Source organism: Oncorhynchus gorbuscha, linkage group LG05 (genome assembly GCF_021184085.1).
Source record: "Oncorhynchus gorbuscha isolate QuinsamMale2020 ecotype Even-year linkage group LG05, OgorEven_v1.0, whole genome shotgun sequence".
Taxonomy (NCBI): domain Eukaryota; kingdom Metazoa; phylum Chordata; class Actinopteri; order Salmoniformes; family Salmonidae; genus Oncorhynchus; species Oncorhynchus gorbuscha.
In genome coordinates, this window is record NC_060177.1 from 86,798,825 (window position 1) to 86,943,003 (window position 144,179).

The following is a 144,179-nucleotide window of genomic DNA, read 5'->3' on the forward strand; positions in this document are numbered from 1 at the left end:
GTATTTCTCCAGTAGTTGTATTTATTGTCAAATAGTTTTCTATGCATTTATTAGGTACAGATACAATTTAAAACATTAATATGTAGTTAATTAGTATTTTATTTGTCAGGGACCATGCCAACCAAGTACAAATATACTCCCTTAAATATTTATGAATGTAGCTAAAACTTTTTTAATTTGGCATTTTGGAATTGATCAAATGTTTCATATGAGGCCACAGTACAGAATGTCACCTTTTATTTCAGGGTATATTCATACATATGTTTTACCTTTTTATAAATGAAATATCTGTATGTATCTAGTCTCCCCATTTGAAGGTGTCATAAGTATTTGGACAAATTCACGTAAGTGTATTAAAGTGGTCTGGATGCTACCATGATTACGGATAATCATGAATTAATCGTAAATAATTGAGAAAGTTACAGAGGCACAAAGATCATACCCTAACCTCTCACCATTACCAATAGGGCAGTATTCATGCAGAAATTGTGCGATTGGTTCTAAAAAATCAAATCACTCGGGGGTTGAGACCTCTGTTTGTTTGGGGCAGCAGGTAGCCTAGTGGTTAGAGCATAGAATACCCCAGTAGTGATGGGTCGTTCGCGAACGAGTCGGCTCTTGTAGGTGAACGTTGGGAGCCGGCTCACATCAGAACAGCCAAATCTATTTATAAAAATATTTTAAAAATTAAGAAATTAATCATTAAAATATTTAAATTAATATAATCAACTAATTCAAATATCTAACAAATGATTAAATAATATAGGACTAAATGCTCAAGCGCACATACATTCGTTCTGACTAACAGCCTCACTTGTTGTTCCTGTCAATCAGACACGCAGTGTCGACCAATGAACCAATGATGCGTGAGGGAGGGAGGGCCGAGCCAACTCACGCACAGTCACACACTTAGCAGCCGAGGGGAGAGGGGATCCTTGAAAACAACAGATGGAAAATGATTCGGAAGCACAGTAGCATTTGGATGCATTTGAATAATGTAGACAATGTTAAGAGCACAGTGTAGAATTAGCCAAAACAAGGTCTCATATAAAGTCGGTTCTATGCACAACCTACACCGGCATATGCGAACTGTCCACCCAACTGTGAAGCTATCTGTAGCGGAGCTTCGAGAAACTAGCGGGCCTGCTAGTGATAGTGGTGGAGCCAGCACCTCCACACGTGGACATGTACACACTCAGTTAAGTAGGCCTGCTAGTGATAGTGGTGGAGATGTATCCACTCAGTCAAGTAGGCCTGCTAGTGATAGTGGTGGAGATGTATCCACTCAGTCAAGTAGGCCTGCTAGTGGTAGTGGTGGAGATCTATCCACTCAGTCAAGTAGGCCTGCTAGTGATAGTGGTGGAGATGTATCCACTCAGTCAAGTAGGCCTGCTAGTGATAGTGGTGGAGATGTATCCACTCAGTCAAGTAGGCCTGCTAGTGGTAGTGGTGGAGATCTATCCACTCAGTCAAGTAGGCCTGCTAGTGATAGTGGTGGAGATATATCCACTCAGTCAAGTAGGCCTGCTAGTGATAGTGCTGGAGATGTATCCACTCAGTCAAGTAGGCCTGCTAGTGATAGTAGTGGAGATGTATCCACTCAGTCAAGTAGGCCTGCTAGTGATAGTGCTGGAGATGTATCCACTCAGTCAAGTAGGCCTGCTAGTGATAGTAGTGGAGATGTATCCACTCAGTCAAGTAGGCTTACTCCGCGAACAACAGCAACACAGTTCTCTATGGACCAGTTTATGCCAAAGTCTATATCTGTAGCAAAACAAGGCCAAATTGATATTGCATTGGCTAAAATGATTGCCACAATTTTCCAGCCATTTTCGATCGTGGAGGACAGAGGTTTTAACAATTATAGCAATAGTCTAAATCCAATGTACACAATTCCCAGCAGAAAAACCCTTTCAAAATCACTTATTCCTCAACTGTACCAGAGCACACAGGCTTCAGTGTGGAAAAGAGGCCAAAAAGCTACTGCAGTTTGCCTCACCACTGACTGCAGGACATCTGACCGCTGGACATCAGGGGTAACCACTTCTTACATGTCAGTTACATAACACTTCATTGAAGATTCTTCGATGTCTAGCGGTCTTCTGGACTGCTTTGAGTTCGGCGTCAGACACACCGCAGAGAACTTGGCAGAGGAACTGTTGAGAGTGGCCAGAGAATGGCAAGTAGATGGAAAAGTGGTCTGTTGCGTTAGCGACAATGCAGCGAACATAACCAAAGCCATGAACATGTTTAAATGGGCCCATCATCCATGTCCTGCCCACACAATCAACCTGATTGTAAGAGATGCTCTGAAGGTGATGAAGCCCACTGTGGACAAAGTGAAAGCAGCTGTGGAATACTTCCACAGGAGCACAGTAGGTGCTGAAACTCAAGTCTACACAAAGCCAGATGGGGATGCCTGAGCTGAGGCCTAAACAAGACTGCACTATTTTATATGTTGAAGCTGTTTCTTGAGTCAAAGGATGCCATCATCTCTACCCTGGACGTTGTCAATGCACCTGTTGATGCTCTGACCCAAGAGGAATGGGAGGTGGTGGAGGAGGTGTGCAGAGTCCTGTTGATGCTCTGACCCAAGAGGAATGGGAGGTGGTGGAGGTGTGCAGAGTCCTGTTGATGCTCTGACCCAAGAGGAATGGGAGGTGGTGGAGGAGGTGTGCAGAGTCCTGTTGATGCTCTGACCCAAGAGGAATGGGAGGTGGTGGAGGAGGTGTGCAGAGTCCTGTTGATGCTCTGACCCAAGAGGAATGGGAGGTGGTGATGGAGGTGTGCAGAGTCCTGTTGATGCTCTGACCCAAGAGGAATGAGAGGTGGTGTGCAGAGTCCTGTTGATGCTCTGACCCAAGAGGAATGGGAGGTGGTGGAGGTGTGCAGAGTCCTGTTGATGCTCTGACCCAAGAGGAATGGGAGGTGGTGGAGGAGGTGTGCAGAGTCCTGTTGATGCTCTGACCCAAGAGGAATGGGAGGTGGTGGAGGAGGTGTGCAGAGTCCTGTTGATGCTCTGACCCAAGAGGAATGAGAGGTGGTGGTGGAGGTGTGCAGAGTCCTGTTGATGCTCTGACCCAAGAGGAATGGGAGGTGGTGGAGGTGTGCAGAGTCCTGTTGATGTTCTGACCCAAGAGGAATGGGAGGTGGTGGAGGTGTGCAGAGTCCTGTTGATGCTCTGACCCAAGAGGAATGGGAGGTGGTGGAGGTGTGCAGAGTCCTGTTGATGCTCTGACCCAAGAGGAATGGGAGGTGGTGGAGGTGTGCAGAGTCCTGTTGATGCTCTGACCCAAGAGGAATGGGAGGTGGTGGTGGAGGTGTGCAGAGTCCTGTTGATGCTCTGACCCAAGAGGAATGGGAGGTGGTGGTGGAGGTGTGCAGAGTCCTGTTGATGCTCTGACCCAAGAGGAATGGGAGGTGGTGGAGGAGGTGTGCAGAGTCCTGGAACCCTTTGAGCAGGTCACAGTGGAGAGAGGTACAGTAAGCAGTTATTACTACATCATTTAATCCAGTATTATATATGTATATGAGCAGTAGATAAGTATGTAGTATCAGTAGACAAAACATGAACTTGAACTAATAACTTACTGTTCTCTCTTTTCAGCTATGTGACTACCTCAATAATGATACTCCTGTATAAGGGTCTGCAGCGAATCACAGCCAGCCGCAAATGTAACCTCAGGGCATGTGACGGAGTTGATGGACACCCTATGTTCATCAACGGACAGAAAGTTCCACAGAATGGAATATAATCACGTGCTATCAGAAACCGCTGCACTTGACCCCAGGTTTAAGAAGTTAGCCTTCAGTGATGCCAGAGCGAATGATGAGGCTCTTCAAAGAATAACCTCAGCAGCAGGGACGGACAGCCCCAGCAGTCAGCTGGCTCAGGCACCAGGGCAACATGAAGAAGAGGGATCAGATGGAGCAGAAGCACCAGCAGTAGTGCCACAAACGTCTGCTGTTTGACGAGAGAGCAACTGGGGATGCAGCACGAAGGAATCCCTCAGCAGATGCCATAATGGAGGTCCGATCCTATTTGGAGGAGGTCCGATCCTATTTGGAGGAGGTCCGATCCTATTTGGAGGAGGTCCGATCCTATTTGGAAGAGGTCCGATCCTATTTGGAAGAGGTCCGATCCTATTTGGAGGAGGTCCGATCCTATTTGGAGGAGCCCCTCTGAGCTGTTGGAAGAACAAGGTCTCTGTCTACACACGGCTTACTAAAGTCATCCCGAGATAGCATAGCAGTTCAGACGTCTTTTGTCCTTGTCTTGTCGTGTCCTGTATATATATATATATTTACAACTTTTTTTCACATACATTTTTTTATTTTCCATCAACTCATCTTCAAAACACTCTCCTGCAACCCGCCTCACCAATTTATATTTATAAATAAGTATTATTTACCTCAAATCTGCAATCCTCCAAGAAGCTAGCCAGAAGCTAGCCAGAAACTCCAAGAAGCTAGCCAGAAGCTAGCCAGGAGCTAGCTAGAAGCTAATCAGAAGCTAGTTCAGAAGCTAGTTAGCTTCTTTACTGGCAAATCGTTAGTATTCAGCTAACCACGGTTTGTGGTCATCAGCTATCCTTTAGCTTGAAAATCTATCGCCAGTTTTGTACGGCGCAGCGCGGCTCGGAACGGAACATACCGGACCAATTTCTCTCCATGTCCTTGGATTTCAACTGCTCTCTAGACATTCATTCCCGGATCTCACAGCTAGCCAGCTGCTATCCGTGTGTCTATCTGCTCTCGTCGATTCCGGAGCAAACATCAATTACTCCGGAGCTAGCCAGCTCCGTAAATCACTCCTGGGCTCCGTCAATCACTCCTGGGCTGCAGTCACCTATCCGGACCCGTTTTACTGCCTACGCGGAGCCCCACCGGGCCTTCACAACTGGACTGCCGACGTTGTCTACCCGAAGACGATCCGGCTGACTCCTCCGTCTCGACGTTACCTGAACACCCATCTGCGGCCTGCTAACCGTTAGCTGTCTTACCGGCAGCTCTCAGAATAGACAATCGGACAATTTATTTATTTTTATTATTATTATTATGTTTATTCTTGGGCCTCTATAACTATATCTATTGTTTTTATTTTATTTTTGTTGTTGTGTGATTTGGACTAATTCCCTCTACCACACGGAACCCCACTAATCTACTGACGGAACGCAAGAGGTGGCTAACAACAGACCCCCTTCCTATGCTAGCTTGCTACCGATGTCCTGGCTAGCTGTCTAAATCGCCTTGACCCCGAAACCAACCACTCCACTCTCTGGACTCTTTTGATCACTCGACTAAGGATGCCTCTCCTTAATGTCAATATGTCTTGTCCATTGCTGTTCTGGTTAGTGTTTATTGGCTTATTTCACTGTAGAGCCTCTAGTCCTGCTCACTATACATTATCCAATTTATTAGTTCCACCACCCACACATGCAATGACATCTCCTGGTTTCAATGATGTTTCTAGAGACAATATCTCTCTCTTCATCACTCAATACCTAGGTCTACCTCCACTGTATTCACATCCTACCATACCTTTGTCTGTACATTATACCTTGATGCTATTTTATCGCCCCCAGAAACCTCCTTTTACTCTCTGTTCCAGACGTTATAGACGACCAATTCTTATTGCTTTTAGCCGTACCCTTATTCTTCTCCTCCTATGTTCCTCTGGCGATGTAGAGGTGAATCCAGGCCCTGCAATGCCTAGCTCCACTCCTATTCCCCAGGCGCTCTCTTTTGATGACTTCTGTAACCGTAATAGCCTTGGTTTCATGCATGTTAACATTAGAAGCCTCCTCCCTAAGTTTGTTCTATTCACTGCTTTAGCACACTCTGCCAACCCGGATGTTCTAGCTGTGTCTGAATCCTGGCTTAGGAAGACCACCAAAAATTCTGAAATTTTAATTCCAAATTACAACATTTTCAGACAAGATAGAACTGCCAAAAGGGGCGGTGTTGCAATCTACTGCAAAGATAGCCTGCAGAGTTCTGTCCTACTATCCAGGTCTGTACCCAAACAATTTGAACTTCTACTTCTAAAAATCCACCTCTCTAAAAACAAGTCTCTCACCGTTGCCGCCTGCTATAGACCACCCTCTGCCCCCAGCTGTGCTCTGGACACCATATGTGAACTGATTGCCCCCATCTATCTTCAGAGCTCGTGCTGCTAGGCGACCTAAACTGGAACATGCTTAACACCCCAGCCATCCTACAATCTAAACTTGATGCCCTCAATCTCACTCAAATTATCAATGAACCTACCAGGTACCCCCCCAAAGCCTTAAACACGGGCACCCTCATAGATATCATCCTAACCAACTTCCCCTCTAAATACACCTCTGCTGTCTTCAACCAAGATCTCAGCGATCACTGCCTCATTGCCTGCATCCGTAATGGGTCAGCGGTCAAACGACCTCCACTCATCACTGTAAAACGCTCCCTGAAACACTTCAGCGAGCAGGCCTTTCTAATCGACCTGGCCGGGGTATCCTGGAAGGATATTGATCTCATCCCGTCAGTAGAGGATGCCTGGATATTTTTTTTAAATGCCTTCCTAACCATCTTAAATAAACATGCCCCATTGAAGAAATTTAGAACCAGGAATAGATATAGCCCTTGGTTCTCCCCAGACCTGACTGCCCTTAACCAACACAAAAACATCCTATGGCGTTCTGCATTAGCATCGAACAGCCCCCGTGATATGCAGCTGTTCAGGGAAGCTAGAAACCGTTATACACAGGCAGTTAGAAAAGCCAAGGCTAGCTTTTTCAAGCAGAAATTTGCTTCCTGCAACACTAACTCAAAAAAGTTCTGGGACACTGTAAAGTCCATGGAGAATAAGAACACCTCCTCCCAGCTGCCCACTGCACTGAAGATAGGAAACACTGTCACCATTGATAAATCCACCATAATTGAGAATTTCAATAAGCATTTTTCTACGGCTGGCCATGCTTTCCACCTGGCTACACCTACCCCGGTCAACAGCACTGCACCCCCAACAGCAACTCGCCCAAGCCTTCCCCATTTCTCCTTCTCCCAAATCCATTCTGCTGATGTTCTGAAAGAGCTGAAAAATCTGGACCCCTACAAATCAGCCGGGCTAGACAATCTGGACCCTTTCTTTCTAAAATTATCTGCCGAAATTGTTGCCACCCCTATTACTAGCCTGTTCAACCTCTCTTTCGTGTCGTCTGAGATTCCCAAAGATTGGAAAGCAGCTGCGGTCATCCCCCTCTTCAAAGGGGGGGACACTCTTGACCCAAACTGCTACAGACCTATATCTATCCTACCATGCCTTTCTAAGGTCTTGAAAGCCAAGTCAACAAACAGATTACCGACCATTTCGAATCTAACCATACCTTCTCTGCTATGCAATCTGGTTTCAGAGCTGGTCATGGGTGCACCTCAGCCACGCTCAAGGTCCTAAACGATATCTTAACCGCCATCGATAAGAAACATTACTGTGCAGCCGTATTCATTGATCTGGCCAAGGCTTTCGATTCTGTCAACCACCACATCCTCATCAGCAGACTCGACAGCCTTGGTTTCTCAAATGATTGCCTCGCCTGGTTCACCAACTACTTCTCTGATAGAGTTCAGTGTGTCAAATCGGAGGGTCTGCTGTCCGGACCTCTGGCAGTCTCTATGGGGGTGCCACACGGTTCAATTCTTGGACCGACTCTCTTCTCTGTATACATCAATGAGGTCGCTCTTGCTGCTGGTGAGTCCCTGATCCACCTCTACGCAGACGACACCATTCTGTATACTTCCGGCCCTTCTTTGGACACTGTGTTAACAACCCTCCAGGCAAGCTTCAATGCCATACAACTCTCCTTCCGTGGCCTCCAATTGCTCTTAAATACAAGTAAAACTAAATCCATGCTCTTCAACCGATCGCTACCTGCACCTACCCGCCTGTCCAACATCACTACTCTGGACGGCTCTGACTTAGAATACGTGGACAACTACAAATACTTAGGTGTCTGGTTAGACTGTAAACTCTCCTTCCAGACCCATATCAAACATCTCCAATCCAAAGTTAAATCTAGAATTGGCTTCCTATTTCGCAACAAAGCATCCTTCACTCATGCTGCCAAACATACCCTTGTAAAACTGACCATCCTACCAATCCTCAACTTTGGCGATGTCATTTACAAAATAGCCTCCAATACCCTACTCAACAAATTGGATGCAGTCTATCACAGTGCAATCCGTTTTGTCACCAAAGCCCCATATACTACCCACCATTGCGACCTGTACGCTCTCGTTGGCTGGCCCTCGCTTCATACTCGTCGCCAAACCCACTGGCTCCATGTCATCTACAAGACCCTGCTAGGTAAAGTCCCCCTTATCTCAGCTCGCTGGTCACCATAGCATCTCCCACCTGTAGCACACGCTCCAGCAGGTATATCTCTCTGGTCACCCCAAAACCAATTCTTTCTTTGGCCGCCTCTCCTTCCAGTTCTCTGCTGCCAGTGACTGGAACGAACTGCAAAAATCTCTGAAACTGGAAACACTTATCTCCCTCACTAGCTTTAAGCACCAACTGTCAGAGCATCTTACAGATTACTGCACCTGTACATAGCCCACCTATAATTTAGCCCAAACAACTACCTCTTTCCCAACTGTATTTAATTTATTTATTTATTTTGCTCCTTTGCACCCCATTATTTTTATGTCTACTTTGCACATTCTTCCATTGCAAAACTACCATTCCAGTGTTTTACTTGCTATATTGTATTTACTTTGCCACCATGGCCTTTTTTGCCTTTACCTCCCTTCTCACCTCATTTGCTCACATTGTATATAGACTTGTTTATACTGTATTATTGACTGTATGTTTGTTTTACTCCATGTGTAACTCTGTGTTGTTGTATCTGTCGAACTGCTTTGCTTTATCTTGGCCAGGTCGCAATTGTAAATGAGAACTTGTTCTCAACTTGCCTACCTGGTTAAATAAAGGTGAAATAAAAAAATAAAAATAAAAATAAAAAAAGTCATGACAGGGAGACTCTGCATAGTGGCCACATCCGTTCCCTCTAAGAGGGTCTTCTCGAAAACGGGACAAATAATTACTGAGAGAAGAAACCGCATCAGCCTTTTGAAAGTGAGGCCGCTTGTATTTCTGACAAAAAATGCTAAATATGGTCAGCGTTGCTGTGTGCTGCTGGTTATAACATGGCAATAAAGAAGAGAGAGAAAAGAGGGACCGGTTTAATGTTTTAAGTCGGATGCTGCAGTTTTGCACATTGTTATTTATTTTCTTTGATATGGTGCAATATTCTATTATTATGTTGTTCAGATTGTATTCGTTTTGAATTGTTAGATTTATAGGCACCTTGTTTATAAAAAGTTATACATTAAATAAAAATGTTTAATATCATTATTTTTCATATCAAACCAATGCATTTTTAAATACATTGTGGTTAAGGTAGAGTATGATTTAAGTTAATAATTTAATTAGAATTGTTTTAACACCAATCATAGTCAAACTATCTCAAACTATTTGACTTGGAAAAAATACAAAACATATATTTTTTTAAGAGCCGTTTGAGGGCCAGAAGAGTCGGCTCTTTTTGGTGAGCTGAGCCGAACGAGAGGGCTCACTGAAAAGAACTGGAATGCCCATCACTATCGACAGTTTTGGTTACAATACCCATAAAACTTAGCGGTTAAGAAGGGAAGTGGTTCCAATCGTTTTTCCACCATTCCATTTTATAAACACTTCCAATCAAATCAAACTGTATTCGTCACATGCGCAGAATACAAGTGTAAACTTTACCGTGAAATGCTTTACTTACAAACGCTTAACCAACAGTGCAGTTCAAGAAGAAAATATTTACCAAGTAGGCTAAAATAAAAAGTTATAATAAAAAGTAACACAATAACGAGGCTATATACAGGGGGCACCGGTACTGAGTCAGTGTGCGGGGTACAGGTTCATTCAAATAAGGGCTGTGTTTCGTGTAGGCTCACCCTGGTGTGACATTTTGATAACCGTGTACATCTCTTTAGGTCAAGTGACTCTTATCAATATATTCAGCTCTATTTACTCCCAGATTCTAAAATGCTAATTAGCATCAAAGTAGACATCATGCAAAACTACAAGTCCCTGCACATCGCTATCCTCCTGCACGTCATCTCTAGCGGACACCTGGTTGCATTAACCTGTCAGTCTTTACAGACATCGTTGGGAGCGGGAGATGCCACTCTATCACTTGTGAGACTGTAAATCATCATATATAATAAAAACAAAGCCTATATTACAATTATTTAAATGTATGGCAGACCAAGCTAGTTACCCTATCCAGTTCAACACCCATTCACTGTGACGTTCAGGACAGAACAGCTCCATCTATAGGAACTGCTTATGAATACTATCTCCACAATCCAAGACTTCCCATATTTTAATGTTTATACCTTAGCCCAGGGGTATTAAATTCTTACCCTACGAGGTCTCGTCACTGACCGGTCTTTGTCTTGGAGCGACCGCATGTCTCGTCGCCGCCGCAGGAAGCAGCACAGTTGTTGTCACAGCGGTTGAGTTTACGTGAAACCGGCTCTGTTTACTGTACCTCCACCCTCCTGCAGGTGGTGCTATCAGAGACTTACTGCCTCGTCAGTGGTGTGAAGTACATAAGTAAAAATACTTTAAAGTACTACTTAAATATTTTTGGGGGGGTATATGTACTTTACTTTACTGTTTATATTTGTTCAGACTTTTACTTTTACTTCACTACATTCCTAAAGAAAATAATGTACTTTTAATACATTTTCCCTGTACTCGTTACATTTTGAATGCTTAGCAGGATGGAAAATTGTCCAATTCACACACATTTATCAAGAGAATATCCCTGGTCATCCCTCCTGTCTCTGATCTGGCAGACTCACTAAACACACATGCTTTGTTTATAAATGATGTGTGTTGAGTGTGACCCTGGCTACCCATACATTTTTTTTTAATACAAGAAAATTGTGTTGTCTGGTTTGCTTAATATAAGATATTTTGATATACTTAAGTAGATTTTAGCAATTACATGTACTTTTAATACTTAAATATATTTAAAACCAAATACTTTCAGACTTTTACTCAAGTAGTATTTTACTGGGGGACTTTAGCTTTTACTTCTATTATGGTATCATTTGGATACTTTTCCCACCACTGTGCCTCGTCTTGCCCGAAAGGCTGAGCATCTGCATGCCATGGTAGAGGATGAGGGAGTGAGACGGGGAGCCGTCCCTCCATGCTCTGCCACAGGCCTCCATGTAGGTCTCCATCTCCCACGGCGAGCTATAGTTCACCACGTGACGCACCCTCGCGAAGTCCACCCCCTGCCCCAGCACTGCTGTTGCTATGACGACCCGGAGAAGGGACGAGGGGTCGTTCAGGGAGCTGATGATGCTCTGTTGGATGTTCCCGGGTTACGCGAATGGAACATGTCGAACAGTCGGTTCCCAGAGACATTTTCAGCTCCTGTAGCCTGACTTCTTCCTGCCAAGAACACATACCAGGTCAGTTGACCACAGTCCTTGATGTCTGAGCAGCACATGACCGTCTTGTCAGCGTCGGGCCCCTTGAAGGCCAGCTCCCCCCACAGCCAGGAGAAGGTCTTCTAAAGCAAATCAAAGTTTATTTGTCACGTGCGCTGAAAACAGACCTTACAGTGAAATGCTTACTTACAGGCTCTAACCAATAGTGCAGAAAAGGTGTTAGGTGAACAATAGGTAGGTAAAGAAATAAAACAAACGTAAAAAGACAGGATATATACAATAGCGAGGCTACATACAGACACACCTGTTTGTCAGGCTGATTGAGGTAGTATGTACATGTAGATATGATTAAAGTGACTATGCATATATGATGAACAGAGAGTAGCAGTAGTGTAAAAGAGGGGGTGGCAGGTGGTGGGACACAATGCAGATAGCCTGGTTAGCCAATTTACGGGAGCACTGGTTGGTCGGCCCAATGGGTTTGAGGACACTTTTCACAGCCAGGCGGGTGTTGTCCCTCTCCAGGCTTTTGACCCCCTCCAGGCATTCCTATTGAAGTACACTACATGACCAAATATTGAAGTACACTACATGACCAAAAGTATGTGGACAACTGTTCATCAAACATCTCATTCCAAAATCATTGGCTTTAATATGGAGTTGGTCCCCCTTTTGCTGCTATTACAGCCTCCACTCCTCTGGGAAGTTTTTCCACTAGACGTTGGAACATTGGTGAGGGGACTTGCTTCCATTCAGCCATGAGCATTTAGTGAGGTCGGGAACTGATTATGCCTGGCTCGCAGTCTGTGTTCCAATTCATCCCAAAGGGGTTCGAAGGGGGTTGAGGTCGGGAACTGATTATGCCTGGCTCGCAGTCTGTGTTCCAATTCATCCCAAAGGGGTTCGAGGGGGTTGAGGTCGGGAACTGATTATGCCTGGCTCGCAGTCTGTGTTCCAATTCATCCCAAAGGGGTTCGAGGGGGTTGAGGTCAGGGCTCTGATCAGGCCAGTCGATCTTGACAAACCATTACTGCTTGGACCTCGCTTTGTGCACGGGGGCATTGTCATGCTGAAACAGCAAAGGACCTTCCACAAAATGTTGCCACAAAGATGGAAGCTCAGAATTGTCTAGAATGTCATTGTATGCTGTAGTGTTAACATTTCCCTTCACTGGAACTAATGGGCCTGAACCATGAAAAATAGTCCCAGACTATTATTCTTCCTCCACCAATCTTTACAGTTGTCACTATGCATTGGGGCAGGTAGCGATCTCCTGGCATCCGCCAAACCCATATTCGTCCGTCGGACTGCCAGATTGTGAAGCGTGATTCATCACTCCAGAGAACACGTTTTCACAGCTCCAGAGTCCAATGGCGGAGAGCTTTACATCACTCCAGACGACGCTTGGCATTGCGCATGGTGATCTTAGGCTTGTGTATATCTGCTTGGCCATGGAAACCCATTTCATTAAGCTCCTGTCGAACAGTTATTGCGCTGACGTTGCTTCCAGAGGCAGTTTGGAACTCTGTAGTGAGTGTTGCAACCGAGGACAGATGATTTTTACTCGCTACACACTTCAGTACCATGCAGTCCCGTTCTGTGAACTTGTGTTGCCTACCACTTTGCAGCTGAGCCGTTGTTGCTCCTTGACATTTCCACTTCACAATAACAGCACTTACAGTTGACTGGGGCATCTCTAGCAGGGCAGAAATTTTGATGAACTGACTTGTTGGAAAGGTGGTATCCTATGACCGTGCCACGACGATCGTTACTGAGCTCTTCAGTAAGGCCATTCAACTGCCAATGTTTGTCTATGGAGATAGCATGGCTGTGTGCTCGATTTTATACACTGGTCAGCAACGGATGTGGATGAAATAGCCGTATCCACAAATTTGAAGGGGTGACCATATACTTTTGTATGTACAGTGTACTTCCTCACCCACTTCCTGGTGGTCTGTGATGCTGTGGAGGTGAGGGTGAGGAGTAGCCTCTGCCAGGGTAGTATACATCTCAGCTCATCCGCTAGTTTTCACCACTTCTGGAACGGAGCGCCATTTTGGTGTTCCTTTGCACCTGTTACAAAAAAAAGATAAATCACAATGGTCATGTCAGATTAAAGTAATTGAGGTCACCAATGAAAGACGTACAGCATAATTTATCATGATTAATAAGTCATTAATTTCACCCATTCTAGACTGACTTAACAGCCATAACTCAATATAGCCACAACTTGCTATTCCCAAATGTGGGCATTATGAGTCTCTACCTTTCAATATAGCCAGGTATTTGAAACATCCTCATCTAAAAATGTTGATTGTTTTCTTAGCTATCTAACTGATTTACTGTCGGACTACTGTGTAGACCCTTCCACGACCATTCCAACCAGTCGCTGTCCATACAAAGGACTCTCCAGTATTGTCCACATGGCATAATCGTTGAACAAACTCTGGTGACCCAAACACAAAGGTGAATTCCCCTTTGGCAATTCTTCCATTCCTCTCTGGGTGGCTGTGGCCAACTCATGCAGCAGTGATTTAAAAATTCTACTTGATCTTCCATTGTCAATTTCAACAAGATTGGTTTCTTCTGACATTTTTGTGGATAACTTCCGCCAGCAAACCACTTTTTTTATTTTTTTATTTAAACTTTATTTAACACATACTGACATTCACATTTGGTAGATCAAACTTGTGTTATGTGCCAAAGGCTCCATAGAAAAAAATAATGAATATGTATTCTTATTTCTATAAATGGCTCCATCCATGTTTGTTTTGGTTGTGCGAAGAAGACGCGTGCGATTCGAACAATCGGTGTGCACTCGCCCAAAAGCTCGTGTCTGTTTGTGTCACCGCCACGCTATCTATTGTGCCGAGGAGTGACAGTCATTGGAGCGGTGGGGTCAGATTTATGCAATATAACCAATTCACCACCAGAGGGCGTTATTCACACACAAATAGTCAAGGAGTACAGAGTGGGTATATGGAGAACGTTTCTCAAATTGGTCCTGGAGAGCTACTTGCAACATTTTCACAAAAACGTATATTTACGCTGTCCTTTCCAGCATGGTTCCAGTAACTAGGGTGCAGCTCAATACAGCTCAGCTTTGCGCAGTAGTGTGAACTGTGAAGAGGATATGAGTGTGCATGGTTTCATTCCAAACCTGCAGTAACACACCTGAATCAGTTAATTATGGTCCAGAATGAAGACAAAAAATATTGTCAGGTGTGTTAATGAAGGCTGCTGGAAGGATCAATAACTGCACAAGCTGCTCTCCTGGGCAGGATCTGAATAATCCTGGTGTTTTCAGCTCAAAACTACTCATATCTTTGGATCTTTGAAATAATAATATTTTGGGGATTCTCCTTTATTGGATTGTGTGCATTGAAAGGGGTTGTTATACCGTCTGTCTCCTTGTTATACCGTCTGTCTCCTTGTTATACCGTCTGTCTCCTTGTTATACTGTCTGTCTCCTTGTTATACCGTCTGTCTCCTTGTTATACCGTCTGTCTCCTTGTTATACTGTCTGTCTCCTTGTTATACCGTCTGTCTCCTTGTTATACTGTCTGTCTCCTTGTTATACCGTCTGTCTCCTTGTTATACCGTCTGTCTCCTTGTTATACTGTCTGTCTCCTTGTTATACTGTCTGTCTCCTTGTTATACTGTCTGTCTCCTTGTTATACCGTCTGTCTCCTTGTTATACCGTCTGTCTCCTTGTTATACCGTCTGTCTCCTTGTTATACTGTCTGTCTCCTTGTTATACTGTCTGTCTCCTTGTTATACTGTCTGTCTCCTTGTTATACCGTCTGTCTCCTTGTTATACCGTCTGTCTCCTTGTTATACCGTCTGTCTCCTTGTTATACTGTCTGTCTCCTTGTTATACCGTCTGTCTCCTTGTTATACTGTCTGTCTCCTTGTTATACCGTCCGTCTCCTTGTTATACTGTCTGTCTCCTTGTTATACTGTCTGTAAAGTGACACCAGGAAGGGTTGTCTCCTTGTTATACTGTCTGTAAAGTGACACCAGGAAGGGTGGTCTCCTTGTTATACTGTCTGTAAAGTGACACCAGGAAGGGTTGTCTCCTTGTTATACTGTCTGTAAAGTGACACCAGGAAGGGTGGTCTCCTTGTTATACTGTCTGTAAAGTGACACCAGGAAGGGTGGTCTCCTTGTTATACTGTCTCAGTGGTGGACAAAGTACATAATTGTCATATTTGAGTAAAAGTAAAGATACCTTAGTATAAAATGACTAAAGTAAAAGTGAAAGTCAGCCTGTAAAATACTACTTGAGTAAAAGTCTAAAAGTATTTGTTTTAAATATACTTATGTATCAAAAGTAAAAATATAAATAATTTCACATTCTTTATATTAAGCTAATCAGACGGCACCATTTTCTTGTTTTTTTTTTCAATTTACGGATAGTCAGGGGCACACACCAACACTCAAACATCATTTACAGATAGTTAGGGGCACACTCCAACACTCAACCATCATTTACAGATAGCCAGGGGCACACACCAACACTCAAACATCATTTACAGATAGTCAGGGGCACACACCAACACTCAAACATCATTTACAGATAGTCAGGGGCACACACCAACACTCAAACATCATTTACAGATAGCCAGGGGCATACACCAACACTCAAACATAATTTACAGATAGCCAGGGGCACACACCAACACTCAAACATCATTTACAGATAGTCAGGGGCACACTCCAACACTCAAACATCATTTACAGATAGTCAGGGGCACACACCAACACTCAAACATCATTTACAGATAGTCAGGGGCACACACCAACACTCAAACATCATTTACAGATAGTCAGGGGCACACTCCAACACTCAAACATCATTTACAGATAGTCAGGGGCACACACCAACACTCAAACATCATTTACAGATAGTCAGGGGCACACTCCAACACTCAAACATCATTTACAGATAGTCAGGGGCACACACCAACACTCAAACATCATTTACGAACAAAGCATTTGTGTTTAGTGAGTCTGCCAGATCAGAGGCAGAAGGGATGACCAGGAACGTTCTGTTGATAAGTGTGTGAATTAGACCATTTTCCTGACCTGCTAAGCATTCAAAATGTACTTTTAGGTGTCAGGGAAAATGTAGGGAGTAAAAAGTATAGTATTTTCTTTAAGAATGTTGCGGAGTAAAAGTAAAAGTTGACAAAAATATAAATAGTTAAGTACAGATACCCAAAAAAAACAACTTAAGTTGTACTTCAAAGTATTTTTACTTAAGTACTTTACACCACAGCTGTAAAGTGACAGCAGGAAGGGTTGTCTCCCGGTTATACTGGATCATTCTTGATACACACAGGAAACTGTTGTGCGTGAAAAACCCAGCAGCGTTGCAGTTCATGACACAAACCGGTGCGCCTGGCACCTACCACCATATCCTGTTCAAAGGCACCCTCTGAATGGCACACATGCACAATCCATGTCTCAATTGTCTCAAGGCTTAAAAATAATTGTTTAACCCGTCTCCTCCCCTTCACCTACACTGAGTGAAGTGGATTTAACAAGGTACAGCAATAAAGGATCATATCTTTCACCTGGATTCATCTGGTCAGTCTATGTCATTGGAAAGAGTAGATGTTCTTAATGTTTTTCGAACACTCAGTGTATATTGTTCTCTACTGAAATGTTATTAAAATTTTACAGAGAGCTTCACAGAGTTTTTTGTCAAAGAGCTTCACAGAGAGCCACAGCAGATTTTCATGTGATGCATATTTGTTTTTCAAAGTTTATTTGTCCATTTGTAGGTAACGGACTACGTACACAGGGATATGTTTTGTGAGAGTAAAAAAACATACACAAGACAGTCAATGTAAAAATGTAGTAGACATAAAATACTAGACGAGGTGGCCTGTCAAGTAAAAAGCTGTAGTTGTGACCATAGAGACTGCAGTCGGTGCTTATTCCAGACCTACGGGGACACTCCCTGTTCTGTCCTGTTGCTTAGTGCCAGACTCCACGGACTTGTCCCAAATGACACCCATATTCCCTATATAGTGCACTACTTTTGATCAGAGCTCTATAGGTAATAGGGTGTCATTTGGGACACACACCCCATAAGCAGGTAATGAGTACTGCATTATTCATAAACCTTCCGTGGCCATCCTACTGAAGAATCAGCCAATAAGCAGGCCCTGTGCTGGTGAGATGTGATGAGCCTGGAGCTGATTGGTTGGCTGCTCGCTCTGGTGAGGGCTTCCCATTGTGACATCACTCAGGATGAATTCTGAAACCTTAACCCTGTGGAAATCCAACGGCCCTCAAAGCCATATATACAGACTGCCCCTATTCAAGGTTTAAAAAATAACGGCTTTCTAATCCTGTTTCAATAGTCACTTTTACTACAGCAGGTCTGCTCTGCCTGTGTGTCTGACAGTGGCTTACAGTAGCTTCACTGTGTGTGTGTGTGTGTGTGTGTGTGTGTGTGTGTGTGTGTGTGTGTGTGTGTGTGTGTGTGTGTGTGTGTGTGTGTGTGTGTGTGTGTGTGTGTGTGTGTGTGTGTGTGTGTGTGTGTGTGGTCACCAAGCCTGGTCATTAAGTTCCCATACAGTATTCACATGTTAAAATATTGATTGAGCTATCAGCTATGACCCCCAACGTTGAACTGAGTCTGCAATAAACTGTTCAAGTGGAATTCAACTAGGACACTGAGGGGTTTTTCATAGACTTAGATAATAAAAGGGGATCCCCATGAGATTGGAAATGTTTGAAGTGCTGACAGTTCACTAAAACACCCTTTGTCCCATTGGTGGACTTAGTGATGTCTGTGAAGAGAAACCTTGATACCTTCGAGTCTCAAAGACAATAATCATGGTATAGTTAAACCTAAAATACAGTAGTTATTTAGTTTGTTAAACCTAAAATACAGTAGTTATTTAGTTTGTTAAACCTAAAATACAGTAATTATTTAGTTTGTTAAACCTAAAATACAGTAATTATTTAGTTTGTTAAACCTAAAATACAGTAATTATTTAGTTTGTTAAACCTAAAATACAGTAATTATTTAGTTTGTTAAACCTAAAATACAGTAGTTATTTAGTTAGTCGAACCTAAAATACAGTAGTCATTTAGTTAGTCGAACCTAAAATACAATAGTTATTTAAATCAAATGTTATTTGTCACAAGGTTAGCAGATGTTAATGCGAGAGTAGTGAAATGCTTGTGCTTCTAGTTCCAACAATGCAGTAATAACCAACGAGTAATCAAACCTAACAATTTCACAACTACTACCTTATAGACACAAGTGTAAAGGAATGAAGAATATGTACATACAAATATATGAATGAGTGATGGTACAGAACGGCATAGGCAAGATGCAGTAGATGAAAATGAGTACAGTATATACATATGAGATGAGTAATGTAGGGTATGTAAACATTTTATGAAGTGGCATAGTTTAAAGTGGCTTGTGAAACATTTTTCTGTACTGACCTCGCCTTCTGGATGATAGCGGGGTGAACAGGCAGTGGCTCGGGTGGTTGTTGTCCTTGATGGTCTTTATGGCCTTCCTGTGACATCGGGTGGTGTAGGTGTCCTGGAGGGCAGGTAGTTTGCCCCCAGTGATGCGTTGTGCAGACCTCACTACCCTCTGGAGAGCCTTACGTTTGTGGGAGGACCAGTTGCCGTACCAGGCGGTGATACAGCCCGACAGGATGCTCTCGATTGTGCATCTGTAAAAGTTTGTGAGTGCTTTTGGTGACTCGCCAAATTTCTTCAGCCTCCTGAGGTTGAAGAGGCGCTGCTGCGCCTTCTTCACCACGCTTTCTGTGTGGGTGGACCAATTCAGTTTGTCTGTGATGTGTACGCTGAGGAACTTAAAACTTTCCACCTTCTCCACTACTGTCCCGTCGATGTGGATAGGGGGGAGGGGGGGGGGGGGTGCTCCCTCTGCTGTTTCCTGAAGTCCACGATCATCTCCTTTGTTTTGTTGACATTGAGTGTGAGGTTATTTTCCTGACACCACACTCCGAGGGCCCTCACCTCCTCCCTGTAGGCCATCTCGTTGTTGTTGGTAATCAAGCCTACCACTGTAGTGTCGTCTGCAAACTTGGTGATTGAGTTGGAGGCGTGCATGGCCACGCAGACGTGGGTGAACAGGGAGTACAGGAGAGGGCTGAGAACACACCCTTGTAGGGCCCCAGTGTTGAGGATCAGCGGAGTGGAGATGTTGTTACCTACCCTCACCACCTGGGGGCGGCCCGTCAGGGAGTCCAGGATCCAGTTGCACAGGGCGGTGTCGAGACCCAGGGTCTTGCGCTTGATGACGAGTTTGGAGGGTACTATGGTATTAAATGCTGAGCTGTAGTCGATGAACAGCATTCTCACATAGGTATTCCTCTTGTCCAGATGGGTTAGGGCAGTGTGCAGTGTGGTTACGATTGTGTCGTCTGTGGACCTATTGGGGCGGTAAGCAAATTGGAGTGGGTCTTTGGTGTCAGGTAGGGTGGAGGTGATATGGTCCTTGACTAGTCTCTCAAAGCACTTCATGATGACGGAAGTGAGTGCTACGGGGCGGTAGTCATTTAGCTCAGTTACCGTAGCTTTCTTGGGTACAGGAACAATGTTGGCCCCCTTGAAGTAGACTGGGATAAGGATTGATTGAATATGTCCGTAAACACACCAGCCAGCTGGTCTGCGCATGCCCTGAGGACGCGGCTGGGGATGACGTCTGGGCCTGCAGCCCTGCAAGGGTTAACACGTTTAAATGTTTTACTCACGTCGGCTGCAGTGAAGGAGAGTCCACAGGTTTTGGTAGCGGGCCGTGTCAGTGGCACTGTATTATCCTCAAAGTGGGCAAAGAAGTTGTTTAGTCTGTTTGCGAGCAAGACATAGCTATACTGTTTGTATTCGGTCATGTTTCTGGTCACCTTGCCCTGATTAAAAGCAGTGGTTCGCTCTTTCAGTTTCGCGCAAATGCTGCCATCAATCCACGGTTTCTGGTTTGGCAATGTTTTAATAGTTGCTGTGGGTACGACATCGCCGATGCACTTGCTAATAAACTCGCTCACCGAATCAGCGTATTCGTCAATGTTGTTTGTTAGTTCGTTAAACCTAAAATGCAGGAGTTATTTAGTTAGTTGAACCTAAAATGCAGTAGTTATTTAGTTAGTTAAACCTAAAATACAGTAGTTACCACAACAACATTTAAAAATCATAACTTCATAAAGTCAATAAAAACTGTAACTTTTGTTTTCTATTGTACATTTTTATTGTAAATTCCCTTTTTTTATTACAAAATATATGCGAAATACATCTGTATTATTGACTACAGAAGTATAATGCTCAGATCAGATCTCCACATTCGCCATTAGAAATGTGGACAAACCAGCAGTCTGTGACTCACACAATCCACCATGAATGGTTTCCCTTTCCCCATTGTTTCTGACCATCCAAAGACAAGGGGTTTGAAACAGCCGTTTCTGACCATCCAAATACATGGGGTTTGAAACAGCCGTTTCTGACCATCCAAATACATGGGGTTTGAAACAGCCGTTTCTGACCATCCAAAGACAAGGGGTTTGAAACAGCCGTTTCTGACCATCCAGATACATGGGGGTTGAAACAGCCGTTTCTGACCATCCAAATACATGGGGGTTGAAACAGCCGTTTCTGACCATCCAGATACATGGGGTTTGAAACAGAATATAGTGTACATACTTTCGCTTGTTACACAGGAGGCGGCATCCATTTTTATGAGTGGCAGACATTTGAAACCAAACCGGTTAGTTGTCTTGCGTGTGCAGTCAGTCCCACTTGTTCACACGGTTCTTTTCCACAGTAACAACTATCTACCCACTCAAGCCATCGTCATCGCTTATTATAGCACCTTTATCTGCATACACACCAGTGTCTCTCGAACCTTTAACAAGTGGTAAATGTCTCTTTACATGTTCTCCCTAGCATTACAAACCGTTTACAACTCAAGTTCTTATAAGAGAAACAGGCTAAAGCTTTGTTTTTAGGGAATTACTTTTTCTAGGTTATGAAGGCTGTATTTGGCAATTAAAACAATTTGCAAGTACATTAATCAAGACGTTTGGGGTATACTTTTTCACATTTACAATCTCCAGCTTTCGTTGAATGTCCTTGTTTCTTTGAAGACATTTGCCAATCTATAATTAGAGTTCTGTTACAGTACAGAACTCTAGCCTGGGTGCCAGTCTGATTCTGTTCTCTTGACAACTCCGTATGGAATTGTCATGCTAAACATGTTTGGCTTGGCAATGACAATACAGTTAGAGAAGAGCACAAACAGATCTGGGACCAGGCTAACAGAACTCTACACCGTTGTGTCACAATTCTGCTGTGGCTAAACTCAACTCTTAGTTACCCAGTCAACTGCTTCGGCATCGAACCTTCAACCCAAGCATCATTTAAAAAACAACGCCCGGTACTAACATGTACATGATGAGTAAGTCTTCATAGTCAACTGCTTTAAAATAAAAAATAAAACGTTCATTCACGATACAAAAATACTCCAGAGAGAGAAAAATCTGTCTGATTTCAGACGTTGTGTTTCCACTTTCCAGCACAATAAGGCATGATGATAAGTACACTGATGTTAGAGGAGGAATACACATTGAATGACCACAGTATGTTTTTTTTTTTAAAACACAATGAAATAGTGTTGAATATGCAATATGTATCTGTGTTTCTGTCCAGACATGATGCTCCTTGTTCTTGGGTATGTCCAAAATGGCATCCTATTTCCTTTATAGTGTCCTTCTTTTGACCAGAGCCCTATAAATGTGAACAGGGTGCCATTTGGGTCTTAGCCCTGCTATTGTGCTGGGAAGAGAAGTCCTCGGTTCTGTTGGGTTGGTCCCAGGGAAGGGCTCCCTCTCACCTCTCCTCTCTATAACCCAACACCCAGAGAACCATGATGATCCATAACATCTCAAGATGCTTTCTTGGTACAGGCGCCTGGGGTTGTTTCCTGCAGGTTTACCTTTGACCTGTAGAAAATAACGAACAAACACGACATAATAAACGTGACGGAAAGTATTGATCAATTTAAGCTATAGTGCATTCAGAAAGTATTGATCAATTTAAGCTATAGTGCATTCAGAAAGTATTGGTCAATTTAAGCTATAGTGCATTCAGAAAGTATTGATCAATTTAAGCTATAGTGCATTCAGAAAGTATTGATCAATTTAAGCTATAGTGCATTCAGAAAGTATTGATCAATTTAAGCTATAGTGCATTCAGAAAGTATTGATCAATTTAAGCTATAGTGCATTCAGAAAGTATTGATCAATTTAAGCTATAGTGCATTCAGAAAGTATTGATCAATTTAAGCTATAGTGCATTCCGAAAGTATTGTTCAATTTAAGCTATAGTGCATTCAGAAAGTATTGATCAATTTAAGCTATAGTGCATTCAGAAAGTATTGATCAATTTAAGCTATAGTGCATTCAGAAAGTATTGATCAATTTAAGCTATAGTGCATTCAGAAAGTATTGATCAATTTAAGCTATAGTGCATTCAGAAAGTATTGATCAATTTAAGCTATAGTGCATTCAGAAAGTATTGATCAATTTAAGCTATAGTGCATTCAGAAAGTATTGATCAATTTAAGCTATAGTGCATTCAGAAAGTATTGATCAATTTAAGCTATAGTGCATTCAGAAAGTATTGATCAATTTAAGCTATAGTGCATTCAGAAAGTATTGATCAATTTAAGCTATAGTGCATTCAGAAAGTATTGATCAATTTAAGCTATAGTGCATTCAGAAAGTATTGATCAATTTAAGCTATAGTGCATTCAGAAAGTATTGATCAATTTAAGCTATAGTGCATTCAGAAAGTATTGATCAATTTAAGCTATAGTGCATTCAGAAAGTATTGATCAATTTAAGCTATAGTGCATTTGATCAAAAGTATTGATCAATTTAAGCTATAGTGCATTCGGAAAGTATTGATCAATTTAAGCTATAGTGCATTCGGAAAGTATTGATCAATTTAAGCTATATTGCATTCGGAAAGTATTGATCAATTTAAGCTATAGTGCATTCAGAAAGTATTGATCAATTTAAGCTATAGTGCATTCAGAAAGTATTGATCAATTTAAGCTATAGTGCATTCAGAAAGTATTGATCAATTTAAGCTATAGTGCATTCAGAAAGTATTGATCAATTTAAGCTATAGTGCATTCAGAAAGTATTGATCAATTTAAGCTATAGTGCATTCAGAAAGTATTGATCAATTTAAGCTATAGTGCATTCAGAAAGTATTGATCAATTTAAGCTATAGTGCATTCAGAAAGTATTGATCAATTTAAGCTATAGTGCATTCAGAAAGTATTGATCAATTTAAGCTATAGTGCATTCAGAAAGTATTGATCAATTTAAGCTATAGTGCATTCAGAAAGTATTGATCAATTTAAGCTATAGTGCATTCAGAAAGTATTGATCAATTTAAGCTATAGTGCATTCAGAAAGTATTGATCAATTTAAGCTATAGTGCATTCAGAAAGTATTGATCAATTTAAGCTATAGTGCATTCAGAAAGTATTGATCAATTTAAGCTATAGTGCATTCAGAAAGTATTGATCAATTTAAACTATAGTGCATTCAGAAAGTATTGATCAATTTAAGCTATAGTGCATTCAGAAAGTATTGATCAATTTAAGCTATAGTGCATTCAGAAAGTATTGATCAATTTAAGCTATAGTGCATTCAGAAAGTATTGATCAATTTAAGCTATAGTGCATTCAGAAAGTATTGATCAATTTAAGCTATAGTGCATTCAGAAAGTATTGATCAATTTAAACTATAGTGCATTCAGAAAGTATTGATCAATTTAAGCTATAGTGCATTCAGAAAGTATTGATCAATTTAAGCTATAGTGCATTCAGAAAGTATTGATCAATTTAAGCTATAGTGCATTCAGAAAGTATTGATCAATTTAAGCTATAGTGCATTCAGAAAGTATTGATCAATTTAAGCTATAGTGCATTCAGAAAGTATTGATCAATTTAAGCTATAGTGCATTCAGAAAGTATTGATCAATTTAAGCTATAGTGCATTCAGAAAGTATTGATCAATTTAAGCTATAGTGCATTCAGAAAGTATTCAGACCCCTTCACCTTCTCCATATTCTGTTACGTTATTTTGTTTTGTCTTCTTCTAAACTGTATTAAATGAATCTACACACAATACCCCATAATGAGCTTGAGAGGATCTGCAGAGAAGAATGGGAGAAACTCCCCAAATACAGGTGTGCCAAGCTTGTAGCGTCAAACCCAAGAAGACTGGAGGCTGTAATCGCTGCTAAAGGTGCTTCAACAAAGTACTGAGTAAAGGGTCTAAATACTTATGTAAATGTGATATTTCAGTTGTTTTTTAAAAATACATTTGCAAAAGTTTCTATTCATTATAGGGTATTGTGTGCAGATTGATGAGGGGAGAAAAAACGATGTAATATGTTTTAGAATAAGACTGTAACGTAACAAAATGGGGGAAAAGGTCAAGGGGTCAGAATGCTCTCCGAATGACCTGTAGAGGAGATCTGACACGCTTTTATCTACTTCAATTAAAACCATTTGTATCGCTACATCTCCACAGACTTTTCCCAAATATTCCACCGCTCATCACACCATCCCAAACCCTCACCTGTTGTGGGTCATGTGACTCTTGACGAGGTGCCCGGCGGCGAGGGCAGCCATGAGAGACAGCTCACCGGCCAACACCGTGCCACACACCACCCTGGCCAGCTGCCTGGCGTTTTCCCCAGGGCACTCCTGACTAGCACCTTGCACGCCCAGCATCTACAGCAACACAGTGGGAGTGGAATCACATGAAGACATAATATATAATATAATAATATATGCCATTTAGCAGACGCTTTTATCCAAAGCGACTTACAGTCATGTGTGCATACATTCTATGTATGGGTGGTCCCGGGAATCGAACCCACTACCCTGGCGTTACAAGCGCCATGCTCTACCAACTGACCTACAGAAGGACCACGGGGGCAGGCCATTGGGGGCAGGCCAACTATCTCACACTCACTGTGTGGAAAGTGATCTTCTGCAGCAGACACAACTATTTACTGATTGGACAGTGATCTTCTACAGCAGACACAACTATTTACTGATTGGACAGTGATCTTCTGCAGCAGACACAACTATTTACTGATTGGACAGTGATCTTCTGCAGCAGACACAACTATTTACTGATTGGACAGTGATGTTCTGCAGCAGACACAACTATTTACTGATTGGACAGTGATGTTCTGCAGCAGACACAACTATTTACTGATTGGACAGTGATCTTCTGCAGCAGACACAACTATTTACTGATTGGACAGTGATCTTCTGCAGCAGACACAACTATTTACTGATTGGACAGTGATCTTCTGCAACAGACACAACTATTTACTGATTGGACAGTGATCTTCTGCAGCAGACACAACTATTTACTGATTGGACAGTGATCTTCTGCAGCAGACACAACTATTTACTGATTGGACAGTGATCTTCTACAGCAGACACAACTATTTACTGATTGGACAGTGATCTTCTGCAGCAGACACAACTATTTACTGATTGGACAGTGATCTTCTGTAGCAGACACAACTATTTACTGATTGGACAGTGATCTTCTGCAGCAGACACAACTATTTACTGATTGGACAGTGATCTTCTGCAGCAGACACAACTATTTACTGATTGGACAGTGAACTTCTGCAGCAGACACAACTATTTACTGTGTGTGTGTGTCTGTGTGTGTGTGTTTGTGTGTGTGTGCGTGTGTGTGTTTGTGTATTTATGTAGAGCTTTTAATGTTTTGCTTATACGTTTCACACATTATTCATAGATAACTGTATGTCTGCTATGAGGTTATTTTATGGAATGAAACACTCATGTACACAATACATTAATATTCCAATCTATATAATATTGTCGTCTAGTCTAGATACTGTTGTGTGTGTGTGTGTTCCTACCTGCAGACAGGCTTGCTGTGGTGCCAGGATGGTTCCTCCTCCGACAGTACCCAGCTCTATGGAGGGCATGGTACAGCTGATGTAGAGGTCTTCTCCTGTAGGCCCTGACGTCTCCATCAAAGTGATGCAGTTACTGCTGCCCACCGTCTGGGCTGGGTCCTAAACGAGACAGGTGGCTTGGTTAGTCCCCCGACTAAAAGTTTGTTACATTATGGACTTGTTTCCTGGACCCAGATTACACATATTCCTGGATTTAAAAGCATTTATAGGGTAGGTTTCCCGGACCCAGATTTAGCCTCGTCCTAACACATTAAACATAGCTTCTTAGTTCAGGACTAAAAAACCATGTTAATATCTCCATGTACACCATGTGACAGACAAAATACATGTACAATTCTTCCTACTTTAAACATTTATCCGATGAAGCTACACTATCCCCGTTTGAAAAGACAGGTCCTGCTCTTCTCTTACCTGTCCACAGGCGATGTAGATGGCCGCCACTAGGTTGGCTGCGTGGGCGTTGTAGCCTCCGATGCTTCCAGCCATGGCGGATCCTACTAGGTTCTTGTTAATGTTGACATCTACCAGGGCTTCAGTGCTGGTCTTCAACACCTGGTAGATAGACAGGGAAAATACACTCAAGACATAGAAACACAAAGCATAGATCGGCTCAGACATGGACACAATGTGCATAGTTCGCCTTGGACATAGAAATATGGTGCATAGATCGGCTCGGACATAGAAATATGGTGCATAGATCGGCTCGGCCATAGAAATATGGTGCATAGATTGGCTCGGACATAGACACATGGTGCATAGATCGGTTCGGTCATAGAAACGCGGTGCATAGATCGGCTCGGACATAGACACATAGTGCATAGATCGGCTCGGACATAGACACATAGTGCATAGATCGGCTCGGACATAGACACATAGTGCATAGATCGGCTCGGACATAGAAATATGGTGCATAGATCGGCTCGGACATAGAAATATGGTGTATAGATCGGCTCGGACATAGAAATATGGTGTATAGATCGGCTCGGACATAGAAATATGGTGTATAGATCGGCTCAGAGATAGAAACACGGTGCATAGATCGGCTCAGACATAGACACATAGTGCATAGATCGGCTCAGACATAGAAACACGGTGCATAGATCGGCTCAGACATAGAAACACGGTGCATAGATTGGCTCTGACATAGACACATAGTGCATAGATCGGCTCAGACATAGAAACACGGTGCATAGATCGGATCTCGGACATAGAAACATGGTGCTTGGACATAGGTCAAATACATAATGTTAAATATTTGAGCTTTGTTTGATGCAGTTTGACTGGTTCAACAGAACCAATGGAATTTCCCACAGAGTGCAAACCCTTAGCTAAATTAAGCACACCTCAAATACTTTCAATATGACATATGTACTTGACCTAGGTCTGGAATGACGATCAATATGACATTTTGAATGAAAAACAAAAATCAAACAGAAGAAACTAAGCTTCAACTGTATGAAGTGGTGTACCTCTCTGACCACTTTAGCTGGGATGGTGGCCTCGCACACAGCAGACTTTCCCCGGCCCTCGATCCAGTTGATGGCTGCAGGCTTCTTGTCGGTGCAGTAGTTCCCACTGACTGCCAGAACCACCAGCTCAGGGTACTGCTCCTGTAACCTGGCCAGAGCCTGCTCTGTTCCCTGACGAGATAGACACACAATGCTGGTTACACACAGAGCAACACACGCACAGGACATATACAGAGCAACACAGGACACACACACACACACACACACACACACACACACACACACACACACACACACACACACACACACACACACACACACACACACACACACACACACACACACACACACACACACACACACACACACACACACACACACACACACACACACACACACACACACACAGGACATATACAGAAGAACACACACCGGGAGACAATAACCAGCTAATTAACATGACACATGATAGTCACACACATTACATGATAGTCACACACATTACATGTCAGTTACACACTTTACATGTCTAACACACACATTCGCTCGCAGCACGCACGCACACACACCTTAGAGATCATGTTCATTCCCATGGCGTCTCCTGTTCTGGACTGGAAACGGATGTAAAGGTTTCTACCAGCGAGACCAATCATGAGCTTCTGCAGACGAGCAAACCTGGAAACAACCAAAAGACGAGGCCATCAGTCTTCTCTCTTCACAACTGTTTTCAAATGCTGACCATAGAAATAGAACATATAGAGTGGACTGATCTATAAAATAATTATATTTCTGTCATATATATATTTCTATATAACAGACTTCACCCACATTCTATATAACAGACACCACCGACATTCTATATAACAGACTCCATCTACATTCTATAGAACAGACTCCATCTACATTCTATAGAACAGACTCCACCCACATTCTATATAACAGACTCCACCGATATTCTATATAACAGACTCCATCTACATTCTATAGAACAGACTCCACCCACATTCTATATAACAGACTCCACCCACATTCTATATCATAGACTCCACCTACATTCTATATAACAGACTCCATCTGCATTCTATATAATAGACTCCATCTGCATTCTATATAATAGAATCCACCTACATTCTATATAACAGACTCCATCTGCATTCTATATAATAGACTCCACCTACATTCTATATAACAGACCCCACCCACATTCTATATAACAGACTCCATCTACATTCTATAGAACAGACTCCACCTACATTCTATTTCTATAACTGAGGCACTCCTCCTCAATATCCCCTAAATCTAAAGTATATTTTATTCCAGACAGTTTGACCTCTGACCTGCTGGTGTGGTCGAAGGCGTCCTTGATGGCCTGGAATCCGTCGGTGCTCTCCAGCCAGCCCTTGACCTCTGCAGCCAGGCAGGCAGACGGGCACCTAATCACAGGACCCCGGGTCATCCCGTCAGCCAGGATACGACTGCTGGCACCGCCACTCAACTGGGGGAGAGGAGAGGGGGCAAAGGTTAAGGAAAGGTCAGGGTGGTCATAGACTGGATACAGCTACTTCACTGAATTATTCCTAGTAGTGCTGTTTAATATATACTTCCATATGTAGTTACTGGTATACAGTACAGTGATTCTACCATTGTCTAGTGCAGTATGCTGTATTACAGTATATAACACTGTAACTTACGGAGATAGCACGACAGCCCCGGTTGGTGCTAGCCACCAGGCAGCCTTCTGTGGTCGCCATGGGGACCTGGAACTGCTTCCCATCGAGGTGAAGAGGCCCGGCCACGCCTACCGGAATGGGCATGTATCCAATCACATTCTCACAGCAGGTCCCCATCACCTGGCAACAAAAAAATCAACAAAGATTGTTTTTCAGTTTCCATCAACCACAGAGGTGGTTATGCAAATAAAAACATAGAACTGAATTACTGTTTTGTGCATCAATCATTGATGTTTTAATGCCCTTTGGGTGGTCATTCTGTATCAATCACATAACAACTTCAACCAAAAGCCTAGAAATCCTCACCTTAGAGTAGTCGTAGTCTAGGTAGGGCAGAGAGGAGAGGGCGGAGGAGTTGGGGAGCTTGGAGGAGATCATGTGTCTACGGATGGATACCCCTCTCTCTGGTCTCTCCATCATGGCCTCCAGCTTGTAGGAAGGGATGTGTTTAGAGTTGACCAGAACCACCACCTCATCATCGCTCAGGAATCGGGCTCCCATCTGTGGAGGCCGCACAGAGACTTTGTCAACTCAAAACACACACACACACATTCTGTGTACAGCAGTATGCAATAAAACCCAATGAAATGCATGTATAAAGCACTTTTCAAAGTGTATTACACAATGCAATGGATCTTGGTGATAAGAATGTATGTAATAACATGTAACCTCTCGTGGACAGATTCACATGAAAAGTGACAACTTTTTTACTTCTGGGTAACAAACATTACAGCACATGTAGCTAAAGTCACCTGATCTACCTGTGACCTATCATCTGACAGTCACCTGATCTACCTGTGACCTATCGTCTGACGGTCACCTGATCTACCTGTGACCCATCGTCTGATGGTCACCTGATCTACCTGTGACCCATCGTCTGACGGTCACCTGATCTACCTGTGACCTATCGTCTGACAGTCACCTGATCTACCTGTGACCCATCGTCTGACGGTCACGTGATCTACCTGTGACCCATCGTCTGACAGTCACCTGATCTACCTGTGACCTATCGTCTGACGGTTACCTGATCTACCTGTGACCTATCGTCTGACAGTCACCTGATCTACCTGTGACCCATCGTCTGACGGTCACCTGATCTACCTGTGACCCATCGTCTGACAGTCACCTGATCTACCTGTGACCCATCGTCTGACGGTCACCTGATCTACCTCTGATAGATGTGGTAAAGAGGTCCAAAACAATGGAAATGCCATGGAAACAAGTGGGGTGAAGATACTGTGTGGGAAACATCCCAAATCTCCTCATTGCCCCCCACAACTTTAAAATAGGAGGACGGGCTCATTGTAATGGCTGGAAAGGAGCTTGGCCTCTACGTTCTCTCCCCACCAGCCTCCACTGGGTCACAGGTAGATCAGGTGACGATCAGACGATGGGTTCACTGAATGTCCGTCCTCTATTACTGTCCTGCTCTAATAGGTTCAGCCTAAGTGAATGAGTAAAGTGAGTTAAGCTCATTAGGGATATAGTTAAACCCATAGACCGTAGCAAGGGGTTATTACTGCACAGACATAAAATACTCCTACAGGTCCACACCATAGAAACAGTCGTTGGGTTGACATTGTGAAACAGGGGATCAGTTCTGCATTTCATTACATGTATGTAATACAGTCCATTCTGCACTGAAATTGACTGTAATTGACCATAGCCCTGGTTGTAAACGATGTGTGCGTGTGCATGTGTGCGTGTGCGTGTGTGCGTGTGCATGTGTGCGTGTGCATGTGTGCGTGTGCGTGTGTGCGTGCATGTGGAACCATAGCTATGTAAGTGTACCTCCCTCCATACCTCAGGGTTTTTCAGGATGGTCAGGCACTCCTCCAATGGTCTGGGGTCTGAGGGTAGGCTGGGCTGAGAGGGTTCTGCTCTGGGGCACACCGCCTGGCTCTCCCTCTCCTCCTCCATGGAGCCCAGACGGAATGTGGGCTCGGGTTCGGTGGTCGGGGCAGGCAGCGGCCGGATCACCTCGGCTAGGGTGAGGAGGAGGAGGGGGAGGGGAGGAGAGAGAGGGGAGGGGGAGAGGGGAGGAGAGAGAGGGGAGGAGGAGGGGGAGAGGGGAGGAGAGAGAGGGGAGGAGGAGGGAGAGAGGAGGAGGGGGAGAGGGGAGGAGAGAGAGGGGAGGAGAGAGAGGGGAGGAGGGGGAGGGGGAGAGAGAGAGGGGAGGAGGGAGGGGAGGGGGAGAGAGGAGGAGGAGGGGGAGAGGGGAGGAGAGAGAGGGGAGGAGGAGGGAGAGAGGAGGAGGGGGAGAGGGGAGGAGAGAGAGGGGAGGAGAGAGAGGGGAGGAGGGGGAGAGGGGAGGAGGAGGGAGAGAGGAGGAGGGGGGGGGGGGGGAGGGGGGAGGGGGGAGAGGGGAGGATGGGGGAGAGGGGAGGAGAGAGAGGGGAGGAGGGAGAGGGGAGGAGGGGGAGAGGGGAGGAGAGAGAGGAGAGGAGGGGGGAGAGGGGAGGAGAGAGAGGGGAGGAGGGGGAAAGAGGGACGGAAAGGAACGATAATTAAGTTAACCAACGAGTTCAGAGCAAAGCCCCAGAGGCTGAGAGAGTTTCACCTTGGTGAGATCTATTCTAGAGCTAGACAGCACTGTAAGGAATGTATTGACGCAGTCAAGAGGTCAGTGAAACTCGACCAGAACAATGGAAATGTCATTGAAACGGCTGGGGGAAAGATCCTGAATCTCCTCATTGCACCCCAGCAGAATAAGTCTACTTTTAGGCTACTGTTTCTATGTATATTTCACACAATGTTGAGGTTGAAACCGGAGTATAATGTTTGTATAGATGTCAACCCCAATACATGTTCATGTTATCGTCCCCAATCAACTGCATAAGTTAAAATCGACTGACTACCTCCATCTATTTCTGTATGTTAGCAACGCTACCAGCTAATACGACTGCATTTCTCACAGTCCTTTCCAGACCACCATAACATCACTGTACAACACGTCTTGTTCCTCCCTGCCGTACCTCTCTCCTCCTTGGTGGCCTCAGCCAGGGCGGGGGGTGTGGGGGTGGCGGTCCTGAGAGGGGACCTGGGGGGGTGGGGGGGGGCAACCTCCTTCCTGCAGCACTGGTCTGCGCTCCAGCGGGGGGTACGGTCGGGCCCCTGGGACAGGGGGCTCTTCAGAGACAGGGTGGACTCCAGCTCGACTTGTTCAAAGAAGATGTACTTGACGGCCAGCAGCAGGGCCAGACCCAGACAGATCACCTGCTCTATGTCCATGCTGACCAACCTGGGGACACGACGGACGGAGAACAACAGGAAAACAACAGATGAAATAACAGAAGAGAATATGGAGACTGGATTGGTCGAGTCACAGTCCAGGGGTGGAATCAATTCCATTTCAACTTCGTCAGTTCCAGAAGTGAATTAGAATTCCAGGTAGAACTCACCTTGACATGTAGAACTGCCAGAGGGGTCTCTCGGGGTCGATCCTCTTGGGTAAATGGTTGTCCAGGGACATGGAGCTCACCTGGGAGACGTCCAGGTTGGAGTTGAGGGAGAGAGGGTCGGCGATCCAACGGCTGTGGGCGTGCACCATTACCAGGCCCAGAGACTGGAGGGCAAACAGCAACGTTAAAACACACACACACACACCACAACACAACACAACACACACACACACACACTCAGTACACACACACACACACACACACACCACAACACACACACACACACACACCACAACACAACACAACACACACACACACACACACACACACACACACACACACACACACACACACACACACACACACACACACACACACACACACACACACACACACACACACACACACACACACACACACACACACACACCACACACACACCATACACACACATACACACACCATACACACCCACCCACACACACACATCCACACCACAACACACACACCGGTGTCGTCTTACCATGATCATCTTGACTCTCTGGGTGACAGGGTTGGGCTTGTGATCCTCCTCTTCCTCCATCACGCGGGAGAAGTGGCTCAGCTGCCAGATGGGGTGACCCTCCTGACTCTCCCTGGACAGCTGAAGAGAGAACACACACAGGTCAGAATACACACACACACACACACACACACACACACACACACACACACACACACACACACACACACACACACACACACACACACACACACACACACACACACACACACACACACACACACACACACACACACACACACACACACACACACACACACACACACAACCAACCTGTCATAGGCACATGCTTAAAGGCATTTCGTATCAGTCTCATCATGTTGCTTAAAGGCATTTAGTCTAGATTTCTCCTCATGCTATGGCTCTCCTCTCCTTACACATCTACATCTGTCGTTTTACACCTATTTCATTTGACGTGTGTGGGTGTGTGTTTGTGGATGTGTGTGGGTGTGTGTGTTTGTGGATGTGTGTGTGTGTGTGTGTGTGTGTGTGTGTGTGTGTGTGTGTGTGTGTGTGTGTGTGTGTGTGTGTGTGTGTGTGTGTGTGTGTGTGTGTGTGTATATGTGTGTATGTGTGTGTGTGTATATGTGTGTGTGTCTGGGTTTAGATATGTGTGTGTGTGTGTGTGATGCGTGTGTGTGTGTCTGGGTTTAGATGTGTGTGTGTGTGTGTGTGTGTGTGTGTGTGTGTGTGTGTGTGTGTGTGTGTGTGTGTGTGTGTGTGTGTGTGTGTGTGTGTGTGTGTGTGTGTGTGTGTGTGTGTGATATGTGTGTGTGTGTGTGTGTGTGATGTGTGTGTGTGTGTGTGTGTGTGTGTGTGTGTGTGTGTGTGTGTGTGTGCGTGCGTGCGTGTGTGTGGATGCGTGTGTGTCTGGGTTTAGATATGTGTGTGTGTGTGTGTGTGTGTGTGTGTGTGTGTGTGTGTGTGTGTGTGTGTGTGTGTGTGTGTGTGTGTGTGTGTGTGTGTGTGTGTGTGTGTGTGTGTGTGTGTGTGTGTGTGTGTGTGTGTGTCTACCCTTACCTCTAGGACCAGGGAGACGCAGGCAGGGAAGAACGTCATGAAGACAAAGTAGTTGGCCAGGACAGACATGCAGCCAAAACAACACATGATCTCCAACTGTCGTACACCTGGAAGATCAATCAGTCCATCAATCAATCAAACCTGGAATACTGCATCCAAAATAACATCATATTCCCTGTACAGCCAACTCTGGTCAAAATTACTATATGTGGACCCTGGTGCTCCGTGCTCCCTTCCATACCTGACATGGTGCCCACCCCGATCACCAGGCATTCCACCAGAGCATCCAGAGTGAACGTGGGCCCCAGGACGGCCATGCCGCGGGCGATGTTGTCGCGCACCTCGTCCTGTTACACAGGTGATCAATCAATTAGTACATTTATCAAAACGTATTTCAGGAAACCTTTTTAAAGCCTTTTCAACACGGGCCACTACTACAGAGTGTCCGCTATCACAGAAACACAATGTGTTACAAAAGGATTTAACAGCTGTATAATAACAGAATAACGTGCTGTATATTACTACTGACGTGTTCCCACTTTAGATTTTTTATTTCACGTTTATTTAACCAGGTAGGCTAGTTGAGAACACCTTTATTTAACCAGGTAGGCTAGTTGAGAACACCTTTATTTAACCAGGTAGGCTAGTTGAGAACACCTTTATTTAACCTAGGTAGGAACACCTTTATTTAACCCTAGTTGAGAACACCTTTATTTAACCAGGTAGGCCAGTGAGAACACCTTTATTTAACACCTTTATTTAACCAGGTAGGCCAGTTGAGAACACCTTTATTTAACCAGGTAGGCCAGTTGAGAACACCTTTATTTAACCAGGTAGGCTAGTTGAGAACACCTTTATTTAACCAGGTAGGCTAGTTGAGAACACTTTATTTAACCAGGTAGGCTTTATTTAACCAGGTAGGCTAGTTGAGAACACCTTTATTTAACCAGGTAGGCTAGTTGAGAACACCTTTATTTAACCAGGTAGGCTAGTTGAGAACAAGTTCTCATTTACAACTGCGACCTGGCCAAGATAAAGCATAGCAGTGTGAACAGACAACACAGAGTTACACATGGAGTAAACAATTAACAAGTCAATAACACAGTAGAAAAAAAAGAGAGTCTATATACATTGTGTGCAAAAGGCATGAGGAGGTAGGCGAATAATTACAATTTTGCAGATTAACACTGGAGTGATAAATGATCAGATGGTCATGTACCGGTAGAGATATTGGTGTGCAAAAGAGCAGAAATGTAAATAAATAAAAACAGTATGGGGATGAGGTAGGTAAAAATGGGTGGGAGTATGACGTGTACCTGTGAGTTAGAGCTGAGAGCGTACTTGGCGAGAGCGCAGGCCTTGGAGAGGTCGATCAGAAGCAGAAAGAATGGTAAGGCCTCGCTGGAACACAACATGGACGACAGTGTGTGTGTGAGACTCAAACGTTTCCTGAAGAGCTACAGTAGTACTGAACTGGAGAACACAACATGGACGACAGTGTGTGTGAGACTCAAACGTTTCCTGAAGAGCTACAGTAGTACTGAACTGGAGAACACAACATGGACGACAGTGTGTGTGAGACTCAAACGTTTCCTGAAGAGCTACAGTAGTACTGAACTGGAACACAACATGGAAGACAGTGTGTGTGAGACTCAAACGTTTCCTGAAGAGCTACAGTAGTACTGAACTGGAGAACAACAGTTGACGTCAACAGGAAACCCTCTCTCTGTCTCTCCTCTATTAGTAATTAGACAAATGGTTAAATAACCTATATGACGAATCTTGGTGATATTACAGTAGGCCAACTAATCCAAATACTTAAGAGGAAAATTGAGGCTCAGAGTGTATTAACATATCTTATAACATAAACCATTTATCAGATGTTTTTTAAAATCCAAAGCGAATCACACTGCTGTGTTCATACATTCACTGAAAACCAGTATATAGCAACCAGCCTACTGCAACCATGACTAAACCTGAAAACCAGTATATAGCAACCAGCCTACTGCAACCATGTCTAAACCTGGAAACCAGTATATAGCAACCAGCCTACTGCAACCATGTCTAAACCTGAAAACCAGTATATAGCAACCAGCCTACAGCGACCATGTCTAAACCTGAAAACCAGTATATAGCAACAAGCCTACTGCAACCATGTCTAAACCTGGAAACCAGTACATAGCCTACTGCAACCATGTCTAAACCTGGAAACCAGTATATAGCAACCAGCCTACTGCAACCATGTCTAAACCTGGAAACCAGTATATAGCAACCAGCCTACTGCAACCATCTCTAAACCTGAAAACCAGTATATAGCAACCAGCCTACTGCAACCATGTCTAAACCTGGAAACCAGTACATAGCCTACTGCAACCATGTCTAAACCTGAAAACCAGTATATAGCCTACTGCAACCGCGTCTAAACCTGGAAACCAGTATATAGCAACCAGCCTACTGCAACCATGTCTAAACCTGAAAACCAGTACATAGCCTACTGCAACCATGTCTAAACCTGGAAACCAGTATATAGCAACCAGCCTACTGCAACCATGTCTAAACCTGGAAACCAGTATATAGCAACCAGCCTACTGCAACCATGTCTAAACCTGGAAACCAGTACATAGCCTACTGCAACCATGTCTAAACCTGAAAACCAGTATATAGCCTACTGCAACCGCGTCTAAACCTGGAAACCAGTATATAGCAACCAGCCTACTGCAACCATGTCTAAACCTGGAAACCAGTACATAGCCTACTGCAACCATGTCTAAACCTGAAAACCAGTATATAGCAACTAGCCTACTGCAACCATGTCTAAACCTGAAAACCAGTATATAGCAACCAGCCTACTGCAACCATGTCTAAACCTGGAAACCAGTACATAGCCTACTGCAACCATGTCTAAACCTGGAAACCAGTATATAGCAACCAGCCTACTGCAACCATGTCTAAACCTGGAAACCAGTACATAGCAACCAGCCTACTGCAACCATGTCTAAACCTGAAAACCAGTATATAGCAACCAGCCTACTGCGACCGTATCTAAACCTGAAAACCAGTATATAGCAACCAGCCTACTGCGACCGTATCTAAACCTGGAGCAATGCGTGGATGCCTGGGAACAGTCACCATAGGACATCAATATTGACAGAAACATTGTGTTTTGTACTGTTCTCTTGGGTTTACATACTTGAGGCCAGTGAGTTCTTTATCCAGGAAGTGAATCACGACAGTACTGAATACGAAGCTGGAGAATATGGTGAATAGTCCAGCGATGCCTAAAAACAAAGATGATATATGGTAAGAAGTGCAACTGGTTAGATTTAAATTGACAGTATATAGGGGGTATATATTTAAGTAATAAGGCCTGAGGGGGTGTGTCACACTCTGCAACGCGGAGTGCCTGGACACAGGCCTTAGCCGTGATATATTGGCCACATACCACAAACCCCCGAGGTGCCTAATTGCTATTATAAACAGGTTACCATTGTAATTAGAACAGTAAACAAGTCGTTTTGTGTCATACCTGTGGTATATTGTCTCATATAACACAGCTTTCAGCCAGTCAGCATCTAGGGCTTGAACGACCATTTATAATGCAGTATATTTAACTGAATATTGCTTGCCTAGAATATATTTTGATATTTTAATATATTTCACTTTAGATTAACACGCTACATTTACATTACTTTAAAGTTTAAGTGTAAAGTTCACAGTACATAGAATTTACAGTATCTTTACAGAATATCTAGAGTATAAACAAATGCTGACCTAGAATATATTTTATGTCACTTGCAAGATTCATTTGACTGTGTATTTTACAGTATATTTACAGGATTTTTACAGTGAAATGCTCACCAAGAATATATTTGGAACCTAGTTGCCGTAGATTCTGGAACTGGAAGTAGATGTACACGATGGCTATGCACCGTGTGATGGTCAGAATGATGATGTCACTGCTTAGAACCAGCTGGAAGCGAGGCAGAGACAACATAATCAATGCAGTAAGTTCATCATAAAAGTCAATTAAAAAAAATCCCTAAAGGAAACGATGATGATTAACTGAAGGAACTAAAAGTACAATGAACAGAAAGTTGGCCTAACTACTGTGTGTTGTAAAATAGACAAGTTGATGGACGTGTAAAACATGTGACCCATGAAAAATGCACTTTAAATAAAAGGTATTTGACTCAAGTTAAAATGGTTATCTCATGTACCGTGAACAAGCTACCCTTTGTTAGGTGTCCTACTTGTACTCAATGACGAGAAGTGTGTACATACCCTCCAAACCATATATGGTAACCAGGTGAAAGTGTACACTACTAGGTCCCTAGGCTAGGTTGCTAGGAGCCCTTGTAGCCTCGATAGTTCTTACAAGCTCTAGTCTAAGACTGCCCTGATATGGTGCAGACAACAAAGGCCTTCACTCCTCCTCCCACCCCTTTACCCCTCTATGCCTCAACCCTTTTAAATCCATCCTTCCTAACCCTGTACCGCACTTCTTACATAAGTCTATGGCTCTCTGGGGCGGCAGGTAGCCTATCGTTTAAGAGCGATTCAGACAGTAACTGAAAGGTTGCTGGTTAGAATGCTCGAGCTGGCAAGGTGTAAAAATCTGCCGCTCTGCCCTTGAGCAAGGCAGTTGACCCCAAACAACAACTGCTCCCCGGGTGCCGATGATGTTGATTTAATGCAGCCCCCCCCCCCTCTCTGATTCAGAGGAGTTAAATGCGGAAGACACATTTTGGTTGAATACATTTGGTTTTTGAAATTGACTAGATATCCCCTCCAGCACAGTACTATCCATCCGGGTTCCGTACCTCCTCCATTTTGGGGCAGTCGTAGTTCCAGCCGCAGATCTGGGCGTTGCCAGTGAACATGTTCATGGACATCATGCAGATGGTGAGGGTGACAGTGCCTACGATCACCTCCCAGGGGTGGGAGGCCACCAGCATGCCGTGCATACGGAACAGACCAGTCAGCATGGTGGGGCTGGGGTTGGGGAACGGTGAATGTGCTTTAGAAAAAGACAAAAAGAAAGACTGAAACTCCAACTCTGACAGAGGCAACAGAGAGTGGCATCCTAGAAAAGAAGAGCAGTATTTTGTTTTGTGGCAACCTATGTATGAGATCAAATACTATCAGAACTAAAGCTTAGTGTCGAAATGTGTAAAGTCACTGAGAGGATAGAAACACCAACAGCAATGTTGACAAATGACCAGAAAAATAGCGAGTATTTGTATAATTTTGGAGCGCAGTGTCCCTTCAACTTTATAGGGTAGTCATCTATTAGTTGGCCTGATGTGCTCTTTCATCTTTGTACTGTGGTGACGATGACAAAGCCAACAGAGAAGGAAGACTTCCTGGAAGGCAGAGAGTAGAGTAACCCATACAGAAACACTGACTCAAACCAGGGTGGAGACCAGACCGAGCCCAAAGCCAACAGAGAAGGAAGACTTCCTGGAAGGCAGAGAGTAGAGTAACCCATACAGAAACACTGACTCAAACCAGGGTGGAGACCAGACCGAGCCCAAAGCCAACAGAGAAGGAAGACTTCCTGGAAGGCAGAGAGTAGAGTAACCCATACAGAAACACTGACTCAAACCAGGGTGGAGACCAGACCGAGCCCAAAGCCAACAGAGAAGGAAGACTTCCTGGAAGCAGAGGAAGTAACCCATACAGAAACACTGACTCAAACCAGGGTGGAGACCAGACCGAGCCCAAAGCCAACAGAGAAGGAAACCTCAAACCAGGGTGGAGACCAGACCGAGCCCAAAGCCAACAGAGAAGGAAGACTTCCTGGAAGGCAGAGAGTAGAGTAACCCATACAGAAACACTGACTCAAACCAGGGTGGAGACCAGACCGAGCCCAAAGCCAACAGAGAAGGAAGACTTCCTGGAAGGCAGAGAGTAGAGTAACCCATACAGAAACACTGACTCAAACCAGGGTGGAGACCAGACCGAGCCCAAAGCCAACAGAGAAGGAAGACTTCCTGGAAGGCAGAGAGTAGAGTAACCCATACAGAAACACTGACTCAAACCAGGGTGGAGACCAGACCGAGCCCAAAGCCAACAGAGAAGGAAGACTTCCTGGAAGGCAGAGAGTAGAGTAACCCATACAGAAACACTGACTCAAACCAGGGTGGAGACCAGACCGAGCCCAAAGCCAACAGAGAAGGAAGACTTCCTGGAAGGCAGAGAGTAGAGTAACCCATACAGAAACACTGACTCAAACCAGGGTGGAGACCAGACCGAGCCCAAAGCCAACAGAGAAGGAAGACTTCCTGGAAGGCAGAGAGTAGAGTAACCCATACAGAAACACTGACTCAAACCAGGGTGGAGACCAGACCGAGCCCAAAGCCAACAGAAGGAAGACTTCCTGGAAGGCAGAGAGTAGAGTAACCCATACAGAAACACTGACTCAAACCAGGGTGGAGACCAGACCGAGCCCAAAGCCAACAGAGAAGGAAGACTTCCTGGAAGGCAGAGAGTAGAGTAACCCATACAGAAACACTGACTCAAACCAGGGTGGAGACCAGACCGAGCCCAAAGCCAACAGAGAAGGAAGACTTCCTGGAAGGCAGAGAGTAGAGTAACCCATACAGAAACACTGACTCAAACCAGGGTGGAGACCAGACCGAGCCCATTTGTCAAAATCACAGAACTGTGGTACTTTCCAAGTTCCCAATTCGCCTACTCATGAACAAGACATTTATCGAGTCAAATACAGTAGCCTATATTAGCTAATTATTATTAGCCTTTATTGGTCCTACAACAATAGACTGTATCTGATGTAGTATCTCAATCACACACACGGACTGGATAGATTGGACATTTGTTCACGGAAAAAAAACATCAGCTGAGTTTCAGTCACTCTATTTACTATAACAAATATTCTCATATATACCGAAACCTTTCTTCACAATTTGTGTAGTGTACTATACACTGCCTATATACCTATAGGGTACTGACTGTATGGTGTCATGATGCATAGGAGAGGACAGGGATTAAGCTATCTACACTTTCTGATGATGCAAGAGGAATTTAGGAAATACTTGTCCATCTTTAAATGCAGTTTAAAAAAATAGGCAATTCTCCGGAAGCTATGACTGAACAATATGTTGATGTTCAAAGCAGAAAAATTACAAATTAAACCTTTACGCATATAAAACAGTATCACAACCTTTACGCATATAAAACAGTATCACAACCTTTACGCATATAAAACAGTATCACAACCTTGATCAACACGTTTATAAAACACAGCATTAACCAAAATAAACAGATTATTATAATGTATAATAAGGTTTACAGCAAGTTTCACCAGAGTGACTTATGACGTTGACTGAACGAGTCAGCGGCAGACACACCTTAGACACCGGCTGGCAGCATCAACCAATAAGAAAGAGACGCTAATGGCCTCATCATAGGCATCATCATGGATGCAACTCAAACATCATCCGACCATGACAGCGCGAGAACAGTCGTTGTCTATCATCACTGACTAAAAATGTAAGAAACACCAGCCACAGCAAATACAGTAGGCTATACGGAAACGGCTTTATCTACTGTAGTTATACTGTAGTATAGTCTGGGCTACAAGGAGACGGCTCTATCTACTGTGGTTATACTATAGTATAGTCTGGGCTACAAGGAGACGGCTCTATCTACTGTAGTTATACTATAGTATAGTCTGGGCTACAAGGAGACGGCTCTATCTACTGTGGTTATACTATAGTATAGTCTGGGCTACATAGCTCTATCTCTGTGGTTATACTATAGTATAGTCTGGGCTACAAGGAGACGGCTCTATCTACTGTGGTTATACTATAGTATAGTCTGGGCTACAAGGAGACGGCTCTATCTACTGTGGTTATACTATAGTATAGTCTGGGCTACAAGGAGACGGCTCTATCTACTGTGGTTATACTATAGTATAGTCTGGGCTACAAGGAGACGGCTCTATCTACTGTGGTTATACTATAGTATAGTCTGGGCTACAAGGAGACGGCTCTATCTACTGTGGTTATACTATAGTATAGTCTGGGCTACAAGGAGACGGCTCTATCTACTGTGGTTATACTATAGTATAGTCTGGGCTACAAGGAGACGGCTCTATCTACTGTGGTTATACTATAGTATAGTCTGGGCTCTCTATCTACTGTGGTTATACTATAGTATAGTCTGGGCTACAAGGAGACGGCTCTATCTACTGTGGTTATACTATAGTATAGTCTGGGCTACAAGGAGACGGCTCTATCTACTGTGGTTATACTATAGTATAGTCTGGGCTACAAGGAGACGGCTCTATCTACTGTGGTTATACTATAGTATAGTCTGGGCTACAAGGAGACGGCTCTATCTACTGTGGTTATACTATAGTATAGTCTGGGCTACAAGGAGACGGCTCTATCTACTGTGGTTATACTATAGTATAGTCTGGGCTACAAGGAGACGGCTCTATCTACTGTGGTTATACTATAGTATAGTCTGGGCTACGGCTCTATCTACTGTGGTTATACTATAGTATAGTCTGGGCTACAAGGAGACGGCTCTATCTACTGTGGTTATACTATAGTATAGTCTGGGCTACAAGGAGACGACTCTATCTACTGTGGTTATACTATAGTATAGTCTGGGCTACAAGGAGACGACTCTATCTACTGTGGTTATACTATAGTATAGTCTGGGCTACAAGGAGACGACTCTATCTATCCTACAAAAAAACTGTATCAGATTCGGTACTAGAGCGAGCGTTCTAAAGAGATGTGCGAGCGCTGCTACAAATGCAAGATAACAGAGAACAACCTCAACCATCTGAATGTTGTAGTCGGTGCATGCATTTTCTGACCAACAAACCATGTATTGCAAAACATATTGTAGGCTTAGTAATAGCGGCGTCTGTTACCGGTAATACCGGTGGTAGGTTTTTAACATATGAGTTACATAATGTCTCTACTGCTAATAGAGAGGAAGATCGGCAGCCATATCTATGTCACTGACTGCCTGTGTGTGCAATCCCAGAATTTGCTAAACAACCCTTAGAAATAGGTGCGAAAAAAATTATCCAGTGGAAATATTGGGCACAAATCCACACAGGTGTAAATATCAAGCAGGTTCAATAGGATCGGAGACTGCTTACCTGTGTCAAAAAGTCTCAAAGAGAGCTAAATGGATGCAGTTAAAAGCCGGAGTCAACCCTCGCTTAAAACCGATCGTCCTTGCTTTAAATCCCGGTTTCTGTTTGAAGATTAATTTGAGCCCGAGTACAGATTAGCCTATACAGTGTGCATATTTTTATTGATACAATAAATAATTGACATGCACACAAGCTCCCAAATGGTCGTGCTCGCTTGAGAGACAGCTTTCGGGCTGAGACAACAGAGAGCAGGCTTCCTACTGTATGAGCGTGGAGAGATGGCATGGGAATGCGTCATCCGATACATTAGCCAATCGCATCGGAGATTTGCTCCGCGAGCGCTTTGGGCACGCCTCGTTTCCAAGGCGACGGTCCTTAGGGGCGTGTTCAGAGGGGGGACGCGTGATCTCACCACTGGCGCTCGGGCCAATTTCTGCGAGGAATAGGAAACAGGCAGTGGCTACAGGCGGTGCGATTCAGCATCATTGGACGTTCCATTTCAATTGGTGTGGCATTTTGATTTCAAACGTGATACAAAGAAAGAGCACACGTTTTTCGTTTAAAGTTAATCATTAAAATTAGTCGGGTTTTTTAATTTACTTTGAAGATTTTTTTTATTTGAAAATGTCAAGATCAAAACTGTGTAAAAAGCCTTGACCTGCTGTAGCCTAGTGCTTAGTCCTTGTTTATTCCGATCTAAAAATATATATATATCTATAATATATATATGTATAAGTGAAGTGAAATGTGTTGTTTTATATGGTCAGCCATAGTAGTAAGGTGCCCCTTGAGCAAATTAAGGGTTAGTGCCTTGCTCAAGGACACATCGACAGACTTTTATCTAAATCGCTTCACAATGTCTATGGGTGGATTATTGAATGATCCTGGCATATAGGCCATAATGATTAAGGATCCCAAACCTCTCAGATTTAAACTTTTAGCCCTACAATAGATTATGTATTAGTAATGAATGGTTAAAAAGCCTATAGCCTATGTATTTCAGTGCTGTCTTCGCGGATTTGAAACCTTTCCGACCCGACATTATGGACCTACATCATTTGTTCATTTATTTCTGCAAATATAAACCTAAATTTGTTTCGTTTGTTTGCATTAGGTAAATTGTGTCCGATTAATGGAAACGTTGGCTACTATACCTGCATTGTAACATTGTATTTAAACAAAATAAATATTTGCCAGTGTTTTGCCTTATTTGATTAATTTCAGTTGAGTTTTCATGGGAGTTTATCAATACATTTGTGGTATTGTCACTCATACTCTGTTGCTAAGGAGGTATGTATTAGATTAGAACATTTCACAAGAAAGCAGCTGTCAAATAACTCGGTCCAGGAGAGCAGGTGACAGACATTATATAATATGGGCTGATGGTTTATTACACACACACACACACGCACACACACACACACACACACACACACACACACACACACACACACACACACACACACACACACACACACACACACACACACACACACACACACACACACACACACACACACACACACACACACACACACACACACACACACCTCTGGTTCAACTGATATTTATTTAGCTCTTCCCAGTCTGAGGTAGGAAGGTGTAGGCTGCTATGCTGGCCTGGAACAACGACTTTCACCTCTCTAAAACCGGAATGGTTTTGGTAAACACTGCTAAAAATATATAAATATATAATAAATAAATAAAATATTTTTGGTGACCACTAGTTTTGAGTGGAGGCTGAGTGAGGGCCACTGCCAAATCAGGCCCAATCTCAGAGTTTTTCAAATGTAGGCCTAATATTATATTTGGCGCAATCTTTTTCCTGCCATGGGAAAACAAGGGGTACTGTTGTAGCCTACTCAGTCTGCTACGCCCTCTTGTGGCAGAAAAAAAAGTATTTCCACTTTTCTCCAATTTGGCAAGGAACGCCCACCAGGAACGCCCACCAGGAACGCCCACCAGGAACAGCCTAGAGAGAGTCTGCAGTCACACATTTTCTCTTTTCGCGCGCTAATCTCATCCGTTACTAATCCAAACTAGTAACGTCGACGTGGCCCGCTAGCTAGATGTAAATATTGACTAATTGGAAATTTATCACACATGTTATGGAGACAAGTTGCTTCTCTGATGTCGACAATGACTCGGCGTCAATTGTTGGTGATTCTGAAGGAGAAGAAGAAACAAATCTTTACCTGGACAGGTTTGGACACATTTAGCTTGCTAACGTTGGTTGGATAACTTCTAGCAAACCCCAGTTCTCGCTACTTACCACAGCCACAAAGTCAAACTTGGAAACATAAAAATAAAAACATTGCGTAAGGTTAGCAGTATGGTTAATGTTAGGGTTAGGTTTGAAGTCAGACTTTTAGAAAATAAATAGGCGGGATTTAGCCATAAATACGCTTTTGTGGCTGTGTTAACTAGTGACGACCCAGTTCTCCAGCCGATTTCACACTTTTCGTGGATGAAATAGCTGGCTAAAGTATTGTTATGAAACGTTTTCTCTTGTGCCAAAATGAAACCCTGTCCGACTGCTAGGTCGGCTATGGCTGGTTAGCAGTTAGCCACTATTTAGCTAGCTAACATGAATTACTTTCTTCCTGTTGTTTTTTACAGATTGATGCTTGCAGATTTGCTAGACTCGCCCTACTCATATCATTTGTCCACACCACACACCATCAATGGCTGCACAGACGGTAAGTTGGCCCTTCCATCAAGGCCTCGGACTGCCATATCTTTGACACTGCTCACCGTTTCCGTTGTAATATAATCGTTTCTAATGTGATACCATGTCTGTCCGCTAGGGTTTTCTCCTCAGATAGCGATGTTGACTTGTAGACGTTTGGATGGCTTGGACCAAGTGCGTCTCACACCTGAAAAGGTAGCTTGTGCAACAGTAGCTCTCAAAAACCTTTTTTACGCCTCCGGTTGGGTTTTCAGAGGAGACATTTGCCCACGGTTGGCTCCATGTGAACTACAATTCCCGGTGCTGTATTTTTAATATTTAGAAATGTCAATCATCACATTCAAACATGTTTTTAAAACATATGGTGATATGCCCCTCTTTCATATCAGCGAGAAATAATCTTTCAAATAGAAAATATACACTTACTGTGGCAGTTTTTTACAGTACCACAAGCTGTGTGTGCCTCCAGTTGACAAACTACACTTTCTCCCCAGATAGCTTACACACGGAGTAAGCTAGATAGCTAATTAGCACATATATCTGTCTGCTGTAAAAAAGCGATATAACATGGAGAGAATCCTAACCCTGTATAAAAATGTGTAGTAATTTGAACCTTTTGTTTTTTTTTAAAATAATTTTCTCGCTGATATAAAAGATACATTCATTATGCCCCCCCCCCCAAAAAAAAATCGTAGCGCAAGCGATGCGTTTTAACGTTCAGAACGAGCGTCTGGGATCTTAACAAAACTCCTCTGAGTCCAGGCTGTATCATAACCGGCAGTGATTGGGAGTCCCATAGGACGGCGCACAATTGTCCCAGAGTCGTTCGGGTGTGGCCGGTGTAGGCCATCATGATAAACAAGAATTTGTTCTTAACTGAGTTGCCTTGTCTCTATGGGGGTGCCACCGGGTTCAATTCTCTGTATATATTAATGATGTCGCTCTTGCTGCTGGTGATTCTCTGATCCACCTCTACGCAGACGACACCATTCTGTATACATCTGGCCCTTCTTTGGACACTGTGTTAACCAACCTCCAGACAAGCTTCATTGCCATACAACTCTCCTTCTGTGGCCTCCAACTGCTCTTAAATGCTAGTAAAACTAAGTGCATGCTCTTCAACCGATTGCTGCGGGAACCCTCCCGCCCGACTAGCATCACTACTCTGGACTAGAGGTCGACCGATTAATCGGAATGGCCGATTTCAAGTTTTCCTAACAACTGGTATTTTTGGGCACCGATTTGTAAAAATATTTTGTAATATATAGCTTTATTTAACTAGGCAAGTCAGTTAAGAACACATTCTTATTTTCAATGACGGCCTAGGAACAGTGGGTTAACTGCCTTGTTCACTATGTCAGCTCGGGGGATCCAATCTTGCATCCTTACAGTTAACTAGTCCAACACTCTAACCACCTGCCTTTCATTGCACTCCACGAGGAGCCTTCCTGTTACGCGAATGCAGCAGAAGCCAAGGTAAGTTGCTAGCTAGCATTTAACTTATCTTATAAAAAACAATCAATCAATCATAATCACTAGTTATAACTACACATGGTTGATGATATTACTAGTTTATCTAGTGTGTCCTGCGTTGCATATAATCGATGCAACGCTGGGGGATGATTTAATAAAAGCGCATTTGTGAAAAAAGCACAATTGTTGGACGACTGTACCTAACCATAAACACCAATGCCTTTCTTAAAATCAATACATAGAAGTATATATTTTTAAACCTGCATATTTAGCTCAAATAAATCCAGATTATCAGGCAATATTAACCAGGTGAAATTGTGTCACTTCTCTTGCGTTCATTGCACGCAGAGTCAGGGTATATGCAACAGTTTGGGCAGCCTGGCTCATTGCGAACTAATTTGCCAGAATTTTACATAATTATGTCATAACATTGAAGGTTGTGCAATGTAACAAGAATATTTAGACTTCGGGATGCCACCCGTTAGATACAATACCGAATGGTTCCATATTTTATTGAAATAATAAACATTTTGTTTTCGAAATGATAGTTTCCGCATTTGACGATATTAATGACCAAAGGCTCGTATTTCTGTGTGTTATTATGTTATAATTAAGTCTATGATTTGATAGAGCAGTCTGACTGAGCGATGGTAGGCAGCAGCAGGCTCGTAAGCATTCATTCAAACAGCACTTTCGTGTGTTTTGCCAGAAGCTCTTTGCAAGCACAGTGCTGTTTATGACTTCAAGCCTATCAGCCTAATGGCTGGTGTAACCGATGTGAAATGGCTGGCTAGTTAGTGGGATGCGCGCTAATAGCGTTTCAAACGTCACTTGCTCTGAGACTTGAAGTAGTTATTCCCCTTGCTCTGCAAGGGCTGCGGCTTTTGTGGAGCGATGGGTAACGCTACTTCGAGTGTGGCTGTTGTCGATGTGTTCCTGGTTCGAGCCCAGGTAGGGGCGAGGAGAGGGACGGAAGCTATACTGTTACACTGGCAATACTATAGTGCCTATAAGAACATCCAAAAGTCAAAGGTATATGAAATACCAATGGTATAGAGAGAAATAGTCCTATAAATACTATATTAACTACAACCTAAAACCTCTTACCTTGGAATATTGAAGTCTCATGTTAAAAGGAACCACCAACTTTCATATGTTCTCATGTTCTGAGCAAGGAACTCAAACGTTAGCTTTCTTACATGGCACATATTGCACTTTTACTTCTCCAACACTTTGTTTTTGCATTATTTAAACCAAATTGAACATGTTTCATTATTTATTTGAGGCTAAATAGATTTTTATTGATGTATTATATTAAGTGAAAATAAGTGTTCATTCAGTATTGTTGTAAGTGTCATTATTACAAACAAAAAAAAGTCTGATTAATCTGTATCGGCTTTTTTGGGTCCTCCAATAATCGGTATCAGCGTTGAAAAATCATAATCGGTCGACATCTACTCTGGACGGTTCTGACCTAGAATATGTGGACAACTACAAATACCTAGGTGTCTGGTTAGACTGTAAACTCTCCTTCCAGACTTACATTAAGCATCTCCAATCCAAAATGAAATCTAGAATTGGCTTCCTATTTCGCAGCAAAGCATCCTTCACTCATGCTGCCAAACATACCCTCGTAAAACTGACTATCCTACCGATCCTTGATTTCGGCAATGTAATTTACAAAATAGCCTCCAACACTCTACTCAGCAAACTGGATGTAGTCTATCACAGTGCCATCCGTTTTGTCACCAAAGCCCCATATACTACCCACAACTGCGACCTGTATGCCCTCGTTGGCTGGCCCTCACGTCATATTCGTTGCCAAACCCACTGGCTCCAGGTCATCCCTCCTTATCTCAGCACACTGGTCACCATAGCAACACCCACCCGTAGCACGTGCTCCAGCAGGTATATTTCACTGGTCACCATAGCAACACCCACCCGTAGCACATGCTCCAGCAGGTATATTTCACTGGTCACCATAGCAACACCCACAGTTGCACGTGCTCCAGCAGGTATATTTCACTGGTCACCATAGCAACACCCACCCGTAGCACGTGCTCCAGCAGGTATATTTCACTGGTCATCCCCAAAGCCAACACTTGCTTTGGCCACCTTTCCTTCCATTTCTCTGCTGCCAATGACGGGAACAAATTGCAAAAATCACTGAAGCTGGAGTCTAAAATCTCCCTCTCAAACTTTAAGCATCAGCTGTCAGAGCAGCTTACCGATCACTGTACCTGTACATAGCCAATCTGTAAATAGCCCACCCAACTACCTCATCTCCATATTGTTATTTATCCTCTTGCTCTTTTTCACCCCAGTATCTCTACTTGCACATCTACCACTCCAGTGTTAATGCTAAATTGTAATTATTTTGCCTCTATGGCCTATTTATTGCCTTACCTCCCAACTCTTCTACATTTGCACACACTGTACATAGATTTTTCTATTGTGTTTTTCACTGTACATCTGTTTGTGTGTAACTGTGTTGTTGTTCTTGTCCCACTGCTTTGCTTTATCTTGGCCAGGTCGCAGTTGTAAATGAGAACTTGTTCTCAACTGGCCTAACTACCTGGTTAAATAAAGGTGAAATAATTCAAATAAAAAATTAAATAAAGGTGAAAAAAAAAAGTTATGAACTTCACAGGGTGGTGAAAGTGCAAGGTGATGAACTTGATACGCCTTTCCAATTAAAATCGAGGGTCTTATTCTGGTGACATGATCATCGATGCTTGGCTGCCAATTGATAAATAAAAATAATCTGGCTCTTTTCTCCATGATAATCTCATCATGTAGACTATACCCACACAGTATCTCATCATGTAGGCTATACCCACACAGTATCTCATCATGTAGGCTATACACACACAGTATCTCATCATGTAGGCTATACCCACACAGTATCTGAGCTGTAGGCCATACCCACACAGTATCTCATCATGTAGGCTATACCCACACAGTATCTCATCATGTAGGCTATACCCACACAGTATCTGAGCTGTTGGCTATACCCACACAGTATCTGAGCTGTAGGCTATACCCACACAGTATCTGAGCTGTAGGCTATACCCACACAGTATCTGAGCTGTAGGCTATACCCACACAGTATCTCATCATGTAGGCTATACACACACAGTATCTCATCATGTAGGCTATACCCACACAGTATCTGAGCTGTAGGCTATACCCACACAGTATCTCATCATGTAGGCTATACCCACACAGTATCTCATCATGTAGGCTATACCCACACAGTATCTCATCATGTAGGCTATACCCACACAGTATCTCATCATGTAGGCTATACCCACACAGTATCTCATCATGTAGGCTATACCCACACAGTATCTCATCATGTAGGCTATACCCACACAGTATCTCATCATGTAGGCTATACCCACACAGTATCTGAGCTGTAGGCTATACCCACACAGTATCTCATCATGTAGGCTATACACACACAGTATCTCATCATGTAGGCTATACCCACACAGTATCTCATCATGTAGGCTATACACACACAGTATCTCATCATGTAGGCTATACCCACACAGTATCTCATCATGTAGGCTATACACACACAGTATCTCATCATGTAGGCTATACACACACAGTATCTCATCATGTAGGCTATACCCACACAGTATCTCATCATGTAGGCTATACACACACAGTATCTCATCATGTAGGCTATACACACACAGTATCTCATCATGTAGGCTATACACACACAGTATCTCATCATGTAGGCTATACACACACAGTATCTCATCATGTAGGCTATACCCGCACAGTATCTGAGCTGTTGGCTAGAGCGCAAGTGCCAATACCAGAGTGGGCACATTCGCTATATAACTCGCATTATTTTGGTAATAAAAATCATTAGTAGAGTGGTAAATGTGATGGGAACCCATGTAACGTGTATTTTTTATTCGGTACATGGGAATTTAACAATACTTCATAATGCACACACTTTTATCCGCAACAAGTCAATTTGTTGGAAACATCTCTGGGGGGAAAATGTGCATATTTCATTTTTGCGGATTCTAGAATATTCGCATGAGAGTCTGTCACCAATTGGATGGGAACCTAGGGAGCAATTGGGTTAGTGTAGCAGTAGTGGGTTTACACAAAATGAAGTCCTAGCTTACATGTTCTTTTGTCTGATTATTTGTCGGATTCCAATGCGTTTTGAAAATGTTTTCCTTCTGCAGATCCAATCCCCATTTTTGTCAAGGTGTGTATAATCCATTTAGCTACATCATATTCAGTTTTAGTTATCAGTGCACGTTTATGGTTAACTGTGTAACGTTACAATTATCTAATGAGTAAATACCATTCTACTTACTTCCTTGTTGATTACTTACTAATTTCCTCTCTTCAACGCTAGGAGTTCTGGGAATCCAGATGACGAGAAGGGAATGGACGGTGTTATCGCTCAAGGACATGATGGAGGTGTGTGTGTGTGTGAAAGAGAGTGAGTGTTCAAGGCTGCAGCGCTAGCAGGCATTTGCACAGATTACACTCTGAATGTGTGCCTGCCCTGTCTAGTCCTACTGAAGACTTTTCATTTATGGTAGTTTATCACCAGTTGTAGAATGAAGCAACTGCTTTTGGTGGCACTTACAGTATCAATCAATCAATCAAATGTATTTATAAAGCCCTTCTTACATCAGCTGATGTCACAAAGTTCTGTACAGAAACCCAGCCTAAAACCCCAAACAGCAAGCAATTTTCAAATGTTTTTACTCATTCAAGGTTTTTTACTATTTTCTACATTGTAGAATAATAGTGAAGACATCACAACTATGAAATAACAAATATGGAATCATGTAGTAACCAGAAAAGTGTTAAACAAATCAAAATTATATGTTATATTTGAGATTCTTCAAAGTAGCCACCTTTTGCCTTGATGACAGCTTTGCACACCTTGAAAAACCCTGGAATGAGTAGGTGTGTCCAAAACGTTTGACTGGTACTGTAACCCAATGCCTGCATCCCAAATGTGACCTTATTCCCTATGTAGTACACTCACTTTAACAAAGGGCCTATAGGGCTCAGTGTGCACTATATATATAGGAAATAGGAATCCATTTGGGATGCAAGCCAATGCAACTTGTCGTGTAGAAGCTCCTGTACACATGCAAGCCAAGGAACAATATAGCTACTATAACTATTATCACTCCTAATGTCTCTAGGATATTATGTTGCTCAATATTTATTTTGGATTATCATTCTCTGATAGCATAACGGGTAACTAATATAATTTCTCTTCACCGTCATTGCTCGTCTGACACTTTCCAGAGACTCAATCAAAATGGTGTATTTGCTTCCTCCTGGTGGTGCTACTTGGTAAATCAGTATGTGCAAACTACACTGAACAAAAATATAAACGCTATGAAGTGTTGGTACTATGCTTCATAAGATGAAATAAAATATTCCTGAAATGTTCAATACGCACGAAAAGGTTATTTATAAAAATAACAAAAAATCTCCTTTGCCAAGATAATCCATCCACCTGACAGATTTGGCTTATCAAGAAACTGATTAAACAGCATGATCATTACACAGGTGCACCTTGTGCTGTGGACAATAAAAGGCCATTCGAAAATGTGCCGTTTTGTCACGGAACACAATGCCACAGATGTCTCAAGTTGTGAGGGAATGTGCAATTGGCATGCTGACTGCAGGAATGTCCACTAGAGCTGTTGCCAGATAATTGAATGTTCATTTCTCTACCGTAATCTGCATTCTACGTTGTTTTAGAGAATTTGGCAGTGCGTCCAACCGGCCTCACAACCGCAGACCACTTGTATGGCATCGTGTGGGCGAGCGGTTTGCTGATGTCAACGTGAACACAGTGCCCCATGGTGGCGGTGGGGTTATGGTATGGGCTACGTACAACGAACGCAATTGCATTTTATATATGGCAATTTGAATGCAGAGAGATACAGTGACGAGACCCTGAGGCCTATTCGCCGCCAACACCTCATGTTTCAGCATGATAATGCACGGCCCCATGTCGCAAGGATCTGTACACAATTCCTGGAAGCTGAAAATGTCCCAGTTCTCCCATGGCCTGCACACTCACTAGACATGTCACCCATTGTGCATGTTTGGAATGCTCTGGATCAACCGGTACAACAGCGTGTTACAGTTTTTGACAATATCCAGCAACATCACACAGCTATTATAGAGGAGTGGGTCAACATTTCACAGGCCACAATCAACAGCCTGATCATCTCTATGCGAAGGAGATGTGTCACACTGCATGAGGTGGTCACACTAGATACTAACTGGTTTTCTGATCCACGCCTCTTGCCTTTTTTAAGGTATTGATATACTTCATGGTAATGACTAAAATATTCCACCCTGAAACCATATAATTGTATGAAATTTATTAGAATCATCAATTTATAATCTGATGATGTGTGTAGTTTTAGTCAGAATTAGAACAAGGACATTTTAGCATGTAAGCAGGGTGCAAGTGTGAAACAAACGATAAGAGGAGACATCGACAGACGAGTTGTAATACTGTGTTCCTTACAGGACATTCTGTCTCCACCCGTGGAGGGGAGAAACTGTTAGGCAGAAAAGGATGAAACATGTTGCAGATTAAACAATGTATCTGTATAGTGGAAAAACACAGACTGTCTGAGCAAGGCGTAGCTTAAGATTTGTGTGTATGTATGTGCGTAGGATATCTACTGTTTGTGTGAAGGTATGTGCGAAAGGAGCCAGTATAAAATGGATGTTTTTGTACAATGGACTAGAACGTTCTCGTGAATAAACTGTACTAACCTTTTGCATGAGCTGAGTCTGTGCCTAATTATTATTATACCCACGGTCTTCCAAACCTCGGTGATTGGTCAAAGCTATTGATTGTCAGTTATTATCATTGGGATTGAAAAATCTCCTGACGGGTATCTGTGACCAACAGATGCATATCTGTATTCCCAGTCATGTGAAATCCATAGATTAGGACCTAATGAATTTATTTAAATTGACTGAGTGTCTAATTTGAACTGTAACTTGTTGCGTGTTGTGTTTTTTATATTTTTGTTCAGTATATAATGACAGAAATATGATCAAAGTCTACTATCATGTATTTCTGCCAGTATAGTATTTTTCCTCTGTATGATGCATCACAGATTAATACTATAAGGCTAACAACACCTATTTAGCTGCATATGTGTTTTTTTTCATTGGTGCTTTTTTTACAGAAGACAGTGAGGGGATGATAGAAGAGGATCCCTCTGAGGGGTCAGTGTCAGAGCGTCCCTCACAGCACGTTGGGAGTGGTACCTCTACCAGACGTTTGAAGAGAGCAGCGACGGTAGCTAAGACACAGGTAGATAACAGTAGTTAAGACCCCTTCACACAGGAAGGGTACACAGTGGACCCTTGGACATAATCCTAAAAAAAATTCCCCAGGGTGGCGGTGGTTGTGACCTCTCACAGAAGGAGATAGGTGCAGAGCCCAAGAGACAGACCAGGCTGACTGACAGTCAGACACAGGGGAGTACACAGACCAGACCAATGGAAGAAATCATACCAACCAGACAGAATGACAACCAGGCACAGGAGAACAAACAGGTAAAGGGAGTGAACATCCTGAACACTTTCCTTTTTGTGTAAAAACACTGTGAGAGTAGATGGAGTGCCAGTCTGTTTGTGATGTCAAAGAGTGACAAGGAGAGGGCGTGACAGCAGACTGGCACTCTGTCTAGTGAAAGGGTGCTTAAAGTCAACAGTAAACAAAGACTTCAATTGCAATTACATTAAATGATTGCTGGTCCCCTGTTTTCAGGCCAGACAGAGCAGGGGTAACAACAGACAGAATCAGGACACCAGTATACAGTTAAAGGGAACACCATAGAGATCCTATTCAATTAGGCTTGAATTCTGTGGGAAACATGCTCAACTCTCTCCACTTCCATAAAAACAGTGGAAGGGTGCTTGAAGTCAACAGTGAACAAACAAAGATTTCAATAGCCATAACATCAAGTAATTGCTGGTCCACTTTTTTCATTGTTAGGAGAACAGACAGACCAGGCAGACTGACAGCCAGAAGCAGGAGACCAGCGCACCAACCAGACAGACCAGGCAGACTGACAGCCAGAAGCAGGAGACCAGCGGACCAACCAGACAGACCAGGCAGACTGACAGCCAGAAGCTGGAGACCAGCGGACCAACCAGGCAGACTGACAGTCAGAAGCAGGAGACCAGCAGACCAACCAGGCAGAATGACAGCCAGAAGCAGGAGACCAGCGGACCAACCAGACAGACCAGGCAGACTGACAGCCAGAAGCAGAAGACCAGCGGACCAACCAGACAGACCAGGCAGACTGACAGTCAGAAGCTGGAGACCAGTGGACCAACCAGGCAGACAGACAGTCAGAAGCTGGAGACCAGCGGACCAACCAGGCAGACTGACAGTCAGAAGCTGGAGACCAGCGGACCAACCAGACAGACCAGGCAGACTGACAGTCAGAAGCAGGAGACCAGCGGACCAACCAGGCAGACAGACAGTCAGAAGCAGGAGACCAGCGGACCAACCAGACAGACCAGGCAGACTGACAGTCAGAAGCAGGAGACCAGCGGACCAACCAGGCAGACTGACAGTCAGAAGCAGGAGACCAGCGGACCAACCAGACAGACCAGGCAGACTGACAGTCAGAAGCAGGAGACCAGCGGACCAACCAGACAGACCAGGCAGACTGACAGCCAGAAGCAGGAGACCAGCGGACCAACCAGACAGACCAGGCAGACTGACAGCCAGAAGCAGGAGACCAGCGGACCAACCAGACAGACCAGGCAGACTGACAGCCAGAAGCAGGAAAATGGAGGTAATAGTTCCACCAGCAACAAGCCAGAACACTGAGAGGTAGGCATAGGATAATATTCACATGTAACCTAGAGAGGAACCAGGCACTCAGGTCCTCCTGGAGGAAGAGAGAGGGAGCGACCAAAGTTATCCCGGACAGGGCCAACCAGGAAGCAAATAACCCCACCCACTTTGCCAAAGCACAGCCCCCACACCACCAAAGGGATATAAACACACTGACTTACCACCCTGAGACAGGGCCAAGTATAGCCCATGAAGATCTCCCCCATCGCACAAGCCTGGGTCGGCGCAAAACTGGACAGGAAGATCACGTCAGTCACTCAACCTACTCATGTTGAGTTTAGCGGGAAAAAAGCTTGACACGACGTGGGGACGGCATGTGAGAGCGCGATGGGGTCAGAGGTAGAGAATCCCAGTTGGGAGAGGGAAGCCAGCCAGGCTGAGACTGTAAGGATGGTTCGTCACTCCAGTGCCTTGCCGTTCACCTTTGCACCGCTGGGCCAGACTACACTCAATCATAGGACTAACTGAAGAGATGAGTCTTCAGTAAAGACTCACATGTTGAGACTGAGTCTGCGTCTTTCACATGGATCAGCAGACCATTCCATAAAAATGTAGCTCTATAGGAGAAAGCCCTGCCTCCAGCTGTTCACTTAGAAATTCTAGGAACAATAAAGAGACCTGCTTCTTGTGACCGTAGCGTATGTGTAGGTAAGTACGGCAGGACCAAATCGGAGAGATGGGTAGGAGCAAGGCCATGTAATGCTTTGTAGGTTAGCAGTAAAACCTTAATCAGCCCTTGCCTTAACAGGAAGCCAGTGTAGGGAGGCTAGCACTGGAGTAATATGATCACATTTTTGGGTTCTAGTCAAGATTCTAGCAGCCGTGTTTAGTTAGCACTAACTGGAGTTTATTTAGTGCTTTATCCAGGGAGCTGGAGAGTAGGGCAATGCAGTAGTTTAATCTAGAAGTCACAAAGCATTGGATTAGCTTTTCGGTATCCTTTTTTGGACCAAGTATTTCAGATATGTTCGTCAAAAGAGAGCTCAGGGTCCAGGGTAGCGCAGAGGTCCTTCACAGTTATATTTTAGATGACTGTACAACCAGGGTGGGAAATGAAAGTTAGTGGATTCAGCCACACCCGTTACTGACAAGTGTATAATATCGAGCACACATACATGCAATCTCCATAGACAAACATTGGCAGTAGAATGGCCTTACTGAAGAGCTCAGTGACTTTCAACGTGGCACTGTCATAGGATGTGTGTTGTTCGCCAAGCAGTGAAATGAACTTGCCCGTTTTTCACAAAATGTAAAATGACGGACCTTATGGGTCCCTGAAGCAAATGTGTTCCTTGTGAGGAGAGGGACCTATGTACCGAATTTTATGACTTTAGGTCAAATAGCGCCACCATTTGACCAATCAGTGTCCTTTTGTAAATGCCTGATCTCTATGGCAAGACGCATCATTTACTCAAGACCTTTCAAAGTTAGCATTTGCAGTCTCTTAATATAGCGCCACCATTTGACCAATCAGTGTCCTTTTGTAAATGCCTGATCTCTATGGCAAGACGCATCATTTACTCAAGTTTTGTCATAATCTGGCTAGTGCTCTCTGAGATAGTGCATGTGACTAAAGTACAAATGGACAGAGACAGATTGTATGAAGAGGATGTAATATGCATGAATGGGATAACAGATTCATGGCTGGATGACTGGATGGCTGGATGACTGGATGGCTGGATGACTGGATGACTGGATGACTGGATGACAGGATGGCTGGATGACTGGATGACTGGATGTATGAATAAGGTGCCTGTTTGGTGATGTTCTTGAGATGAACACTAGGTGGAGTCAGTATAGCAGCAATCAATCCACTTGTTTTCTGGGCCTGACCAGATATACAGTAAGCCTGTCTTCTGGGCCAACCAGATATACAGTAAGCCTGTCTTCTGGGCCAACCAGATATACAGTAAGCCTGTCTTCTGGGCCAACCAGATATACAGTAAGCCTGTCTTCTGGGCCAACCAGATATACAGTAAGCCTGTCTTCTGGGCCAACCAGATATACAGTAAGCCTGTCTTCTGGGCCAACCAGATATACAGTAAGCCTGTCTTCTGGGCCTAACCAGATATACAGTAAGCCTGTCTTCTGGGCCTAACCAGATATACAGTAAGCCTGTCTTCTGGGCCCAACCAGATATACAGTTAGCCTGTCTTCTGGGCCAACCAGATATACAGTAAGCCTGTCTTCTGGGCCTAACCAGATATACAGTAAGCCTGTCTTCTGGGCCTAACCAGATATACAGTAAGCCTGTCTTCTGGGCCAACCAGATATACAGTAAGCCTGTCTTCTGGGCCTAACCAGATATACAGTAAGCCTGTCTTCTGGGCCTAACCAGATATACAGTAAGCCTGTCTTCTGGGCCTAACCAGATATACAGTAAGCCTGTCTTCTGGGCCTAACCAGATATACAGTAAGCCTGTCTTCTGGGCCAACCAGATATACAGTAAGCCTGTCTTCTGGGCCTAACCAGATATACAGTAAGCCTGTCTTCTGGGCCTAACCAGATATACAGTAAGCCTGTCTTCTGGGCCTAACCAGATATACAGTAAGCCTGTCTTCTGGGCCAACCAGATATACAGTAAGCCTGTCTTCTGGGCCTAACCAGATATACAGTAAGCCTGTCTTCTGGGCCTAACCAGATATACAGTAAGCCTGTCTTCTGGGCCTAACCAGATATACAGTAAGCCTGTCTTCTGGGCCAACCAGATATACAGTAAGCCTGTCTTCTGGGCCTAACCAGATATACAGTAAGCCTGTCTTCTGGGCCAACCAGATATACAGTAAGCCTGTCTTCTGGGCCTAACCAGATATACAGTAAGCCTGTCTTCTGGGCCTAACCAGATATACAGTAAGCCTGTCTTCTGGGCCTAACCAGATATACAGTAAGCCTGTCTTCTGGGCCAACCAGATATACAGTAAGCCTGTCTTCTGGGCCTAACCAGATATACAGTAAGCCTGTCTTCTGGGCCTAACCAGATATACAGTAATAACCAGATACAGTAAGCCTGTCTTCTGGGCCTAACCAGATATACAGTAAGCCTGTCTTCTGGGCCAACCAGATATACAGTAAGCCTGTCTTCTGGGCCTAACCAGATATACAGTAAGCCTGTCTTCTGGGCCTAACCAGATATACAGTAAGCCTGTCTTCTGGGCCTAACCAGATATACAGTAAGCCTGTCTTCTGGGCCAACCAGATATACAGTAAGCCTGTCTTCTGGGCCTAACCAGATATACAGTAAGCCTGTCTTCTGGGCCTAACCAGATATACAGTAAGCCTGTCTTCTGGGCCTAACCAGATATACAGTAAGCCTGTCTTCTGGGCCTAACCAGATATACAGTAAGCCTGTCTTCTGGGCCTAACCAGATATACAGTAAGCCTGTCTTCTGGGCCAACCAGATATACAGTAAGCCTGTCTTCTGGGCCTAACCAGATATACAGTAAGCCTGTCTTCTGGGCCTAACCAGATATACAGTAAGCCTGTCTTCTGGGCCTAACCAGATATACAGTAAGCCTGTCTTCTGGGCCTAACCAGATATACAGTAAGCCTGTCTTCTGGGCCTAACCAGATATACAGTAAGGCTTTTTTGGACTCTTCTGTGATTACCATGGTTCCCAATTGGCACCTTGCCAGGTCAAGGGCCCATAAGGCTCTCGTCAAAAGTCGGGTTCCCAATTGTCAAATAATTTCTGGAATGTCATGGAATTTTAAGATGTTAATTCCCAACTGGGATGTAATAAATTAATTTCTGCAATTTCATGGAAAAAAAGTGAGGGAATTATTTTCTGGGGGGGGGGGGGGGCAAAACACCACACAATGCCACATAACAACAGACACACAGAACACCATGTATTTGATTTGCATAGTCACTTATTTTACAGCCTGACGCCATCGACTATTTGACAGCACTCGGAGCCATTCTACAGTAGCAACCAGCAAACATAATGCCTGGTATTGTTACTCTACATCTGGTGGTATAATTTGTTCAGGTTTACAAAGCTGTGAAATGTAGACAGGCACGTCCCAAATGCCACCCTATTCCCTATATAGTACTCAACTTAACCTTTGACCTGGACGGCCCATAGGAGGCCGGAGGCATAATGAGGGAAAGTGAATGTTGAGGGGAATGTGTGCCACCATTGACTCCAGTGTATGATAAAACATTCCTTGTCGTGCATATGCATCCTACAGCAGTAACATACAATGACCAGTGTTTTCCAGCCCCTAGGCCTGTGTGTTACAAAGACACAGGCATGAACACAAGCCTCCCACTCCCCGTCCAGCTCCCTACTTCAGATCCCATGTTTTAGTACATTCTGTACTGGACCTTATTGAAAAGGTTCTGATTGTTCGGATGGCTGTGCATGGCCGTAAGCAGGGCTATACAACTGACATACAGATGGCAGTGTATACATACATTTACAGGTACATTTAATGTACATGTGTTTCCCCTATCGTTGGATAGGCAGGGCGGGCCCCTGCTGCCGTTGATCTTTGTCCCCAATCTAAAATAGTTGGTTTCAATTGAAATGTTTTGGTTAAAGAGGCCTTGGATGTTGGTTTGGGGGACTTGGCTGTCAGAGTAGCCTCCACAGTAGGGCCCACCTTGATTATGTCAATAGCTGAGTATCTATACTGTAAGGGTTAGAGTGTAGAGTTAGCTGAGTCTATATATACTGTAGAGTTAGGGTAAGCTGAGTCTACCTATACTGTAGAGTTAGGGTTAGCTGAGTCTACCTATACTGTAGAGTTGGGGTTAGCTGAGTCTACCTATACTGTAAGGGTTAGAGTGTAGAGTTAGCTGAGTCTACCTATACTGTAAGGGTTAGAGTGTAGAGTTAGCTGAGTCTATCTATACTGTAGAGTTAGGGTTAGCTGAGTCTACCTATACTGTAGAGTTAGGGTTAGCTGAGTCTACCTATACTGTAGAGTTAGGGTTAGCTGAGTCTACCTATACTGTAGAGTTAGGGTTAGCTGAGTCTACCTATACTGTAGAGTTAGGGTTAGCTGAGTCTACCTATACTGTAAGGGTTAGAGTTAGGGTTAGCTGAGTCTACCTATACTGTAGAGTTAGGGTTAGCTGAGTCTACCTATACTGTAAGGGTTAGAGTTAGGGTTAGCTGAGTCTACCTATACTGTAGAGTTAGGATTAGCTGAGTCTACCTATACTGTAAGGGTTAGAGTGTAGAGTTAGCTGAGTCTATCTATACTGTAGAGTTAGGGTTAGCTGAGTCTACCTATACTGTAGAGTTAGGGTTAGCTGAGTCTACCTATACTGTAGAGTTGGGGTTAGCTGAGTCTACCTATACTGTAGAGTTGGAGTTAGCTGGGTCTATCTATACTGTAAGGGTTAGAGTTAGGACTAGCTGAGTCTACCTATACTGTAAGGGTTAGAGTTAGGATTAGCTGAGTCTACCTATACTGTAGAGTTGGGGTTAGCTGAGTCTACCTATACTGTAAGGGTTAGAGTGTAGAGTTAGCTGAGTCTACCTATCTGTAAGGGTTAGAGTTAGCTGAGTCTACCTATACTGTAAGGGTTAGAGTGTAGAGTTAGCTGAGTCTACCTATCTGTAAGGGTTAGAGTTAGCTGAGTCTACCCATACTGTAAGGGTTAAGAGTGTAGATTTAGCTGAGTCTACCTATACTGTAAGGGTTAGAGTTAGGGTTAGCTGAATCTTCCTATACTGTAGAGTTAGGGTTAGCTGAGTCTACCCATACTGTAAGGGTTAAGAGTGTAGAGTTAGCTGAGTCTATCTACACTGAAAGGGTTAGAGTTAGTTAGGGTTAGCTGAGTCTACCTATACTGTAAGGGTTACGGTTAGCCCCTCTAGTAATTTCATAGGATCTCTATGATCTACCTATTCTTAAGGGAGACATTTAACGTGATGTATAAGCTTTTCTTCAACAATTACAACGAGTTGACTATTTATGTATTGCTCAGTGTACTAAACTAGTTAAATAATCACCTCCTTTGTAACGCACATCGTTGAAGAGAAGTTTCAAATTAAATCATGCTGCCAGATTACAGTAAGCCTGATGTTTATGGTAAATGTTGCACTGAACACAATGTTTTTTCACCGCGTCGCCCTTCCTATGTTCTCCTCAGGTGTGAACCACGGTCAATCCCATAGCAGGCGGTGCATCACCCGTCTGAATGCCCTCCACCGGAGGAACCGTTATGGGGAGACTCTACTCCACATTGCAGCCATGCAAGGAGACACCCAGTGGATCAGAGGCATGCTGTCGCTGGGCCCCGACATCAACATGGCCGACAACGCAGGTAAGACATTAGAGGAGGTTGGTGGGCAGCAATCTGTCATTTCAGTTAGTTTCAAATAACTTTATAGATACTCACACACAGGGCCTAAAATTAACAACCTCCACCTGCCAAATGCGGTTAGATTCTGGCATTGGCGGGTAAAATTTGTGATTGAAAATAGTCAAGTATGATCACATTTATAGTAAAATAAATGCTGCAGAAGCTGCTTTCATAGCTGGTAAGTTGTTACTGTAATTTAATTATACCAATGTGTTTTCATTAATTGAATTCCCTTTTTATGAGAATTTGTAAGATTCTTGGTTGCATAAAATAGACGGAGACCAGTCTTATCAATAATAGGTAACAGAATTTATTCTCTGAGGCGCTGCCACGTTACCACTAGCAACAGTTAATATACAATAACATGACGTCATTTCATTGCTTAACAGAATCCCCTCTCGACCGGGACAAAGGGAACTTTAAAAGTTCATTCTGACCCATTACATTACATTTACATTTAAGTCATTTAGCAGACGCTCTTATCCAGAGCGACTTACAAATTGGTGCATTCACCTTATGACATCCAGTGGAACAGTCACTTTACAATAGTGCATACACAGGACACACAACACAACTGAGTTAACTTTTGACCCCTCAACATTATCGATCACCACTTAGCTGACAGTTCTAATTAACAGAAAACCTAGGAATGCACTCACTGTTTTATCTAAAACACCACAGAGCTCAGTTTCGTCAGTTCAACCATAGGTTAACTACCTTATCTGTTTACTTAATCCACAACACATTTCTTTCTTCCTTGTTGGAATGGTGTTCATTAACTTTAATTACTCCTTGTCCGTGTCACACAATCCCTTCTTATGAACTCATATTGTTAATCAGATATAATAAAGAAGCGCTGCTTACAGGCATAAAAGTTGGTCTAATTCACTTGAAACGAACGTCTACTGAAGTGAGATGTTGTTCTTGTGTTTCTTGGCTATTTACCTTGTTTTGTTCACAAGCTATGTTGTTTTTCACTGTTTTGAGTTTTAACTGCTAGGGAAGAGAAGACAACGCTGCTACTTGTCAGACTTTATCTCACAGGCACAAACATGAATCGAGAGTCGCGTTACCAAGGTAACCTGCCGCCCTTAAAGGGACAGGTGAACATTTGTGTCTCATCTGTGATATTTTGGTTAAAAGACTCGGATCACAAAAAAATGAAATTAAGTTAAACAATATACCACATTACTTCTTACAGGTAATACATGTATTGTGTTAGAAATATTACAAAGCATGCATATCCAATTGTTTTTGTGTTTTGTTGGTATAAATTTAGCAGAAGAAGGAAAAAAAATAGGCTGGTCGTAAAAAATCTGAGTGTCTGGTAGATTTTAAAATCTACCTGCCACAGTGGCTGGTGGACCAAAACATTAATTTAGGCCCTGCTCACAAAGTACGCAGGTAAGACACTGGGCTGGAGGAGGTACATTTAGGGACACTGGACTGGAGGAGGTACATTTAGGGACACTGGACTAGAGGAGGTACATTTAGGGACACTGGACTAGAGGAGGTACATTTAGGGACACTGGACTAGAGGAGGTACATTTAGGGACACTGGACTGGAGGAGGTACATTTAGGGACACTGGGCTGGAGGAGGTACATTTAGGGACACTGGACTAGAGGAGGTACATTTAGGGACACTGGACTAGAGGCGGTACATTTAGGGACACTGGACTGGAGGAGGTACATTTAGGGACACTGGACTGGAGGAGGTATATTTAGGGACACTGGACTAGAGGCGGTACATTTAGGGACACTGGACTGGAGGAGGTACATTTAGGGACACTGGACTGGAGGAGGTACATTTAGGGACACTGGACTGGAGGAGGTACATTTAGGGACACTGGATTAGAGGCGGTACATTTAGGGACACTGGACTGGAGGAGGTACATTTAGGGACACTGGACTGGAGGAGGTACATTTAGGGACACTGGACTAGAGGCGGTACATTTAGGGACACTGGACTGGAGGAGGTACATTTAGGGACACTGGACTGGAGGAGGTACATTTAGGGACACTGGACTGGAGGAGGTACATTTAGGGACACTGTTTCCTCTTTATTTCCTGTGTATAGTGATGCAGGAATAAATTCACTTGTCCTAAACAGACTTGAATAAAACAAATAGAGCATCTCTCTATGCTGTGACCATCAGTTGTTGCTATATTGTTTCTCACAGGTTGGACTCCTCTTCACGAGGCAGTGTCCCACGGTCAATATGAGATCAGTAAGCACCTGATCCAGGCAGGAGCTCTGGTCAACTGTACTGGAGAAAATGGAACCACACCTCTACTTGATGCTGTAGTGCAGGGACACCTGCAGGTACATATATCATACTTTGGTCTTCGTCTTCTTGGCACTGATGCCCTAGGCGTGCTTGTGTGTTTGTGCTGCATACACGGTGGGAAGAAAAAGTATGTGAACCCTTTGGAATTACCTAGATTTCTGCATAAATTGGTCATAAAATTTGATCTCATCATCTAAGTCACAATAGACAAACACAGTTTGCTTAAACTAATAACACACAATTATAATTATTCATGTCTTTATTGAACACACCGTGTAAACATTCACAGTGCAGGGTGGGAAAAGTATGTGAATCCTTGGATTTAATAACTGGTTGACCCTCCTTTGGCAGCAATAACCTCAACCAAACGTTTTCTGTAATTGCGGATCAGACCTGCACAACGGTCAGGAGGAATTTGGTCCATTCTTTTTTACAAAACTGTTTCTGTTCAGCAATATTCTTGGGATGTCTGGTGTGAACTGCTCTCTTGAGGTCATGCCACAGCATCTCAATCGGGTTGAGGTCAGGACTCTGACTGGGCGTATTTTCTTCTGTTGAAGCTATTCTGTTGTTGATTACTTCTGTGTTTTGGGTCGTTGTCCTGTTGCATCACGCATTCTGTTGAGCTTCAATTGGTGGACAGATAGCCTAACATTCTCCTGTAAAATGTCTTGGTAAACTTGGGAATTCATTTGTCCGTCGATGATAGCAAGCTGTCGAGGCCCTGAGGTGCTCCCTCCACCATACTTTACAGTTGGGATGAGGTTTTGATGTTGGTATGCTGTGCCTTTTTTTCTCCACACATAGTGGTGTTGTGTGTTCCTTCCGAACAACTCAACTGTAGTTTTATCTGTCCACAGAATATTTTGCCAGCAGCGCTGTGGAACATCCAGGTGCACTTTTGCAAACTTCAGATGTGCAGCAATATTTTTTTTGGACAGCAGTGGCTTCTTCCGTGGTGTCCTCCCATGAGCACTATTTTTGTTTATTGTTTTACGTATTGTAGACTCATCAACCGAGATGTTAGCATGTTCCATAGATTTCTGTAAGTCTTCAGCTGACACTCTAGGATTCTTCTTATCCTCATTGAGCATTCTGTGCTGTGCTCTTGCAGTCATCTTTGCAGGACGGTCACTCCTAGGGAGAGTAGCAACAGTGCTGAACTTTCTCCATTTATAGACCGCGGACTGATGAACATCAAGGCTTTTAGAGAGACTTTTGTAACCCCTTTCAGCTTCATGCAAGTCAACAATTCTTAATCAAAGGTCTTCTGAGATCTATTTTGTTTGAGGCATGGTTCACATCAGGCAATGCTTCTTGTGAATAGCAAACTCACATTTTGTGAGTGTTTTTTATAGGGCAAGGCAGCTCTAACCAACATCTCCAATCTCATCTCATTGAGCTGACTCCTGACTTCAATTAGCTTTTGGAGAAGTCATTAGCCTAGGGGGTTCACATACTTTTTCCAACCTACACTGTGAATGTTTAAATGATGTATTCCATATAGACAAGAGAAATGCAATAATTTGTGTGTTATTAGTTTAAGCACACTATGTTTGTCTATTGTTGTGACTTAGATGAAGATCAGAAAAAATGTTTTGACCAATTTATGCAGAAATCCAGGTAGTTCCAAAGGGTTTACATACTTTTTCTTCCCACTGTAAGATAATATTTGTTTTGCTTTGTGTGTCCCAGATAGCAGAGTTGCTGTTGAAGCACGGGGCAGACCCTCTACTGAAGAACAATGATGGACAGACAGCCTATAGCAACACCACAGAACCCTCTCTGATTAAACTCTTGGAGAAAAACATCCCCAAGAACAAGAGAAAGGCACTAGCAGGTCTGGACCTTTCCATAACCAAGGGTGTCTCTGTCTTTATCCCAAATGGCACCCTATTCCCTATATAGTGCACTACTTTAGACCAGAGCCCTATTCCCTATATAGTGCACTACTGTTGACCAGGTCCCTATTCCCTATATAGTACACTACTTTTGACCAGGTCCCAAATTAACATGTTGTTCTCTATGTGTGTCTCTTGTAGGAAGAAGCGTTGAGAGGTCAGGAGCAGGAGAACCCATGTAAGTTGGTAGTGGGGGGGGGGGGGAAGGTGTCTGAGGTTTTACATAACTAGAAAGTCAAATTGTCATAGGCACATTTCATATCACTTAGGCTATATACGTGGCTCAGTTGGTAGAGCTTGGCGCTTGAAATGCCAGTGTTGTAAGGTTCCATTCTTGCTGTGGCCACAACACAAAATGTGTATGCATGCATGACTTAAGTTGCATCAGCTAAATGGCCTATTTTTATATGTTTTACACAACAAACCTGAAGTACATTGTTAAATGATTGATAAACATTTGTAGTGATTTATTTCACACTCCCAACACACACAACAAACTAAGTCAACACAATGTCATATACTGTAAGAGCCCGAGCTATTGTAAATACTCTAGGTCTAAATAGGTCTGGGACAGGACTCTTCAACCCTGTTCCCGGAGAGCTACCCTCCTGTAGGTTTTCTCTCCAACCCTGTTCCTGGAGAGCTACCCTCCTGTAAGGTTTTCTCTCCAACCCTGTTTCTGGAGAGCTACCCTCCTGTAGGTTTTCTCTCCAAACCTGTTCCTGGAGAGCTACCCTCCTGTAGGTTTTTGCTCCAACCCTGTTCCTGGAGAGCTACCCTCCTGTAAGGTTTTCGCTCCAACCCTGTTCCTGGAGATCTACACTCCTGTAGGTTTTTGCTCCAACCCTGTTCCTGGAGAGCTACCCTCCTGTAATGTTTTCGCTCCAACCCTGTTCCTGGAGATCCACCCTCCTGTAGGTTTTTGCTCCAACCCCAGTTATAACTAATCTGATTCAGTTTATTAATTCAAATAACATTTTATTTGTCACATGCACAGAATACCGTGAAATGCTTACTTACAAGTCCTTAAATAACAATGCAGTTCAAGGAACAGAGTTAAGAAAATATTTACTAAATAAACTAAAGTAAAAAATGTAATAAAAAGTAACACAATAAAATAACAATAACGAGGCTATATACAGGGGGTACCGGTACCGAGTCAATGTGTGGGGGTACAGGTTAGTCGTGGTAATTTGTACATGCACTGTAGGTAGGGGTAAAGTGACTATGCATAGATAATAAACAGTGAGTAGCATCAGTGTAAAAACAAATGGGGGGGGGGTATGTCGATGTAAATAGTCTAGGTGGCCATTTGATTAACTGTTCAGCAGTCTTATGGCTTGGGAGTAGAAGCTGTTAAGGAGCCTTTTGGATCTAGACTTGGCGCTCTGGTACCGCTTGCCGTGCGGTAGCAGAGAGAACCGTCTTATGACTTGGGTGACTGGAGTCTTTGACAATTCTTTGGGCCTTTCTCTGACACCGCCTGGTATAGAGGTCCTGGATGGCAGGAAGCTTGGCCCCAGTAGCGTACTGGGCCGTACGCACTACCCTCTGTTGCGCCTTATGGTCAGATGCTGGGCAGATGCCGTACCAGGCAGGGATGGAATGCAACCGGTCAGGATGCTCTCGATGGTGCAGCTGTAGAACATTTTGAGGACCTGGGGATCCATACCAAATCTTCTCAGTCTCCTGAGGGGGAAAATATGTTGTTGTGCCCTCTTCACAACTGTCTTGGTGTGTTTGGAACATGATAGTTTGTTGGTAATGTGGACACCAAGGAACGTGAAACTCTCGACCCGCTCAACTACAGCCCCGTCAATGTGAATTGGGGTGTTCGGCCCTCATTTTCTCATAGTCCACGATCAGCTCCTTTGTCTTGCTCACGTTGAGGGAAGGGTTGTTGTACTGGCACCACACTGCCAGGTCTCACCTCCTCCCTATAGGCTGTTTCATCATTGTCCGTGATCAGCCCTACCACCATTGTGTCGTCAGTAAACTTAATGATGGTGTTGGAATCTTGCTTGGCCATGCAGTTGTGGGTGAACAGGGGCCCCTGTGTTGAGGATCAGCCTGGCAGATGTGTTGTTGCCTACCCTTACCACCTGGGGGCAGCCCGTCAGAGTCAATGAACAGCATTCTCACATAGGTGTTCCTTTTGTCAAGGTGAGAAAGGGCAGTGTGGAGGGCGATTGAGATTGGGTCATCTGTGGATTTCTTAGGGCGGTATGCGAATTGGAGTGGTTCTAGGGTTTCTGGGATGAGGGTGTTGATGTGAGCCATGAACAGTCTTTCAAAGCACTTCATGGCTACCGACGTGGGTGCTATGGGGTGGTAGTCATTTAAGCAGTTTAGCTTCATTTTCTTGGGCACAGGGACTATGGTGGTCTGCTTGAAACGTGGGTATTACAGACACGGTCAGGGAGAGTTTGAAATTGTCAGTGAAGACACTTGCCAGCTGGTCAGCGCATGCTCTGAGTACACGTCCTGGTACACGTCCCGCAGCCTTGAGAATGTTGACCTGTTTAAAGGACTTGATCACATTGGCTACGGAGAGCGTGATCACATAGTCGTCCAGAACAGCTGGTGCTCTCATGCATGCTTCCGTGTTGCTTGCCTCGAAGCGAGCATAAAAGGCATTTCGCTCGTCTGGTAGGCTCATGTCACTGGGTAGCTCGCGACTGGGTTTCCTTTTGTAGTCCGTAATAGTTTGCAAGCCCTGCCACATTCAACGAGCGTCAGAGCGGTGTAGTAAGATTCAATCTTAGTCCTGTATTGATGCTTTGCCTGTTTGATTGTTCATCTGAGGGCATAGCGGAATTTCATATTAGCGTCCGGATTAATGTCCTGTTCCTTGAATGCGGCAGCTCTAGCCTTTAGATTGGTGCAGATGTTGCCTGTAATCCAAGGCTTCTGGTTGAGATATGTACGTACAGTCACTGTGGGGACGATTTTTTCGATGCACTTATTGATGAAGCCGGTGACTAAGGTGGTATACTCCTCAATGCCATTGGATGAATCCTGGAACATATTCCAGTCTGTGCTAGCAAAACAGTCTTGTAGTGTAGCATCCGCTTCATCTGACAACTTACATATTGAGCGAGTCACTGGTACTTCCTGCTTTCGTTTTTGCTTGTAAGCAGGAATCAGGAGGATAGAATTATGGTCAGATTTACAAAATGGAGGGCGAGGGAAAGCTTTGTATGCGTCTCTGTGTGTGGAGTAAAGGTGGTCTTGAGTTTTTTTTGTTTTTTTTGGTTGCACATGTGACATGATGGTGGAAATGAGGTAAAATGGATTTACGTTTGCCTGCAATAAATTCCATGGTCTTCGTGCCAGCATCGGTTTGTGGTGGTAAATAGACGTCAACGAAGAATATAGCTGAAAACTCCCTTGGTAAATAGTGTGGTCTACAGCTTATCATGGGATACTCTACCTCGGGCGATCTATACCTTGAGACTTCCTTGATATTAGACATCTCGCACCAGCTGTTATTGACTAATAGACACACACCCCCGCCCCTCTTACCAGACGTAACTGTTCAGTCCTGCTGATGCACGGAAACCCAGCCAACTGTATATTATCCGTGTCGTCGTTCAGCCACGACTCAGTGAAATATAAGATATTACAGTTTTTAATTTCACGTTGGTAGTATAGTCTCGAACGGAGCTCATCCAGTTTATTCTCCAGTGATTGCACGTTGGCCAATAGAACGAATGATAGAGGCGCGTTACCCACTCGTCGATGAATTCTCACAAAGCACCCCAATCTCTTCCCCCTGTATTTCCGTCTTTCCTTCATGTGAATGACAGGGATTTGGGCCTGGTCTCGGAGAAGCAGTATATCCTTCGCGTCAGATTCATTAAATAAAAAATCTTTGTCCAGTTCGAGGTTAGTAATCGCTGTTCTGATATCCAGAAGCTCTTTTCGGTCATAAGAGATTGTTGCAGCAACATTATGTACAAAATAAGTTACAAACAATATGAAAAAACACACAAAAAAGCACAGTTGGTTATGTGCCCGTAAAATTTCAGCCATCCCCACTGGCGCTATTATATCAACCAGCTAATTACTAGAATCAGGTGTGCTAGATTAGGGTTTGAGTAAAAACCTACAGTACGGTAGCTCTCTAGGAACAGGGTTGGGAAGCCCTTGTCTGGGGTATATTAGCCTAATATCAGTTGTCTGTAAAGTAGACCGTTGAGGTCCGTGTCCGAGGGCACTGTGTCCAGGAACATCCCTGGGGGGTCCCAGAGCGGGCGGACCGTCACCCCTCTGAATATCCTCCACCGGAAGAACTGTTACGGGGAGACTCTACTCCACATTGCAGCCATTCAGGGAGACACCCAGGGGGTCAGAGACATGCTGTCACAGGGGCTTGACGTCAACATGCCCGATAATGCAGGTAAGACATATAGCAGCCATTTATACTGAACAAAAATATAAATGCAACTTGCAACCATTTCAACAATTTTACTGTGTTACAGTTCATAAATAAATTAATTAGGCCCTAATCTATGGATTTCACGTGATTGGGCATGGGAGGGCATAGGCCCACCCACTTGGGAGCCAGGTCCAGCCAATCAGAATATGTTTTTCCCCCATTTATATACAGTGGGGCAAAAAAGTATTTAGTCAGCCACCAATTGTGCAAGTTCTCCCACTTAACAAGATGAGAGAGGCCTGTAATTTTTTATCATATGTAATCTTCAACTATGACAGACACAATGAGAAAAAAATCCAGAAAATCACATTGTAGGATTTTTAATGAATTTATTTGCAAATTATGGTGGAAAATAAGTATTTGGTCACCTACAAAGATGCAAGATTTCTGGCTCTCACAGACCTGTAATTTCTTATTTAAGTGGCTCCTCTGTCCTCCACTCGTTACCTGTATTAATGGCACCTGTTTGAACTTGTTATCAGTATAAAAGACACCTGTCCACAACCTCAAACAGTCACACTCCAAACTCCACTATGGCCAAGACGAAAGAGCTGTCAAAGGACACCAGAAACAAAATTGTAGACCTGCACCAGGCTGGGAAGACTGAATCTGCAATAGGTAAGCAGCTTGGTTTGAAAAAATCAACTGTGGGAGCAATTATTAGGACATGAGAGACATACAAGACCACTGATAATCTCCCTCGATCTGGGGCTCCATGCAAGATTTCACCCCGTGGGGTCAAAATGATCATGAGAACGGTGAGCAAAAATCCCAGAACCACACGTTGGGACCTAGTGAATGACCTGCAGAGAGCTGGGACCAAAGTAACAAAGCCTACCATCAGTAACACACTACGCCGCCAGTGACTCAAATCCTGCAGTGCCAGACGTGTCCCCCTGCTTAAGCCAATACATGTCCAGGCCCGTCTGAAGTTTGCTAGAGAGCATTTGGATGATCCAGAAGAACATTGGGAGAATGTCATATGGTCAGATGAAACGGAAATAGAACCTTTTGGTAAAAACTCAACTCGTCGTGTTTGGAGGACAAAGAATGCTGAGTTGCATCCAAAGAACACCATACCTACTGTGAAGCATGGGGGTGGAAACATCATGCTTTGGGGCTGTTTTTCTGCAAAGGGACCAGGACGACTGATCCGTGTAAAGGAAAGAATGAATGGGGTCATGTATCGTGAGATTTTGAGTGAAAACCTCCTTCCATCAGCAAGGGCATTGAAGATGAAACGTGGCTGGGTCTTTCAGCATGACAATGATCCCAAACACACCGCCCGGGAAACGAAGGAGTGGCTTCATAAGAAGCATTTCAAGGTCTTGGAGTGGCCTAGCCAGTCTCCAGATCTCAACCCCATAGAAAATCTTTGGAAGGAGTTGAAAGTCCGTGTTGCCCAGCAACAGCCCCAAAATATCACTGCTCTAGAGGAGATCTGCATGGAGGAATGGGCCAAAATACCAGCAACAGTGTGTGAAAACCTTGTGAAGACTTACAGAAAACGTTTGACCTCTGTCATTGCCAACAAAGGGTATATAACAAAGTATTGAGATAAACTTTTGTTATTGACCAAATACTTATTTTCCACCATAATTTGCAAATAAATTCATTAAAAATCCTACAATGTGATTTTCTGGATTTTTTTTTTCATTTTGTCTTGTCATAGTTGAAGTGTACCTATGATGAAAATTACAGGCCTCTCTCATCTTTTTAAGTGGGAGAACTTGCACAATTGGTGGCTGACTAAATACTTTTTTGCCCCACTGTACATATAGGGGCGGCAGGTAGCCTAGTGGTTAGAGCATTGGACTAGTAACCGAAAGGTTGTAAGTTCGAATCCCGAGCAGACATTCTAACAAGGTACGAATCTGTTGTTCTGCCCCTAAACAAGAATTTGTTCTTAACTGACTTGCCTAGTTAAATAAAGGTTATAACCTTTATATATATATATATATATACACGTTTCATCAGCTGTCCGAGGGGCTGGTCTCAGATAATCCCGCAGGTGAAAAAGCCAGATGTGGAGGTCCTGGGCTGGTTTGTTACATGTGGTCTGCGGTTGTGAGGCCATTTGAATGTACTGCCAAATTCTCTAAAACGACATTTGAGGCAGCTTATGGTAGAGAAATTAACATTCAATTCTAAGGCAACAGCTCTGGTGGACATTCCTGTAGCCAGCATGCCTTTGTGGAATTGTTTTGTGTGAAAAAACTGCACATTTTAGAGTTGCCTTTTTATTGTCCTGTGTAATGACCATGCTGTTTAATCAGCTTCTTGATATGCCACACCTGTCCGGATCATCTTGGCAAAGGAGAAATGCTAAGTAACAGGGATGTAAACACATATCTGCGCAAAATATGAGATAAATAATATTTGAATGAATGTGGAACATTTCTGGAATCTTGTATTTCTGCTCATGAAGCATGAGACCAACATTTTACATGTTGCATTTATATTTTTGTTCATTATAGATACTCACACATAGCACTTCAATAATATTCCAACTAGTACAGTAATTGTACACTGCTAAGACTTAATAATATTGTACATTTATGGCGTGTTAACAGTTATGAAAATATATATATATATTTTACTTCCTGCTTTGCTCCTAGAGTACACTTGCAACAGGTCAACATTCTGCCAGTCCACCCACTATGCTAACATTGACTTAAATGGGCACTCCTTTTCTATTCAGTATTTCTCTATGTGTACAGTATTAGTGACTCATAATGGAAGGCTCAATCAACAAGTGACCAGGTTTTCCCACGTGAAAAAATAATACAGTTTACTATAGAGTACTACAGTACTTCTATAGGAAATGGTAGTATCCCTCATGTGTAGTACTTACTGTAGATTGTTGTAGAATACCATAGAAGACTATGGTATTATCTTCAACACTAGTAAATAGTACAGTACTTTCAGCAGAAACACTGCATTCCACCAAAACCCTACACTTTTTTAACTATAGTAAATACTAAACTATTTCATTTGCTTATACCCTGCCCATTCCCCTCCCCCATATTGCAATTTGTGCCACCCATAACTGGTAAACCTACATGCCAAGTATAGACCATATTGTGTTCCCTGCAGGTTATAGAAAAGAGCAGACACTCTGAACTATCAGACCCCAGCCCTGCCTACCTACCTATACTACCGTTCAAACGTTTGGGGTCACTTAGACATGTCCTTGTTTTCTATTAAAACATACATGAAATGAGTTGCAAAATTATTAGGAAATATAGTCACGATGTTGACAAGGTTCTAAATCATGATTTTTAATTTAAATAATAATTGTGTCCTTCAAACTGCTTTCGTCAAAGAATCCTCCATTTGCCTAAATTATAGCCTTGCAGACCTTTGACATAGTTGTCAATTTGTTGAGGTAATCTGAAGAGATTTCACCCCATGTTTCCTGAAGCACCTCCCACACTTTGAATTGGCTTGATGGTCACTTCTTACGTGCCATACGGTCAGGCTGCTCGCACAACAGCTCAATAGGGTTGAGATCCAGTGACTGTGCTGGCCACTCCATTCTAGACAGAAGACTAGCTGACTGCTTCTTCCCTAAATAGTTATTGCATAGTTTGGAGCTGTGCTTTGGGTCATTGTCCAGTTGTAGGAGGGAATTGGCTCCAATTAAGCGCCGTCCACAGGGTTTGTCATGGCGTTACAAAATGGAGTGATATTCTTCCTTCAAGATCCCTTTTACCCTGCACAAATCCCCCACTTCACCACCACCATAGCACCAGCAGAAGATCACATTGCCTCCACCATGCTTGACAGATGGCGTCAAGCACTCCTCCAGCATCTTTTCATTTTTTCTGCATCTCACAAATGTTCTTTGTGATGCGAACACCTCTAACTTAGATTAGTCTGTCCATAACACTTTTTTCCAATCTTCCTCTGTCCAGTGTCTGTGTTATTTTGCACATCTTAATCTTTTCTTTTTATTGGCCAGTCTGAGATATGGCTTTTTCTTTGCAACTCTGCCTAGAAGACCAGCATCCCGGAGTCGCCTCTTCACTGTTGACGTTGAGACTGGTGTTTTGTGGGTACTATTTAATGAAGCTGCCAGTTGAGGACTTGTGAGGCATCTGTTTCTCAAACTAGACACTAATGTACTTGTCCTCTTGCTCAGTTGTGCACCGGGGCATCCCACTCCTCTTTCTATTCTGGTTAGACAGTTTTGGCTGTTCTGTGAAGGGAGTAGTACACAGTGTTGTACGAGATCTTCAATTTCTTGGCAATTTCTTGCAAGGAATAGCCTTCATTTCTCAGAACAAGAACAGACTGACGAGTTTCAGAGGAAAATGCTTTGTTTCTGGCCATTTTGAGCCTGTAATCGAACCCACAAATGCTGATGCTCCAGATACTCAACTAGTCTAAAGAAGGCCAGTTTTATTGCTTCTTTAATCAGCATAACAGTTTTCAGCTGTGCTAACATAATTGCAAAAGGATTTGCTAATGTTCAATTAGCCTTTTAAAATGATAAACTTTGATTACCTAACACAACGTGCCATTGGAACACAGGAGTGATGGTTTCTGATTAATGGGCTTCTGTGCGCCTATGTAGATATTCCATTAAAAAATCTGCTGTTTAGTGTACTACAGTCCATCAAACACACTACAGTAAATACTACAGTCCTCAAAAACACTACATTAAATACTACAGGATACATCAATCCGAAAAAACGAGATTAATTACTATAGTGTGCACTACAGTTTTGTATACTACAGTAGTATATACTACAGTATTGTAAGGTACTGGGTGTCGTGAGTGTGACGTCAGGCACAGGAAAACAGAGAGTTCAATATCGTGCTATTTTAATGCACACACGGTGAACCACGGCCACCCCACTAAACACTGGGTGCTCAAAACAAAATGCCCCAGACATGGGGAACGAAAACAGTCCAGCACTAATACACGACCATAAACCAACACATTCGTCTGTATCAAACACCAGGGTTACAATAATCAATAAAGCCCAACTAATTACAACAAACTCAAAACAGGTGTAATCAATAAACACATGAGGAGGGGAGAAAAGAATCAGTGGCAGCTAGTAGGACGATGAGCGCCGAGCGCCACCCGAACGGGAAGGGGAGCCACCTTCGGTCGGAGTCGTGACAAGTATACTATGGAAAATACTACAGTATTCACTGTAATGTTCTTGCGGAATACTACAGTAAAGTCCGCAAAAACACTACAGGGAATACTATAGTATTTATACCATAGTATACTATAGTATTTCAAATTAAAATGTTTGTCTGTCATCTCATGCAGGTTGGACTCCTCTTCACGAGGCAGTGTCCCACGGTCACTATGAGATCAGTAAGCACCTGATCCAGGCAGGAGCTCTGGTCAACTGTACTGGAGAAAATGGAACCACACCTCTACTTGATGCTGTAGTGCAGGGACACCTGCAGGTACATATATGTCTGTGTGTGTGTCACTATAAACCACGTCCACCTACATCCAAATAAAGTACAGAATCACTAATGGCCTTTAGCACCCAGACTAGTTTCAGTGTGTATGCATGTTTGTGTGAAAGAGAAAGACTGAGAAATTGTGTGCGTGTGTGAGACAATTTGTGTGTGTGTGCTCTAGAGCTGGCCAATACTGACAAAAATCCATATCGCAATAAATTGACTGAATTATTATGATTATTATTATCACAATTTTATCACGATAAAATTAATTAAACGATAAGATTCGTAAAACTACTATTACTGCTTTGAATGTTGTACCTATCAATTGTCCTATTAACAATCACCTATATTAGCAAACTTATTTCATTTCAAACTTCACATTTCTCTATTAGGACCCTAGCCAAAGGTTGCACCTCCGGCACTCGGTCTCGTCATGTCATTGTTATGAACGTTCTCAAGCCTCCCTCTACCAGCCGCACAATAGTGATGCCCTGAAGTCGTGATAAGCCCAGTCATTCTGGACGGAGGCTAACGATTGTTTAGTATAAATTACACTAATAGTGCTTGTCAATACTATGACATTACTAACATAGTCAAATATTTAGTAGGAAACGACTTTGCCAGCAGATCACCGACCATTTCGAATCCCACCGTACCTTCTCCACTAATATAATTTACAGCCAATCTGTAAATAGCCCACCCAACTACCTCATCCCCATATTATTACTTGCTATTTTGCACCCCAGTATCTCTACTTGCACATAATCATCTGCACATCTATCACTCCAGTGTTAATGCTAAATTGTAATTATTTCACCTCTATGGCCTATTTATTGCCTTACCTCCCTCCTCTTCTACATTTGCACATACTGTACATAGATTTTTCTATTGTGTTTATTGACTGTATGTTTGTTTATGTAATAATAATAATAATAATATATGCCATTTAGCAGACGCTTTTATCCAAAGCGACTTACAGTCATGTGTGCATACATTCTACGTATGGGTGGTCCGGGGATCGAACCCACTACCCTGGCGTTACAAGCGCCATGCTTTACCAACTGAGCTTTTTTGTCCAACTGCTTTGCTTTATCTTGGCCAGGTCGCAGTTGTAAATGAGAACTTGTTCTCAACTGGTCTACCTGGTTAAATTTAAAAAATATATATTATCATGTCGTCAAATTTACTTTAGACAGATGCCAATGTTGTCATTAGCTAGCAAAGTTAGCCAAAAAAAATGCTAGCAATGCTAACTTTAGTTAGCTCAAATCTGTTGTACTCCCCTCAACCTTAGCTAACTAGCTAACGTTACGAAACATGCAACCCATGAATTGGTTATTTATTGTAATGAACGGTATCAGCAAAATGTCCACGATAAGTGGTCAGTTTGGTCGGTGTCAAAAAATGTGGTTTATCGGCCCAGCTCTGTGTTTGCACATGTGAGTGTTACCTCTGTAAATGCATACTAGGTCAGCTGTGGTTTGCTTTGTGTATCACAGATAGCAGAGTTGCTGTTGAAGCACGGGGCAGACCCTCTACTGAAGACCAACAACGGACAAACAGCCTATAGCAACACCTCAGAACCCTCTCTGATCAAACTCTTGGAGAAAAACATCCCCAAGAACAAGAGAAAGGCACTAGCAGGTCTGGACCTTTCCATAAACAAAGACATGTTATTCTGTTGTTTCTTTGGTTTAGGTTTCTACCAAATGTTTTGCTGTTGTCTATATTATTTAATGGTAAAGTTATATTGTTCTAGGCTTGGGTGAGTTTCCTAGAAGCCTTGTAACACTGTCATTTTTGGTCCAGTGACAAGGTGATCTTAGTCCTACAAAGCTTCCAGGAAACTCTCACCTGTCTCGTTCTGTTCTGTTTATCCTAGCACCAACAAAACGACCTGCAGACTCGTCCCAACTCAGCCCGTCCCAAAGTGGAACAGGGAGAAAGCTCAGGAGGTTACCAGTTCAGGCAGATCAGACCAGCACTGACCAGGAAAGATACCAGCAGAGACGCACAACAACCAGGTCTGAAAACAGCAACATTGACCAGCAGAGACGTACAACAACCAGGTCTGAAACCAGCAACACTGACCAGCAGAGACTCACAACAACCAGGTCTGAAACCAGCAACACTGACCAGCAGAGACGCACAACAACCAAGTCTGAAACCAGCAACACTGACCAGCAGAGACGCACAACAACCAGGTCTGATACCAGCAACACTGACCAGCAGAGACGCACAACAACCAGGTCTGATACCAGCAACACTGACCAGCAGAGAGACACACCAACTAGGTCTGAAACCAGCAACACTGACCAGCAGAGACGCACAACAACCAGGTCTGAAACCAGCAACACTGACCAGCAGAGAGACACAACAACCAGGTCTGAAACCAGCAACACTGACCAGCAGAGATGCACAACAACCAGGTCTGAAACCAGCAACACTGACCAGCAGAGAGACACACCAACTAGGTCTGAAACCAGCAACACTGACCAGCAGAGAGACACAACAACCAGGTCTGAAGCCAGCAACACTGACCAGCAGAGACGGACAACAACCAGGTCTGAAACCAGCAACACTGACCAGCAGAGACGGACAACAACCAGGTCTGAAGCCAGCAACACTGACCAGCAGAGACGGACAACAACCAGGTCTGAAACCAGCAACACTGACCAGCAGAGACGCACAACAACCAGGTCTGATACCAGCAACACTGACCAGCAGAGAGACACACCAACTAGGTCTGAAACCAGCAACACTGACCAGCAGAGAGACACAACAACCAGGTCTGAAGCCAGCAACACTGACCAGCAGAGACGCACAACAACCAGGTCTGAAACCAGCAACACTGACCAGCAGAGACGGACAACAACCAGGTCTGAAACCAGCAACACTGACCAGCAGAGACGCCCACCAACCAGGTCTGAAACCTGCAACACCGAACAGCAGAGAGACACAACAACCAGGTCTGATACCAGCAACACTGACCAGCAGAGACGGACAACAACCAGGTCTGAAACCAGCAACACTGACCAGCAGAGACGCACAACAACCAGGTCTGAAACCAGCAACACTGACCAGCAGAGAGACACAACAACCAGGTCTGAAACCAGCAACACTGACCAGCAGAGATGCACAACAACCAGGTCTGAAACCAGCAACACTGACCAGCAGAGAGACACACCAACTAGGTCTGAAACCAGCAACACTGACCAGCAGAGAGACACAACAACCAGGTCTGAAGCCAGCAACACTGACCAGCAGAGACGGACAACAACCAGGTCTGAAACCAGCAACACTGACCAGCAGAGACAGACAACAACCAGGTCTGAAACCAGCAACACTGACCAGCAGAGACGGACAACAACCAGGTCTGAAACCAGCAACACTGACCAGCAGAGACGCCCACCAACCAGGTCTGAAACCAGCAACACTGACCAGCAGAGACGGACAACAACCAGGTCTGAAACCAGCAACACTGACCAGCAGAGAGACACAACAACCTCTACTAAAGGTATTTGAACCAGGTGTCTGCGTGTCTCTGTGAAAACTGTCATGTCTATGTATGGGCTGTAGGGCTGTAGTAGTGATGTAGGGCTGTAGTGGTAAGTGCTGTAGTGATGTAGGGCTGTAGTGCTATAGTAGTGATGTAGGGCTGTAGTGCTGTAGCGCTGTAGTGATGTAGGGCTGTAGTGCTGTAGGGCTGTAGTGATGTAGGGCTGTAGTGCTGTAGGGCTATAGTAGTGATGTAGGGCTATAGTAGTGATGTAGGGCTGTAGTGATGTAGGGCTGTAATGTTGTTGGGCTGTAGTTCTGCTGTAGTGATGTAGGGCTGTAGTGCTGCTGTAGTATTGTTGGGCTGTAGTTCTGCTGTAGGGCTGTAGTGCTGCTGTAGTGATGTAGGGCTGTAGTGCTGATGTAGGGCTGTAGTTCTGCTGTTGTGATGTAGGGCTGTAGTTCTGCTGTTGTGATGTAGGGCTGTAGTGATGTAGGGCTGTAGTTCTGCTGTAGGGCTGTAGTTCTGCTGTAGTGATGTAGGGCTGTAGTGATGTAGGGCTGTAGTTCTGCTGTAGTGATGTAGGGCTGTAGTTCTGCTGTAGTGATGTAGGGCTGTAGTTCTGCTGTAGTGATGTAGGGCTGTAGTTCTGCTGTAGTGATGTAGGGCTGTAGTTCTGCTGTAGTGATGTAGGGCTGTAGTGATGTAGGGCTGTAGTTCTGCTGTAGTGATGTAGGGCTGTAGTGATGTAGGGCTGTAGTTCTGCTGTAGTGATGTAGGGCTGTAGTTCTGCTGTAGTGATGTAGTGATGTAGGGCTGTAGTTCTGCTGTAGTGATGTAGTGATGTAGGGCTGTAGTTCTGCTGTAGTGATGTAGGGCTGTAGTTCTGCTGTAGTGATGTAGGGCTGTAGTTCTGCTGTAGTGATGTAGGGCTGTAGTGCTGCTGCAGGGCTGTAGCAGTGTTGTAAAGTACTTTAGTAAAAATAATTTTAATACTTATCATTTTTTGGGGTATCTGTACTTTAATTTACTATTTATATTTTTGACAACTTTTACTCCACTACATTCCTAAAGAAAATGTATTTTTACACCTTACGTTTTCCCTGACACCCAAAAGTACTCGTTACATTTTCAATGTTTAGCAGGAATGGAAAAAGGTCCAATTCACACACTTATCAAGAGAATATCCCTGGTCATCCCTTCTGCCTCTGATCTGATGGACTCACTAAACACAAATGCTTTGTTTGTACATTTTGTCTGAGTGTTGAGCTGTTGACCCTGGCTATCAGTAAATTAAAAGAAATCAATAAAATTGTGTCGTCTGGTTTGCTTAATGTAAGACATTTTAAATGATTTATACTTTTACTTTTGATACTAAAGTACATTTAAAACCAACTAGACATTTACTCAAGTAAGATTTTACTGGGTAACTTTTACTTGAGTAACTTTCTATGAAGCTATCTTTACTTTTACTCAAGTATGACAATTGGGTACTTTTTCCACCACTGGGCTTTAGTGATGTAGGGCTGTAGTGATGTAGGGCTGTAGCGATGTAGGGCTGTCGGTTGGGCTGTAGTGATGTAGGGCTTTAGTGATTTTGGGCTTTAGTGATGTTGGGCTGTAGGTTGGGATGTAGTGATGTAGAGCTGTAGGTTGGGCTGTAGTGATGTAGAGCTGTAGGTTGGGCTGTAGTGATGTAGGGCTGTAGGTTGGGCTGTAGTGATGTAGAGCTGTAGGTTGGGCTATAGTGATGTAGGGCTGTAGGTTGGGCTGTAGTGATGTAGGGCCCTTTCTATCACCTCCTGTCTCTCTCTCTGTCCAATACATATGAAAACTGGTTCTCATATCCCCCTGTAGTACAGTCATGTATTCTTCCCTGTACTAGTCCCCATCATAGAACTAGCATTACTAGAACGGACAGTCTTACCATTCTCCATTGAGTGTCCCCACCAGTCAAATCACTATTGGTCAGGCCTCCCGAGAGGCGCAGTGGTCTAAGGCACTAAAGATCTAGTAGCTGTGCCACTAGAGATCCTGGCCGGCTCTGTCGCAGCCCGGCCGCAACCATGTTTGCGGCGCACAATTGACCCAGCACCGTCCGAGTTAGGGTGAGGGTTTGGCCGGCAGGGATATCCTTGTCCCATCACTCTCTAGCGACCCCTGTGGCGGGCCGGGCGCATGCAAGCTGACACAGTTGCCAGGGGTAGGGTGTTTCCTCCCACACATTGGTGTGGCTGGCTTCTGGGTTAAGCAGGCATTGTTTCAAGATGCAGTGCGGCTTGGTTGGGTTGTGTTTCAGAGGGCTCTCGACCTTCACCTCTCCCAAATCCGTACTGGAGTTGCAGAGATGAGACAAGACTGTAACTACCAATTGGATACCATTAAATTGGGGAAAACCTTTTTTTTTTTAATTAAAAAATAAGCATGAAAAAAATACATATTTGTCAGGGCTTTGTTGTTTCTAGTGATTCGATTTCTATGGTCCCCATACAGACCTGGCCACCAGAAGAACCTTTACTCCTCCTCCTCACCCTCAACCAATCCCAGAGGTCCTGAGGAGAAGGAGTTCGCTCTATGTCCCCAACCCTGATCCAGAGGTACAAGGAGAGGACAGTGTTGCTATTAGTGACAGCGAGAGTGACGAGACCGTTGACTACACGGGAGAGGTTTTTAACTTCTCGTCGGACGAAACAGAAGACTGGACTCATGAAACCACGCTGGAGCTCTATAGAGAGGGAGCTGTGAGGAGCAGGGAGGACTCTGGTTGAGCTGAATTATAGTTTGTTGTTGTGTTTTGTCTATTACATCACATTTGTTGTTGTGTTTCGTCTATGACATCACATTTGTTGTTGTGTTTTGTCTGTGACATCACATTTTTTGTTGTGTTTTGTCTGTGACATCACATTTGTTGTTGTGTTTTGTCTATGACATCACATTTGTTGTTGTGTTTTGTCTGAGACATCACATTTGTTGTCGTGTTTTGTCTATGACATCACATTTGTTGTTGTGTTTTGTCTGTGACATCACATTTGTTGTTGTGTTTTGTCTATGACATCACATTTGTTGTTGTGTTTTGTCTGAGACATCACATTTGTTGTCGTGTTTTGTCTATGACATAACATTTGTTGTCGTGTTTCTATGACATCACATTTGTTGTCGTGTTTTGTCTATGACATCACATTTGTTGTTGTGTTTCGTCTATTGTCCCAGTTGAAACTAGTAAAAACCTTTCTCAGTCTTATGAATGTTGATCATATTGGATTCAAAGGTTTTTAAAATTAATTTAGTTTTATCTTGTGTTTAGTTTTGAAAGATTATGTGCATGTTTGTTGAGTATATTTTTCCAAGTTATTTTTTCACAAAGAATACCTTTAAACATTTGTGATGTGTTAATATGTTTGTGACATTGGGATAATATATTGTATGATATGTATTATTTTTTGTAGAGTAGCTACAGTAGTAGCTGGTACAATTAAATAATTCGTTGTAAAAGTGTAACAAAGTATCTTATTTATTTGTAAGCTCACGTTCAACGTTTCTCCTTCTATTGTATCATAATACTTGTTAATGTTAAGAGATCATCCTGAAATTATAAAGTGCTTTTTTGCTATTAAAGTTGACATGTTGCTTCGTCAAATGTTGGCCATTTTCTGCAGTCAAACAGAACACTTGACACCTACGATGCTTAACCTTTTTCCACACTCCTGAACGGCAGTGACACATTGATTGTTGGACAGTGTTATTATTAAGGTGGTCTGCACCATTTGAGATGTCCATCCCGTAGGGGTTTTTTGGTTCTACCAAACCATCTATTTAAAAAAAAAAATTCTAATTAGGTGTTTTGTGCTCAGTTGCAGGGGTCCTGGGAGAGAAGGAGGAGCCTCATGGCGATGGCTCTACTTGTCCAAACCGTCCACTACCTTCTGTCCAGGATGGGACGCGGTCTACGGCACCAGCTATGAAGAGGAACCTGGAGGACCAGGCAGGGGAAGAAGACTCAAGGCCTAATCATGCCACACCTAGAAAAGTCATTAAACGCATCACCACCAAACGGAAGGATATCTTTGATTTGCTTCTGCAGAGCAACCCGTTCGACCTGGACAGTGTTCTATTGGCGGCCCAGACAGGAAATGGTCAGGCGACAACAGGAAGTCTTCATGACTCTGTTGATTCGGTTGTGTTGAGAAGTCGAAGTGCAGGTTTCCTGCTGGAGACAGCAGATTTCAAAGGAAAAGAGGAAGGAAAGAAATGGAACACAGAAAAGCAGGAAATTACAAAATCCTCAGAGGAGCTAACTCTAACTAAAGATGGGAATCTCTCCCAGCATACTGACCACTGCCAGAGAGAGGAGCTAACTCTAACTAAAGATGGGAATCTCTCCCAGCATACTGACCACTGCCAGAGAGAGGAGCTAACTCTAACTAAAGATGGGAATCTCTCCCAGCATAATGACCACTGCCAGAGAGAGGAGCTAACTCTAACTAAAGATGGGAATCTCTCCCAGCATACTGACCACTGCCAGAGAGAGGAGCTAACTCTAACTAAAGATGGGAATCTCTCCCAGCATACTGACCACTGCCAGAGAGAGGAGCTAACTCTAACTAAAGATGGGAATCTCTCCCAGCATACTGACCACTGCCAGAGAGAGGAGCTAACTCTAACTAAAGATGGGAATCTCTCCCAGCATACTGACCACTGCCAGAGAGAGGAGCTAACTCTAACTAAAGATGGGAATCTCTCCCAGCATACTGACCACTGCCAGAGAGAGGAGCTAACTCTAATTAAAGATGGGAATCTCTCCCAGCATACTGACCACTGCCAGAGAGAGGAGATTACTCTAGATAGGAATCTCTCCCAGCATACTGACCACTGCCAGAGCCAGAGAGAGGAGATCACTCTAGATATGAATCTCTCTCAGCATACCGACCACTGCCAGAGAGAGGAGATTACTCTAGATAGGAATCTCTCCCAGCATACTGACCACTGCCAGAGCCAGAGAGAGGAGATCACTCTAGATAGGAATCTCTACCAGCATACTGACCACTGCCAGAGAGAGGAGATTACTCTAGATATGAATCTCTCCCAGCATACCGACCACTGCCAGAGAGAGGAGATTACTCTAGATAGGAATCTCTCCCAGCATACCGACCACTGCCAGAGAGAGGAGATCACTCTCGATAGGAATCTCTCTCAGCATACTGACCACTGCCAGAGCCAGAGAGAGGAGATAACTCTAACTCAAGAGGGGCATCTTTCCCAGCATACTGACCACACAGACGAAGCAGGGTTCAATCTAGGTGAATATTTCAATTTTAACCCAACAACGAGTGCTGACAGATACAAACACAATAACACTATCTGGGCAGAGGAAACCAGTCAAAACCCTGACCAGAATACATGTCCTGAAGCCATAGTGCCGCTAGCTGGATTGGATGCCACAAGAAACAGCATCTCCACCGATAAGTCAAAGGTCACCCTCACCCACCGACCTGCTAGGCCAGAGATTGACCCCATGGACAAGACCAGATCTGCGGTAGAGGTTGACCTGAGCCAAATGGACCAGGATGACACCTGCTGTACCCTTATAGACAACTTCTCACTTGTTGAACACCTGTCCCTGTCCAAAGCACCTGTCCCTTTGGAAACCACTGAAGTTGTGAATGCCTGTGTGGCTGGGACATCATCTCCATATATTGATGATCGGTGTAAGCTAGACAATGGTCTCCTGTCCAAGGAAGACTTGGAGGAGCAGTGTAGCGTGTCTCTTCCGCCTCATTCAGACGCTACAACAACAACACACCTGGATGTCACAAGTCAAGCTTCCATTGTTGACGAGAAGCAGACACAACCAGTAGAGGCCCCATCAGCGATGGAGGATGATAATGATGAATATCTTGGCTCTTGCAACACTAGCTCACCATCCCTCCTAGTGGCTGAAGAGCTCCACGGCCCTGTGGGGATATCAGAATGTACAGAGACCAATATCGATACACTGTTTATGCAGAGAGCAAGTCAAATCCCCAAAGCTTCTTCCATTGGATCAGATGTTGGTTTAAAAGCCAACCTGCTCAAATGCACTGGTCTCGATCTCCAGCTGATTGGAGACAGACTGGACAGAGAGACCACGGCTGCTGTGACTGACAGAGATGGTGAGAGATGTCATATTGATGGTGGACAACGTGAGGGAGGCTCTGTAATACACAGAGTGTCTAGAGACCCGGATGCTTCTACTGACAAGACTTTGTCTTCCGACAATAAAGACAATAGTGCTGACTCTGACATCACCGTGGTCTCTGAGCTGGACCAAGCAGAGACAAAGAACAATGATGTGGGACAAGTTGAAAAGGAGGAGGTGGCAAAAGCTCATGTTCAACTTGATTCAGAAGCAACAATTGGTTCCGTCCAAGATCAGGTGAGAGGAGTAGAAAACCAAACCCCCGGGACTGAAGTTGAGACTTTAGATACATTAATAGATTACTCTGAGGCGTGTGAGATGAATGGTAATGGATATACCACTACTGTAATGGAAGACTCCACTAGCCTGTTACCCGCTTTAGATGACTGCCAAGCTAAAGACGGTGTGAAGGAAGATGAACCAGAGATGAACACTATGCAAAGTGATACGGGCAGCGCCAAACACCACAACAGCTGTAGTCAACACGAGAGGAAAGCCAAGAGCAGTAGAGCCAGACCTGGCAAGAGGCAGGCCAAGCTGTTGTTGAAGCCAAAGCCAAACCCTTGGGCATCGCAAATCACAAGTACTAGTTACACAACAGGTGGTGCTGATACCTCCTCTAGTTCAGGTATTGGAATATTGTATTTATGAATAGATTCACTTTTTCAACATTGTTCATTTGATTAATAAATACAGTCAGGTCCATAAATATTTGCACATTGAAGAAGTTATTATTATTTTGGCTCTGTATGCCACAATGGATTTGACTATCAAGATGAGATTAAAGTTCTGAGGATATTTACATACTAATCAGGTGAACGGTGTAGGAATTACAGCACTTTTTTATGTGGTCACCACAATATTAGGGGCTCAAAAAGTAATTGGACAAACTTAACATGAACATAAATTAAATTGTTTTAATATTTAGTTGCAAATCCTTTGCCGTCAATGACTGCCTGAAGACTGGAACCCATAGACATCACCAGATGCTGGGTTTCTTCCCTGGTGATGCTCAGCCAAGCCTTTACTGCAGCTGTCTTCAGTTTCTGCTTGTTCTTGGAGCGTTTTGCCTTCAGCAAGTGAAATGCATGCTCAATTAGATTCAGGTCAAGTAATTGACTTGGCCATTGCAGAACATTTAAATTCTTTGTCTAAAAAAAGTATTGGTTTGCTTTCGCAGTATGCTTGGGTCATTGTCCATCTGCACTGTGAAGCGCCGTCCAATGAGTTTTGAAGCATTTGGCTGAATCTGAGCAGATAATAACATTAGCCCTAAACACTTCAGAATTCATCCTGCTGCTTTTGTCAGCAGTCAGCACATCATCAATAAATACATACATACCATACATGCCCACCCCATAACACTACCTCCACCATGCTTCACAGATGAAGTGGTATGCTCTGATGATGGCCCTGACGGAAACATGGATCACCACAGACAACACTGCTACTCCTACTGCTCTCTCTTTGTCCGCCCACGTGTTCTCGCACACCCCGAGAGCGTCTGGTCAGCGGGGTGGTGGCACCGGGATCCTCATCTCTCCCAAGTGGTCATTCTCTCTTTCTCCCCTTACCCATCTGTCTATCGCCTCCTTTGAATTCCATGCTGTCACAGTTACTAGCCCTTTCAAGCTTAACATCCTTATCATTTATCGCCCTCCAGGTTCCCTCGGAGAGTTCATCAATGAGCTTGATGCCTTGATAAGCTCCTTTCCTGAGGACGGCTCACCTCTCACAGTTCTGGGCGACTTTAACCTCCCCACGTCTACCTTTGACTCTTTCCTCTCTGCCTCCTTCTTTCCACTCCTCTCCTCTTTTGACCTCACCCTCTCACCTTCCCCCTACTCACAAGGCAGGCAATACGCTCGACCTCATCTTTACTAGATGCTGTTCTTCCACTAACCTCATTGCAACTCCCCTCCAAGTCTCCGACCACTGCCTTGTATCCTTTTCCCTCTCGCTCTCATCCAACACCTCCCACACTGCCCCTACTCGGATGGTATCGCGCCGTCCCAACCTTCGCTCTCTCTCCCCCGCTACTCTCTCCTCTTCCATCCTATCATCTCTTCCCTCCGCTCAAACCTTCTCCCACCTATCTCCTGATTCTGCCTCCTCAACCCTCCTCTCCTCCCTCTCTGCATCCCTTGACTCTCTATGTCCCCTATCCTCCAGGCCGGCTCGGTCCTCCCCTCCCGCTCCGTGGCTCGATGACTCATTGCGAGCTCACAGAACAGGGCTCCGGGCAGCCGAGCGGAAATGGAGGAAAACTCGCCTCCCTGCGGACCTGGCATCCTTTCACTCCCTCCTCTCTACATTTTCCTCCTCTGTCTCTGCTGCTAAAGCCACTTTCTACCACGCTAAATTCCAAGCTGCTGCCTCTAACCCTAGGAAGCTCTTTGCCACCTTCTCCTCCCTCCTGAATCCTCCGCCCCCTCCCCCTCCTCCCTCTCTGCAGATGACTTCTCAACCATTTTGAAAAGAAGGTCGACGACATCCGATCCTCGTTTGCTAAGTCAAACGACACTGCTGGTTCTGCTCACACTGCCCTACCCTGTGCTCTGACCTCTTTCTCCCCTCTCTCTCCAGATGAAATCTCGCGTCTTGTGACGGCCGGCCGCCCAACAACCTGCCCGCTTGACCCTATCCCCTCCTCTCTTCTCCAGACCATTTCCGGAGACCTTCTCCCTTACCTCACCTCGCTCATCAACTCATCCCTGACCGTTGGCTACGTCCCTTCCGTCTTCAAGAGAGCGAGAGTTGCACCCCTTCTGAAAAAACCTACACTCGATCCCTCCGATGTCAACAATTACAGACCAGTATCCCTTCTTTCTTTTCTCTCCAAAACTCTTGAACGTGCTGTCCTTGGCCAGCTCTCCCGCTATCTCTCTCTGAATGACCTTCTTGATCCAAATCAGTCAGGTTTCAAGACTAGTCATTCAACTGAGACTGCTCTCCTCTGTATCACGGAGGCGCTCCGCACTGCTAAAGCTAACTCTCTCTCCTCTGCTCTCATCCTTCTAGATCTATCGGCTGCCTTCGATACTGTGAACCATCAGATCCTCCTCTCCACCCTCTCCGAGTTGGGCATCTCCGGCGCGGCCCACGCTTGGATTGCGTCCTACCTGACAGGTCGCTCCTACCAGGTGGCGTGGCGAGAATCTGTCTCCTCACCACGCGCTCTCACCACTGGTGTCCCCAGGGCTCTGTTCTTGGCCCTCTCCTATTCTCGCTATACACCAAGTCACTTGGCTCTGTCATAACCTCACATGGTCTCTCTTATCATTGCTATGCAGACGACACACAATTAATCTTCTCCTTTCCCCCTTCTGATGACCAGGTGGCGAATCGCATCTCTGCATGTCTGGCAGACATATCAGTGTGGATGACGGATCACCACCTCAAGCTGAACCTCGGCAAGACGGAGCTGCTCTTCCTCCCGGGGAAGGACTGCCCGTTCCATGATCTCGCCATCACGGTTGACAACTCCATTGTGTCCTCCTCCCAGAGCGCCAAGAACCTTGGCGTGATCCTGGACAACACCCTGTCGTTCTCAACTAACATCAAGGCGGTGGCCCGTTCCTGTAGGTTCATGCTCTACAACATCCGCAGAGTACGACCCTGCCTCACACAGGAAGCGGCGCAGGTCCTAATCCAGGCACTTGTCATCTCCCGTCTGGATTACTGCAACTCGCTGTTGGCTGGGCTCCCTGCCTGTGCCATTAAACCCCTTCAACTCATCCAGAACGCCGCAGCCCGTCTGGTGTTCAACCTTCCCAAGTTCTCTCACGTCACCCCGCTCCTCCGTTCTCTCCACTGGCTTCCAGTTGAAGCTCGCATCCGCTACAAGACCATGGTGCTTGCCTACGGAGCTGTGAGGGGAACGGCACCTCAGTACCTCCAGGCTCTGATCAGGCCCTACACCCAAACAAGGGCACTACGTTCATCCACCTCTGGCCTGCTCGCCTCCCTACCACTGAGGAAGTACAGCTCCCGCTCAGCCCAGTCAAAACTGTTCGCTGCCCTGGCCCCCCAATGGTGGAACAAACTCCCTCACGACGCCAGGACAGCGGAGTCAATCACCACCTTCCGGAGACACCTGAAACCCCACCTCTTTAAGGAATACCTAGGATAGGTTAAGTAATCCCTCTCACCCCACCCCCCCTAAGTTTTAGATGCACTATTGTTAAGTGACTGTCCCACTGGATGTCATAAGGTGAATGCACCAATTTGTAAGTCGCTCTGGATAAGAGCGTCTGCTAAATGACTTAAATGTAAATGTAAATGTAATGATGAGCAGTACCTTCCCTTCTCCATAACACTACCTCCACCATGCTTCACAGATGAGGTGGTATGCTCTGATGATGAGCAGTACCTTCCCTTCTCCATAACGCTACCTCCACCATGCTTCACAGATGAGGTGGTATGCTCTGATGATGAGCAGTACCTTCCCTTCTCCATAACACTACCTCCACCATGCTTCACAGATGAGGTGGAATGCTCTGATGATGAGCAGTACCTTCCCTTCTCCATACTCTTCTCTTCCCATCATTCTGGTACAAGTTGATCTTTGTGTCGTCTGTCGATAGGATGTTGTTTGACAAGCTCTAATCTCTAATCTTCCTGTTTTTAAGGCTTACCAGTGGTTTACATCTTGTGGTAAACACTCTGTATTTACTCTGGTCTTCTCTTGAATGTTGACTTTGACACAGATATCCCTACCTCCTGGATGGTGTTCCTGATCTGGCCAACTGTTGTAAAGCGGTTTTTTCTTAATCGGGGAAGAACAGTTGTTTTCCGTGGTCTTCCGGGCCTTTTTGTGTTCCTGAGCTCCCCAGTACGTTCTTTCTTTTTAAGAATGTACCAAGTAGTTGATTTGGGGCTCCCAAGTGGCGCAGCGGTCTAAGGCACTGCATCTCAGTGCTAGAAGCGTCACTACAGACCCTGGTTTTATTCCAGGCTGTATCGCAACCGGCAGTGATTGGGATTCCCATAGGGCGGCGCACAATTGGCTCAGCCTCGTCCGGGTTAGGGTAGTTAAATAAAGGTTAAATAAATAAAATACTTTTGGCCACACCTCATGGTTTTGCTATCTCTCTGATGGGTTTGTTTTGATTGTTCAGTCTAATGATGTCTTGCTTCACTGGCAGTGACAGCTCTTTGTCCTTCATATTGAGGGTTAAAACAGCAACAGAATCCAAATGCAAATGTCACACTTGAAATCAACTCTAGACCTTTTATCTGATTACTTGTAAATGAACTAATGAGGGAATAACACACCTGGCCATGGAACAGCTGAGCAACTGTTGGTCCCTTAAAAGGGGGGGCCCACAAGTAAAAAAAAATGCTGTAATTCCTACACCGTTCACCTGATTTGGATGTAAAATACCCTCAAATTAAAGCTGGAAGTCTGCTGAAAGGTGGCGTACAGAGCCAAAATGATGATAACTCAATATCCAAATATGTATGGCAAACAGATAGTAAAATAAAAAATATTGTATCAAATAGAACATCTTACATAATTCTGTGTCTGTGACTTTCCCGTTATTGTCACCTTGATCAATCATATTTTATTTATATTTCATACATATTTTATTTATATGCTCATCTTTCTATCAATGTTTTATCAGTAGGTCCCATGCCTGGCACAAAGATTCCCTTGAGGAATCTACACAAGAGAAACAGTATGGGAGAGAGCCACCTTCACCTGGCATGCAAGAAAGGAGACCTGGCTCTAGTGAGAGGCCTTCTGGAAGCAGGCCTAAATGTTAATCAGATAGATCACGCAGGTTTGTAACAGGCCAGACTCTATACTGCCCTACCAAGCACAAAGGCAGTGACTGCTCATAGCGTGGAACTGATAAATATGGCTTCTATTTACCTTGGTTTCACAGTAACTATATGCAGTTACTGCTAACATGACCCCCCCATTTTCTCCAAAACACAATACAGTAGAGGCAAGATACTTGTCCACATGATTAAGCATGTATTTAATGTAGCAAAAAAATGACATTAACTCATTTTTGACCAAATGAGCAATTACTGCCTTTTTGCTTGGTACGGCAGTATAGACTATTTCATTTTTATTCACCTTTATTTTCAGCAGGGTGTCACTGAAACCAAGTCTTATTTTTGTCTTCTTCAAATGAGCCCTGCACAATACAAACACATCAATACAAAACTATCCAAATAAAATGATACATTTACAAAACATATCTGGTCAGATCCATGGCTGCTTTCATTCTGTAGCTCAGTTGGTAGAGCATGGCGCTTGTAACGCCAGGGTAGTGGGTTCGATTCCCGGGACCACCCATACGTAGAATGTATGCACACATGACTGTAAGTCGCTTTGGATAAAAGCGTCCGCTAAATGGCATATATTATTATTATTAATACAGTACTTAAAAAGGACAACCTTTTCATGTAAAATCAAACTGATCCCCAACATGTTCCCAATTTTTTTTGGGGGGGGAAACCAGTCCTCTTTTACTATTGTTTTAGCGTTCTGTCTTTATGTCCATTAGTACACTTAGTTACACAATCCTTTTATGTCTTTATCACTGTAAATTACGACGAATGCTTATAATGCATCGTAACCTGCGTGTGTGTGTGTGTGTGTGTGTGTGTGTGTGTGTGTGTGTGTGTGTGTGTGTGTGTGTGTGTGTGTGTGTGTGTGTGTGTGTGTGTGTGTGTGTGTGTGTGTGTGTGTGTGTGTGTGTGTGTGTGTGTGTCAGGCTGGACGGCGCTGCATGAGGCCAGTGCTGCAGGTTCCGAAGCTGTGGTCAAGGAGCTACTGCAGGCTGGGGCTGATGTTACCAGTAGAGGTCTGGAGGGCCTCACTCCTCTACATGATGCTGCTGCCTCAGGACACTGCAAAGTACGCTACATACTCTGATTGATACGATTGACCGACTTTAGTGGCTCACTCACGTTGATTATAATGTACTGACACTTGGATGTGTATTGTATGCCTGTTGAGAATCAAACAAGTTATTCCCAACTTCCTGTCTGAATATATAGTGCCCTTATTTTTTTGTGTGAATTGTGTGTTTTTCGTCATCAACATTTCTATCAATATTGTTTGATAATGTGAAGCTGAAATGTACCCCCCTCCATTGAGACCCTCAGGTAGTGCAGCTCCTTCTTCAGTATGGCGCAAGCCCGCAAGACAAAAACGCTCTGGGCCAGACCGCCGTGGACCTAGCCTGCCACGACGACATCAAACAACTCCTCTCCACATCCCCAGGACCTTTTGTCCAACGTGAGCAGCCTAGCGAAGCACCTAAACACAAGTATGGGTAGCTGCAGCCCAATATGGTGAACAGAGTGTGGGCCAGTGGGCGTGTCGAAAGAAGTGAGTGTGTGGAAAGCGAATCGGCTAATTGGGCAGATTTGTTGCCACTCCAGACAGTTTTGCGTTGCGGATCAGGTTGCACGAAAAGTCAATAAGCCGGCAACCAGTGCACCGGTGAGACCTGAGATCTGACCTTAATACCCAGTAGGAAGCTTCTGTTAAAAAGAAGAAATGCTATTGCAACCTCTTTGCAATAAGGAATTGAGACCAAAAGCTCAAGAGAAGTTTCAAGTGTTTAATACCAATGATACAGTCAGCTGAGTGCATCCATTTAGAAAGATCACAACACATTTTACACTCTTCCCTTGTCGGCGTCACCCCCCCAGCTATACATTTTATGGCCCCAATGAGTTTCCCTCTTTTCCCCAGTGGAATGTCCATGGTCCTCTCTCTGTGGAATGTCCATGGTCCTCTCTCTGTGGAATGTCCATGGTCCTCTCTCTGTGGAATGTCCATGGTCCTCTCTCTGTGGAATGTCCATGGTCCACTCTCTGTGGAATGTCCATGGTCCTCTCTCTGTGGAATGTCCATGGTCCACTCTCTGTGGAATGTCCATGGTCCACTCTCTGTGGAATGTCCATGGTCCACTCTGTGGAATGTCCATGGTCCTCTCTCTGTGGAATGTCCATGGTCCTCTCTCTGTGGAATGTCCATGGTCCTCTCTCTGTGGAATGTCCATGGTCCACTCTCTGTGGAATGTCCATGGTCCACTCTCTGTGGAATGTCCGTGGTCCTCTCTCTGTGGAATGTCCATGGTCCTCTCTCTGTGGAATGTCCATGGTCCTCTCTTTGTTTAGCCAGATGTCAGAATCACACCCTGTCCTTCTGTTCTGGGCCTGACCCAGCTCTCTGATCCGAGGCAATTTCCTCTTATCCGATTGGGTCGACCTTTCTAAATTAGCATACGCACAGTTTCGTGGACTAAACTCAATTAATACTCACAGTAATCATTCACTAAACAGGGTACAAACTAAACTACAGTTTAACTTGAAACATGTTACATTTTAATAGAGTCCATCACTTCCTACCTGGTAAAACGGTCACGTCTCCGACGGTAGCTAACGTGACCATGTTTTTCCCTCCTGTGATTTTATTTAAAGTAGGACAGCAGCCTACACAATAAATCATTCATATTGTTAATCATCTAGATGTCACATGTACAAGTCTACTCAATGGGGAGGGCATGAACGGAAACAACCCCCGGGACACACTGACCTTTGCTCCCGCTTGACACGCACTACTTGTCCGGCAGTGGCGTGGGAAGTAGCTACCTAGTAACAGGTTGACGGTCACAGTAAGCACACACAGGAAGCAACAGTACACCCATCATCAGTACTTTTAACTAAAATAAAAAATAAACAATCTTCAGTTTTATAACTGAAAATGTACAATTATTTGTGTAAAAATCGGAACAGTGAAATACGACTCAGACTCATCCAGTAGTCCACAATCTCTCGTGGTATGCTAGCTTAATGTAATGTATGTTAGTGGAAGAAAAGAAAAAACACAGCTCAATCAAAACCCTCTAACCAAACCAGTTCCTGGGGCCCTCTCCTGGGTGCACATTTTGTTTTAGGCCATAGCACTACACCTCTGATTCAAACAATCAAGGCTTGATGATGAGTTGGTTATTTGAATCAGCTATGACGTGCTAGAGCAAAAACCAAATCGTGCACGGGGGGCTGGGGAGCGGGGCAGGAAAGAGTTTTGGAAACCTTGGTCTAACCTATAGCAGAGTGCTTTCGACCCACCCACTTCTATCCATACGTCCATTACTTTCCTTTCGACACACCCACTTCTATCCACACGTCCATTACTTTCCTTTGGACACACCCACTTCTATCCACACGTCCATTACTTTCCTTTCGACACACCCACTTCTATCCACACGTCCATTACTTTCCTTTGGACACACCCACTTCTATCCACACGTCCATTACTTTCCTTTTTACACACCCACTCACCCATAATCCGGTCACTATGATGAGCAGCAGCTACCCCCTTCTCTGTAACCAAGGTACATAACATTCATACCAGTCTTTTGTAGACCTGGGTTTAAATACTATTTGAAATCATTTAAAATACTGTAGCTGCGCTTGATTGAGCTTGCCTATTGCAATGAAACCAATAGAACGATTTCAAATAGTATTTGAACCCAGGCATATTCCCAGCCTAGTACAGGCAACGATGCTGCAATATCGATTAGAGGGTACGTTGACAAAAGTTCAATGGGATATTTGTAGGCCTCAGATTGACAGGCCGGAAGTGCTTTTTTAAAATTCCTTTTCGGCTGTTACTATCCAGATTTACGCATTTGTTATCAGTTGTCAAAATTGACAACATCACTTTATTGATCATAAATATAATATTGATTTAAGATAAGACATGTACACACAACACTCTTTACAACGTGTACATAAAGAGCAGGGTTGGGGTCAAATGAGGTCAGTCAATTCAGGAAGTTATTTGAATTTAAAATGTAAGTCATTTTGAGTATTGCGAAGTCATCGAAAATGTATTGTTAAATGTTTTTTAAGTAACAATGTCAGTTTACTTTTTATATTGACTGTGTTCGTTTTGAATTGACCCTGATAAAGAGACGTAGTGTTAGCTGCAACTCTTCACAATATCAGTTGTCCACCTGAGAGAATGTGGTATGTATTCATTCAGGAAGTTCCGCGCCCTCTGAGAGGCCCTCTGAGAGGCCCTCTGAGCGTTGTGGTGTCTCTAGGTCTGGGTCTGAGGGTCGCAGAAGAAGGAAGCCAGCTGGCCCAGCACGTCTTTGCTGTGAAGGCGACTGGGAAAGGCACAAAGCCAGACACACAGGTGTCAGGGATACAGACAGAGACGGAGAACGAGACAGGCAGCCTGGTGACATTCAGCCCAGACAGAAAGACAGCACCACTGAGACAGTAAAAGCTGAATACAGTACACACCTCTGAAAGTTGTAGAATAAATACTAGTTTAACATTAGAGTTAGTTCTTTAGTAATTTCTTTGAGAGAAAAAGAGAATATTTGAACGAGTGCAACATGTTTTATTGTAAGAATGATCTAGCATTGGGTTGGATTCTGTGTCTAGTCCAGTCAAATCAAAGTTGATTGATTGTGCACATAGTGTAGCAGATTTTATAGTGCTTAAAGCCAAATGCTTATGTTACTAGCTCCTTACAATGCAGTAAAATGTCAACAAATACACAAATAATCCAAGTTAAAAATAAATAAAACATCTTCAAATGTCAGAATGAATCCCAATTAACCCACATGGTACTGTAACAGTAATCCAAATGCAATTTAGTCATTAAAGATCCCCTTTGATGTTGTTTCTCTAGCTGCATCCCTCTGAAGCTATCACTACGGCTCTGGAGGATGTGGAGCGAAAGCAAGAGGAAATGTCAACCTGGAAATTAAATCATTCAGAGGATGCAAGAATAGCAGCAGAAGGTAAACTTTTTACCCCTTTTTCGTGGTATCCAATTGTTTTAGTGGCTACTATCTCCCGTACGGGCTCGGGAGAGACAACACAACCAAGCCGCACTGCTTCTTAACACAGGGCCCTCCAACCCGGGAAGCCAGCCACACCCATGTGTCGTAGGAAACACCGTGCATCTGGCAACCTTGGTTAGTGCGCACTGCACCCGGCCCGCCACAGGAGTCGCTGGTGCGTGATGAGACAAGGATTTCCCTACCAGCCAAACCCTCCCTAAACCAGACGACGCTAGGCCAATTGTGCGTCACCCCACAGACCTCCCGGTCAGTTACGACAGAGCCTGGGCGCGAACCCAGAGTCTCTGGTGGCGCAGCTGGCGCTGCAGTACAGCACTCTTAGCCACTGCGCCACCCGGGAGGCCCTGAAGGTAAAACTTTTAAGGAGGCTTGACAATGACGCAGAGACACTTTCATTGAGTATTGGCTTGAAATGTCACTCCGATTGGTTCCTTCCCTACATATGTCCCTCCCATTGCTTCCTTCCCTATAGATGTCACTCCCATTGGTTCCTTCCCTATATATGTCCCTCCCATTGGTTCCTTCCCCAGGCGTTATTGTTTCTGTTTCATGTCCGTGTTTCTTTTGTATTATGTTCTGTTTTATTTATTTGAAGGTATCTAGCTGGTTTATGTTAACTTTGACTGTGTTGATGAAAATGACAGACCTTTCAAAAGTTGAATACAACTTTATCATCAAGTGACTTGACACCTACTTTGCCAAAGCGATTTAGAGTTATTAAACGGAGTGACGAGTGTGTTATGTTAATATTGTCAAAATTATGCTTCTAACAACCTTCAGAATTGTTTTTTAAAAATGTATTATAATGAAATGTGCAAAATATGCATGCCAATATATTAGGCAATTAAGAGTAGGCAGAGTGATGGTGTAAGGCGACAATTACTTCAAATGTTTTACCATTGCAACATTTGATGTACAGTCACATTCACCGTGGTTCTCTGGAGTGTTGGTTATTCCACATACTTGCTACAATGTCAATCAGCGTCATCACTATCTTTCCTTTGCGGTACCTCAAGCTGTCGTGATTACCAGCTGAGATAAACTTTTTAGGAGTTGATTTTACTCCTGGCTCAGAGTTTGTCAGAGCACTGGCTTAGCATCACCACCGAAAACCAACGCTGAGCTGGGAGGTTTTTGTTGTCTTAAAACAGGTTTTGTGATTCATCTCTCCAGAGAACCTTTCTGGCATACCCTCACCTACTCATTTGTTTAAATTTCCCTGTAGACAAATTGACGATGGCGCTATCAGAGATCCAGAGTGTTCTGAATGTTGTGCTGGAGAAACAGCAAGCAGAGAAAGATGACCTCACCAAGAAGTACAGGTCTGGAAACAACACGGCTTTCTATTGCTTCACAACATCTTGAGTTTCAAGTTTATGATATTTTATTTTGTACACACACACATGCACCCCACCCAAACACACACACACACACCAACATCCTGTGTGATGTTTATCAAGCTCTGCTGTGTGACTCAGCTTATTGGTGAGTCAGTGACTAAAGCAAACAGTGGGGTGCATAGAATTAAAGAACAGAAAGGGTGACCTTCTTGTCGTGCGAAAGCATTTTGCAAAGCTTAAACCTCATCATTAATAATTCTTAATTATGAAACCTCATTATAAAAAATGGATTATGAAACCTCATTATAAAACCTCATATGTTGCGGCGTCACTGTAGCCTGGGGTTCTATCCCACAAGCGGCTGTGAACCGGAGTTCCATTGGGCGGCACACAATTGCCCCAGCGTCGTCCAGGTTAGGGGAGGTTTTGGCCGCGGGGCTTTTCTTGGCTCATCGCGCTCTAGCGACTCCTTGTGGCGGGCCGGGCGCCTGCAGGCTGTCCATGGTCATCAGTTGAACGGTGATTCCTCCGACACATTGGTGCAGCTGGCCTTCTGGTTAAGCGAGCGGGTGGTAAGGAGTGCAGTTTGGTGGGTCATGTTTTGGAGGAAGCATGACTCGACCTTCACCTCTCCTGAGCCTTTTGGGGCGTTGCATTGATGAGACAAGATCGTTATCACGAAGGGAGGGGGGGGTAAAAAAAAATATATATATATATAAATAACTCATTAAAACATTATTAAACCTCATTATAATCTGGCAGCGTGATTTAATTTGAAACTTTTGTGCGTTATAAAGAGGCAGCTAGATGGTGAAGTGTGATTCATCCCTCCAGAGTCCAATGCCGGCGAGCTTTACACCACTCCAGCCGGCGCTTGGTATTGCGCGTGGTGATTTTAGGCTTGTGTGCGGCTGCTCTGCCATGGAAACCCATTTCATGACAAACAGTTATTGTGCTGTCGTTGCTTCCAGACGCAGTTAGAAACTCAGTAGGGAGTGTTACAAACGAGGAAAGACTATTTTTACTCACTTCAGCAAATTGTTGATCCTAGGCGTTTCCACTTCACAATAACAGAACTTATAGTTGACTGGGGCAGTTCTAGCAGTGCAGAAATTTGACAAACTGACTTGTTGGAAAGGTGGCATCCTATAATGGTGCCACATTGAAAGTCTCTGAGCTCTACAGTAAGACCATTCTACTGCCAAAGTTTGTCTATGGAGATTGCATGGCTGCATGGTTGATTTTCAGCCACACCTGTGCCAAATCCACTCATTTGAAGGGGTGTCCACATCATTTTGTATATATAGTGTATCTCTGTGGGGGTCAACATGTATTAGGGTCAGTACTGTAAAGGTTCATTATGAGTTATGAGTTTATTATGGGAAGAGTTGAGCATCCAGGGTTTGTCTGGTAAGGGTAGATACATTCCTAAAATACTTTGTTGTATGGATAATACATGGATAAGTTATTCTCCTTCAACTTCTCTTCATCCTCTTCTTCTTCCTTCTCCTGTTCCTCCTCATCTTCCTCTTCTTCTCTTCCTTCTCCCCCACCTTCCTTTCCTCCTCCTTCTCCCCCGTCTTCCTTTCCTCCTCCTCTTCCTTCTCCTCCTTCTTCCTTTCCCTCTCCTCTTCCTTCTCCTTTCCTCCTCGTTCTCCTCCTCTTCCTCCTCCTCCTCCTTCATTTCCTCTTCTCCCTCCTCGTCTTCCTTCTCCTTCTTCCTTTCCTCCTTTCCTTCTCCTCCTCGTCCTCTCCTCTTCTTCTTCTCCTGCAGGATAGCGTCAGACTCGTTCCGGCAGGGAGTGCTGCGTAGTCAGCTGACTTCGTTGGCGTCGCGTCAGAAAAGGCTGCTGGGTATCCTCCAGAAGCAAAGCGACCTCAAGCTCCAGCTCCGCACCTGGAAGGGCCCGACCCTGACTCAGCACTCCCAGACAGGGAGAGATCAGAACATCTCCCACTCATCAACCACCACTTCCAGCCCTGCTCCCTCAGAAAGGAGCCTCGCAGGCAACCAGGAGGGGAGCCACGCTTCCCCCTTGTTCAGCTCTACTGGTAGTCACGACAACCGAGACAAACAAGAAGGTAGTAGCCAGACATCTCAGGTAGCGTCGCCTCGAACACATCCAACACAACACCGGGATGACAACAACAAAAACAACACTACCTTTCCATCACAACAAGGAAACAGAAACAGCAAACCACAACATGGAAACACCCTTGACATGGGAAGCAATGTGTTACAACAATGGACGGCCAGTGATGGAGAAGAGAACAGGAAGTTGATCGGGCTCATCAAGAGAGGGGTCATCACACCAGGAGAGGATGTACTACAGCTGATGTGGAGGGTGAGGCAGGGCTGGGGGCAATTCCATTTAAATGTAATCAATTCAGGAAGGTAAGTTCGATTCACATTGTCCTCGTTGTTTTCGATGAGAAACGTCAGAAACAGTATATATTTCGTTAGAAAGGTCCATTTAACATTCATATAAAATCATATATTTCCTAATATTTCAATGGAATGGTTTAAATGATATGGCCATATTCTGTTCTGTCTTCCAGGGCTGTGTCCACCAGGCGTCTCTGCTCCTAGAAGGCTGGATCAGAGACAGCGTCACGGGCAGAGAGTTCCAGGCCCCAGAGCTCTGGGTAGCAGCTCTCCTGGGAAACAACATCCCTGTTTCCTCAGCCTACGCCTGGGACAAGGTCAACACTACACTACAGTCTTCCTGAGTCACTAAAACACACCTAGTGCTACACAAAGACTACAAACACATTGATCATTTAATGTGACAAATCTTAGAATATTTTGCACTGCATTTCCTTGACTGCATACCTTGCTGAAAATGATGTTCAGGTAGCCTAAAGTTAGTTCTCTTTCTCCCCACCTAAAAGTGTGTGTTGCTTTGGGGACCTTTGCACCCCTGTCTGGGAATTAATCTAGGAAAGACCTGAGCCCAAGCTGGTAGAGAAGTTTGCCCCAGTGCTTGAAATGGATTGAAATAGGTGTTTGTACTTAATTTGGGGTGTTAACTCAACGGTCGAACATAGCAAAACACATCACATTCTGGAGAACTGGTACAGTGTTTTGTTACTAAAGTTTTCATAAGAAAAATAATGAAGTTGACTCATTCCTGATGATCTGGCTGAGTTTCAGTTTGTTCTGTGCGTATTTAATTGGTTTAAATATTTACTTTGGAAACGGAAACAGATGGAGTATTTGGATTTATCTTGATCTCTTTGACCATGATCATATCAAAACCTTCTCTCTTACATAAGAAGAAACACACACACACACACGCACAAAAACACTTGCCAGGACTATTGACGTTGGATTGTCATCTCCCTAGCGATGTCTAACAAACTGTAGAACTGTTGGCTGTCGTAGTCAACATACTGAATCTTATCTGATTCTAGGGCGTGTCTGCTGTTCTAGACTTGTTGGTGCATTGTGGGCCGTAAAGCTGAATGTTGTCTTGGCTGACGAATGCTGCTATGTGGTACATTGAAAGAGGATTGCTTCATAAGATAGACATAACCATCTATAGATTTATTTATATTTTATTATTGATTTCAAGGGGATAGCTGAAGCACAGCTAGAGGACAGCTGAAGCACAGCTAGGAGTCATTTAGAGGACAGCTGAAGCACAGCTAGGGGACAGTTAGAGGACAGCTGAAGCACAGTTACAGGACAGCTGAAGCACAGCTAGAGGACAGCTGAAGCATAGCTAGAGGACAGCTGAAGCACAGTTAGAGGACAGCTGAAGCATAGCTAGAGGACAGTTAGAGGACAGCTGAAGCATAGCTAGAGGACAGTTAGAGGACAGCTAGAGGACAGCTGAAGCACAGCTAGAGGACAGTTGAAGCACAGTTAGATGACAGCTGAAGCACAGCTAGAGGACAGCTAGAGGACAGCTGAAGCACAGCTAGAGGACAGCTAAAGCCTAAGAAGATAGACCCTCCGCTCTGCACTCGTTCTCATTTTGCTTGGAAAGCAAAAACACACACACACACACACACACACACACACACACACACACACACACACACACACACACACACACACACACACACACACACACACACACACACACACACACACACACACACACACACACACACAGGGTAAAGGCATGGATATGTTTACAATAGCTATGTAATGGTTATGGAAGATGGAAGGGCTTTATCCTGGATGGATGCTCATGGATTAAATGGTGCTAAAGGGGGGTCTGCTGTCAGTCATTGGTTCAGGTAACCCACAGTCGCCTCTCTCTACATATATAATGCAATGGTTTACATCTATAAAACATTAACCCATTGTTGTTGCCTCCATCGGTTGTAGATTGATTGTGTCACTCTACTGTCTTGTCAATGTGCCATGGTCACAGTGGCCTGGTTATATGCCACATTAAATATGGTGGGAGAAAGTAATGCACTTGTGTTGGTGCTCGCTCACGTGCACACACACACACACACACAAACGTACACACACACACACATAACACATACACGCACACACACACACACATATAACACACACATCTCCTCAATAACATTACAGAGTTTCCAATTCTTGAAATGGTTTGGAAACCCTTGTCTTTGTTTTGACAGGTGACGTACGGAGACAGGTCTCTGTCTGGTTACTTACTGGGCGTAGTGGACGTGACAGCCCCAGCAGCACAGAACCCTGCTGAATCCACACACCATAATGGCTCCTCTGCTCAGCCTCAGGATGTCCCCTCTGCAGGGGCACCTCTCTCAGGTCTGTCAGTTGGTGATTATCCTATACAGCCTGCTAATTGACAGGTTGATTATCCTATACAGCCTGCTATGTGACTGGTTGATTATCCTATACAGCCTGCTAATTGACAGGTTGAATATCCTATACAGCCTGCTATGTGACAGGTTGATTATCCTATACAGCCTGATATGTGACAGGTTGATTATCCTATACAGCCTGCTATGTGACAGGTTGATTATCCTATACAGCCTGCTATGTGACAGGTTGAATATCCTATACAGCCTGCTATGTGACAGGTTGATTATCCTATACAGCCTGCTATGTGACAGGTTGATTGCTATGTGACAGGTTGATTATCCTATACAGCCTGCTATGTGACAGGTTGATTATCCTATACAGCCTGCTATGTGACAGGTTGATTATCCTATACAGCCTGCTATGTGACAGGTTGATTATCCTATACAGCCTGCTATGTGACAGGTTGATTATCCTATACAGCCTGCTATGTGACAGGTTGATTATCCTATACAGCCTGCTATGTGACAGGTTGATTATCCTATACAGCCTGCTAATTGACAGGTTGATTATCCTATACAGCCTGCTATGTGACAGGTTGATTATCCTATACAGCCTGCTATGTGACAGGTTGAATATCCTATACAGCCTGCTAATTGACAGGTTGATTATCCTATACAGCCTGCTATGTGACTGGTTGATTATCCTATACAGCCTGCTATGTGACTGGTTGATTATCCTATACAGCCTGCTAATTGACAGGTTGATTATCCTATACAGCCTGCTATGTGACAGGTTGATTATCCTATACAGCCTGCTATGTGACAGGTTGAATATCCTATACAGCCTACTATGTGACAGGTTGATTATCTTATACAGCCTGCTAATTGACAGGTTGATTCTCCTATACAGCCTGCTATGACAGGTGACTGGTGAATATCCTATACAGTCTGATATGTGACAGGTTGATTATCCTATACAGCCTGCTATGTGACAGGTTGCCTAGTGTCTCTAACTCTTACCGGCTGATGTTAACTATCATTGTTGTTTCCTCTGAGAGGTTGAGCCTGAGAGGGAAGGGAAGGGATTTCTCCTATGTGACAGATGTGACTGGTCGATTATCCTATACAGGGGACAGGTTGAGTGTCTCTAACTCTTACCGGCTGGATGGAGAGAGAAGGGGAGGGGGGTGGGAGAGAAGGGGGGGAGCGAGAGGAGAGAGAGGAGAGATAAGGGATGGAGAGAGAGAGTGAGAGAGAGGTGGAAGGGAGAGGGAGGAGAGAGAGAAAGAGAGGAGGGGGAAGAGGGATAGAGAGAGGGGGAGGGAGAGACCGAGAGAGAAAGAGTGAGGGGGAGAGAGAGAGCAGCTCAACAGATAGAGTGTGACCGCTGAATCATGTCTTCTATCTTTCAATCATTAATAGGTCTAGACTTGAGGCCTAGGCTATAGTGCACCTGCTGAAGAAACACACACACACAACCTGGTGATGGGATGCAGGAACACACACACACTACATTACAGCGTGTGAATTTTACGGCTGGGAACGATTCATTGGTCAAACTCTCACTTCAGAGTTGCCGATAGAGAATAAACATGAGTTTTGAATGAATTCTGTTTTTGTCTCACTCTCTACAGAGTCATCGGCAGTACTCAGAAATATAATGCAAATCAAGTCGATCAGATTAATTGGTGATGAGGAGTTTGTGCCCCATCATATAATGGACCGCTACTGGGACAGTCTTACACAGACACACACTGACGACTGGCTGTTTTAAACTCTTTATTCCCCATCGAGACACTGAGGACTCATATTAATGTGTGATTCACTGTTATCAATGTTATTATTCAAGATGTACAAGTGGGTGCTTTTAGAATGAACTCTTTATCCCACAAAGAGAACTGAACACTCTAGGGCAACTGATGTTATAATTAAGCAATAAGGCACGAGGGGGTGTGTTATATGGCCAATATGCCGAGGCTCAGGGCTGGTCTTAGGCACGATGCAATGAAGAGTGCCTGGACACACCCCCTAGCCATGGTATATTGGCCAAATACCACAAACCCCCGAGGTGCCTTATTGCCATTATAAACTGGTTACCAATGTAATTAGAGCAGTTAAAAGTAAATGTTTTGTCATACCCGTGGTATACAGTCTGATATACCACGGCTGTCAGCCAATCAGCATTCAGGACTTCGAACTACCCAGTTTATAATAACCCTTAAGTTATAATGTAATTTTTTTTAAATGACTGTTATTTGAACACTTATCAATGTTATGATTTATTGATATTCAAGCCTATCAAAGTGGTTCTATGACGTCACCTTTATATGTTAATTTGTTCTTCCCACGGTTGTGTTTTTCTCCCAAGTGTTGTTGTTGTGAAGCCTAATTGGTTATTGTGAAGCCTAATTGGTTATTGTGAATCCTAATTGGTTATTGTGAAGCCTAATTGGTTATTGTGAAGACTAATTGGTTATTGTGAAGCTTAATTGGTTATTGTGAAGCCTAATTGGTTATTGTTTTTGTGTAAAGTAATTCCATTATTATTGGACTTTATCTAGACTCCCACAATTACAGCAAGTTTTTATTTTCTTAAGTAAACCATAATTGGATATTATGTTATTGTTTATTGACAGTAATAAATAAATAAATAAATATATATCTATAAAGTGTTTAATAAAGAAAATTAAGTAATTGTTGAATGTGTCCATTTGCTTATTATTTATGAGTGGTGTCTGGTCTGCCTCAGTTTGAAGCATCTAAGAAAGATGTGAAACATAAAACTCAATGTAATTTTCTGCAGTTTGGTGTGTGTGTGAGAGTGTGTGTGTGTGTGAGAGTGTGTGTGTGTGTGTGAGAGTGTGTGTGTGTGTGTGTGTGTGTCACTCTGCTATGAGTCAGTGCCAGCAGTGGGTGGAGAACTTGACTTTCGCTCATGTCTCCGTGACTGCCTGCAGTGTGTGTGTGTGTGTCTTCCCCCTCTCCCTCTCCCTCACTCTGCCACACCTCCCCTCCAAGCCATCGAGCGCCAGAGGTCCAGAGAGAGAGAGAGAGAGGGAGAGAGACAGGACTCATGACTGTGCTGAATTTCCCGAATCAAGTTCCTTCACAAATGTAAGTACTTTTCTATGTCCTCTGCCTTTGTAAGTATTTGTTGTGCTTTACAGTAATATCCTGTGATTGACAGATAACATGTTTTACCCGGAGCAAACTAAGATCTCCTCTACGGCAGATGCTTAAAGTCTTAAATGCCAAAAGAGGTATAATATTTTTGGACTGACAAAAGTTTTTCGGTGAGAGGGGATCATTTTTTAATCACCTTCATTTCCAGGTTATTCTGACTTTTTTTTATCTTCTTGTTTTGCTTTAGCAGTACAGTAATATATATTTTTGTCCGACGTTACGTTTTGCCTGGCATGAATGTTTAATTTGACTCAAAAAGTGATAAAACATTGATTACTAGGAGCGCTGTTTAGGTTAGTCAAGTATGAGGCGAGAGTGCTTTTAGCTTACTGAAATATAGGTTTATGTGACCTACGTTCCTGTAGTGGGAATGTGTATTAATATCTGTACTACTAGGTTATAATTAAAGATACATGTTACTGCTGTGTGTTTTTATTTATTTATAATTAAAGATACATGTTACTGCTGTGTGTTTTAACTTATAATGTAATTCAATTACTTTTGAATTACTTTTTAACTTGTGTGAGTGTATTGTGTAGCGTAAAACACTTTTTCTTCTCTCTGTAGGCTGTCTAGCGAGACTTTGGAAAACTTTTTGATGGCACGTAGTAGAAACTCTAAGACGTCTTTAGCGTGCAAGGTATGTCCTTTCTGTTCTGATATGAATACCGGTCTATTTCCCTGCTGTGTTTATTTAAATATTGGGCTGTCAGAAACACGGTATATCCTGTTCCGTGACGGTACATTAAAGGACCTTTTTCCACGAGTGTGTCTCTGCACGTTGTTGCGCGTGGCATGGCACAGAACGGTTACATGAACACGATACCCCCCCGTATGAATATGTCTTAATGCATGTATCTTATCACACAGCTAATATAGATCATATTACTGTAGAGAGAGACCATATTGCCTGTATGTTATCACACAGCTAATATAGATCATATTACTGTAGAGAGAGAAACCATAATGTCTGTATGTTATCACACAGCTAATATAGATCATATTACTGTAGAGAGAGACCATATTGCCTGTATGTTATCACACAGCTAATATAGATCATATTACTGTAGAGAGAGACCATTATGCCTGTATGTTATCACACAGCTAATATAGATCATATTACTGTAGAGAGAGAGACCATAATGTCTGTATGTTATCACACAGCTAATATAGATCATATTACTGTAGAGAGAGACCATATTGCCTGTATGTTATCACACAGCTAATATAGATCATATTACTGTAGAGAGAGACCATTATGCCTGTATGTTATCACACAGCTAATATAGATCATATTACTGTAGAGAGAGAGAGACCATAATGCCTGTATCTTATCACACAGCTAATATAGATCATATTACTGTAGAGAGAGAGACCATAATGCCTGTATCTTATCACACAGCTAATTGTCATTTATGTCATGTTGTTGTCCCCTGGCTACAGAATGAAAACTATACGCTTAAAGATGCACTGTGTGTAAATCTCTCCCTCCGGCATTTCCACGGTGCTAAAATTCAAATAGTTCGACAAATTTCAGTTTGTGACATAATAAATAAGTATAATGTAAAGATTCATTCTACCATCTAAACCACGGTGAAATATATTTTCAATAACCAAAAATATTGTGTTTGAAGCTGGTGTACAAAACTGAAAGTAAAAGATGCTAAAATGAAACATAAAACTGGTGCACATAGAATTGATCTAACGCTTCTTAGACTTGCTTTCGATGACAGATCTATAACTCATATTTCTACGTGAATTTGGTATGTCGCCCAATTAGTTACATATTGCCACTTAAGAGTAACTTTCATGATTTACATTTGTATTTTATTGAAAACCAGATGTTTTAGGCTTAGTTATAGAGAAACACGTCATTTCTGGTCTTTATTTTGACAGTTCATTGCTAAACTGATACATTTTGGTATTTGGGTAGTACATCTAGCTCTTGTTGCCTGTAGCGTAGCAGTTCCCAAACTAGGGGTTGCGGCCCCGTGTAGGGTCGGCTGATATGAAAATGGGGTGGAGGGAGAATTTCCAAAATCCTGGTAAAAAATAAATGCAACATAGTATATCGTCTGTCTCTCAAAATCATTGTAATGAGATTAACCTTAAAAATCTAAATGAAGATTAGTAAAATGTAAAAGTTTCAATTCAACTACAGAGTGCCCTTGGATCCTGGGAAAAAGGCCACACTTGACCTTTCAACTTGAATCATTCCTACAGTGAATGGCTAAGCAGCTACGGTATGAAACCACATACTAATGCAGAGATTTAATATTACAGGCCACCATTGATACGGTAAAAACAATGTGTGGGGAGACAGAGCCACAGCAATTCACATCTACACCTTTGTCAGAAAACACTGTGAAACTAAGAATGTATGCTATAGCTAGCATTCAAGAAGAAACTGACTGAATGCCTCAAAAACAACCCACCTCATGCTCTCCAAATGGACGTTAGCTGTGAGGGCCGAGATGCCCATACATTGACTTTAGTTCGATACTTCTCGGGGGATGCTATTCATGAGGACATATTGTTCTGCCTCACGTTTACCGAGCAAGAAACGCTACATGGGATGTTCAGTGTGCTGCGTTATTATATTGACGAAAATATTCATGGGATCGAATGGTGGGCTTTTGCACAGATGAGGCTCCATCGATCATAGGACGGCAGTCAGGCCTCTGCACTCTAGTTCTGAATGTGTGTCCCTCTGCCATATGGACACATTGTATGATACACCCTCTGAGCTGTAATGGGTTCACCGAGAGCAACTGGCGGCAACTCCGGAAGCGCAGAACTCCGGAGATATGCAGCAGGTAACACATCGCAAAACCTTTTGGAGATATCGGATCAGAGCAGGACTGTTCTATTTCACTTGTCTTGGTGGTTATTGAGGTGAAGTGTTAAATATTTCTTTTTTAATTGAGAGAGGAACTGTGGTCATTCACAATGGATGTTTAAAAAAACTGACTTTGTTGACTTTCTGTGTAAGGAAAATAAAATGTGTCTCCTTGCCTATGTAACAGACATATTTTGTGAAACTGAAGGCAAGCATGCAGGGGAAATACAAAACAATTCTACAGATGAGTGACCGAATCAGCGAAATCCGTTTGACTGTGAGCCTGGCTCAGTTGACATCCCGGTAAGTGGAATCGAACAGCTGGTCGAGCTGTCACGTGGCCGAATGCGTCATAACATGCATTCACCGGTTACTATGGAGGAAATTCGGTTCCTGACTCAACGGGAATACTGTTCCGTCTCCCTCCGAGCATTACAAGGAATGATTCAGTGCTGTCTGCATTAAAAACCAATATTGACCCAGGTTGGATGTGACAGGAGAGATGAGGTTCTCACTGTCGACCACGCCCCATGACTTTGTGAAGCTCGGTCGCAACATCCATCAAGACCCCATCTCATTAGTGGTGGTTTAAATAAGATTTTCAATTGACTCGTAGCCCCACATGAAACGTATATGATGGTGAGTTGAGAATACAATCAGAAATATTGTTAGAATGTTTTGCAATTGACTGTCATAGCCTCAATTTAAAAAAGTTAACTTTTTCTTTCTCTTAACTTTGTGGTCGCCAGAATGTTCAGATATCAAAATGGGGTCCTAGGCCAAAAAAGTTTGTGAATCCCTGCCCTAAGCGCTTCAACTCTACCGTTGAACTCGTAATGTAGAGGCACCTTGAGAAGGTACCGCTACCTCATCTCAATGTAGGGGTTCGGTGTTAAATACACTCCCTTCTAGACAGTGGTGTAAAGTACTTATGTAAAAAAAAAAATACGTTAACTTAAGTCGTTTTTGGGCTTTTCTGTACTTTACTATTTATATTGGGGACAACTTTTACTACACATCTATGTGGTTTTACGAAGAGGAAGAAAAAAAACATGTAAGGTTTTGAGGATTCTACATTTATATTCTTAGATACATCGGTCGTTACAAGAAATCGATGACGACTGTGGTCATGTTAACTCGCTAACAGTTGGCTCATATCATAGGAAAGTGGCTGTGAGTTTCCCCAAATATTTTATTTACAATATCCATCCAGTTCCCCACACGTTTATAATTCTGAAAAGTGAAAGCCTGAGAAGGGTCGCCCTGGTCGTAGTTGTAGGTCTTTATACAGTACCAATCTGTGAGTTAATTTGACCATTGGGAAAAGATCTACTGTGTAAATACTGCAGTGTGGGTTGAATTGAGCCCATAATCTTAATTTTCAAGGTTGCACCTTGTGAGCAGCCTTAACACTGTGAGCTAACTGTCCACGCTGTCCACGCAGTATTGGCTTGCGGTGTACATTATTTAATTATCAGAGCATGTCCGTAGACTTCTGGTAAACTATGTTTAATGTATATTCATGATAAATTCCCACCCACAACTTCTCACCTGAATGCATTTGATATATATATATATATATATTTGAAAGCGTTGGGCAAAGGCTGAAATTGGGTAGTTAGCCTAATAACATGCTTTTCTTATTAAATGTATGTTAGTAGCTTAGTGACAGAATACTCTTATGTTTGTTACAGTGCATTTGTTCATTGACACTGTTCCTGCTTCTTCTTCTTCTTCTTCTTCTGCAGAATGAAAATAAGATGTGCCCTGTTCCATAAATTGAGACAGAGGTGCTTCCTGTTGTCCCTGGCCCTGCTGCTGCTGTGTCTGCTGAAGCTGTTCTATGTTAAAGTAACTTTGAGGAACAGCTTCTACATCGAACCCTATGGAATCACAGACCGCTCCTCACAGAACCCCAACCACCAGTACAACATCAACTGCACCGCCATCTACCAACTGGACCCTGTGGAGGTACATTAATAGATTGAATTAATTTGACCATTTTAAATATGTAAATAAATAAAAAACATTTCAAAATAACTATAAAGGATAAGATGGTGACGTTGTTTTATTTTTCCGTTATGGTCCTTGTGTCAAAGGTAGGGAAGTCCTTGGAGATCAGACGCAAAGTGATAGTTGACCTGGAGGATGACCGCCTCGTGTCTTTAACCTCAGACTGTCAGAGGTACTTGTGCTTTCTGTACACTACTTGTGTAACTTGCCTTTTGTTTTCTATGTATTTATTGAAACATGACAGCCTAATGGTGATTTTAATAAAGTACTATCGCATCTCTCATATCTTCTAATCTCAGGTACATCGAGACGAGAGGATATGACGTCATCCCAGTGTCGGAAGAGGAGCGGGGGTTCCCGCTGGCGTACTCCCTGGTGGTGCATAAGAATGCTGCCATGGTCGAGAGGATCTTCAGGGCCACCTACGCCCCTCACAACCTGTACTGCATTCACTATGACCAGAAGGTAGGGCCGGCAACCAGGTAGCCTGGAGAAGGTAGGGCCGGAAACCAGGTAGCCTGGAGAAGGTAGGGCCGGCAACCAGGTAGCCTGGAGAAGGTAGGGCCGGCAACCAGGTAGCCTGGAGAAGGTAGGGCCGGCAACCAGGTAGCCTGGAGAAGGTAGGGCCGGCAACCAGGTAGCCTGGAGAAGGTAGGGCCGGCAACCAGGTAGCCTGGAGAAGGTAGGGCCGGCAACCAGGTAGCCTGGAGAAGGTAGGGCCGGCAACCAGGTAGCCTGGAGAAGGTAGGGTCGGCAATCAGGTAGCCTAGAGAAGGTAGGGGAAAATCAGAGGGGATTTGTGCTGACTACTTGAGGGTTTTTTGTGATGTCTGTGTGTGTAATGGGAAGAGTTGGGTACAGGAGCAGACGCATTTCTTGTCTCCTATATGGATTATTGATAGGAGTCTTCTCATCCTTCTAGTCCTCTCAGAGCTTCATAGCAGCCATGAGGAACCTGGCTCACTGCTTCCCTAACCTCTTCCTGGCCTCCAAGCTGGAGTCAGTGCAGTACGCCCACATCACACGGCTTAACGCCGACCTCAACTGCCTCAACGACCTGTTAGAAAGGTCAGAGGTCAAGTGGAAGTATGTCATCAACCTCTGCGGCCAGGACTTCCCCCTCAGGTAAACCCCCCTCTCCTTTCCGTACACTTTTACAGATTATTTTACTCATAGTATAATTGTTTTAATAATGTTTTATTGTCACATACGCTGGATAGATGTAGTGAAATGGCTTCTCTGGAGCCAATTAGGGTTAAGTGCCTTGCTCAAGAGCACATCGACAGATGATAGTCCTAGTCCTTATCTGTAGTTTTTTTAAAATCGTACTTATAGTCATATACTCCTGAAATGGCACCGCTACTCTGGTCAGCAGTACACGGTATAGTCTTTATCTGTAAAGTGTTGAAAAGCACTGTACAATTGAAACGTTTGATAATGATTATTATTATTAGGTCGAACGGTGAGCTGGTGTCGGAGCTGCAGGCGCTGAACGGTGCCAACATGCTGGAGACCTCCCGTCCCAGCGAGCTGAAGAAACAGCGCTTCCGTTTCCAGCACCAGCTGAAGGATGTGCCCTACGAGTACCGCCGCATACCCGTCCGAACCACACAGGCCAAGGCGCCGCCGCCGCACGACATTGAGATGTTCATCGGCAGCGCCTACTTCGTCTTGTCCCGTGATTTTGTCCTATTCGTGGAAACCAGCCGGGTGGCGAGGGACTTCCTGGAATGGTCAGCTGACACTTACTCTCCGGATGAACACTTCTGGGCAACGTTGACGAGAATCCCCGGTGTACCGGGAGAGATCTCCCGGTCTGCCCCAGATGTAACAGACTTGAAGAGTAAGACACGTCTGGTGAAATGGAATTACCTGGAAGGGTCTCTGTACCCTCACTGCACTGGGACTCACATGAGGAGTGTCTGTATATATGGGGCTGCAGAGCTGCGATGGTTGCTGAACTATGGCCACTGGTTCGCTAACAAGTTTGACCCCAAAGTTGACCCGGTGCTTATCAAGTGTTTAGAGGAGAAACTGGAAGAGAAACGTAGGCAATGGGGAAACACTGTGAAAAATTAAAAAGGACAAACATCTGTAAATGAGATGGGAGAATCAGTTCACTTGTTGGTTTATATGGAAGATCTACCCAGTCTGCAGATGAGGTACTCCAGATCAACTAACTGCAAGGAATCATTCCAATTCTGCAGTGGCAGGATTTTCTTGTTTTACAAAAAAATATATTTTTATGTCTATTGAATACTAGTTCAAACTAAGTTGAACCCCGCTGAAAATGAAGTGTTGAAGTTCAATTGAACTGTTCGAATAAAAGGCTTCACCCAACAGTTCTTTAATTGATGTCCAAGATGGACGTTTCAGAGGATAGTGAAACAAGACGATCAATGGCCAAAATATCTACACTGCTAGTTAGTTCTGTCACGGATATCGCAAAGAACTTGTCACATGTTGCAATAACACCTAATGGAATGTCTCATCTTGATACCAGATCCAATGAGAAATGCATGTAGATTGAATAGACGGTAATTTATGTTATTCTCTAAGATGCTGTCACGTAGGTACAATGCTACACTCTTTACCAAACCAACAATACCAAAGACACTCGACTGTAACAAAACGGCACATCAAAGCTGGATGTCAGGTTTTTATACATTTTCATGGAAACACTTAATTTTTTTGTATTAGTATTTTAGTATTAAGAATTAGTATTTTAGTATTAAGAATTAGTATTTTAGTATTAAGAATTAGTATTTTAGTATTAAGAATTAGTATTAGTATTTATCATCTAAATGATAGTATATATTTGTAGAGAAGGGAGTTTGATACAGCAGTGATGCAACAAGATTTATATAATAATAATAATAATAATATATCTCTTAATAAGTATAAATGATTTGTTTCTTAATACATCTATCACTTTGAATAGTTTCTTAAGGCGTAATTCATGAAGTGGTTTTACTTGGTCTGTATATCTTGTTCCCTACCCTAGCTCACTGTCTATCCATAAGTAGGCATACACTAAGACCTATATAGTACCTGAAGTTTTAGGAAGTTTAATGTGATAAGTAGGCTTTGTACTGTATTGAGGTAAGTTCAGTGTTGTGTTTTTGGGGTAGACACACTGTTTATATGCTTGTATTCCTCTCACACTGCCTGCTGCAGTTGTACTTGTACTTCTTGATACAAACTGGTGTTTTTATCTCCTCTGTGACGACTCCACAGCCCAGAGCTCTGAAGACTGAGGACTCTGCAGCACTAATATACATCAACTCTGCATTGGCCGGACGGGAGGAGACCAGCCACTACAGCTCAGGCTGCCTAGTGTCTGGTCTACACTCTGACTCCTGGCACAGTCTTCAGAGTGGAGTTAGAGGAGAGATGGAGAGATGGAGGGAGGGAGGGAGGGAGGGGGATAGAGAGAGGGAGAGAAGAAGGAGGAGAGGAGGGAGCCTCTCCTACCACTGGCAGCCAACAAAGTAATGTCTCCCCTCCGGCCTGCAACATTAAACAGATGACACAACTCAGCCCTGCTGCTGTTACCAAGCCAATGCTGAGGTAGTCGGAAATGTGATCATTTGTGATGTTATGGAGCTCGTGAATCTTAATAATATGCCAGGTTACCACAACAAATAATGTAGCAGATAGCAGGACAAGATGTTGGTTTGTGTTGCAGACGGGGCTGACTGGCTGACTGACTGGTCCGGCTGGTTGGATGGCCGGCTGGCTGGTCGACTGGCTGGCTGGCGGGCTGGTCGACTGGCTGGTCGACTGGCTGGCCGACAGGCTGGTCGACTGGCTGGCTGACTGGCTGGCCGACGGGCTGGTCGACTGGCTGGCCGACTGGCTGGTCGACTGGCTGGTTGGCTGGCCGACTGGCTGGTTGGCTGGCCGACTGGTTGGTCGGCTGGCTGGCTGGTCGACTGGCTGGCTGGTCGACTGGCTGGTCGGCTGGCTGGTTGACTGGCTGGCTGGCTGGTTGGCTGGCTGGCTGGTCGGCTGGCTGGCTGGCTGGTTGACTGGCTGGCTGGTCGGCTGGCTGGCTGGTTAGTTGGTACTATGCTCCACTGTGTCGATCAGGTGTCGTCGTCTCATAGTGGGACTCTTAGGGTGCGTCCCAAATAGCACCCTGTTCCCTATACAGTTCCAAGAGCGTCTGCTAAATGACTTAAATGTAAATGAGTAATGCCCTATATAGGGGATAGGGTGTCTGAATGGAGTGATGGTAGAGAGGGTGTCAAATAGAAAACACCTTATCTCCGGGACATCATGTCTACTCACAGTGAGCAGTGATAGAGCTTCTTAAGGCCATTTGGTTTTTCCTGGTTATAGAAATGATTTTTTAATAATGAACCAAATTGGACGTCCAGTCATTTGAATATGTCGTATTTCAGGTGATGTTGAAACAGCCCTGTTATTTATGGACTGTAATACTAGTTGCTAGCTACCTCACTGCGACATTATTTGTTGTGTGTGACAGATGAATATTACTACTAATCACAGGAGACTGCTGAGGGGAAGAATGGTATAAAACACATGAAAACCATGTGTTTGATGAGTTCCATATCATTCCATTTATTCCGTTCCAGCCATTACAATGAGCCCGTCCTCCCCAATTGAGGTGCCACCAACCTCCTGTGATGTACAGTGCCTTGCGAAAGTATTCGGCCCCCTTGAACTTTGCGACCTTTTGCCACATTTCAGGCTTCAAACATAAAGATATAAAACTGTATTTTTTTGTGAAGAATCAACAACAAGTGGGACACAATCATGAAGTGGAACGACATTTATTGGATATTTCAAACTTTTTTAACAAATCAAAAACTGAAAAATTGGGCGTGCAAAATTATTCAACCCCTTTACTTTCAGTGCAGCAAACTCTCTCCAGAAGTTCAGTGAGGATCTCTGAATGATCCAATGTTGACCTAAATGACTAATGATGATAAATACAATCCACCTGTGTGTAATCAAGTCTCTGTATAAATGCACCTGCACTGTGATAGTCTCAGTGGTCCGTTAAAAGTGCAGAGAGCATCATGAAGAACAAGGAACACACCAGGCAGGTCCGAGATACTGTAGTGAAGAAGTTTAAAGCCGGATTTGGATACAAAAAGATTTCCCAAGCTTTAAACATCCCAAGGAGCACTGTGCAAGCAATAATATTGAAATGGAAGGAGTATCAGACCACTGCAAATCTACCAAGACCTGGCCGTCCCTCTAAACTTTCAGCTCATACAAGGAGGAGACTGATCAGAGATGCAGCCAAGAGGCCCATGATCACTCTGGATGAACTGCAGAGATCTACAGCTGAGGTGGGACACTCTGTCCATAGGACAACAATCAGTCGTATATTGCACAAATCTGGCCTTTATGGAAGAGTGGCAAGAAGAAGGCCATTTCTTAAAGATATCCATAAAAAGTATCATTTAAAGTTTGCCACAAGCCACTTGGGAGACACACCAAACATGTGGAAGAAGGTGCTCTGGTCAGATGAAACCAAAATTGAACTTTTTGGCAACAATGCAAAACGTTATGTTTGGCGTAAAAGCAACACAGCTCATCACCCTGAACACAGCTCATCACCCTGAACACACCATCCCCACTGTCAAACATGGTGGTGGCAGCATCATGGTTTGGGCCTGCTTTTCTTCAGCAGGGACAGGGAAGATGGTTAAAATTAATCGGAAGATGGATGGAGCCAAATACAGGACCATTCTGGAAGAAAACCTGACGGAGTCTGCAAAAGACCTGAGACTGGGACGGAGATTTGTCTTCCAACAAGACAATGATCCAAAACATAAAGCAAAATCTACAATGGAATGGTTAAAAAATAAACATATCCAGGTGTTAGAATGGCCAAGTCAAAGTCCAGACCTGAATCCAATCGAGAATCTGTGGAAAGAACTCAAAACTGCTTTCACAAATGTTCTCCATCCAACCTCACTGAGCTCGAGCTGTTTTGCAAGGAGGAATGGGAAAAAATTTCAGTCTCTCGATGTGCAAAACTGATAGAGATATACCCCAAGCGACTTACAGCTGTAATCGCAGCAAAAGGTGGCGCTACAAAGTATTAACTTAGGGGGGCTGAATAATTGTGCACGCCCAATTTTTCAGTTTTTGATTTGTTAAAAAAGTTTGAAATATCCAATAAATGCCGTTCCACTTCATGATTGTGTCCCACTTGTTGATGATTCTTCACAAAAAACTACAGTTTTATATCTTTATGTTTGAAGCCTGAAATGTGGCAAAAGGTCGCAAAGTTCAAGGGGGCCGAAATCTTTCGCAAGGAACTGTGCTTCTAAACGATCGTACGATAGTGCAGTATCTCTGATCACCCAGCACTCTCTCAGATCACCCTGCACTCTCTCAGATCACCCTGCAGTCTCTCAGATCACCCTGTAGTCTCTATGATCTCCCTGCCGTCTCTGATCCCTGCCGTCTCTATGATCTCCCTGCAGTCTCTATGATCTCCCTGCAGTCTTGCTGATCTCCCTGCAGTATCTTTATTCTTAATCTCCCTGCAGTATCTCTGATCTCACTGCAATATCTCTGTAATCTCCCTGCAGTCTCTGTGATCTCCCTGCAGTATCTGTAATCTTAATCTCCCTGCAGTATCTGTAATCTCCCTGCAGTGTCTGTAATCTCCCTGCAGTATCTGTGATCTCCCTACAGTGTCTGTAATCTCCCTACAGTGTCTGTAATCTTAATACCCCTGCAGTCTCTGTGATCTCCCTGCAGTATATGTAATCTTAATCCTCCTGCAGTCTCTGTGATTTCCCTGCAGTATCTGTAATCTTAATCTCCCTGCAGTATCTGTAATCTTAATCTCCCTGCAGTCTCTGATCTCCCTGCAGTATCTGTAATCTTAATTTCCCTGCAGTATCTGTAATCTCCTTGCAGTATCTGTAATCTTAATCTCCCTGCAGTATCTGTAATCTCCTTGCAGTATCTGTAATCTCCCTGCAGTGTCTGTAATCTTAATCCCCCTGCAGTCTCTGTGATCTCCCTGCAGTATCTGTAATCTTAATCTCCCTGCAGTATCTGTAATCTCCCTGCAGCATCTGTGATCTCCCTGCAGTCTCTGTGATCTCCCTGCAGTATCTGTAATCTTAATCTCCCTGCAGTCTCTGTGATCTCCCTGCAGTATCTGTAATCTTAATCTCCCTGCAGTCTCTGTGATCTCCCTGCAGTATCTGTAATCTTAATCTCCCTGCAGTATCTGTAATCTTAATCTCCCTGCAGTATCTGTAATCTCCCTGCAGTGTCTGTAATCCCCCTGCAGTCTCTGTGATCTTAATCTCCCTGCAGTATCTGTAATCTCCCTGCAGTGTCTGTAATCCCCCTGCAGTCTCTGTGATCTTAATCTCCCTGCAGTATCTGTAATCTCCCTGCAGTGTCTGTAATCCCCCTGCAGTCTCTGTGATCTTAATCTCCCTGCAGCATCTGTAATCTCCCTGCAGTGTCTGTAATCCCCCTGCAGTCTCTGTGATCTCCCTGCAGCATCTGTGATCTCCCTGCAGTCTCTGTGATCTCCCTGCAGTATCTGTAATCTTAATCTCCCTGCAGTATCTGTGTCTGGTAGTTGTTAAACTGAACATTAACATTACAGTAGAGAATTGATTAATGTACGTACACACACACATACAGGCACACGCACACACCCACAGGTTCCCAGATAAACCGTACATTCGAGTATTGATTCATGAGGAGACAAAGGTCGTTAAAAGGTCTCTAATTGGCCCCCAGGTGATCACCAGACAGGAAACAGCTGGTGTGAAGCTCACTGATTGGTCTGGTAATGGAGGGGATTCCCCCATATTTCTCTAATGTAAAGGTTCCTGATCCATAAAAACATCCTGGTCACAGACTTATTTGTGCTGACCATAGGAGTTGGCAAAACAGCACAAACAAATCTGTGACCAGGCTACCACTAAAATACTAGAGATATAGCTAGTTTACCAAGGTGACAGTAGAACCAGCACTAAAGAATGGTTGCCTTTAACAACAGAGACCGATGTACTGCACACCACCTTTAAGCTGTTTCAGGTGCAGCAGGAGTCAAATGCATAGAAAGAGAGAGCGGGAGAGGAGACGTGTCATGCAGAGGGAGGGAGAGGAGAGGTGTCATGCAGAGGGAGAGAGAGGAGACGTGTCATGCAGAGGGAGAGAGGAGAGGTGTCATGCATAGGGAGAGAGAGGCAGAGAGGAGAGGTGTCATGCATAGGAAGAGAGAGGGAGAGAGAGGAGAGGTGTCATGCATAGGGAGAGAGAGGAGAGGTGTCATGCATAGGGAGAGAGAGGAGAGGTGTCATGCATAGGGAGAGAGAGGAGAGGTGTCATGCATAGGAAGAGAGAGGAGAGGTGTCATGCATAGGAAGAGAGAGGGAGAGAAGAGAGGTGTCATGCATAGGAAGAGAGAGGGAGAGAGAGGATAGGTGTCATGCATAGGAAGAGAGAGGGAGAGAGGAGAGGTGTCATGCATAGGAAGAGAGAGGAGAGGTGTCATGCATAGGAAGAGAGAGGGAGAGAGAGGAGAGGTGTCATGCATAGGAAGAGAGAGGAGAGGTGTCATGCATAGGAAGAGAGAGGGAGAGAGGAGAGGTGTCATGCATAGGAAGAGAGAGGAGAGGTGTCATGCATAGGAAGAGAGAGGAGAGGTGTCATGCAGAGGGAGAGAGAGGAGAGGTGTCATGCAGAGGGAGAGAGGAGAGGTGTCATGCATAGGAAGAGAGATGAGAGGTGTCATGCATAGGAAGAGAGAGGAGAGGTGTCATGCATAGGAAGAGAGAGGAGAGGTGTCATGCATAGGAAGAGAGAGGAGAGGTGTCATGCATAGGAAGGGAGAGGGAGAGAGGAGAGGTGTCATGCATAGGAAGAGAGAGGAGAGGTGTCATGCATAGGAAGAGAGAGGAGAGGTGTCATGCATAGGAAGAGAGAGGAGAGGTGTCATGCATAGGAAGAGAGAGGAGAGGTGTCATGCATAGGGAGAGAGAGGAGAGGTGTCATGCAGAGGAAGAGAGAGGAGAGGTGTCATGCAGAGGGAGAGAGAGGAGAGGTGTCATGCATAGGAAGAGAGAGGAGAGATGTCATGCATAGGAAGAGAGAGGAGAGGTGTCATGCAGAGGGAGAGAGAGGAGAGGTGTCATGCAGAGGGAGAGAGAGGAGAGGTGTCATACATAGGAAGAGAGAGGAGAGGTGTCATACATAGGAAGAGAGAGGAGAGGTGTCATGCAGAGGGAGAGAGAGGAGAGGTGTCATGCATAGGAAGAGAGAGAGGAGAGGTGTCATGCATAGGAAGAGAGAGGAGAGGTGTCATGCATAGGAAGAGAGAGGAGAGGTGTCATGCATAGGAAGAGAGAGGGAGAGAGGAGAGGTGTCATGCATAGGAAGAGAGAGGGAGAGAGGAGAGGTGTCATGCAGAGGGAGAGAGAGGAGAGGTGTCATGCAGAGGGAGAGGGGAGAGGTGTCATGCAGAGGGAGAGAGAGGAGACGTGTCATGCATAGGAAGAGAGAGGAGAGGTGTCATGCATAGGAAGAGAGAGGAGAGGTGTCATGCAGAGGGAGAGAGAGGAGAGGTGTCATGCAGAGGGAGAGAAAGGAGAGGTGTCATACATAGGAAGAGAGAGGAGAGGTGTCATGCAGAGGGAGAGAGAGGAGAGGTGTCATGCAGAGGGAGAGAGAGGAGAGATGTCATGCATAGGAAGAGAGAGGAGAGGTGTCATGCAGAGGGAGAGAGAGGAGAGGTGTCATGCAGAGGGAGAGAGGAGAGGTGTCATGCATAGGAAGAGAGAGGAGAGGTGTCATGCAGAGGGAGAGAGAAGAGAGGTGTCATGCAGAGGGAGAGAGAGGAGAGGTGTCATGCATAGGAAGAGCGAGGAGAGGTGTCATGCAGAGGGAGAGAGAGGAGAGGTGTCATGCAGAGGGAGAGAGAGGAGAGGTGTCATGCAGAGGGAGAGAGAGGAGAGGTGTCATGCAGAGGGAGAGAGAGGAGAGGTGTCATGCAGAGGGAGAGAGAGGAGAGGTGTCATGCATAGGAAGAGAGAGGAGAGGTGTCATGCAGAGGGAGAGAGAGGAGAGGTGTCATGCAGAGGGAGAGAGAGGAGAGGTGTCATGCAGAGGAGAGAGAGGAGAGGTGTCATGCATAGGGAGAGAGAGGAGAGGTGTCATGCAGAGGGAGAGAGAGGAGAGGTGTCATGCAGAGGGAGAGAGAGGAGAGGTGTCATGCAGAGGGAGAGAGAGAGAGAGGAGGTCATGCAGAGGGAGAGAGGAGAGGTGTCATGCAGAGGGAGAGAGAGGAGAGGTGTCATGCAGGGAGGTGTCATGCATAGGGAGAGGAGAGGTGTCATGCATAGGGAGAGAGAGGAGAGGTGTCATGAATAGGGAGAGAGAGGAGAGGTGTCATGCAGAGGGAGAGAGAGGAGAGGTGTCATGCATAGGGAGAGAGAGGAGAGGTGTCATGCATAGGGAGAGAGAGGAGAGATGTCATGCATAGGAAGAGAGAGGAGAGGTGTCATGCAGAGGAAGAGAGGAGAGAGGTGTCATGCAGAGGGAGAGAGAGGAGAGGTGTCATGCATAGGAAGAGAGGGGAGAGGTGTCATGCAGAGGGAGAGAGAGGAGAGGTGTCATGCATAGGAAGAGAGAGGAGAGGTGTCATGCAGAGGGAGAGAGGAGAGGTGTCATGCATAGGAAGAGAGAGGAGAGGTGGCATCAGCCCATCTAAGACAGGTGTTTTGTTCATTGAGCATCAGCTCCTGACAATGACCTCAATTCATCCTTGTTGTACAGCGTTTAGGGTGGTAGAGGACAGGTGAAATGAGAACATGAAACCTCCTCTGCTCTCTGTCTCCAGGTACACACACACAATGAACAATAAGCGTCATTATCTTTCCCCTCTGCTGGTATGTTGGACTTGGCCCAAGATGAGTTGGGTTTTTTCCTCTTCTCTCTTCCTGACAGACTGGCTCTCTTCCTGACAGACTGGCTCTCTTCCTGACAGACTGGCTCTCCTTCCTGACAGACTGGCTCTCCTCCTGACAGACTGGCTCTCTTCCTGACAGACTGGCTCTCTTCCTGACAGACTGGCTCTCCTCCTGACAGACTGGCTCTCCTCCTGACAGACTGGCTCTCTTCCTGACAGACTGGCTTTCTTCCTGACAGACTGGCTCTCCTCCTGACAGACTGGCTCTCCTCCTGACAGACTGGCTCTCCTCCTGACAGACTGGCTCTCTTTATGACAGACTGGTGCTCCTTATGACAGACTGGCTCTCTTCCTGACAGACTGGCTCTCTTCTTGACGGACTGGCTCTCCTTATGACAGACTGGCTCTCTTCCTGACCGACTGGCTCTCTTCCTGACAGACTGGCTCTCTTCTTGACAGACTGGCTCTCTTCTTGACAGACTGGCTCTCTTCTTGACAGACTGGCTCTCTTCTTGACAGACTGGCTCTCTTTATGACGGACTGGCTCTCTTCTTGACGGACTGGCTCTCTTCCTGACAGACTGGCTCTCCTCCTGACAGACTGGCTCTCTTCCTGACAGACTGGCTCTCCTCCTGACAGACTGGCTCTCTTCCTGACAGACTGGCTCTCTTCCTGACAGACTGGCTTTCTTCCTGACAGACTGGCTCTCTTCCTGACAGACTGGCTCTCTTCTTGACGGACTGGCTCTCCTTATGACAGACTGGCTCTCTTCCTGACAGACTGGCTCTCTTCCTGACAGACTGGCTCTCTTCCTGACAGACTGGCTCTCTTCCTGACAGACTGGCTCTCTTTATGACAGACTGGCTTTCTTCCTGACAGACTGGCTCTCTTCCTGACAGACTGGCTCTCCTTATAACAGACTGGCTCTCTTCCTGACCGACTGACTCTCTTCCTGACAGACTGGCTCTCTTCCTGACAGACTGGCTCTCTTCTTGACAGACTGGCTCTCTTCTTGACAGACTGGCTCTCTTCTTGACAGACTGGCTCTCCTTATGACAGACTGGCTCTCCTTATAACAGACTGGCTCTCTTCCTGACAGACTGGCTCTCTTCCTGACAGACTGGCTCTCTTCCTGACAGACTGGCTCTCTTCCTGACAGACTGGCTCTCTTTATGACAGACTGGCTTTCTTCCTGACAGACTGGCTCTCTTCCTGACAGACTGGCTCTCCTTATAACAGACTGGCTCTCTTCCTGACCGACTGACAGACTGGCTCTCTTCTTGACAGACTGGCTCTCTTCTTGACAGACTGGCTCTCTTCTTGACAGACTGGCTCTCCTTATGACAGACTGGCTCTCCTTATAACAGACTGGCTCTCTTCCTGACCGACTGACTCTCTTCCTGACAGACTGGCTCTCTTCTTGACAGACTGGCTCTCTTCTTGACAGACTGGCTCTCTTCTTGACAGACTGGCTCTCCTTATGACAGACTGGCTCTCTTCTTGACAGACTGGCTCTCCTTATGACAGACTGGCTCTCCTTATAACAGACTGGCTCTCTTCCTGACCGACTGACTCTCTTCCTGACAGACTGGCTCTCTTCTTGACAGACTGGCTCTCTTCCTGACAGACTGGCTCTCTTCTTGACAGACTGGCTCTCTTCTTGACAGACTGGCTCTCTTCTTGACAGACTGGCTCTCTTCTTGACAGACTGGCTCTCTTCTTGACAGACTGGCTCTCCTTATGACAGACTGGCTCTCTTCTTGACAGACTGGCTCTCTTCTTGACAGACTGGCTCTCTTCCTGACAGACTGGCTCTCCTTATGACAGGCTGGCTCTCCTTATGACAGACTGGCTCTCTTCTTGACAGGCTGGCTCTCTTCCTGACAGACTGGCTCTCTTCTTGACAGACTGGCTCTCTTCTTGACAGACTGGCTTCTGTCAGACAGACTGGCCTCTTCTTGACAGACTGGCTCTGTTCTGTCCAGACAGAAGCCTTCTTGACAGGCTGACTCTGTTCCTGACAGACTGGCTCTCTTCTTGACAGACTGGCTCTCTTCTTGACAGGCTGGCTCTCCTTATGACAGACTGGCTCTCCAACTACTGTGGTACTATGTCATCTTGACTACTACTACTGATCATCAGTGGCTGAGCCTTCAGGGTGGTTTTGTACGTTTGTGCGCTACAAATTAAAGGCAGGAGAATGACCTCCCTCAACCCATTCAGTAATTACTTCCCTGATTTAATACATAAGACTGTGACTCACAGTTCCAAGATTGTTTGTCACAGAAAAAGGTTCTGTCCAGACAGAAGCCCTTCCAAAATTTATGTTCTGTCCAGACAGAAGCCCTTCCAGAGGTTCTGTTCTGTCCAGACAGAAGCCCTTCCAGAGGTTCTGTCCAGACAGAAGCCCTTCCAAAGTTCTGTCCAGACAGAAGCCCTTCCAGAGGTTCTGTTCTGTCCAGACAGAAGCCCTTCCAAAGTTCTGTTCAGACAGAAGCCCTTCCAGAGGACCTGTCCTGTCCAGACAGAAGCCCTTCCAGAGGACCTGTCCTGTCCAGACAGAAGCCCTTCCAAAAGTTCTGTCCAGACAGAAGCCCTTCCAGAGGTTCTGTTCAGACAGAAGCCCTTCCAGAGGTTCTGTTCTGTCCAGACAGAAGCCCTTCCAGAGGACCTGTCCTGTCCATACAGAAGCCCTTCCAAAAGTTCTGTTCTGTTCTGACCTGTCTGTTGCTGGTTTCATATTTAATATATTTAATCTGAAGTTGGAACACATTTTATAATAGTTGATATGACTCTCTCCAGTCTATAATAGGTGATATGACTCTCTCCAGTCTATAATAGGTGATATGACTCTCTCCAGTCTATAATAGGTGATATGACTCTCTCCAGTCTATAATAGGTGATATGACTCTCTCCAGTCTATAATAGTTGATATGACTCTCTCCAGTCTATAATAGGTGATATGACTCTCTCCAGTCTATAATAGGTGATATGACTCTCTCCAGTCTATAATAGGTGATATGACTCTCTCCAGTCTATAATAGTTGATATGACTCTCTCCAGTCTATAATAGGTGATATGACTCTCTCCAGTCTATAATAGGTGATATGACTCTCTCCAGTCTATAATAGGTGATATGACTCTCTCCAGTCTATAATAGGTGATATGACTCTCTCCAGTCTATAATAGGTGATAAGACTCTCCAGTCTATAATAGGTGATATGACTCTCTCCAGTCTATAATAGGTGATAAGACTCTCTCCAGTCTATAATAGGTGATAAGACTCTCTCCAGTCTATAATAGGTGATATGACTCTCTCCAGTCTATAATAGGTGATATGACTCTCTCCAGTCTATAATAGGTGATATGACTCTCTCCAGTCTATAATAGGTCATATGACTCTCTCTGGTCCATAATAGGTGGAGATAGATCATCTCTGTGATGTGTCTTCTTTCAGTTTGATCCAATCAGTGTGTTGATGTAATCAGTGTGTTAATTGAATATGGAGCCAGGGGATGCTGCTGGTCATATGAGAGCCATTATACTGACTTTAATAGGGGCAGTGTGAGCTGAGGAGCTGTGGGCTTGCCTCCCAAATGATACCCTATTCCCTATATATATTGCACTACATTTAACCGGGGTCCATAGGGCTCAGGGTCCAAATTAGTGCACTATATAGGGAATAGGGCTCTGGTCTATAGTAGTGCACTATATAGGGAATATGGCTCTGGTCTATAGTAGTGCACTATATAGGGAATAGGGCTCCATTTGGAATGCAGGGCTTGAGGAGAGGGAAACTAACATTTCAATGTTCCCGATTCTGTAATCAAGTCAAAATATAACCAGTAGATGACCGTGGTAATTAATCCGTCAATCCTTATTTCACTAAACTGCTGAAGAGTAACGTGTACTGTACATGACTAAGTAGGAGACAACCGTATGACAATAACCATAGGAGTTGCCAAGACAACCAACAGTGAGATTAAACACAAGTTCCTGCCTGAATGTCATGATGTCACCAGTCTGGGCGCCATTACATCTGGTCCTTGAGGAGGACTGGACATTTTGTTCACATTCTGCTGCCTTGTTTGTACTGTCTCAATATGACCCTATATGATGACAGAGGCTCCATCCAAAATGGAACCCCATAGTCCCTAGTAGTGCGTCATTTCAGATGTGTCCAGTGGGTGTGAGATCTGAAGGGCCTGTTCCATAGACATTGGCCTGTCCATGTTGTAATAAAGCTGTCAGTGTGTTAGACCACGAGCTATGATGAGACACACAGCAAAGGGCGGAGGAGACAGGCCAGTGTAACGTCTTGGGGGAATCACACCCAAGTTACAGAAGGCTTGAGGTTAGGGCTGAGAGCCAGTCATGGGGAATGGAGAGGAGAGACTCCTGAGGACATTATTAAGAAGTACCATTGTGGTGATTGGTCTTATGTTAACTCTAGTAACGATGCTCTCTTCTTCAGAGTTGAACTGTCATGTACTTCTGTCTCAAAGATGGACTGTCATTGACAGGGAATCTAATTTACACCACAGTCAGTTTCACGCTCCATGGCAAGGTGAACATGTCACCCTAGACCTCATTTTAGTAGCTTGTTATGACATCTTAGGGCCAGTTTCCCCAGACACAAAGTAAGCCCAGTCTTGGATATAAAAGTGCTCTCAGGCCTGATTTAATCCGTACGTGGGAAACCAGTCCTTGGAGCCGAAATGTTCTACCTCTTGACCACTCCCTTATTTAATCACTGTCACAACATACACCAACCAATAAACTTGTATGCTTTACACTTCTGACAAGGGAACATTCAAGCTCAGAATAGTTATTTCCACTGAAAGAGTTAAGCCAAGTCATGGCCAGAGCCCGTATTTAAAAAATAGTTGATCTAGGATCTGATCCCTTCTGTCCATGAAGTCGTATTCAATAGGATCTAAAAAAGTGAAACTGATCCAAGATCAGCACTTCTACTCTGAGAGTCTTTGTTAATATGGTCTCAGAGCCACGTGCGCTGCCAGATTCTGCTTGGTCAGACCTGGTTGAGTGGTGTTGTCATCGCTGCCATCATCTTCGTCCCTACTGGGTTACCGTGGTGACGAAGGTTCGTCCTGAGGCCCTTGACAGACGAGCAGCGCCATGGTGACCCGGGAGCACCTCGCCACGGAGACAGACAACAAAGAGCCTTTCTTCTTGCCGTCCCTCCACTCCACCCTCTCCGTCCCTCCACCCCCTCCATCTCTTCCGCCCTCTCCGTCCCTCCACCCCCTCCGCACCCTCTCCGTCCCTCCACCCTCTTCATCCCTTCCACCCTCTCCGTCCCTCCACCCCCTCCGCACCCTCTCCGTCCCTCCACCCCCTCCCTTCCACCCTCTCCGTCCCTCCACCCCTCCGTCCCTCCACCCTCTCCGTCCCTCCACCCTCTCTTCATCCCTTCCTTCATCCCTTCCACCCTCTCCGTCCCTCCACCCCCTCCGCACCCTCTCCGTCCCTCCACCCTCTCCGTCCCTCCACCCCTTCCACCCTCTCTGTCCCTCCGCCCTCTCTGTCCCTTCCACCCTCTCTGTCCCTTTCGCCCTCTCTGTCCCTTCCGCCCCCTCTGTCCCTTTCGCCCTCTCTGTCCCTTCCGCCCTCTCTGTCCCTTTCGTCCCCTCTGTCCCTTTCGCCCTCTCTGTCCCTTCCGCCCCCTCTGTCCCTTTCGCCCTCTCTGTCCCTTCCGCCCTCTCTGTCCCTTTCGCCCTCTCTGTCCCTTTCGCCCTCTCTGTCCCTCCACCCTCTCCATCCCTCCACCCCTTCCACCCTCTCTGTCCCTCCGCCCTCTCTGTCCCTCCGCCCTCTCTGTCCCTTCCGCCCTCTCTGTCCCTTCCGCCCTCTCTGTCCCTTCCGCCCTCTCTGTCCCTCCCGCCCTCTCTGTCCCTCCCGCCCTCTCTGTCCCTCCCGCCCTCTCTGTCCCTTCCGCCCTCTCTGTCCCTTCCAGCCCACCTCCAGCACCCTCTGCACCCTCTCCGTCCCTCCAATCCCTTCCACCCTCTCCGTCCCTCCAGAACAGTCCCTCCACCCTTCAGACCCTCTCTGTCCCTCCACCCTCTCTGTCCCCGCCCTCTCTGTCCCTTTCGCCCTCTCTGTCCCTTTCGCCCTCTCTGTCCCTTCCGCCCATCACAGCAGAACAGACAGATGCCCTCTCTGTCCCTTCCGCCCTCTCTGTCCCTTTCGCCCTCTCTGTCCCTTCCGCCCTCTCTGTCCCTTTCGCCCTCTCAACCCCCCTTCCACCCTCTCTGCCCTTCCGACCCCTCCGTCCCTCCATAGCCCTTCTCTCAACCCCTCCACCCCCCACTGAGGACATCCCTTCCAACCCTCTCCATCCCAAGACACAAGGAGAGGAGGATAAGGGTAGTAGGGAGAAGGGTAGTGTGGATGGGGAGAGGAGGGCTGGGGACAGGGAAATGTGGAAATACAGGGCTAGTGAGGACAGGGGTAGTGGGGAAAAGGGGTAGTTGGACGGGGAGAGGAGGGCAGGGCTAGTGAACAGGGAAAGGAGGATAGGGGTAGTGGGTCAGGGAAAGGAGGATAAACAGGGAAAGGAGGATAGGGGTAGTGGGTACAGGGAAAGGAGGATAGGGGTAGTGGGGATGGGGAGAGGACCTTGGGGACTGTGGGGATGGGGAGAGGACCAGGACAAGGAGAGGAGGATAGGGGTAGTGGGGACAGGGGTAGCCAGGGCAGTGGGGACAGGGAAAGGAGGATAGGGGTAGTGGGGACAGGGAGAGGGGTAGTGTGGACGGGGAGAGGAGGGCAGGGCTAGTGGGGACAGGGAAAGGAGGATTCTGTCGGGGGAGAGGAGGGCAGGGCTAGTGGGGACAGGGAAAGGAGGATAGGGGTAGTGGGGACAGGGAAAGGAGGATAGCGGTAGTGAGGACAGGGAAAGGAGGATAGGGGTAGTGGGGACAGGGAAAGGAGGATAGGGGTAGTGGGGACAGGGAAAGGAGGATAGGGGTAGTGGGGACAGGGAAAGGAGGATAGGGGTAGTGGGGACAGGGAAAGGAGGATAGGGGTAGTGAGGACAGGGAAAGGAGGATAGGGGTAGTGGGGACCTTCTGTCTGAGGACCAGGATGGGGTAGTGGGGACAGGGAAAGGAGGATGGGGTAGTGGGGACAGGGAAAGGAGGATAGGGGTAGTGAGGACAGGGGTAGTGAGGACAGGGAGGAGGATACAGTGGGGACAGGGAAAGGAGGATAGGGCCTTCTGTGGGGTAGTAGGGAGGAGGGGTTGTGGGGAGAGGGGTAGTAGGGGAGGGAGAGGGGTTGTGGGGACAGGGCCACAGGGAGAGGGGTAGTAGGGATGGGGAGAGGGGTTGTGGGGACGGGAGAGAGGGGTAGTAGGGAGAGGGGTAGATCTTCTGTCTGAGGACCAACTAGGTTCAGGGAGAGGGGTAATAGGGACCCAGCCACATGATAGGGAGAGGGGTTGTGGGGACAGGGAGTGGGGTAGGAGGGAGAGGGGTAGTGGGGATGGGGACAGGGAGAGGGGTAGTAGGGATGGGTAGTGGTAATAGGGAGAGGGGAGTAGGGATTCTGTAGGGAGAGGGGTAGTAGGGACCAGTGGTAATAGGGAGAGGGGTAGTGGAGACAGGAAGCTGGGTAGTGGAGACCTGGGTAGTGGAGACAGGAAGCTGGGTAGTGGAGACAAGGAGAGTGGTAGTGGTAATAGCGGGAGTGGAGATGGGGAGAGGGGTAGTAGGGATGGGTAGTGGTAATAGGGAGAGGGGTAGTGGAGATAAGGAGAGTGGCAGTGGTAATAGGGAGAGGAGTAGTAGGGATGGGTAGTGGTAATAGGGAAGGGGTAGTAGGGATGGGTAGTGGTAATAGGGAGAGGGGTAGTAGGGACCTTCTGTCTAGGGAGGAGGGGTAGGGATGGGTAGTCACCCAGCCACAGTAGGGATAAGTGGTAATAGGGAGAGGGGTAGTGGAGACAGGAAGCTGGGTAGTGGAGACAGGAAGCTGGGTAGTGGAGACAGGAAGCTGGGAGTGGAGACAAGGAGAGTCACCGGGAGTGGAGATGGGCCACATGATAGGGATGGGTAGTGGTAATAGGGAGAGGGTAGTGGAGATAAGGAGAGTGGTAGTCTAGGGAGAGGGGTAGTAGGGACCAGTGGTAATAGGGAGAGGGTCACCCAGTGGTAATAGGGAGAGGGGTAGTGGAGATAAGGAGAGTGGTAGTGGTAATAGGGAGAGGAGTAGTAGGGATGGGTAGTGGTAATAGGGAGAGGGGTAGTAGGGATGGGTAGTGGTAATAGGGAGAGGGGTAGTAGGGACCCAGCCACATAGGGAGAGGGGATGGAAATAGCAGTGGGAGAGGATCAGACTGCTGGAGGAGAGGTTGAGGGGGATGGCTGTGACAGAGGACAACCCACTAGAGAGGTGGCCACCCCACAGCCACAGAACAGCCCACCTCAGCACCCACAAAAGTCTCAACAGCAGAACAGTCCACACCAGACCTGACCTGTCTGCAGAACAGTCCACACCAGACCCTGACCTAGTGTCACATCACAGCAGAACAGACAAATGAAGAACCCCAAGCCCAGCGGCTCTCACCCCTTTGAGCCACCCTTAGCCCTTCTGACAACCCCCATCAGCCACCCTGATAGCCCAGCCACATAATAACCTTCTGTCTGACAACCCCCTATCAGCCACCCTGATAGCCCTTCTGACAATAGCCCCCCCCCCCCCCCCCCCACCCACTGAGGACAAACACAAGACACAGATTGTTCTCTTATGGACCATAGAGTCAAGGGAAAAAACCTTTTTCCCCAGCCACATAAATCCAAACACCCAGCGCGCCCTAGACCTTCTGTCTGAGGACCAACTAGAGTCACCCAGCCACATGATAATACACCCAGCGCGCCCTAGATCTTCTGTCTGAGGACCAACTAGGTTCACCTAGCCACATGATAATGCACCCAGCGCGCCCTAGACCTTCTGTCTGAGGACCAACTAGGTTCACCTAGCCACATGATAATACACACAGGCACAAACGACCTGAGAGCACAGCAGGAAAGGGTGGCCACAGCACTGAAGGGAGTGATTGAAAAATCTTCTTCTACTTTCCTCAACGCACAAGTGGTTATCTCCACCCTGCTACCACGAAAATACTTCCACCCTGCTACAATACAGCGGGTAAACGCAAGTATTTCCCGTGACTGTGCCTCAAAACCAAATGTTTTCCTTGCCCACCACTCCACCCTGGACTTGAACAGCCTCTATGACCAGGTCCACCTCTACAAGGCAGCAGTGGCCACCTTCGCCCGGACTCTAAAAGACATCGCTCTCAAACGTATCCCCAACACTTCACACAGGAGCAACAGATTAATAGACACCCCTCCCAGACCAGCGAGACACCCTCCCAGACCTGCGGGACCCCCCCTGGACCTACACATAGAGGACCCCCGCCAAGAGGACATACATCCAGACCACAGCACCCCCAGCCACGTCCCCACCCCAACCAATCAACAACCCCCCACGTCAACCATGCCCACACCCCATTTAGGCACCCTCAGATCAGACCTATGCCCCTCCTGCCCACCCCATGCACCCCACCCCCGCAAAGAGGGCCTCAACATGGAAGTCACTCATACGCCCAGGCAGTGAGCGGGCAAACAGTCCCAACCCCCACTCTCACACTCTCCCAAGCCAATGGCATGTACCAGATGCTCAGCAGGCTCAGCTCACACTTACTGGCCTGAGGCCAAACCACACGACCAACAACATTGGACACTTTATGGAACAGAGCATTCATCATGGAATATTCGAGGCCTGAGGTCATCATCTGCCTTTGGCCTAAAGAGCAGGAACCCGGACTTCACCAAAGAAATTGGTAATACAGACATTGTCATCCTGCAAGAAACCTGGTATAGAGGAGACAGACCCACTGGTTGCCCTCTAGGTTGCAGAGAGCTGGTAGTCCCATCCACCAAACTACCAGGTGTGAAACAGGGAAGGGACTCAGGCTATGCTAATTTGGTATAGAGCAGACCTAACTCACTCCATTCAATTAATCAAAACATGATCATTTTACATTTGGCTAGAAATTCAAAAGGAAATGATCATAACAGAGAAAAATGTCCTCCTGTGTGCTACCTATATCCCCCCCACTAGAATCCCCATACTTTAATGAAGACAGCTTCTCCATCCTGGAGGGGGAAATCAATCATTTCCAGGCCCAGGGACATGTACTAGTCTGTGGCAACCTTAAATGCCAGAACCGGACAAGAACCTGACACCCTCAGCACACAGGGGGACAAACACCTGCCTGTAGGTGACAGCATTCTCTCCCCCATATGCCCCCCTGGGCACAACTATGGCAACATAACCAACAAAAATGGGTCACAACTCCTGCAGCTCTGTCGCACGCTGGGTATGTACATAGACAATGGTAGGCTTCGAGGGGACTCCTATGGTAGGTACACCTATAGCTCATCTCTTGGCAGTAGTACTGTAGACTACTTTATCACTGACCTAAACTCAGTCTCTCAGAGCGTTCAGTCAGCCCACTGACAACCCTATCAGACCACAGCAAAATCACAGTCTTCTTGAACAGAGCAATACTCAATCATGAGGCATCAAAGCCAAAGGAACTGAGTAACCTTAAGAAATACAATAGATGGGAGGAATGCAGTTTGGAAACACCCTAATTGACAACCAAACAACCAAAACAAAGGCAAAGTCTTCTCATGCTTTGTTGATTTCAAAAAAGCCTTCGACTCAATTTGGCATGAGAGTCTGCTATACAAATAGATGGAAAGTGGTGTTGGGGGTAAAACATACGACATTATAAAATCCATGTACACAAAAACAAGTGTGCGGTTAAAATTGGCAAAAAACACCAATTTGTAAGTCGCTCTGGATAAGAGCATCTGCTAAATGACTTAAATGTAAATGTAAATGTAAACACACATTTCTTCCCACAGGGCTATGGGGTGAGCCAGGGATGCAGCTTAAGCCCCACCCTCTTCAACATATACATCAACGAATTGGCGCGGGCACTAGAAAAGTCTGCAGCACCTGGCCTCACCCTACTAGAATCTGAAGTCAAATGTCTACTGTTTGCTGATGATCTGGTGCTTCTGTCACCAACCAAGGAGGGCCTACTAGATGGTCTGCACAGATTCTGCCAGACCTGAGCCCTGCCAGACCTGGGCCCTGACAGTAAATCTCAGTAAGACCAAAATAATGGTGTTCCAAAGAAGGTCCAGTCGCCAGGAACGCAAATACAAATTCCATCTAGACACCATTGCCCTAGACCACACAAAAAACTATACATACCTTAGCCTAAACATCAGCGCCACAGGTAACTTCCACAAAAGCTGAGAGACAAGGCAAGAAGGGCATTCTCAATAGCAAGGCTATGCTCACTGAGTCTCTACAGTCAAATCTTTCCTTTATTTGGGGTCAGTCACAGTGGTCAGGTATTCAGGTATTCTGTGTACTCTCTGTTTAGGGCCAAATAGCATTCTACTTTGTTCCGTTTAAAAAAAATCTTTCCCATGTGTCAAGTAATTCTCTTTTTGTTTTCTCATGATTTGGTTGGGTCTAATTGTGTTGCAGTCCTGGGGCTCTGTTTGTGAACAGAGCCCCAGGACCAGCTTGGTTAGGGGACTCTTCTCCAGGTTAATCTCTCTGTAGGTGATGGCTTTGTTATGGAAGGTTTGGGAATCACTTCTTTTTAGATGGTTGTAGAATTTGACGGCTCTTTTCTGGATTTTGATCATTAGTTGGTATTGTCCCTATTCTGCTCTGTATGCATTATTTGGTGTTTTACGTTGTACACTGATTATATTTTATTTTGGGACGGCAGGTAATTTAGTGGTTAGAGCTTTGGACTGGTAACCGAAAGGTTACCAGATGGAATCCCCGAGTCTGACAAGGTAACAATCTGTCGTTCTGCCCCTGAACAGGCAGTTAACCCACTGTTCCTAGGCCGTCATTGAAAATAAGAATTAGTTCTTAACTGACTTGCCTAGTTAAATAAAGGTAAAATATTTTTACAGAATTCTACATGCACTTTCAATTTGGTCCTTCTGTAGCTCAGTTGGTAGAGCATGGCGCTTGTAACGCCAGGGTAGTGGGTTCGATCCCCGGGACCACCCATACGTAGAATGTATGCACACATGACTGTAAGTCGCTTTGGATAAAAGCGTCTGCTAAATGGCATATATTATTATTATTATTGGTGTTTGTCCCATTCTGTGAATTCTTGGTTGGTGAGTGGAACCCAGACCCCACAACCAGTGAGTGTCACGAATATTACCGAAGGTGACTCCCCTTCTTGTTCGGGTGGCGCTCGGCGGTCGTCGTCGCCGGTCTACTAGCTATCACCGATCCGTTGTTCTGTGTTCCTTTAGTTCTGTCTATTGGTATCACCTGTTTCTTGTTTGGTTGTTAGGGTGGGGTTATATATAGTTTGTTCAGCCCGCTTCTGTTTCGTGCGGGCTTGTTCGTCTGTTTTGTTGTTTGAGTGTATTTTTGTTTGTTTTGGGTTTCACGCTGTCCGTTTATATTTCTGATCATTTGTTTTCGTACTTTTGTTCATGTTATGTTTCCGGGACATTTAAGCGTGTTTTTTCCCACATCTTTTGCTCTCTGCGCCTGACTCCACACCTCCTCACTCATTTACTGTAACAGTGAGACTCTGTTCCGGTGAGTATATAAAGATAAAATTAAATATTAAGAGATACACGCCAAGGCACAGACAACTGTTTGTTCACTTCTTGCCTGTGATTGTGCATTACTTAGTCTCTTTTCACAGTTCCTGCTCCTACTCAGACTGAAGTCTCTTTTCACAGTTCCTGCTGCTACTCAGACTGGGGTAAACGTCATGTTTTCATCTTCGCTGAAAAGCCAGTTTTATTACTGCTCACTTTACAGAAACTGGCAGTCGAGCCTCTCTCTCTGTGCACAATGGGAGCCTTGTCCGAGCAGCGGAGTGAGCAGACAACCTCTCGTTCAAACCAACACCTCAGAATGTGAAGGAACTGTTTATAAGCAGAGACGTTACAAACCAACACCTCAGAATGTGAAGGAACTGTTTATAAGCAGAGACGTTATAAACCAATACCTCAGAATGTGAAGGAACTGTTTATAAGGAGAGACCTTATAAACCAACACCTCAGAATGTGAAGGAACTGTTTATAAGCAGAGACGTTATAAACCAACACCTCAGAATGTGAAGGAACTGTTTATAAGCAGAGACGTTATAAACCAATACCTCAGAATGTGAAGGAACTGTTTATAAGCAGAGACGTTATAAACCAACACCTCAGAATGTGAAGGAACTGTTTATAAGGAGAGACGTTACAAACCAACACCTCAGAATGTGAAGGAACTGTTTATAAGCAGAGACGTTACAAACCAACACCTCAGAATGTGAAGGAACTGTTTATAAGGAGAGACGTTACAAACCAACACCTCAGAATGTGAAGGAACTGTTTATAAGGAGAGACGTTACAAACCAACTGAACTGTCACTGTTCTTCTAATGCTTGTCTGATTCAATTGAAAGTCCCAAAATCTCTCAGAGAACGTGTGAGAAAAAATGAAATATTTTTGTACATTATGGATAGTTATGCTTTTGTAAATTCTACATTACAACAATGTCATGTATTGCCCATTTACATTTAGTCATTTCTGTAGCTGTTCAACTTGTCTTAAAAGACTGTATGGGCCCAATTCTGACTTGACTGTATGGGCCCAATTCTGACTTGACTGTATGGGCCCGATTCTGACTTGACTGTATGGGCCCTGACTTGATTCTGACTTGACTGTATGGGCCCGATTCTGTTCTTGACTGTGACTGACTATGGGCCCAATTCTGACTTGACTGTATGGGCCCGATTCTGACTTGACTGTATGGGCCCAATTCTGACTTGACTGTATGGGCCCGATTCTGACTTGACTGTATGGGCCCAATTCTGACTTGACTGTATGGGCCCAATTCTGACTTGACTGTATGGGCCCAATTCTGACTTGACTGTATGGGCCCGGTTCTGACTTGACTGTATGGGCCCGATTCTGACTTGACTGTATGGGCCCAATTCTGACTTGACTGTATGGGCCCGATTCCGACTTGACTGTATGGGCCCAATTCTGACTTGACTGTATGGGCCCAATTCTGACTTGACTGTATGGGCCCGATTCTGTACTGTTCTGACTGTTGGGCCCGATTCTGACGATTTGACTGTATGGGCCCGATTCTGACTTGTACTGACTGTATGGGCCCAATTCTGACTTGACTGTATGGGCCCGGTTCTGACTTGACTGTATGGGCCCGGTTCCGACTTGACTGTATGGGCCCGATTCCGACCTGAGTTAAGTGCATGTAAATGGAACCTGTTTGAGTAAAAAGTACAATATTTTCTTAAGGAATGTAGTGAAGTGAAAGTAAAAGTTGTCAAAAATATAAGTAGTAAAGTACAGATACCCCAAAAAACTACTTAAGTAGTATTTTAAATTATTTTTACTTAAGTACTTTACACCACTGCCTACATTATCATTCCATTTAAATACATTGTTTCGTTTACCTTCATTAGCTTCCTCTGTAAACGCTGTCACGGCCATGTGGTTGATGCTGAGGTTCATTAGTAACAAGTGATAATATATAAAATCATGAAATCAGTATGGTGCGGAGCGCAGACCAAGCCATAACAGTTGGAACCCAACGCATGGTGCAATACTTAGCTGTGTCATCACACAGTTCAATGCTTAGCACAGGCAATAGATGAGGCTATAGTCTACCATTGTACACTATTCTCCCTAATATAATTCCAAGTACACTAATCTTCCAACATTACCATGGATTAATGAACTGAATGTGGCAATTTCTTCACAACGGCTCTCCAAACCAGTTGTTTACGACTCCATAAATACTTTCATAACCCTAACTAATCTACAAGATCTGAGTATTTTTTTAAAATCTACCAGTTGGTAGATTGTCTCCATGTATTCTATTGAGTCTGTGGACAAAATTCTAATTAAAGGTACACCATATTTAAAGGGACTGCTTAAGATAAATGTACTGAAAACCCTATTGAATGAAAACTCCACTAGAAAATCTGTTGGCCAGCAAGTGGGTGGGTTTTCATCAGTTGAATTACATTTATTCAGTGTGTGCAAGGGAACCACATCTGCCTGTTACGCCTTCATACGGTAAGTCTGAATACTGACTACTGAGACATGCATAGAAAAGGCATTGGGTAAGAGAGGCGTAATTTCCTAAATCGGAATCGGGCCCCATGAGAACAGCCAGTCATCTGAAGCCCAATCTCTGAGTTGCCACCCCACCTCATATCTACAGTCAGTTCATCTCTGGACTGGAGTGAGGTTTGTCTAGTGGAGGTGGTAATTTGGAGAGTGGGCTCGTGTAAAAGTTCACAGTGGTGCCAGATCAGTTATTCCTGAGCTCGTGTAAAAGTTAAAAGAGGTGTGACGGAGAGAACAGTTATTCCTAAACCTGCCGCCTCTACCAGGAATCTGAGCCTCCCGCATGAAAACTAACAGAGAGTGAGAGAGAGACGGAGCGAGAGAGAGACGGAGCGAGAGAGAGATGGAGAGAGAGACGGAGCGAGAGAGGGAGAGAGACAGAGAGAGAGACGGAGCGAGAGAGAGAGAGACGGAGCGAGAGAGAGAGACGGAGCGAAAGAGAGATGGAGCGAGAGAGAGAGACGGAGCGAGAGAGAGAGCCGGAGCGAGAGAGAGACTGAGCGAGAGAGAGACAGAGAGAGACAGAGAGAGAGACAGAGAGAGAGACGGAGAGAGAGACAGAGAGAGAGACAGAGAGAGAGACGGAGAGCGAGAGACAGAGACAGAGAGAGAGAGAGAGAGAGAGAGAGAGAGAGAGAGAGAGAGAGAGAGAGAGAGAGACTGAGCGAGAGAGAGACTGAGCGAGAGAGAGACTGAGCGAGAGAGAAAGACTGAGAGAGAGAAAGACTGAGAGAGAGACGGAGCGAGAGAGAGACAGAGAGAGCGAGACGAAGAAAGATCTAACCAAACGATGAGAAAGCAAAAAGATAACTATTTGATACACTGGAAAGTGTGTCACTCAAGCTCCCGAGTGGTGCAGCAGTCTAAGGCACTACATCTCAGTGCAAGAGGTGTCACTACAGTCCCTGGTTCAAATACACATTGTATCACATCCAGCCGTGATTGGGAATCCCATAGGACAATGCACAATTGGCCCAGCCTTCTGGGTTTGGCCGGTGTAGGCTGTTATTGGAAATAAGAATTTGTTAACTGACTTGCCTAGTAACATTTTTTTTTTTAGAATCAACCAAAAAACGGAGCAATTGGAACGCTATCTGGCCCTAAACAGAGAGTACACAGTGGCAGAATACCTGACCCTTGTGAATGACCCAACATGAATAAACTCTTGTCTATATAACAACTCATTAAACATAGCCTTGTTATTAAGAGAGGCAGCCGTAGGCAGAAGACAGGCTGTGTGCACAGGTGGAAACTGAGCTGCACTTCCTAACTTCCTGACAAATGTAGGACCACATTAGAGATACATTGTGACCAACCGGCTCAATCCGGTCTGATGTAGCAGAATTTGAAATTGTGTTTTTTTAAAGTAGCGACTCAGAGCTAGAAAATGATATATCATACACTACAGTTGAGGAACAATGTGAAAGTAATTATGCTTGGAAAGTTGATAAACTTGTAACCCCACTTTTGAGAAAATAGCCTTTGAATGCTTTGATACACCTACTAGAGAGCTCTTCTTTGTCCACACCCATTCAGCATCGTCCACACCCATCTCTTTAAGGATTCGCGTGTGAGGCCATGTGCTAAACAGAGTGAGTACGGTAGTGTACTAAACAACCAAAGAGTGCAAGACTAAAAGCTGGTTTACCAAATAAAATCAAAGTGTATTTGTCACATGCACAGGATACAAAGGTGTAAATGGCACAGTGAAATTGTTATTTGCGTACATGTTTTGTTTAGACATGTAGCTAGCTTAATAATGAACCAAAATCCCAACTCATAATGATACTACCCTGCAAGAATCTACAGATAGCTAAAGCTAACCAACTAGGTTGTCCCTGCAGGGGGTGCGTCATCTGAGTGGGTTGATTCACTGTTGTGGTCATCCTGTCTGGGTTGGCGCCCCCCACTTGGGCTGTGCCATGGCGGAGATCTTTGTGGGCTATACTCAGCCTTGTCTCAGGATGGTAAGTTGGTGGTTGAAGATATCCCTCTAGTGGTGTGGGGGCTGTGCTTTGGCAAAGTGGGTGGGGTTATATCCTTCCTGTTTGGCCCTGTCCGGGGGTGTCCTCGGATGGGGCCACAGTGTCTCCTGTCCCCTCCTGTCTCAGCCTCCAGTATTTATGCTGCAGTAGTTTGTGTCGGGGGGCTAGGGTCAGTTTGTTATATCTGGAGTACTTCTCCTGTCCTATTCGGTGTCCTGTGTGAATCTAAGTGTGCGTTCTCTAATTCTCTCCTTCTTTCTTTCTCTCTCTCAGAGGACCTGACCCCTAGGACCATGCCCCAGGACTACCTGACATGATGACTCCTTGCTGTCCCCAGTCCACCTGGCCATGCTGCTGCTCCAGTTTCAACTGACCTGAGCCCTAGGACCATGCCCCAGGACTACCTGACATGATGACTCCTTGCTGTCCCCAGTCCACCTGGCCATGCTGCTGCTCCAGTTTCAACTGTTCTGCCTTACTATTATTCGACCATGCTGGTCATTTATGAACATTTGAACATCTTGGCCATGTTCTGTTATAATCTCCACCCGGCACAGCCAGAAGAGGACGGGCCACCCCACATATGCTCTCTCTAATTCTCTCTTTCTTTCTCTCTCTCGGAGGACATGAGCCCTAGGACCGTGCCCCAGGACTACCTGACATGATGACTCCTTGCTGTCCCCGGTCCACCTGACTGTGCTGCTGCTCCAGTTTCAACTGACCTGCGCCCTAGGACCATGCCCCAGGACTACCTGACATGATGACTCCTTGCTGTCCCCAGTCCACCTGGCCATGCTGCTGCTCCAGTTTCAACTGTTCTGCCTTGTTATTATTCGACCATGCTGGTCATTTATGAACATTTGAACATCTTGGCCATGTTCTGTTATAATCTCCACCTGGCACAGCCAGAAGAGGACTGGCCACCCCACATAGCCTGGTTCCTCTCTAGGTTTCTTCCTAGGTTTTGGCCTTTCTAGGGAGTTTTTCTTAGCCACCGTGCTTCTACACCTGCATTGCTTGCTGTTTGGGGTTTTAGGCTGGGTTTCTGTACAGCACTTTGAGATATCAGCTGATGTACGAAGGGCTATATAAATAAATTTGATTTGATTTGATTAGGTTCATTGTTAGCTAGCTAGCTAACATTAGGCTATAACCTGCTCTGTGATACCAGGAATACTACTACACAGATCATACACGTAATGTTAGCTAGTCATTCAGCCAGCTAACGTTAGCTAGCTCGCTAACTTTCTGACAAAATGAATGCCATGGGTTGCCCTTAGATTGAAGATGTAATCTGGAGACGGGTGTTTCACACAACAGCCTTCCGTGCATATTTGCAATCAAACGCCTGCATTTTCTCCATCTGCTTAGCTATCATACTCTGCTTCCACCGGGTATTCCACTGATTTCAAAACTTGGTCTTCCAGAAAGTGGAGAGACTTAGCAACACTTTTGCAGTTCTTTGTGACATCTTTCAAAAAAAGCCCCGTTAGAAAGGATTACCTACACATACTGAGCAGCTCATATTATAGACAGAAGTGTGCTACATGGCAGACCAATCAGAACTCAGACAGACAGATTGAGAGATGGAGAGAGAGTGAGAGGGACACAGAGTGAGAGAGACACAGAGTGAGAGACACAGAGTGGGAGAGAGACAGTGTGGGAGAGAGACACAGAGTGGGAGAGAGACACAGAGTGAGAGAGACAGAGTGGGAGAGAGACAGAGTGGGAGAGAGACAGAGTGGGAGAGAGACACAGAGTGGGAGAGAGACACAGAGTGGGAGAGAGACAGAGTGAGAGAGACACAGAGTGAGAGACACAGAGTGAGAGAGACAGAGTGAGAGAGACAGAGTGAGAGAGACAGAGTGAGAGAGACAGAGTGAGAGAGACACAGAGTGGGAGAGAGACACAGAGTGGGAGAGAGACACAGAGTGGGAGAGAGACAGAGTGAGAGAGACACAGAGTGGGAGAGATGTCATGCAGGTGAAAGAGGACCCAAAAGCGACTTGGCGAAAACAGAGTCTTTAATCCAGTAAAGTAAATACAATCAAAAAACACAACTTTCACTCGAAATGACGAGGACAAACTGGAGACTCGATCTTGAACAGCAGGTGAACAGCAGGTTGCCTCGGGAAGGCACTTGAACCAAACAGACTCAGACACCTGCTCACCACGCAGCATCTGAGGAAAACACGACACGACAGGGCGATACACAAACACAGCACGGTGAATTCTAGACAAGGAACCGACAGGGCAGAAACGAATAACAAGGAGAGAAATAGGGACTCTAATCAGGGAAAAGGATCGGGAACAGGTGTGGGAAGACTAAATGATTGATTAGGGGAATAGGAACAGCTGGGAGCAGGAACGGAACGATAGAGAGAAGAGAGAGCGGGAGAGTGAGAGAGGGAGGGGGAGAGAGAGGGATAGAAAGAGGGAAAGAACCTAATAAGACCAGCAGAGGGAAACGAATAGAAGGAGAAGAACAGGGACAAGGCATGATAATCAATGACAAAACATGACAGTACCCCCCACTCACCGAGCGCCTCCTGGCGCACTCGAGGAGGAATCCTGGCGGCAACGGAGGAAATCATCAATGAGTGAACGGTCCAGCACGTCCCGAGACGGAACCCAACTCCTCTCCTCAGGACCGTAACCCTCCCAATCCACTAAGTATTGGTGACCCCGTCCCCGAGAACGCATGTCCATGATCTTATGTACCTTGTAAATAGGTGCGCTCTCGACAAGGACGGGAGGGGGAGGGAAGACGAACGGGAGTGCGAAGAAAGGGCTTGACACAGGAGACATGGAAGACAGGATGGACGCGACGAAGATGTCGCGGAAGAAGCAGTCGCACAGCGACAGGATTGACGACCTGGGAGACACGGAACGGACCAATGAACCGCGGAGTCAACTTACGAGAAGCTGTCGTAAGAGGAAGGTTGCGAGTGGAAAGCCACACTCTCTGGCCGCAACAATACCTTGGACTCTTAATCCTGCGTTTATTGGCGGCTCTCACAGTCTGTGCCCTGTAACGGCAAAGTGCAGACCTCACCCTCCTCCAGGTGCGCTCACAACGTTGGACAAACGCTTGAGTGGAGGGAACGCTGGACTCGGCAAGCTGGGATGAGAACAGAGGAGGCTGGTAACCCAGACTACTCTGAAACGGAGATAACCCGGTAGCAGACGAAGGAAGCGAATTGTGAGCGTATTCTGCCCAGGGGAGCTGTTCTGCCCAAGACGCAGGGTTTCTGAAAGAAAGGCTGCGTAGTATGCGACCAATCGTCTGATTGGCCCTCTCTGCTTGACCGTTAGACTGGGGATGAAACCCGGAAGAGAGACTGACGGACGCACCAATCAAACGACAGAACTCCCTCCAAAACTGTGACGTGAATTGCGGGCCTCTGTCTGAAACGGCGTCTAACGGGAGGCCATGAATTCTGAATACATTCTCGATAATGATTTGTGCCGTCTCCTTAGCGGAAGGAAGTTTAGCGAGGGGAATGAAATGTGCCGCCTTAGAGAACCTATCGACAACCGTAAGAATCACAGTCTTCCCCGCAGACAAAGGCAGACCGGTAATGAAGTCTAGGGCGATGTGAGACCATGGTCGAGAAGGAATGGGGAGCGGTCTGAGACGACCGGCAGGAGGAGAGTTACCCGACTTAGTCTGCGCGCAGTCCGAACAAGCAGCCACGAAACGGCGCGTGTCACGCTCCTGAGTCGGCCACCAAAAGCGCTGGCGAATAGACGCAAGAGTGCCTCGAACACCGGGATGACCAGCTAACTTGGCAGAGTGAGCCCACTGAAGAACAGCCAGACGAGTGGAAACAGGAACGAAAAGGAGGTTACTAGGACAAGCGCGCGGCGACGCAGTGTGCGTGAGTGCTTGCTTAACCTGTCTTTCAATTCCCCAGACTGTTAACCCGACAACACGCCCATAAGGAAGAATCCCCTCGGGATCAGTAGAAGCCACAGAAGAACTAAACAGACGGGATAAGGCATCAGGCTTGGTGTTCTT

General features: G+C 44.8%; 3 protein-coding genes across 5 annotated transcripts; 2 read left to right on the plus strand and 1 right to left on the minus strand.

The window, feature by feature from the left end:
- Window positions 1–20,725: 20,725 nt before the first annotated feature.
- Window positions 20,726–44,123, minus strand: hmgcra (3-hydroxy-3-methylglutaryl-CoA reductase a). Its single transcript, XM_046351429.1, has 20 exons — window positions 43,872–44,123; window positions 39,550–39,746; window positions 38,588–38,699; window positions 37,920–38,007; window positions 36,046–36,130; window positions 34,971–35,076; window positions 34,730–34,836; window positions 33,671–33,790; window positions 33,148–33,311; window positions 32,722–32,987; window positions 31,550–31,731; window positions 30,053–30,247; window positions 29,708–29,866; window positions 29,354–29,511; window positions 28,586–28,691; window positions 28,017–28,187; window positions 26,959–27,099; window positions 26,488–26,646; window positions 25,155–25,309; window positions 20,726–22,496 (listed from the first exon to the last, which is right to left on the minus strand). The coding sequence occupies exons 2-20, from the start codon at window positions 39,712–39,714 to the stop codon at window positions 22,439–22,441; spliced, it is 2,697 nt and encodes an 898-aa protein (XP_046207385.1). The 5' UTR covers window positions 39,715–39,746; window positions 43,872–44,123; the 3' UTR covers window positions 20,726–22,438.
- Window positions 44,124–45,908: 1,785 nt separating this feature from the next.
- Window positions 45,909–106,656, plus strand: LOC124034953. Its single transcript, XM_046348345.1, has 28 exons — window positions 45,909–46,071; window positions 46,488–46,567; window positions 46,676–46,752; window positions 48,001–48,033; window positions 52,248–52,270; window positions 52,424–52,488; window positions 55,257–55,384; window positions 55,468–55,629; window positions 56,072–56,882; window positions 63,053–63,226; window positions 65,447–65,589; window positions 67,250–67,394; window positions 67,597–67,633; window positions 71,649–71,857; window positions 77,187–77,329; window positions 78,832–78,976; window positions 79,215–80,849; window positions 84,683–87,634; window positions 92,634–92,792; window positions 93,738–93,880; window positions 94,132–94,264; window positions 97,028–97,269; window positions 97,688–97,799; window positions 99,088–99,184; window positions 100,977–101,547; window positions 101,762–101,905; window positions 103,811–103,961; window positions 105,592–106,656. Exons 1-28 carry the CDS (start codon window positions 45,977–45,979, stop codon window positions 105,729–105,731), a joined length of 8,949 nt encoding a protein of 2,982 aa, XP_046204301.1. The 5' UTR covers window positions 45,909–45,976; the 3' UTR covers window positions 105,732–106,656.
- A 249-nt stretch (window positions 106,657–106,905) lies between these two features.
- On the plus strand, window positions 106,906–114,332 carry LOC124036621 (beta-1,3-galactosyl-O-glycosyl-glycoprotein beta-1,6-N-acetylglucosaminyltransferase 4-like). Of its 3 annotated transcripts, XM_046351430.1 has the most exons (9): window positions 106,906–107,071; window positions 107,708–107,780; window positions 109,424–109,956; window positions 110,167–110,282; window positions 111,728–111,950; window positions 112,079–112,164; window positions 112,292–112,457; window positions 112,915–113,117; window positions 113,447–114,332. In XM_046351430.1, exons 3-9 carry the CDS (start codon window positions 109,948–109,950, stop codon window positions 114,069–114,071), a joined length of 1,428 nt encoding a protein of 475 aa, XP_046207386.1. In that variant the 5' UTR covers window positions 106,906–107,071; window positions 107,708–107,780; window positions 109,424–109,947; the 3' UTR covers window positions 114,072–114,332. The 3 variants fall into 3 exon arrangements, with proteins under 3 accessions (XP_046207386.1, XP_046207387.1, XP_046207388.1); XM_046351431.1 differs by lacking the exons at window positions 109,424–109,956; window positions 110,167–110,282 and having other exon boundaries at window positions 106,907–107,071; XM_046351432.1 differs by lacking the exons at window positions 106,906–107,071; window positions 107,708–107,780; window positions 109,424–109,956; window positions 110,167–110,282 and adding an exon at window positions 110,289–110,618.
- The last annotated feature ends 29,847 nt before the right edge of the window (window positions 114,333–144,179 follow it).

Excerpts from the sequence above, each read along its gene's own strand:
- LOC124034953 (XM_046348345.1), top strand. The coding sequence starts at position 45,977 with ATGGAGACAAGTTGCTTCTCTGATGTCGACAATGACTCGGCGTCAATT. Across the intron at positions 46,072-46,487 it reads ACAAATCTTTACCTGGACAG|ATTGATGCTTGCAGATTTGC; the intron begins GTTTGGACACAT and ends TGTTTTTTACAG. Across the intron at positions 93,881-94,131 it reads CTGCCTCAGGACACTGCAAA|GTAGTGCAGCTCCTTCTTCA; the intron begins GTACGCTACATA and ends TGAGACCCTCAG.
- hmgcra (XM_046351429.1), bottom strand. The coding sequence starts at position 39,714 with ATGCTGACTGGTCTGTTCCGTATGCACGGCATGCTGGTGGCCTCCCAC. Across the intron at positions 32,988-33,147 it reads TGGCAGTTCTACATGTCAAG|GTTGGTCAGCATGGACATAG; the intron begins GTGAGTTCTACC and ends TCGTGTCCCCAG. Across the intron at positions 28,692-29,353 it reads GCCTTCGACCACACCAGCAG|GTTTGCTCGTCTGCAGAAGC; the intron begins GTCAGAGGTCAA and ends GGTTGTTTCCAG.
- LOC124036621 (XM_046351430.1), top strand. Across the intron at positions 111,951-112,078 it reads ACCAACTGGACCCTGTGGAG|GTAGGGAAGTCCTTGGAGAT; the intron begins GTACATTAATAG and ends CTTGTGTCAAAG. Across the intron at positions 112,458-112,914 it reads GCATTCACTATGACCAGAAG|TCCTCTCAGAGCTTCATAGC; the intron begins GTAGGGCCGGCA and ends TCATCCTTCTAG.